The 144,179-nt window shown below is 33.6% G+C and overlaps 1 protein-coding gene across 1 annotated transcript; it reads right to left on the bottom strand.

The window, feature by feature from the left end:
* Positions 1 to 9,569: 9,569 nt before the first annotated feature.
* On the bottom strand, positions 9,570 to 111,402 carry LOC126878474 (venom protease-like). Its single transcript, XM_050641222.1, has 7 exons — positions 111,154 to 111,402; positions 24,575 to 24,733; positions 21,456 to 21,542; positions 21,231 to 21,391; positions 21,066 to 21,172; positions 17,051 to 17,471; positions 9,570 to 9,902 (listed from the first exon to the last, which is right to left on the bottom strand). Exons 1-7 carry the CDS (start codon positions 111,215 to 111,217, stop codon positions 9,732 to 9,734), a joined length of 1,170 nt encoding a protein of 389 aa, XP_050497179.1. The 5' UTR covers positions 111,218 to 111,402; the 3' UTR covers positions 9,570 to 9,731.
* Between the last annotated feature and the right edge of the window lie 32,777 nt (positions 111,403 to 144,179).

Below are 144,179 nucleotides of genomic sequence, written 5' to 3' on the forward strand. Positions count from 1 at the left end.
TCATTACCATCTTTCTATGGACCATTTCGAACTCGAATTGGACCATTTCGAACTCGAAATGGACCAGTTCATACCAATCAATTAACTGTGATATTTCGTTACATAGAATGTTTCACTCCTGTTGAAAGGTTTACCATATTTTTGTAAAATCGCAGTCATAAAGCAGAAGATATATCTATTTAATTTTCAAATGGCATTTTTGTAAGTCAGTAATCAGTGGAAAATGCAATAGTGTTCAGCCTGAAATTATAGAACAAAAAGGTACGTATCCATACGTGGGTGCTCCGTGCTCGTTGTAGCCGCTCAAATGGATACGGCATGCGCTCCCCTACTTATAAACCGCAAACCGGTTGAATCAAAGAGAGTGAGTGCCGTGTTGCGAGCACCAACGTATCCACTATGTGGAGCTGCTACACCGAGCACGGAGCACCCACGTATGGATACGTACCTTAATATCTTGGAGTTGTGGATTCCTTGTGTCGCCCACTCTCTAAATTTAGTTTCAAAAGCTGCAACTGAGTGTTATCATGCATTAGCATAGCACAGCATTCTTTAATTTCTTATAAAAACTAGCCATATTATGTATTTTTCACTTCCTCTATGTACATATAGATACAACTTAACAGAATGTTTAAAAGCTGCGTCTTCAAGCGACAGGAACGCAGACCGCGGCAAAAATATTATTGTTCCTAAAAGAGCAAATACTACTAGATGGTCATGGAGGTAATGCAGCAAAAGAACTAGTTAAAGGTTATAATCAGATTAAAGGAACATTGTCCAACATTTCGGAAGACTATGAGCAACAATTTAAAACTCATAGCATTGCAAATGGTTTGTACCTATAATCGAATGTGTCTACTGGAAACAGAGAGGATATTAGGAAGGACTAACAGAACAAGTCGTATTCTTCAAGATCCCAATATTGACCCTAATTCAGGAGTGGCAGCACTTGGATCACTTAAATAAATTATACAGTCAAGACGTGACAATTTCGAAAGATATGAGAACATCAGAGAAGTTTAGAACTCAAAATTTTATCACTATTATAATCACTTGATTAGGTACCTCTTTAAGTAAGAGGCTTTCTGCATATGAATTCATTCATTCCAATTTTGGATTTTTACATCATTTTGGAAAATTTAACTCTCAATGAAATTGAAGCTCACTCACTAAAGCTTACCAACATTTATAGCAATGGTTTAGATGAAAACTTAAGTGTCCATCTGCTACAGTTTGTAAGATTCTTCAATTCATTTAAACAGGAAATTAGCTCATCAAATATAAGCAAAGAACTTCAAATGTATCAACTGCTAAAAGAGAAGAATATGAATGATGCTTTTCCAAATGTTGAGGTGACACTTTGTTTATATTTAGTGCTGCAGTGGTTAGAGATCATTCTCAAAATTTAAGTTAATTAAAAATCGACTTCGGTCAATGATGGGCCAAGAGTGTTTGAATCATCTCTCTTCAATGAGCATTGGCCACGATGTCTTAATGCAACTAGGTATATCCCACAAAATCAAGAAATTTTCAATTAAAATATCTCGAAAAGTTCCCGGACTTTAAGCATACATCTTACTATTGTTTTTAATATTTTACTGTAACAAGTTACAGCTCTTGTACTTTTTATTATTTAAAATTATATATAAAAGTAGATCAATATTTTTTTAATGGTAGGAGGTTGGGCTCCCGCACCAATTCTGCCCAGGGGCCCCCACTACCTTAAATCCGGCTCTGCCTCTCATAATGCTCACTTCATCAGTCAGTAGATCTCCATTCTGATCTTTTATTGATGTTACTTCTATGAACTTTAATAAAATCAAAAATTAATTATGGATCAATTGCTTACGCCTCTATATCCCCCATATTGTTAAGAGTTAGACTTTATACACAACACTTAGCCTATTTGGAGCATTCCGAACATAACTTGTAGAAAGTTTATATTGTGAAAGTGGGGAGCCTTCATTATATCAACGCCAAATTTCCTTAACACTATCATATGTAACGAAAATAATATCTTAAAATAAACTGCTCGTCAAAAGTTAGGTATATAGAAAATTATGCTTATTTTCATAAATGATTTTTTCGAGAACATATTAACGGATTCCGCTAATATTTTTTTATTATTTTAGATTTTTCTTTAGTATTTACACAGTTGTGCAAAGGTTTACCCAAACTTCTTTTTTTTTTTACTTATACCGGGTAGAAGAAAAGAAATGAATTTCTTATGTTAAGTTGGAGACGCTCTGTAGGGAGGACGAGATACAAATGTGAGTATTCATCAGAATCGTATGGTAGCTTTATGTTTTGTAAACATTTTTTTTAATGTCCCTGGTATAGCTAAAATGCATTATATTTAATTTCGACTCAGAGATCATTACCATCTTTCTATGGACCATTTCGAAATGGTCCATTTCGAGTTCGAAATGGTCCAATTCGAGTTCGAAATGGTCCATAGAAAGATGGTAATGATCTCTGAGTCGAAATTAAATATAATGCATTTTAGCTATACCAGGGACATTAAAAAAAATGTTTACAAAACATAAAGCTACCATACGATTCTGATGAATACTCACATTTGTATCTCGTCCTCCCTACAGAGCGTCTCCAACTTAACATAAGAAATTCATTTCTTTTCTTCTACCCGGTATAAGTAAAAAAAAAAGAAGTTTGGGTAAACCTTTGCACAACTGTGTAAATACTAAAGAAAAATCTAAAATAATAAAAAAATATTAGCGGAATCCGTTAATATGTTCTCGAAAAAATCATTTATGAAAATAAGCATAATTTTCTATATACCTAACTTTTGACGAGCAGTTTATTTTAAGATATTATTTTCGTTACATATGATAGTGTTAAGGAAATTTGGCGTTGATATAATGAAGGCTCCCCACTTTCACAATATAAACTTTCTACAAGTTATGTTCGGAATGCTCCAAATAGGCTAAGTGTTGTGTATAAAGTCTAACTCTTAACAATATGGGGGATATAGAGGCGTAAGCAATTGATCCATAATTAATTTTTGATTTTATTAAAGTTCATAGAAGTAACATCAATAAAAGATCAGAATGGAGATCTACTGACTGATGAAGTGAGCATTATGAGAGGCAGAGCCGGATTTAAGGTAGTGGGGGCCCCTGGGCAGAATTGGTGCGGGAGCCCAACCTCCTACCATTAAAAAAATATTGATCTACTTTTATATATAATTTTAAATAATAAAAAGTACAAGAGCTGTAACTTGTTACAGTAAAATATTAAAAACAATAGTAAGATGTATGCTTAAAGTCCGGGAACTTTTCGAGATATTTTAATTGAAAATTTCTTGATTTTGTGGGATATACCTAGTTGCATTAAGACATCGTGGCCAATGCTCATTGAAGAGAGATGATTCAAACACTCTTGGCCCATCATTGACCGAAGTCGATTTTTAATTAACTTAAATTTTGAGAATGATCTCTAACCACTGCAGCACTAAATATAAACAAAGTGTCACCTCAACATTTGGAAAAGCATCATTCATATTCTTCTCTTTTAGCAGTTGATACATTTGAAGTTCTTTGCTTATATTTGATGAGCTAATTTCCTGTTTAAATGAATTGAAGAATCTTACAAACTGTAGCAGATGGACACTTAAGTTTTCATCTAAACCATTGCTATAAATGTTGGTAAGCTTTAGTGAGTGAGCTTCAATTTCATTGAGAGTTAAATTTTCCAAAATGATGTAAAAATCCAAAATTGGAATGAATGAATTCATATGCAGAAAGCCTCTTACTTAAAGAGGTACCTAATCAAGTGATTATAATAGTGATAAAATTTTGAGTTCTAAACTTCTCTGATGTTCTCATATCTTTCGAAATTGTCACGTCTTGACTGTATAATTTATTTAAGTGATCCAAGTGCTGCCACTCCTGAATTAGGGTCAATATTGGGATCTTGAAGAATACGACTTGTTCTGTTAGTCCTTCCTAATATCCTCTCTGTTTCCAGTAGACACATTCGATTATAGGTACAAACCATTTGCAATGCTATGAGTTTTAAATTGTTGCTCATAGTCTTCCGAAATGTTGGACAATGTTCCTTTAATCTGATTATAACCTTTAACTAGTTCTTTTGCTGCATTACCTCCATGACCATCTAGTAGTATTTGCTCTTTTAGGAACAATAATATTTTTGCCGCGGTCTGCGTTCCTGTCGCTTGAAGACGCAGCTTTTAAACATTCTGTTAAGTTGTATCTATATGTACATAGAGGAAGTGAAAAATACATAATATGGCTAGTTTTTATAAGAAATTAAAGAATGCTGTGCTATGCTAATGCATGATAACACTCAGTTGCAGCTTTTGAAACTAAATTTAGAGAGTGGGCGACACAAGGAATCCACAACTCCAAGATATTAAGGTACGTATCCATACGTGGGTGCTCCGTGCTCGGTGTAGCAGCTCCACATAGTGGATACGTTGGTGCTCGCAACACGGCACTCACTCTCTTTGATTCAACCGGTTTGCGGTTTATAAGTAGGGGAGCGCATGCCGTATCCATTTGAGCGGCTACAACGAGCACGGAGCACCCACGTATGGATACGTACCTTTTTGTTCTATAATTTCAGGCTGAACACTATTGCATTTTCCACTGATTACTGACTTACAAAAATGCCATTTGAAAATTAAATAGATATATCTTCTGCTTTATGACTGCGATTTTACAAAAATATGGTAAACCTTTCAACAGGAGTGAAACATTCTATGTAACGAAATATCACAGTTAATTGATTGGTATGAACTGAATAATATTTTGACTTCTTAATCCTTGAAACTATTTCATTTAATCCCATCGGATGTACAATTTCCTCACATATGGTTGAAGAAAGATAGTTGACATGTCCGCTTCCAGGATTTGAATATTTATTAAAATATGGTGCTGCAAAAATTGATCATATTCAGCTAATAAATGGAGTATTCCCAAATAATTTTCATTTTGTGATGCACTCGATAACTCATTTTCGCTGTGAAATGGTAAATCTCGTTCACAAATAAACTTTATAACACTAAAATTAGTCTTTGAGTTACCATTTTCTGTTTTGCTATTTCAGTATCAATACGCCCAATTCTTTCGTGGGCTTTAGACATTTCGTGATCCATAAGCCTACGATCTGCATGTGTCCAATCACAAAATCCTCTGTGGCTAAAATGTGTACGAACACTAGATAAGAATTTACAAACGAAGCAATACACTCACCCGGTGGAAGGTGAAAAACATAACCATGAACAATGTATTATATTATCACTCCTACGCTCCTTCATTTTATACTTGTTATACATTGTCGAGTTCCTGTATCTCCTGCCAATATCTGTTAAATGAACCTGTGGGGTTCATGTTTGGGGCTTTGTGGGGGCCCCCGAAGTGTGTGGGGGCCCCCGGGCAGCTGCCCAGCCTGCCCCCCTTAAATCCGGCCCTGATGAGAGGATGGAAAGAGTATTTCCAGAAACTGCTACAACACGAACTACACAGCACAAGTGAAGAAGATGAAGAAAGAACGGGCGAGCAAGAAGTTGAATTTATACCAAACATTACAATGGATGAATTAACTGACGCGATTAGGAAGATAAAAAATGGAAAGGCACCAGGTCATGATACAATTACGGCAGAAATGATAAAAAACATGGGTGATATGGGATTACAAAAGTTATTAGAACTATTTCAAATGATTTGGAGAGACGAACAAATACCCACAGACTGGGAAATTGGTCTGATTGTACATATACATAAGAAGGGTGACAACAAGAATTGCAACAACTATAGAGGAATAACTCTGTTAAGTAGAGGGATGAAAGTTTATGAGCTAATAGTAAAGAGGAAACTGCGAAAAATAATAGAATCAACATTAGAAGAATCGCAAAGTGGTTTTAGATCTGGTAGATGTACACAAGATCACATTTTTACGTTAAACGATATAATAAATAAAATATTATCTAGGAAGAAAAAAACGTACCTCAGTTTCCTTGATATGGAAAAAAGCATTCCATAAAGTACTACCTAGATCAAAAGTATGGAAAAGACTGAAGAGCAGAGACATACCAGAGAAACTTATACGTGTAACTAAATCAATATAGTACCTACAGAAACACTAAAAACCGTGTGATAGGTAAAAATATGATATCTGATCAGTTCAGAACAACTGAAGGCGTAAGACAAGGGGAAAACATGAACCCGTTACTGTTTATTACGTTTATGGACGAAATAATAAAAGAAACAAAAACAAAAGTCAGACCACTACACATAGGGTATAGAAATCTGAAAAGCACTGAGATAGCAGATTGTACATTTGCCGACGATGTAGTAATCTTAGCAGCGACTGAAGGCGAATTACAAAGAAGCGTAAAAACATGGAACACAGTTTTAAAAAAATTTGGTATGACTATGAACAAAGAAAAATCGAAGGTAATGTTAATAGAAAAAGAAAGAGAGGATGTACCGGGTGTCCCAATAAGAATGGCTCTCGGCCATATCTCAGGAACCGTTTATAGTAGAGCTTTGAAATAAAAAAATTTATAACAAAAGTTGCCTCAGGAAAAGCCTGGCAATTATTTTCATAATTGTGGGACCACCGCTAGAGGGCGTAATTGAATATCAAAAATTAAAAAATCTAAATTTTACAAAATTTTCCTAATGAAGGGGCACTGGAAATCCGATCGTCGTATTCTTCATAAAATTCTACGCATATTTGATTTGACAAGTTTAGGTCTACCTTTGGAAATAAGAGGTGGGGGTGAGTGGGAACCTTGTTATGAAAAACTGGCTGTGAGTCCGGTTCTGCTTAATCAAATTTTGCAAACTTGGTCTTGTTGAAGACAGATCTCTTTCGTCAATGTAAAAGTTATGATTTCGAACCAACTTACTGAGTAATATGCCAGCTAGAAGGCGTTATTTAATTTTTTTCAGAAATCTAGTGTTCCTTGGAGAATATTAAATACAAACATGCATTTTTAATACCATATTACAAAATTAGACAAAATTAGCAACAGAATAGCGAAAACCGCATGTTAATACCTCTTTTCTATCTCGAGATATCTTACAAAACGTGTAAATTTAAAAACATAACTGTTACTGTCACCGGTAAACGAAATAATTCATTAAAAGTAGTGTGCTATGGAAACAACAAAGAAACATTTTCCAGCTATCAACGTATATTAGGTCTTTTCAACGCTTCTCATTTGTTTCGAGCCTCGTTCATATCTCGTATATTAATATTATACACGGATTATACGGCATATGACAGAGGCTCGAAACAAATGAGAAGCGTTGAAAAGCCCTATTACAAAGAAATAAAAACAACTATTTAGTGATGACATAAACGTTAAAATTTTTGCCCATCATTTTCGTTGCAAACATTTACTCTTTCAAGAGTAGATTGAACAGCAGTCTCAATTTCTGCTCTCGATATGCTTTGAATGGCGTTTAGTATTCTCTGGATAATGTAATCTAGAGTAGTGTATGATGGGCAACAATTTGAATATTTAGGTCGTCACTAAGTAGTTCTTTTTGTTCTGTGTTATATTTAATTTTAATAGTATTGTTTCTGTTTATATTGTTGTTTTAATTAATTATATTTTTATACGTTGACATCTGGAAAATGTTATTTTGTTTTTTTCCACAGCACACTACTTTTCATTAACTTAGTTTACCGGTGATAGTAACAGTTATGTATAAAATTTACACGTTTCTCGAGATATCTTGACATAGACAAAAGGTATCGACATGCGGTTTTTGCTATTCTATTGCTAATTTAATCTAATTTTATAAAGTATGATTAATAATGCATACTTGTATTTAATATTTTCCAAAGAAAACTAGATTTCTGAAAAAAATTAAATAACGCCTCCCAGCTGGCTTATTACTTATTAGGATGGTTCAAAATTATCACGCTTACATTGAAGAAAAATATCTGTCTTCAACAAGACCCAGTTTTCAAAATTTGATTTAGCAGAACCGGACTTACAGCCATTTTTTCATAACATAGTTCCCACTCACCCCCACCTCTTATTTGCAAAGGTAGAGTTAACTTGTTAAATCAAATATGCGCAGAATTTGATGAAGAATACAATAATCGAATTTCCAGTGCCCCTTCATTAGGAAAATTTTGTAAAATTTAGATTTTTTTATTTTTGATATTCAATTACGCCCTCTAGCGGTGGACCCACAATTATGAAAATAATTTCCAGGCTTTTCCTGAGGCAACTTTTGTTATAAAATTTTTTATTTCAAAGCTCTACTATAAACCGTTCCTGAGATATGGCCGAGAGCCATTCTTATTGGGACACCCGGTACATGTTCAGATAGATGATACAGAGATTAGACAGGTACAATCATTTGAGTACTTGGGAGTAACCATTGAAGAAACAGGTAGACAGGGAGCAGAGATCAATAAAAGAATTGATAAAGTGAATAGACTGTACCACGCAATAGGAAAAACAATTATTAACAAGAAGGAAGTATCGAAGCATACGAAAATAAAGGTATTTAAGGCTATATACAGACCAGTACTTACATACGGATGTGAATCCTGGGTACTAAATAGACAACACAAAAATAAGATACCTACAGGCTGCAGAAATGAGGTATCTTCGCAGGGTTCAAGGAGTCACTAGAAGGGATAGGGTAAGTAATAATTACATAAGAGAAGAACTGAAAATCAAGACAATGATGGAGTATGTTGAAAAAAGACAATTAAGTTGGTGGGGGCATTTACAACGACTACAGAAAGAAGTACCAGTTAAGAAGATATGAGAAGCTTTTTATCAAACAACATACCTAAGAATTTCACACATGATTTGAAGGATAGCGATGTATTGAAAAATTTTGGATTGGAATTATTTGTAAAGTTCTTTTTAGAGAGCACCACACCTATGGTTTTTGTATGTTTTTGAATTGAAAACCTTTGTCGGGAGACCAAATCGAGTTTTTGTAAAAAACTTTGGAAAACTGTTGGAAGTTAAATTAATATCTTTGCCATTTACATAAACTTCTAAGTCATCTGCATATACACGTGCTTTTAAAAGTTTTATTAGGTTTTTGATTGCCATTAATAGGGAGTAAGAAGAGTGTAGGTCTAATAATTGTGTTGTGGGGGTCCATTTCCTTCCTCCTGTTTTTCGGAATAGTAGTCGTTAACTCTTACACGAAACTATGTATTTTCTAAGAAAGCTCTTAATAAAATGAAAGCAATTTCCTCGAATATTCCATGATTGTAACTTTTTTAAGATGTTGCATGTCCAACATGTATTGAATGCTTTTCTTAAGTAAAAAAATACGGCGGTACAATGTTGTTTTGAAACCATAGATTCGTAAATATCACTTTCCATGTCTAATATGTTGTCTATTCCAGATCGGTTTTGTCGAAAACCATTTTGTTCGTTTATAAGTAAATTTGAATTTTCTAGATGCCAAATCAGCCTTGAGTTAATACTTTTTTCTAATAGCTTCGCCATTACACAAGTTCGGCTCCTTGGTGATAGAAATCAGGGTCTAGACGAGAGTTTGGCTTTTGAGAAATGGGAGAATAATAATAGAAAGAAAAATAGCATGAAATTTATTTCTCATAAAAATTAATAGAAAAGTCAGAAATTAAATATAAAAGTTACAAATTAAAATTTTTACAATTTAGTCAATATTTAATTTTACTTCATTACTCTACAAAATACTAAATGTGTCTAGTACAAAAAATTATTATAAAAACTATGATTTCCATACTATTCGTTCTATCCACGGTATGTATTCTGAAACTCTAGTATAAATAGCAGGAGTATTTTTTTGACCACAAAGTTTACCAAAAGAAGTCACTCCAACTAGGAAGAATTGGCACATATTTCCCTTTTTTGTTACTACAAGAGGACCTCCAGAATCTCCCTATAAAAACAGTAATATGTTATTATTATTTAAATATTACTTAAATCTAAAACAAGTAAAAACGGAAAAAAGTTAGAAAGTTAAAATAACACTATACTAAATTAACAATCAAGATGCAGTAGACATAAACAAACAAAGACACGTTAAATGCTAATAGGAGCACTCCAAAATCATAATTTACAATGTATATAGGTACAATGTGAATCCCAAATCATGATTTCCAAAGTTTATAAATTATAAATTGTGATTCGGGAGTGCTCCTCCCAGGCAACCAAACGACGTTTTTATAACGTACATAACGTCATAAAAATTACCAATTGATGTGTTTCTATAACGTAGTACTGACGTTGAAAATCACGTGTATTTGTCTCATCGATTTGACGTCATAATTGTGACGATTTTAAAACGTCACCGTATCTACGTTTTTTTCACGTTGAGATTGTGACGATTTTCAAACGTCAAAAAGATGACGGCCTTAGATTTTCACTAGTTATATATACCTACTTACTGTGTCAAAACTGAAACAACATAAATATATATGAAACTAATAAATAATTTATTAACAGATTATCCAGCATACTTAATATCTTAATTTAACACTTAATTAAAAACAAATAAACATAACCTCAAGTAGTTGTCAAGAAGAATTACTGCATTAAACTAACTCACTGAGCAAAAACGAATAAAAATATCTTAATTAACACGTTTCTTCAACTAAATATCTAAATGAAAAGTCTTATTTTATCACACAAGACACAAACCACGTAAACAATAAATGAGAAATTTCTTATGAACATTTAGCGTTATACCTAAACGAAATTGTTTGGAATCAATACAAACAAGCAAGCTCCTCCCAATTTTGTAACGTCAGACTTAGGCTGTCTGAAATGAAAACGTTTTTTAAACGTATCTTAACGTCATTAATCTTACGTATTTAAAATCACCTACAAAAGACGTCTATATGACGTCATGTTCAAACACGTGTTATATTCAACCAAAAACTGACGTTTCCTCGACGTTATATGACGTCAGTTCGTTGCCTGGGTAGTAGCATTTAACGTGTCTTGGTTTGTTTATTTCTACTGCACCTTGATTGTAAATTTAGTATACATATTCGTATTTCTATGCTCTATATTTTGGTCCAACTGATCGAATTCTGTGCGGAGAATCGTACCCATGAACCGAGAAGCTTTTATATCTATAAAACCTACAGATATTCAGGAACATAATAAAAAAGTAGCATCTGTTTTTGCAGCTAATTCAAAACCATCTAGAATGAGATAATCGATTGCATTTCCCAATTCATAAACAAATACGTAAAAAATGAAGTAGAGAAATACAAGTAGATGATTCTACTGATGTCCAGAAATCACAATCATCATCATCAATGGCATTACAACTCTTCGTGAGTCTTTGCTGCGTTTACTATTGCATTCCATGTTTGTGGGTCCTCTGCCACAATTTCCCATTTTCTCCAGATCTTCTCTGACTGAATCTTTCCACCTTTTTCTAGGCCGACCTGCATATCTTCTCTCATCTGGCCTCTCCCAAAACACATTGTTTATAAGGAGATTGTCGTTCGCTTCCAAACGCGACTGCTGGTTGTATTATAGTATTATATATCTGGATTTTTGAACCTCGTGAGAGAAGTTTTGACTTCATTAGTTTTGACATCAGAACTTCTCGATCTGTTTTGTTGTCATTGGTGATTGTTGCTCTTACATATTTAAATTATTTAATCACTTCGAAGTTATGATCGTTTATAGTAATATTTTGTCTTATTCGCCGTCGTTCTTGTTTTGAGTATGTATTTTGTTTTGTTTTCATTTATTTTTAGACCGATATTTAATGCAGTTTCTTCGAAGCTCGAGAAAATGTCCTTAACTTCTAATGTTGATAGTGCCACTGCATCTACGTCGTCGGCAAAGGCGAGTACAATTTTTGCTCCCCGAGCAGTTGTCTGGTTTGATTTTTGTATAAATCGCAATGTATTAAGGTATCATTATTATTAGATATGTTAATTCTGGTAAAACTAGTAGAACGATTTTTGGACAGTGGCGGTTTCTCCATAAGTGCAAATGTGCACGTGAACCCCCTAAATTATTTTCACACCAACATTCATATGTAAAATTTATCATTCTATAAATAAAATTTTAATCTAACTATACAGTAAATTAAATCACAAACCACAAATCCAAGGAGTTTTTAAGTAATCGGTAATATTTAATTATTTTTATTCTGTTTCGACGAGAAAACTTCACGTATGCGAGGCCTTAGGTAGAACCTCTCATTCACCGCTCTCACGGTGGCTCCTATCCCAATGACTTAATTATAGGCCAAAATACAACTCACCACACACCCCGCTTCCCGCTATAGCCCACAAGTTTAGATGTCCACAAGAGTACAAATTGACTGTGATCTTATGGTATTTTTAACGTGCACGGTGGATATGTAAATACATTTAAATTTTGCTTTTGTGAAGTTCGAATTTTGGAACAATATTAAGAATTGAGGGATTTGTGGATGTAAATGTTAGCGTGGAATATTTAACATCATATAAATTTTTGTTCTTTATATTTAGAAGAAAAATTAAAAATATCTAAACCAAATTTCTTAAGTACGAATGTACCAAAGTGCAGGTCGGGATTATGAATGATCATTTAACATGGAGATTTGTGAAAAAACTTACTGATTGTGTAGGTGCTACTATCAATACTTTTTACCGCTTTCCGTGTTTCCTACTTATTTGGAGAAGAAGAATCATAAAGAACAAAATAAAAGATCCGATTTTAACTATCCGGGGCAGTCCACTTAAATAAATTTTTGATTGAAAATAATTTAAAAGATGATTTTAATCAAAACCAAAACTTTCCTTAAAATGGCTATGGGCTAGGATTGACTAACAGCAGTCGCAATGTTTTTAATAAAAAAAAAATGATTCAAGAAATTTCAAATTTTACTGAATTGGTTATTTAAGAATTTATCTAAAAACATAACAGGCGACTTGACTTTCGTTACAAAACTTGCTTGTAACATTTAAACATTAAATTATAATTTTCAAATACCAGTTCAAATATCTAGACGTAGAGTTATCAAGTTATCATGACCCAGCCAGAGACCTAAGAGGACAAGACAAATTCACAAGGCCGCTGTCTTATCCGGATGATGTTTGAGAGATGTGGTCTGGAATAACCCATATATGAGAATGGACAGCAAAGTTAGAATTTATAAAACTTGCATCAGACCTGTTATGACCTATGGCATTGAATCAAGAGAAGACACAAATAAAACCAAAGGCATGCTACGAACAGCCGAAATGAAGACACTAAGAGCAATAGCAGGGAAGATAAGAAGAGATAGAATACGAAACAACATCATCAGGGAACAATATAATGTGCAAGATGTAGTCAGATAGGGCAGGCAAAGACGAAGAGAATGGTTCAGTCATGTAAAAAGAATGGAGAAGCAGACTACCAAGAATTGCGCTAGAAGGAAAACCTGCTGGCAAGCGTCCACCGGGGAGACCACCAAAAAGATGGAGAGATAGCCGGCAGTCTACCTCTCAAGAAATACTTCAACGTCGGAATTAACAGATCGACAGATCTACAACAAGTATAAGAAGAAGAAGATTATAATTTTAAGTCAATACACATTATTTATCATAATGTTTTAAAAAGGTCCTTTGATTTTTACAATTTGACGACACTCAAAAAATTTTATCTAGGGAAATAGGGCCTCAAGGGTTTTTATATCTTAATATTATGTGTGCACCCCCAATACGTTACACCAGGCGCCGCCTCTGTTTTTGGAGTTAGTTGATGTTAGTTTGAGTCGGAGTGTAGAATCTTTTTTAATCTCGTGTCGAATTGCCTTCAGAAATTTGATTATAAATCTGAACTCATTAGTCACTGTTTTGATGGAGCAAGATTAGTAATGTCTTCAACGAAAATAAAAGAAGTTGCGCCACAAGCAATTTTCGCGCACTGCTTAGCACATCGCTTGGTGCTTCAACAAAGCCGCAGCTGTATTTCTAAGTGCCGTATTTTTTTGCAACAGTTAGTGGACTGCCTTTCTTGTATCACAATTCGGCTAAACAAACTCAGGTTTCTCACGTAATTGTGGTAAGAAGAATTCCTACTTTCGCCGTAACACAATGAATATCTAATTCCAAAATCTTAAAAGATACATGGCCAGTGGGACTGACTCTCTGCTGAAACAAGTTTTCCCATAAACTATAGAAGATCCTTCATCCGATCAAGTATCAGTAAGGCAAAGCTATGGCATCTTGAGTAAATTTGAAAAGTTTGATTTTGCCCTCTTGGTGGTCATTTTAAAGATATCTTTGGCCATACGGATATATTATTTGACGTCTTCTTCTTTAGGTGCCGTTTTGTATTAAGACGTTGACTGTCATCATGTTTACAATTTCTTGAAACCTTTCTCTATCGGCTGCTGCGCGAAATAATTCTTCTACTGTGGAGCCACACCATTGTCTAATATTACACAACCATGAAAAGTTTTTTTCGACCAATCCATATCTTTCCCTCCACTTTTCCTAAAACCAGCCACATAAGCCTAATAAAAACCAGCCACACAAAACAAATTTGCGGTAGATACAAAGCGCTTTGTTATGAAATTCTAGACACTGTGAATCAACAAATAACCATACTTTGTCAGAGTCTTAAAAGGATTCATATTATACAGATAATGGATATTAAAAGATTCGGAGAATACACCAAAGAATCCCCTACAGATACATTCCATCCATAAGTGTCTCTGTAGAACGGAGTTTTTCGTGTCTCAAGTGGATAAAAACCTACCTGCGTAACACACTAACCGAAGTTAGACTTTCGAACTTATTTCCATAGAAAAGGATCTACTGAACAAACTGATAAATACACATCCGGTTTATGAGGACTCCCTCTCTCATATGGCGCTCCAGCTCAAGTCGGGCCCTGGCTTCTCCAACATCTACTTCCAAGCATCCCTTTGCTTGGCTGCTCACCTCCAGTTATCCACCCTCACCTATTCACCTCTTCCTTGGTCTTCTTACTGGCCGTCGTCCCACCATAATTCCACTAAGCGTTCTAGTAGGTGTTCTGTCATTATCCATTATTATAAGGTGTAAGGTTTATGAAGATATTCGGCGCAGGAACCACATTTCAAAAACTTCTCAAGTTTGTTAATGGAGCTGGTCTTTAACGTCCATGCTTTCATTCCGTACAAGAGAACAGGCCAAACTTAACACTTTAGCATCTTGTATCTCAGGTTGAAATCCAACTTGCGATAAGTCAAATATTTACGAACTTCAAAAAAGCATTTCTGGCTTGTACCTACTTACTCTCGTCTTTATTTCAGTCTCAGGGTCCAACTCTTGTTTAGCAGACAACCCAAGTACATATTTAAACTGTCTGACTTGTTCGATTTCTTCTCCAGGTACATACCTATATATTTCCGTTTGAGTAATTATTTCTACCTATACTCATTGTTTTTATTGTCTTCCTTGTTTATTTTGTTTATTTATTTTCAAACTCAGACCTTCACTTGCAAGAGTAAGATAATTTATAGGGCATTGAAGATCTTCGATGTCATCTGCCACTATCGCCGTGTCATCGGCATACGAGATGTTAATAAATATGTCGTTTATTTTAATATCCTTATTACAGTCTGTCACTGCTCTTGTAAAGGGTTGCTTTATTCCTTTTTTAATTGAAAAATCTTACGTATCATTGCAATTTGGAAGACGTACTGTTATTGTCTGATTCCAATATGGCGATAATTCTTGTATCCTTCGCATCCAATCCCAACTCTTGTAGATATTTGATCATTAGTTCGTGTTTTACATTATCGAATGCTTTCTCATAATCGATGAAACAAATAAAAACATCCTATCTTTGATCTAAACAATTCTATATTAACGCTTGCATACTAAAGATCGCCTCTCTTGTGCCAAGTCCATTTTTGAAATCAAACCGACTACAGCCGCATTTCTTAAATAAATAATCTTGTGTATAGTATTCTAGGACATACAGTACATAAAGGACGCCAAAAAAGAGATACAAAAGAATAGAGTAGAAATGAAAAGTATGGCCGAAAAAATCACACAAATGAAAGAGGACTAGACAAAACAAAAAGAATAACTTTATAGCAAAGCTAAAGATATGGAAGACAGCATAAAAAGGATGGAAAGGCAAAAAAATCGAAATAACTTAACAATAACTGGAATTACAATGGATGCTGAAAATGAAGATATGCTTAAGGAAGCTTTGGAGAAAATGTTTGAGAAAGAACTCTGCTCGAAAGCTAAGAAACGAACCGCCCAGAAGATAGGACAAGAAAGATGCATAGTTAAGATCGCGGAATGAAAAGACAAAATTAAGATATTACAAGAAAAAGCAAAGTTGTAGGGAAGAGACATTTTCATGGACGCAGAACTTACAAGAAATGAATTAAACATTCAGAAAAACATAAGAGACATAACTTAAAAAGAAAATAAAAAGGGTGCTAATGTAAGAGTGAGCTATCAGAAAATAGAAGTGAATGGAAAGAAAATGAAGAAATGGATCATAGGTACCAGAAACTCACAGAAGCAGACAACCCTGATGTAAACTGAAAAGGCGGAAACATGACCAGGAAATAAGATGACGACTAGGCAAAGAATTTGGAACACGAGAAGAAAAATGAACTACTAGATAAAATGCAAAAATTAAACAGAAATAGAACAGAGAAAGAAAAAAATTATGAAGAAAATGAGGAAGAAGAAACGGACTCTCGGGTGCAGAGAGCTAATGACTCGACTCACTCACCTTAAATTAAAAAATTAACGAAACTGAAGCGAAGCAAACCGAACCTAATGGCACCTTTCATCTGAAAGCAGAGGACGACCGACCAAAACATGGAGAATCACGATAGAAGATGACTAATGAAGCATGAATAAAACTTGGAGAGAGAGAGCAGCCATTGTCAGAAATAAATAGAAATGGAGAAGCTTCGTGGATGCCCTATGATCCTAAGTTTTACAAATTGGCTCATTATTTAAATTGGGAAGCAGAAAGGCCGAATACATATCTACGCCTACGTTACAAACATACAAAAACCTACGGAATAGGCACAGGTACAAGAGAGTGTAAAATATAAAATGAACTTACATAACAAGTATCTTTTCCTCCCTCAAGATGACCAGCGCATAACATGGTACTTTCTATTCCTCTTGGTAGTTCTTTATTATTGGGGGGAAATGTTCTCTGACATCTCTGATTGTCGTATAGATTTAAAGTGACTTTTAATAGTCTATCACTAGCATCACCAGCAAAATCAGTTTTTCCCCATCCTGTAGCGATAGCTTGACTTTGAGCTACGTTATGGTTAAGATTGAGACAAGCAGGTCTTGTAAAATTTGTAAAAACTACTGGCTGTTGTGTTTCTAGAAGAGCGATATCATTATATTTATATGGAGCTGAATATCCTGGATGTACAATTACTCGTGAAATTAAATAGTCCGCATACACCGAACCATCCTGATCTGATGCTAAATCGAGTTCTCCAACACGTACTACACTCGGTTTCCCACTAAAAAATAAATGAATTTTTTGAAAAACTACATAATTTTATCCTATCTATGAAGTTATGTACATTAAAGCATATACCCCAGAAAACGAAGCATTAAAAATCGAATATCTGGGGGACGTTAATAGAAAAGGCGTACCATCTCGAGGACATCGAAATTTTTACTGCGTCATGGTCATATTACCCGTATGCGCGCCAATCCGTATCTCAAAAAACCGTATCTCAAAAAATGCGCAATAACTACCTCTTAAAACCCACCAAATTTTATTTGCATATCTCAACCGGTTTTATAGCAATAAATAAATCGTTAGTCCCTGAGCACGGGGCCCGGATAGCTCAGGCGGTAGATGTCTGACTTCCACGCAGGTAGGCCGGGGTTCGATTCCCAGCGCCGACGGGAATATCTAGACATTTTTAAAAATGTCTATAGACCCCAGATCGACTCCGTCTGAATAAAATGAGTACCTTGGGTAAAACCAGGGGTAATAATAGGCGCTTGAAGAGTAGCACTGACCCTGTTACCTTCCTTGTATACCGTAGGCCCTAGAGATTAGCAGACTACCCTGCTATAATCCCAAAGCCGCGTTATCGGTATAAAACGGGAGACTATGATAATAAATCGTCAGTTTGTAAGAAAAATTCCAACACCCCTTATCTCGGAAACGCAGCATTTGCGGACATGGGGGAAGGTGGGGAATACCGCGCACCATGTTTCTCGCTCTCTGAGAATGGACATCCTAAGTCTTGACGTCACAAAATTGGGAGGAGCTTATATTTGGCTCCAAACAATTTTGTTTATAATGTTAAACACTCATAAAGAATTTTTAATTTATTGTTTACGTGGTTTGTGTGACAAAATAAGACTTTTCATTTAGGTATTTAGTTAAAGAAACGTGCCAATTAAAAGATTTTTATTCGTTTTGGCCCAGGTGAGTTAATTTAATGCAATGATTAGAACGTAAACAGTGTTGAGGTTATGTTTATTTTCAATCACTAAGGAATAAAAACCACCTGAGTAAAAAACGAATAAAAATCTCTTAATTAACACGTTTCTTTAACGAAATACGTAAATGAAGTCTTATTTTGCCACACAAAGCACATAAATGAAAAATTCCTTATGACCATTTAACGTTACAATCAAAATTGTTTGGAGCCAATATAAGCTCCTCCCAATTTTTTGACATTTGTGACGTCAGACTTAGACTGTCCATTATTATAAAATTTCGGCTAGTGCTGATCTCTAGCGGTCAACCAACCAAATAATGTCGATTATTGCAGATTCTGTAAAGTTCACACCCGTGGCGCTAATATGCATTTATCTGTTTGCAACGTGGCCATTATAATATTTTGCTACAACAAAATAAGCAAGGTAAGCCAAAATGTTTAACTTATTTAGTTGTTTTTGAGTTTGTGTAAATATATGGTGTTTTAGGCTTTGTTTAACCATAATTTATCTTACATTAATTGCCCCACTTTTTTATATTTATTATTGTTTGGAAAATATACGTGAGGGGTAATACCGCGCAGTTTTTACCCGTGTTGAGTTATGTGGTAAAATATTTGTTATAATTTATTTTTTTTATTTTTTTACTTTACATAGATTTTGTTGATTAATGGCTTTTATTTGGGCCTTTTTTAACTTATGTTATTAATCTATATTTTCTAAATTACCAATAATAGTTTGTCAACGTAGACAATAAGTTTTTTGCGCAGTTTTAATTAAAGGTTTAAATTTTTTGTTTGTTTGAAAAATTTGTTTAAACAGTTTGCAAATACTTTGTGCTTTTTTAATACGTATTTACATAAATATCATAGAATCTATCATAAATTCTTAACGCGCGATATTACCCCACTCTGTGCGCGAAATTACCAAACGGGTGGGGAATATCGCACAAATGCACTAGTGTAGAAAAAATATTATTATTATTAAACTGTTTGAACAGAACGAAATTGAGCATAGCCAATTTTTGGCCAATACCATACTCAACAGGCCAATGCAAATTTTATTTTCAAAATCAGTTTTAGTTGCTTGTAATCACCTTTTCCGCTTAAGGGCGCGGTATTCCCCTACGTTTATAAAGCAAACTGTCGTTATTTTTTCATACAAAATTATTCATTAAAGTTTGTCATACTTATTTAAAAAAAAACCTATATTGATGAAAACCATGGCTAGTTGTTAAAATACTTAACTTTTTTATTATCCAACATAAGCGAATGAATAAAAAAACAGAATGTTAAGAAAACCTGAGGCTATAGTTGGGTTTTAATTTCAGTAATTTATAAATGCTAGAATATTCCACAGAGTGTGGCGAACTTTGAGAAAAAAAGATAGTTTGATTGGTACACCTGGTATACAATGACAATTTACCTGTCTAGCAACAATATTATTACAGCGATCTTCTAAAGAATAAGGCTATAACATATTAAAAAAATCACGATAATTTTTAGAGTGAATCCTCTACTGAATAACTAATGGCCATTTCGAAAATTTAATACATGTAACAGTATACCTTTAATTTGTCCAAAAATTTTGAATATTATTTCATAACTTAAAAATTTAAATAATATAATATAATGTCTTGTTTACGAGTTTGACAAAACCGGGTAGTCCGAAAATCGACAAAACCGGGTACCCGATTCCGGGTACTTCCAGTTTCTGCAGTAGTTCATTTGCTTTCAGTTAACTACAACATGTGGCACTATAAAAGAAAAACTACTCGCCCGTCATGGGATCAAGAAAGCATGCAAAATATAATAGTTGAAGTGCTATAACATAGGATGGCATACAAAAAAGCCTCTTAAAGTTTTAATGTTCCGCAATCCACTTTATAGAAGATCGTGTGAAAATGTAGGAAATGGTAACTCTGTTGAAGAATCTAGTAAGAAAGCTAGTAGGAAAAATTAAAAAAAATCTCCCGTCGCAAAAAAATTAAAACTTAAGGAACTGGGCAAAAAAAGGAAAAAAACATGGTAAAAAAGGCTGCACTGAAAACAAAATTGGTTCCGAAATTGCCCATTGCAGATTCTGAGAGTTAGGAGGAATCAGATAATAATGACGATGCGTGTCTATACATTGTATATTATTATTACAATGAACTATTACGCTGAACTATTTTCAAAGTCGCAGGAAAGCTGGATAAAATATGTGTCAGACCAAATGGGCTCGATGAAGCCTGTAGTGCCTATGATGAAGTAGATGAAGTTTTTATTTGTGACTTCAGTTCATAGATTTTCGATTTCTGTTCACATACATTGAATAAATATTTTATTTTCTGCCCATTAGTCTTTTTACATGCTAATTAAGTTACTACCCGGTTTTATCATACCGGTTGGCCAAAACCGGGTATTTTGCAATAATTTTCATAAAAATAAAAAATAATAAAAATTTAAAAATTTTTATAAAAATTTATATTGGTATATCAAACTTAAGTCATTTGAGAATATTTCAATCTGCAGCAAACGTTTGCTACTCTAACATAGCACAAGATACAGACGGTTTTTGGACTGGTACCCGTTTTGTCCAACTCTCTCCTATATTATTATGAAAATTATTACGGGAATAGTTTTATTTATTTAAATTTATAGTGTCCAACTTACGCATCTCTTGTATAACAACAATGTGCAGCAGTAACAACGAATCTAGTGCTTATCAATGTTCCTCCACATCTCCATCGATCAGAAGTTGTATTGAATCCGATTGCTACCTACAAGTTACAACAAGTTGAATGAATTTTATATTAATTTATGACTTTAATTATCTACCATAAATGGAAATTCCCCTGCCTCTGCGGGTGTACCACCCACTATTAATGGTACAGTGTTGTAATCACATTTAGGAGTACGGTAAGACATAGGTGTCGCATCTGAGACCAAGGATAAAACTTGTACTTCAGATGTAATTGCTTTACTATATTCTTGACACTCTAAAACGATTTCAATAAAACGTTAATAAAACAGCAAATCAACTCTATTATTTATAAAAATTACTTCTTTCACTCATTTTTCCTGGTGGACTTGTTTCTCCATTTGTATCAAAGTCGGCAGGGAGGAGATTATCATTTGGTTCCACAGTCACTGCAAATAAAACAAATATATACCGACAAAATTTGCGAACGTACACCTATGTACACATAGTTTCAAAGGTTATGCATCAACCAAAATTGTCAACATTTATTTGTAATTGAAATGTATTTAACAATTTTAATATTGTGTATTTCCACAATGGGTATCGATCCAAGCCTGGATTCGAGCTAAAATACTGCTAACAATCGAGCGATCATTTCCGGTTGTAGATACTCCCATTTTTCTCTAAAGGCTCAGTTCATGATGGTTCTAGGACGATTGCTTCGGGCATGAACAGCTCTAAAGAGCATATCCCAAGCAAGTTCAATGGGGTTCATGTCTGGATACATCGCAGGCCACTCCAAACGGCGAATACCTCCTGTCTCAAGATAGTCATTAACCACTTAATTCCTATATGGGCGGGGTTATCATCCATAAATACAAAATTTTCACCCACAGCTCCCATCATAATCTCACATGAGGTTCTAGAATCCATGTGATGTACCTACCTTTGTCCTGTTAGAGTCCCGTCAATAACCACCAATTTCGTGCGTCCACCTGCCATAATACCTGGCCAAAACTAACACTACAACCAGCGAAAGGAAGTATTGTGCAGGCTTGTGCTAATTGTGCAGCTCTTGTTGGCTCTCGCCAAACATTAGCTAAACAGATTCTGGTCTCGTCTGAAAAAAGCACAAAATTCCAAAAGTGTTGAGCTCACTCTAGGCGGCGCAAAACCTGTCTAGGTTGTAGCTGAGAAACTGTTATTGGTTTACGACTCCTCAAACCTAACTCTAAAATTCTTCTTAATTAAGCCAACGATCCTTTGACTCCTGTAGTATGCCTGAAGTATCTTTGGAGGGCTGGTACAGACACAGAAGAATTTTTCCGAATGCAAATTCTGATATATCTATTCTATTGCTTATTCGTAACTCGGGGTCTACCAAAGTACTCTATTCTGTATCGAATTTGTTTCTAGTAACCTATTCCATCTCCGTGAGACATCCACTCTGAGAAGCACACACTATTTCCGCTACGAACCGATGTGAATGGCCTCTTTAACTAAAGCGATAATTCTTGCATGGTCCAACTCACAAATTTAATACTGACTCATTATAAATCACGACTTCACAAATTTTACCAGAATAAATTTTTAAAATGTTTACACCTTGGCAAGACCAGATCAATTAAACGGGTATTTAAATCAAATAAAAAACCAAAAAAGGTGTACCTATTTTATTTGAAAAAGAACTTAGTCCAAGCTGTATCGTCGCCCCCATTAGGAAAATTATTCCGATTCGATTTTTTTGTAGAAACTTACTCAAAAAGAGATTGTTATTACATATCCACAGGGTGCCAGGCAGTACTGTGGTCAAAAAATTGTTTAAAAAATTTTTTTAAACAAATTCACAAAAACAATTTTTTTTACTTCGGACAAATTTTTTTAGATCATTTGGGTCATTCGGAGCAAAAAAGGTCTCTTGTGATTTTTTTTCTAAAATTGATTGTTCTCGAGTTATACGCGATTTAAAATATTTAAAAAATGCGAAAATGGCTTAATAACGCGGTTAAAAATTATTATTATGAGTCCCCTCACCTACAAGACCCTGAAATGATCTAAAAAAAATTTTTCGAAGTGAAAAAATTGTTTTTGTGAATTTGTTTAAAAATAATTGTTTAAACAATTTTTCGACCGCGGTACCGCCTGGCACCATGTGGAAAGGACCTCTTTTTGAGTAAGTTTTTGCAAAAAAATCGAATCGGAGTAATTTACCTAACGGGGGCGACAATACAGCTGAACTAACTATCAAAAAATATGTGATAAGGATACAGATTTATAAAAGCATTAAATATAACAGTAACACATAATAACCAGGGCCGTCATTTGATAGGGATAGGGGGGCATTTGCCCCCCCTGTCCCTGAAAATGACTGAAATTTGCAAAAAATATATCAATTTTATTACTATTTATTACTATAGTGATTTATTTTTATTATGTTTGCATATATACAGTGATGAGCGCGGTAATAACCGGCAAACTAGCTCAAAAGATGGAAAACATAATACATTGCGAAACAAAAAGTGATGAAACTAGTGGAGGTGGAAAGTATCGTTATAAACGCATAAATTAACATTACATTACATATTTTCCCACCTTTAGACGTGTCAGAGAAGTATGACAACTGTCATTGTGACAGTAGAATTTTATAAAAAAAAACTCCTGTCACAGACGTCTAAAGGTGAGAAACTATGTAATGTAATGTTAATTTATACGTTTATAACGATACTTTCCACCTCCACTAGTTTCATCTTTTTTTGTTTCGCAATGTATTATGTTTCCCATCTTTTGAGCTATTTTGCCGGTTATTAGCCCGCTCATCACTGTATATAATGTATTGTATAATGCTTGCCCCCCCCCCCCCAATCAAAATTTCAAATGACGCCCCTGATACTAACTGTACTTAACGTAACGTACTTAACAGTAATAATATAAAGTTAAAGTAAAAAATCGTGAATAGGAGGAGTGATGCATAACTTTTGAAATTATGTGTAATAATGACAACTATAACATTTTATTCTCTAATCACGTCTTGTCACCGTTACTGAAATTAAAGCAAAAATAGATACAGACCGACTGAGTTGGTCTGTATCACTCGTAGCGAGAAGGTCGCTCCAGGTTTCGAGCAGGGACATGTATGTTCCCCTAAAGTTAATCCAGGAACATCGACTTGGTGTCGTTTCAATTTTATAATTTTAATATCATAATCATGTAACACTAAGATTTTAACAACCATAAAGTAAGCTAGTTTCAACTACAAGTAGAATGTTTCACTAATGGTGGTCTGACTAGACCGAAAACGTTCTGGAGATTTTGTAGTACATTTGGATGACTTTAAAGATTTTTAAATAAAAATACCATTTTGCACACGAAGTTTTTACTTGTAACGTTTTTTAAACTGTCGTATACAGCCTACTTCTGGGATTTTTATTTTTTGTTTTAAATATTAAATAGTTAAAATTTATTACGTTAATTATACTAATACCTTCGCAACAAACAATCGCAGTAATCAAATCATTTGCAAAACCACATAAAGTTACATCATCAGTTCCTTGCTTGGCTTGCGCCTCTGCAGCTGGACATTTAGTAATTTCTTTGCAAACCCCTCTTTTTGTGGTTCCTTTGAATGTACATCTATCGCCAACTAAAACATAAATTTAAAATGTGTTTAAATAAAAGAAGTTTGTATTCTTTTAAATTCAGCTATGCCATTTAGCCATGCTAGAAACTAGAAACCAATGTGTCATGGACCAGATCAAAAGTCTATAAGTATTGAATATTCCCTGGATGGGTCACGTAGAACGGATGTGGAAAGATATAGCCCTCAGAAAATCAGACAGGCACCAATAAAAAGAAGACTAAAGCGAATACTCAGGCTTAAGAACCTTAAAAATCACCAATGGGAAGCGTAAAACCCATAATCGATCGGGATATAAAAGATCTTAGAACAGTGCAAGACCCACAAAGGGTTCTAATGCAACTGATGATTAAATATATCAACAACACGTGATTTACTGCAAAGAAATTATAAGGATATGCCGGTATCAGACATAGTATGTCAATATGGTGGTATCGGCATCCACACTCAGGTTTCCAGACTTAGCTCTTGTTTATTCTATAGCTGAATATTACGCACCAATATAATATGGGTCAACAGTAACAGTGCTCACGTTCAAAAGATTGATGTCCAGATAAAAAACACCACGAGAATGTGACTTCATAGCTTCCCTGAGGATACATAGATGCTGAAATAGCTATATGGAGATGGTGGTCCAACTCTGAATCAAATAAAAACAAAAACTGCCTTTATTTTTTCATCTTTACTCAGATTTCAGTACCTGAAACTGTCTTTCGGTCCTTTTCCTAGACGAAAAGAAGGTAAATACGTGGCCAAAGTGTCCTTTATTTGCTTTCTTCTATATTCGTCGTCTCTTGTGCTTATATATTGTAACAGTCAGAGATACAGGATGCAGCCAGAAATCAGTTTCTTAACGAAAAGTCTTGGATTTAAAATATTGGTTATTATTTTTATTTCAATTACACCCATACCTCGCTTTACGGCCTAGATACGTTCCACGAAACATGGCCGCAAAGCGAAATGCCGTATAACGAATCAATTATTCTAATACAAATTCATAAAAATTTAATGGGATCGGTTACAAATTTGTTAAATATGTTACATGGCTTGCCGTTAAAAATGCATTTTATCTGTTTATTTTATTTAAATCAAAAATACGTACAAAAAAGCACATACACTGGTATATAAAATAATAATAGATTCCAAAAACCAAAAATAATCTACAAACTAAAGCTTTCTTGTTGTATCTCCATATAACGGGTAAATGATTTTTATTTAGTCCTGTAATAATAGGCCTTGGATTTTTGGACAAATTAGAAGTGGTTTTAGCTTAAAATCACCAGTTGCATTTGCACCAAGTAGCAAAGTTAATCGTTCTTTAAACCATTTATAACCAGGCGCAGATTTTTCGGTTTTTGAAATGTACGTGCGATCAGGCATTTGCTTCCAACAAAGTCGTCTACGATAAACACTTGTTCAGGTTTATAACCACCTTTTTCTATAATTCCCTTTAAAATGTTAAGATATTCCTTAGATGCGGCCTCATCTCATTTTATTTTCTAATTATGCATAAACAAGTGGAAATAGAAAAGAGTGTGCATCGAGATTGCGTTTGCTCGAGAATGACATGGGGCCGTTATAGCGAAACATTTTAGGCCGTAAATCGAAACCGTGCCGTAATTGAACAGGGCCGTTATAGCGAAATGCCGTATTCTAATTGTATAAAAGTAGTAAACTTTGTATCTAGGGCTTTTCGTCTTGTTCGTATTACGAGAGATGTCGCTGTTTTGCGTCTCAAAAGGTGGAATCATTGCATCGCGATGGTTTCCCTTAAATAGGCAGGGTTGTTAATATTTTGTTTAGAGTTGTGACTGCATAGCTTCACTGAGGATGCATAGATGCTGAAATAGCTATATGGAGATGGTGGTCCAACTCTGAATCAAATAAAAACAAAAACTGCCTTTATCTTTTTCATCTTTACTCAGATTTGAGTACCTGAAACTGTCTTTTGGTCATTCTCCTAGACGAAAAGAAGGTAAATACGTGGCCAAAGTGTCCTTTATTTTCTTTCTTCTATATTCGTCGTCTCTTGTGCTTATATATTGTAAAAGCCGGAGATACAGGATGCAGCCAGAAAGCAGTTTCTCAACGAAAAGTCTTGTGTAACGGTTCGCACGTTACGAAAATATTTTTGAACTCTTTAATTATTTTTATAATTATTTTCTGTTGATCTCTTAATTAAATTTCTCTAATTTTCTCGTAATTCCTCATTTATAACTATTATTTCCTCTTAGATTTTAAAATATTTATTTTTATGACGTCATATCTAAACACACTTAAAACTACCTGTTAGTTTTGTTGGATTGGTGTCCCTGATGTTTGGTTCGTGTTCTGAGAATTTGACGTTTTGCTCTGTGAAGGAGCGATACTTCACTTTTCACTTGGCTCGTGGCTGTAAGTAAGGTCGGCTGCATAAAATGGCGGGTTGATTTCCAACTACATTCTGAAGACTTTTATTCAACGTCTAAGTTTAATATTAAAGTGAAAAGTTACCACCAATTGTTACCTGGAGTAAGGAGACATATGTGTAACACAACTCCTCTTGGAACCTGAATAAAAATCACCCGGTAAAAATTATTTTTTTCTAATAATTTTTTAGTTAGCTATTGTGATGTTTTTTGTTGAGGAATATTTGAAATATTAGTTTCATTGTTAAATTTTCTTAGTCAACCCATTAAGTGAAGTTTATATAGTTTATTTCGATCTTTATTGAATAGTCATTCAAGGAAAATTATAGGTATATTAATGTTTTTGGTTATACATAACCAAACATATATGAAGTCCTCAAGTAATATTAGAAATAATTATCATTTCTCTCTAGGTTTTAAACTGTTCGAATATCCAATATTTTGATAAATTGTCAAGTAACTATCTTTTGTCTGTGTACAGGATTTATATCAGCATTCAAAAATAAGAGCAATAAGAAATTCATATCGATTTAATTTTTAAAAGTCTTAAACAAACAATATTGTTTATAGTAAAATAACTGGGTGACCTTTATTTCACAATGTTGGCCAATCGGTTCGAGAACACCTCAGTCAGCGATTTTGATATTATGAGTATTTCACGGTCCCAATCGTGTCATCAAAATCATAACAAAACAATTGCGAGTTTATTTATAGGTACGGAGAAAGTATTGCAGAGATCATTCGTTATTTATCATTCATTATTTAACCATCAATGTAGTTAGAATATAGACTTTCGTCCACCAAGTAGTTACTAACGTATATAGTGATTAAATAAACGCAGTATGAGTAATTAGTGTATTCTTGATATCCAACCCCTAGCAGAGGACGTTCATCTCCCTTACAAAACCTATTATATTATACCTGGTTCCATACCATTTCATTAAGATATATATGTATGTAGATATAGGCGCAACCTCCAATTACAGTAAAAACTGGAGTATTAAATCAAGGATCGGATTTAATGCCCGATATAACAAAATCAGAAATCAAAGAGGCTCTGAAGAAAATGAAAAATAATCGAACCCCAGGTGAAGATGGAATAGTATCAGAAGCACTAAAAATTGGAGGAAATATACTACTTGAAAAAATTAAACAACTTTTCAATATCTGCCTTCACAACGCCAATATTCCAACAGACTGGAACAACGCTACTATGATTCTATTACACAAAGCAGGAGACAAAGCCAATTTAGAGAATTACAGACCGATTAGCCTCCTCAGCCATTTATATAAGTTATTTACGCGAATAATAGTTAAGAGAATGGAAAGAAAGTTAGAGACTTATCAACCAAGACAACAGGCAGGATTCCGAAAAAATTACGGAACAAATGACCATCTACAAAGTATAAAAACCCTGATAGAGAAAGTAGTGGAATACAATAAACCCCTAGTTCTAGTTTTTATCGATTTTCATAAAGCCTTTGATACAGTTGAACTTAGCAAAATATTACAGGCGCTTAAAGAATGCAGGCTAGATTATAGGTATACAAAATTATTACACAAAATATACTTACAGGCAACAACCACTGTCAAATTACATACTAACAGTAATCGCATAAAAATAGAACGGGGGGTTAGACAAGGAGACCCAATGTCACCTAAACTTTTTAATACGGTCTTAGAACATGCTTTCAAGAGTTTGGATTGGATGACAAAGGGAATAAAAATAGATGGAGAATACCTAAACAACTTACGTTTCGCCGATGATATAGTCATAGTAGCTGAGGATCTAGGTATGGCAAGAGAGATGGTACAACTCGTTGCAGCTACAGAAAATGTTGGTTTAAATATAAACATCTCAAAAACAAAAATAATGACAAATTTGGTACCCAACCAGAACATCAGTATTGGTGGGAAGGAAATAGAACTCGTAGATAGATATAAATACCTGGGACATGAAATTACGATTGGCAGGGATAACCAGACTCATGAGCTGAAGAGAAGAATCGGTCTTGGGTGGGCAGCATTTGGAAAACTGAGAGAAACTTTTAAAAGTGAGTTACCCACATGTCTAAAGAGAAAGGTATTCGATCAGTGCGTCCTCCCAGTCTTGACGTACGGATCAGAAACACTTACCTTAACTAAAGCCTCGGCTACCAAACTAAGAGTCACGCAGAGAAGAATGGAGCGGTCAATGTTAGGAATAACTCTGCGAGACAAAATCAGAAACGAAGAAATCAGGAGAAGAACAAAGGTGACTGACGTCATCGAGAGGATAGCCAGGTTGAAGTGGAGATGAGCAGGACACGTAGCCAGAATGACAGATGGGCGATGGACGAAGAGGTTATTGGAATGGAGGCCAAGAGAAGACAAGAGAAGCGTCGGTCGACCGCCTACAAGATGGACTGACGACTTAAGAAAGGTAAATAAAAACTGGATGAGGGCGGCGCAGGATAGATGGGGTTGGAAACGAGGGGAGGAGGCCTATGTTCAGCAGTGGACTTTTGAGGCTGGATGATGATGAGATATAGGCTATTATTATATTAATATAATATTCTCTCAGATAAATCATATTCTGTATTCAAATTTCAAAGTTAAAAGTCTATTATCTGAATCAATGTCATTATATTTGTTCATATCTTCACACCCAAATTTGTTCAATGTTACATTAGATTAGTTTTTATTCCAGTTAATGGTCGCTTTTCCAGTAGTATTTCTTTTAAAAAAACTTCTAATTTATTTCTTCTTCTCTTTACCGTTTTTGCTCACATGTTTATATGGGAAATAAAACTAGGGATATGTTTTTAGCCATTTGGAAGAAAGATGAAACCATTTTGTGAAGTCGTAGCCCCTTTGACACCTACAGCCACCGTCAAGTCAGCTGGGAGTATGTCATTTGGGAAACACACTATGGGGCGTTCCTGCTCCTGATTTTCTATTTTACACCTGAACCTACAGGAGGTACAGTTTGGCACCACCATGGTGCTTATTTTCCGGTATGCAGCAGCAACCGTTTGAGAAGTCGATTGAGTTTGTTTGGCAACATTCAGTTTGGTGATTTTAGTAACTATTGCGTATCATAGCACAGACATTTGGTTGATGCACTATGTTTATTAATTATTTTTTTTAAGATTTAGCTTACCTTTGTTTTGTTATATAACATATTTATATATTAGTGTATTAAGTTCCCGAACTATTGTATCTACGGTAAGTTACTTGTGCACAAGGTAATAATCCCAGAAAATTAGGTTTTTATACTTTATTATTGATTTAATTGGTTTAGATTATTTGTGTAAATTTATTTGGTCATATTAATTGCTTGTTTCCCAGATATATTTTATTGTTAATTTGCTTCATTTCATTTCTTTGGTCAATTCAAGTAATTTATTTATCTTAACTTCAATTTATTTCACGTTCATTTGCATATTTAACTTTGCTTAATTCATTTTATTGTATTTTATTTAGTCAGGCTTGTGCCTGCTGATTTATATATTCTTCATATTTGTCGGTTTTTAATTTAGTTGTACGTAGCAAGCGTACTATAACGCTATAACCATTTGGTATAGGTAGTCTCATGTGAGTTGTATCCTATGTATAAGAGGTATATAATTTTCTAACATACATATAACATGACTGTTGTTATATGGTAAATTATTGTAAACTGTCATCTTGTGTCATTTTAGAGTTACTTAATATGCATTTGTTTAACTCAGAGATTGTGAAAATCTAGTACATACATGGTTATATATAATAAATATTGACTTATTTTGTATATCATTTATTCTTATTTCCTTTTATTTATATTTACTGATTTAATATAGTTTTGGCAGCAGTGTAAGATACCTGGGAAAGACCTGGGAAATTTGTTCTTCATTAGCAATTATTCATCTTTATTCATTTTCAGTACAGTATTCTTATCTTAATATTTCCATTCTTAGTCATCACTATCTACTTTGAGCTACCGTCTTTGACAGGCATGCAAATTGGCCGTATCCATCCTTGAGTGTCAAGTTGTCGTTCTCTTGCATATTCTGCTAGCCATTCAGTTTGCATCTGTCTAGTCATACTTCTATTATCAGTTCATCCCACTATCTTCATCTTATCATTTACTCATACAGCACCTACTTCTAAAGTAGTGTTTGGTTACATCGGCTTCTCAACGTAGAAGCCACACATTTTTTACTTTTTCTTACATTAGTTAATTTTTTCTTTTTCTACTTCTGTTGGAGTTTATCATTTTCTTTACTTTTACTCCAACAGAAGTTTTCTTTTTTGTTATACTTGGATTTAAAATATTGTTTATTATTTTTATTTCAATTATTTTAATTTTATAAAAGTAGTAAACTTTGTATCTACGTCTTTTCGTCTTCCTCGTATTACGAGATATGTCGCTGTTTTGCGTCTCAAAAGGTGGAATCATTGCATTGCGATGGTTTCCCTTAAATAGGCAGGGTTGTTGATATTTGGTTTAGAGTTGTGACTGCATAGCTTCACTGAGGATGCATAGATGCTGAAATAGCTATATGGGGATGGTGGTCCAACTCTGAATCAAATAAAAACAAAAACTGTCTTTATCTTTTACCACGAGAATGATCGCTGGAGTAATCAAATCCACACCAACCCATCGGCCACCAGTGCTTAGCGATATTTCACCACTACACCTTTGCCGACTAAGACCCGGTCTTTTACCTCCGGATAACTAGTTATCGGGAAGTTTATGAGATTGGAAGTTTACAGATTAGCATGTAATCTCACAAATAAACTTCCTGATAACTAGTTATCCAGAGGTGAAAAGACCGGGCCTAAATCTTCTAACTAAAGAATATGAAAAGATCCTTAAAAACACAGCGCTGCCGATTCATAACTATAGAGAAGATGCAACCAAAAATCGACTGCGCTCCAGAAAATCTCCGATACCAACCACAGAATCGGCCGCAGCCACCGGGTTCAACATGATCACCAAATGGACCATAAATGGTCGGAAACTCAATTTGTATCACAGAGACACCTTCTGAATTTCATCTTCCACGTAAGACCTGTTGCACACGTAACCGCATCAGAACTCCTCAACATGGTGAATGTGCATTTTTATTTCACAGGTGGGGTAAGCTATCATGTCGGAGGAGTGCGACCAGAAGACCCACGGGACAGTCCCCCAAGATTTTCTGTTTGCGACGCCCGAGTCGATTATCTAAATAAACAACCTCGATGTTTGCCTATAAATTAGATATGGTTAATTGTTTTTATAAAGAGTCAATTTGTATTTAACTTATAATCTCATTACCTAATGTGTTGAAATGCCATACGCTAAATAAATAAAATGGATAGTATATTGTGAAAAAGCATATTGTTGTTATGTTAAGCTGTGTAAATGAAGTAAATTGCTTATGATTTAGAGTTGTTACATTTTATATTCTTTATTACTGTGTAGTGTGTAGCCGAGCTCATATGAGAATTGTATACATTACAAAACCAAAACACCAGGGAGCCACAACATATTTTAAAAAGTAGAACAGTACCTGTTACATAAATAAAGCAAATTAGTCTATAGCGTATTCAAGACATGCGATTCAGTGTACGGAGAATATGGCCACTGCAAACTAAATGAAAATTTTGTTGATAAAGTTGCTGCTCTCAACGGCAGCGGCTGTGAAAGGTAGTATTAGGCAGGTACTTGCAGAGGATTATCGCTGTTTACTGCTACGAAATACTAAAGGAGGATTTATTTATTATAATTCACATTTCTTATGTATTTTTGGCTGCTGATTACGAATTTCGAGGGTGGATTTCGATCCGAGTAGTCAAAAAATTGTTATAAACAATTTAATTCTTTATACGGCTCTAGCTCGTAAACTAAAAGAGAAAAAGAAAATTTTTCAAAAAAATCTGTTACTCAATAAAAAAACAAAGAACTTAACTTAAATCCAATAATTAGAACTCAAGATATTGTAAAATTAGTTCCTAATGCAAATTGTAAAATAAGCGTTTTTCGAAGCTTTTTCGATCGTAGCTCGGCTTATACGCATGCAAATAAGCTTCACAAAGTCTCTTATTAAAGCTTAATTCATAGACTTTCAAACAAAGTTTGACATATTACATTATCTTTATTTTTATTAAAGTTATACCCATTTGAATTTATATATTTTTTAAACATATCTACATTTTATAAGGCTTTTAAGCAAATTTGATCATTAAATATTTATATTTTAAAAATGAAAAAAAAACAATGGGAACCTTCTCTGGTTACACCTCCGAGGCTTCTACAATTTGCAAGCCATACGGATGCTGAGACTAAGGAAGATGAGGGAATTCTACAATTTGCAATTCACGTCCCATCTGCTCAGCGCGGTAAAGTTCCAACGAGAATGGGTCCCTTCATACTCCCCACAGAGTAAATGTAAATCAAAAATGAATAACCATTTTCAATTTCGTTGCAAAACGAAAACACAGCCGAACCATATTCTAGTCCAATCAGAGAGTGCCGCAAGCACCCCTACCGGTTTCGAAACTTATTAGTCTCTCATCAGGAGGCACAATGCTGCTCTCCCTGATCCAACCAAAACAAACCCCAGCGTGCAGTCCCGGATTGCAACGAACGAAATGGCATAGATGCCCTAGCGGCAACTGCTAGCAAAAAGACTAAGTTTTCATTCTAATGGCATATAAAACAACATAATGCTATTCTACATCCCACCAGAATGAAAACAATTATTGGAAAGCAATTATTGGCAAAACAAACGATTGGACTAGAATATGGTTCGGCTGTGTTTTCGTTTTGCAACGAAATTGAAAATGGTTATTCATTTTTTATTTACATTTACTCTGTGTGGAGTATGAAGGGAACCATTCTCGTTGGAACTTTACCGCGCTAAGCTGATGGGACGTGAATTGCAAATTGTAGAATTCCCTCATCTTCCTTAGTCTCAGCATCCGTATGGCTTGCAAATTGTAGAAGCCTCGGAGGTGTAACCAGAGAAGGTTCCCATTGTTTTCATTCTGGTGGGATGTAGAATAGCATTATGTTGTTTTATATGCCATTAGAGTGAAAACTTAGTCTTTTTGCTAGCAGTTGCCGCTAGGGCATCTATGCCATTTCGTTCGTTGCAATCCGGGACTGCACGCTGGGGTTTGTTTTGGTTGGATCAGGGAGAACAGCATATGTGCCTCCTGATGAGAGACTAATAAGTTTCGAAACCGGTAGGGGTGCTTGCGGCACTCTCTGATTGGACTAGAATATGGTTCGGCTGTGTTTTCGTTTTGCAACGAAATTGAAAACGGTTATTCATTTTTGATTTACATTTACTCTGTGTGGAGTATGAAGGGAACCATTCTCGTTGGAACTTTACCGCGCTGAGCAGATGGGACGTGAATTGCAAATTGTAGAATTCCCTCATCTTCCTTAGTCTCAGCATCCGTATGGCTTGCAAATTGTAGAAGCCTCGGAGGTGTAACCAGAGGAGGTTCCCATTGTTTTCATTCTGGTGGGATGTAGAATAGCATTATGTTGTTTTATATGCCATTAGAGTGAAAACTTAGTCTTTTTATTTATACTTTAGTTAGCAGTAACCATAAAAGTACTCAAAAGCAACATTTTGTGCTTAGTAAAATGTTCGTAGGTTTATTTTTGGCCAAGATATAGATATATTAATAGCGCGCTCTGAGGCGCATCATCGGCTCACAGCGAAAAGGTTCGCGCGTGAACATCTCGATACAAATTATAATTTATATATGTATACGTTATATTCAATTTTCACTTTTGAATAACCTAATACAATTTTCTAATATAATTCCTATAATTAAGTCGTCATAAAGTACCTCGTATCACCTTTCATTCTTTTTACTTTTTCTTCGATTTTTTGTACTAAACGAGAAAAAAAAATATGAAAACCTAAGATTTCAGAAACATAACTAAGAAAATAAGTTGTTCTTATTTATTAATACTATTTTTAAAAACATTTTATTTCATGCATCTGAATTAAGATATACAGGAAATCTCTGCATCAATATATACAGGAAATCTCAACTTTTTTACAGTTACATGTTGGTCATGGAAGCTGTTCTTGGAGGCATTAAAATTAAAAAACTTTTTGGGGCTATAGAGTCTCATTATCTATATGATATCCATATAAAAGTGGATCTAGTTCTTTTGCAGCAGCATCAAGGCAAGTCAATTGTGTGTACGTTGCCACATAAAATGCTCGTTTTATATGCAATGATGATGCTGCTGCAAAAGAACTCGATCCCCTTTTATATGGATATCGTATAGATAATAAGTTTCTGAAGCCCCAAAAAGTTTTAATTTCAACGCCTCCAAGAACAGACTTAGTACCACCATGTACCTGTAAAAAATCCGAGATTTCCTGTATATCTCGATGCAGATGCATGAAATAAAATGTTTGTATAATCTTCCGGCTCAGCTGTTGATCTATCGCCTTTTAGTGAAACACCAAATGCAACTAGATAATTTATTTATGTAAAGTGACACTAGATTTCCCGGGAGACGTTACTTTACTTATACGCTTCGTATGAAATTTAAACTGAGACTACTTGTCTCTTTAAAGTGATTCGAATGAATGAAGTTAAAGCCTTATCTTGCCTCTTTGAGTTGACTCTAGTGAATGAATCTAATGTATGCTCTTTCTTAGCTGCAGGATAAATTGGGTCAGCCCACACGACTTTCAAACAAAGTTTTTTATTTAGTCAGAAAACTTTACGTCCATTGCCAAAAATATTATTTATGATTTGCAACAATTAAACAAAATTAGTAACCCTCACATGTGTAAATATAATAACAAATTGGTTCATGTAATATACGGGGTGATAAATGTCTGTTTAATATCGGATATGAATGATGAATATTTGAGTATAAACAATGTTTATAAAAATAGTATTAATAAACATTAACAACTTCATTTCTGAAATCTTAGTTTTTCATTTTTTTTTCTCATTTAGTACAAAAAATCTTCTTCTTATTCCGCGTCTCCTTTCGAAGGTTGGCGATCCAAATGGCAACTGTATAGCTTTGGAAACTGCTGCACGAAAAATTTCTGCGGATGAGCGGTCAAAGCATCTTCTTAGGTCCTTCAGCCACGAGTTCTGCCGTCTTCCTACTGATTTTTTGCCCTGTACTCCAATATGGTTTGAAGTAGATCATAATGTTTCCCCTCTTAACACATGGCCCAAGTATCCACAAAAAATCGAAGAAAAAGTAAATAGAATGAAAGGTGATACGAGGTACTTTATGATGATTTAATTATAAGAATTATATGATAAAATTATATTAGGATCTTCAAAAATGAAATATGAAGATAACGTATACATATAAATTCTAAATTGTATCGAGAGGTTCGCGCTTGAACCTTTTCGCTGTGAGCCGATCTTGAGCGTCAGAACGCGCTATTAATATATCTATATCTTGGGAAAAAATCAACCAACGAACATGTTACTAAGCTCACAATGCTCCTTTTGGGTTCTTCTATTATTACTGTTAATTAAAGTAGAAATGTTTGTTGCTCAAATTTACTTAAAACCCTTATAAACAAATTAATGTACAAATGTTTTCAGAAAATTATAAGTTCAAACGGGTATAACTTTAACATAAATAAAGGTAAAGTCATTTAACAAACTTTGTTTGAAATTCTATGAATTAAGCTATAATATGAGACTTTGTAAAGCTCATTTGCATGCGTAGAAGCCAAATTACGATCGAAAAATACTTATTTTGCAATTTGCATTATGACTAATTTTACAATGTCTTGAGTTTTAACTATTTAGTTTACGGTTAGTAAACGCCATTTTCTTATTTTTTTATTAAGGAACAAATTTTATTTGAAAAATTTTCTTTTATTTATTTTAGTTTACAAGGTAGAGCCTTATAAACAATTTATAAACAAACAAATTGTTTATAACAATTTTTTGACCACTCAGATCGAAATCCACCCTCGACATTCGTAATCACCAAAAATACACTGACGGTTATCAGCCAGTTGAACAAGCAGGTTTCAGAAAAGGGTTTAATACCATAGATCATCTCCTCACTATAAAAATATTGATAGAGAAGGCAAACGAATACAACCTAGATTTATGTTTAGCCTTTGTAGACTATGAAAAAGCGTTCGATAGTATCGAGATATGGGCGATAGAAAAAGCTCTAAATAACAGCAGAATAGACTCCAGACATTACATCTATAAAACAGCAACTATGACAGTCGAATGGGAAAATAAAACAAAACTAATCCCATAACAATCCGTAGAGGCATAAGACAAGGAGATGTTTCCCAAACTCTTCACCTTAGCTCTGGAAGACGTCTTTAAAAAACTGGAATGAGAAGACACGGGTATGAACATAAACGGGAAAAAACTAAATCACCTCCGATATTGCGATGATGTTCTTCTTATTGCAGCCAACCAAGAAGAGCTAGCCACAATGCTGACTCAACTAGCACAAGCATCAGAGTAGATAGGATTAAAACAAAAATCATGACAAATACAAATGACAGAATAAATATAAATAATGTACATATTGAGGTTGTTGACGAATATATATATATATATATATATATATATATATATATATATATATATATATATATATATATATATATATATATATATATATATATATATATATATATATATATATATGCTTTCTGTTGTTTTCCGGGTTTGACTCCGCGTTGAATAATTTTGGTTTTGATAAAAACCATTATTTTGACGACGTTTCGGCAAGATCTCACTTGCCATTGTCAAGTCAGGTAGTTCCGCTTCTCGCTGCTGCTTGAAGTAAACTCAAGTTTACTTCAAGCAGCAGCGAGAAGCGGAACTACCTGACTACCATTGTCAAGTCAGGTAGTTCCGCTTCTCGCTGCTGCTTGAAGTAAACTTGAGTTTACTTCAAGCAGCAGCGAGAAGCGGAACTACCTGACTTGACAATGGCAAGTGAGATCTTGCCGAAACGTCGTCAAAATAATGGTTTTTATCAAAACCAAAATTATTCAACGCGGAGTCAAACCCGGAAAACAACAGAAAGCACATATAGCTCCCGCGGAAACTTCAAGTGTAACATATATATATATATATATATATATATATATATATATATATATATATATATATATATATATATATATATATATATATATATTAATGTGATATTCAAAGATCGGTGTGCTCAAAGCACTTGATTAGATAATTAACTAATTAATTAAATTTAATTTTAATGATGCACTTATGATTTAATCACACTATTTAATGCTCTAATCTCAGGGTTTTATATTCTCGTGCTTCAATATCTCCTTTGCTTTACATATGATAAATAAGGTCAAAGATTAACGGAATAAAACACATATATGGTACAAAAGCATCTATTGAAATAAATTCACCCTCAAAATATCCTCTAAAAATAATATCTCCTATTCTGATTATTGAAATAACCCTACCACTATCTAAAGTACTTATTGAAATTTGCGTTATGAATAATTCTACAAAAAAAATAAAACTGTCTCTCGAATGATGAGTTGTCCAAATTCTTGTCTCTGGTCGCCTACAATTTACTCTTAGCAGCCCCCTATGTAGTCAGCAATCTCGCAACAAATTATTGCAAGCCTATTGTCATTAATGACCCCCTACAGATGCACGTATCTTTCAAAAAACAATGCTAGCCTTTTCTCCTCTCGATAAACTGAATCTATTTCTCGTTCCGGCATGCAACGGTGACTCTTGGAATATAAGTAGAACAATATAACTTACAATGCTTTACGTGATGAGCTTCCGTCAGGACACTTATTTCAACAAACTCACAACTATTCACTTATCTGCCTTACTACTTCAGGAGACTCTTAGAGATCACCACTAGTCGACTTAACGATCATTTAACAACTGACTCTTCTTCCACCCTCTAACATTTCGCTAAACTCCCATTCTTCATACCTAGCCCCTCCTTTTTCCTTCTTCACCAATCCGAGTTCCTCAATTTTATCCCCATCTACCTTTCAGATAACAAACACCAATTTTCCCTACCATTAGAAATTTCCTAAAACTAATTACATGCCAATCGGTTTTTTTTTCCTTTCTTAATATCTAAACAAAGATTACATTCATTTAAATTTCTAAATACAATTATTCCCTCGCCGCAAAAGTCCATTTGGGAAACCCGGTCTCATTGTCCAAACACATAACCACTTTCTTATCATACTAACTGTACAAAGAAAATACTTAATCCCTATTTAAATTTTGTTTACCTACGGCCATCCAAAGATAATTGACTTTCATTTCTTCGAAATGAATTTTGGTATATTTTTATTATATGTTTTAACTTTTCTAAAATATGAAGATCGAAACCATATTAATTCAAATTTTACATATCTTAACAACCCCCGCCATTTGATTTGCCGAAAAAATTCTGTTATTTATTTAAATGACACAAGTTTTTTTTAGGATCAAATTATTCCATTATGTTACCAAACTCTACTCATGATACTTATAAATGTCGTGAATGTTAAAAATACCCCGTATCTTGCCTGTCTCTATATGCGCTAATTCATAACTATTTACCCCATTTTCCGTATTGACCCTATATGGACCTTCAAATACCGGCATCAATTTAGCACAAATACCATTTTGTAAATTGGACACCCTCAGTGCCCTCACTAAAACTTTATCCCCTTTCTGGAATGTAACCGGCCTTCTTCTTCGGGTCCTCTCTTGCCTTTGGAGATATTTCTCTCCACTTCGTCTCAATCTTCGTTGAACCACCTCGATCACTTCTTCGTATTGTCTGGGGGCGGTGTCTTCCCACGGTCTCGTAGGCATTGTTCCTTTCATTACATATAAAGGCGTCTCCTTGGTAACCGTATTTGGTGCACAGTTCAAATACGTCTCTATTTCAAACACTTTTCTGTCCCAATGTCGATGATGTTCTTCCGCAGCAATTCTTAGAAATTTTGTGACTTCTTGTATAAAACGCTCTGATGGGTTGCTCTGTGGATGTCGGATGCTTACAAATTTTGTATTTATGCCTCTCTCTCTTAATTCCCCTTTAAAACGGTTATTCCTAAAGTATGTCGCATTGTCCAACAAAATATTGTCTGGTCTTCCCACTGTTTCGATAAAATCGTCTATCTTCCGAAGTATTTCAGCTCCTTTCGTGGTTCTACATGGGTACAGTTTTAAATACTTTGAGAAAACATCCACCATAACTAATATGTGTTTATTCCTCTGTGTTGTTGTTATTAAATCGCTCAACATATCAATGGCGACAATATCCAGTTTCTTCCGAGCTATGACGTTTTTTGTGATGTTTTCGTTTTTGAAATTCTTACTTTTACACTTTTGGCATGTCTCGCAATTTCGAGTCATCTCTTTGGCTATTGTATAGTCCTCTCGACAAATGTAGTTCTCCCTGAACATAAGCCACACCTTCCTGCTTCCAATGTGTCCGTTGTCACAGTGTAATTTTGCTAAAACTTCTTTTGCCATCTGTTCCGTGATTACATATAGTTCTTTACCATCGACCCTCTTAAAATATAAGTTATCTTCTTGTTCGGCCCTTTGCTTTTCTCTTTCATCCAGTTGTTCCTGATTTTCCCTGATCTGAGCCAAAGAAAATAAGCCTGCTTCTTCTCTCATTATGTTCATGCCAACGTGGAGAGTTTTGTGGTCCTCTTTGCGGAATTGTTCATCTCTCGTCAACGCATCAGCCAAGATATTGTCAGTTCCTTTGATATATTTAAATTCAAAATCATACTCTTGAAGTAAAAGAATGCCCCTATGAATTCTATTATTTACCAGCCTATTTTTCATTATATGTACCAAAGCTGCATGGTCTGTTTCAACGGTGAATTTTGCCCCTAGTAGGTAAAACCGTAATTTATTTACACAAAATAACACACTGGCGAACTCTAATTCAGTAACGCTGTACTTTCTCTCATATGTTTTGGTTACACGGGAGACAAAACAGATTGGCACCTCTACATCGTCTTGGATCTGTGATAACACCCCTGCGAATTTTGTTATGGAAGCATCGGTCCGGAGAATGAAAGGTTGATCATATCTTGGGTGGTGTACTCTTACAGCTGTGGAGAAAGCTCCTTTTAAATTTTTGAAAGCCATTTCTTGTTCCGTTCCCCATTTCCACCTAACATTTTTCTTAAGTAATGCTATCAACGGTATTTCTTTTGTGCTGATGTCTGGTATTAGTTTTTTGAAATAGTTTACCATTCCCAAAAATCCCCGCAATGTTTTTAAATTGGTTGGCCTAGCGTAGTTATTTATAATTTCGATTCTATCTTCTGCAAGACTAATCCCTTTTGTGTCTAATTTGAATCCTAAATACAGTATTTCCTTTTGGAAAAACTGACACTTTTGAATATTTAATTTCAATCCCGCTTGATCCAGTTCTTCTAGCACAGTGTGAACATGTCGTAGATGGCTTGTTATATCCGGTGAGAAAATTAATAAATCATCTATGTAATGTACAACAAATTCTTCATGCCTATTTAAGATTGTGTTCAATGCGCGAACCAAAGCAGCGCATGCACTCTGTAGGCCAAATGGTACCACCCTAAATCGGTATACCACTCCGTCGATCGAAAAAGCGGTATAATTTCGACATTTCTCTGCCAAAGGTATTAACCAAAAACTATGTTTCAAATCGATTTTGGAAAAAATGTGTGACCCTGTGATTCGTCCAAATATGGCTTCGATGTTCAAAGGCGCTTCGTATTGCGCGATTGTGTGTGAATTAATGTTTCTTGCATCTAAACATAATCGCAAATCACCACTCGATTTTTTAACGCATACTATCGGGTTGATATATGGAGAGTCACATCTTTCTATCACCTTGTCTTCGATCATTTTTTCAATTTCCTGTCCGACGCTTTGCCTGTATTTATACGGGATTGGATATGTCTTGGATTTAAAATTTTCTAAGTTTTTAACTTTAAAAGAATGTTCATAATTTTTAGCCACTCGGCTTTCTTCATTAATCAAATCTCCATAATTTTCTAGAATCTTCTCTACTTCCTTTTCCATGTTTTCTCCACATTTTAATTTTCTTTCATCCTCATTTTGTTCGCATGTGTTCACTGTCCATAATATTTCTTCATAAAATTCTGGATTCTCGTCCATTATTGCCATTTCTTCTCTGTCCTCATCCTTTATTTCTTCTTCTGTTTTTTTTTTATCTTCAATTTCCATTTGGTATCCCGAGCACCATGTTTCTACTGCTTTCATTTCTCTTATGAGAACTTCCTTTTCTTCCTGCTTCCTTTCTGTTTTATCGTCGATTGCCGACAATTCTTCCGTATCTTCGATTTCCTGTCTTTCTCTTGTATCCACCGTGTTTTCCTTCTTTCTTTTTGAACTCTTCTTCTTTTTCTTCCTTCTTTTTTTTTTCTGGTTGATTTTTTTCTTGTACTTTCGGTTTTTCCTCTACAGTCATATTGATTTCTTTATGTTTTTCCTGTTCATTTATCTTTTCAACAATTATTTTCCTCTCTATTTCCGTTTCTTCTTCTATGTTGTCTGGTTCTGCTCTGATTTCCAGTTTATTCTCCGAAAAATTTATGGTGATGTGTTTTTCACTCAATTCATCAATTCCCGCTATCATATCATGGTTTAAATCTTCGATCACCACACATTGCATAATATAGTATTTGTCTCCCACTCTGATCCGCACTCCCAAACCTTCATTTACTGTCGTCAATTTTTTGTTGTTTGCACCCACTAAAACAACCCTAGGAATTTTGTACACAAATCTGTCCAAATTTAATTCTTTTACTAGTTTCTTATTGATTAACGATATCTCCGATCCAGAATCAATCAAAATTTTAATCGCTTTATGTTTTATAAATGCATCTAAGAATATTAAATTGGAATTAGAACTTTGTCTTTCATTTCCCGCCAACTGTATAAACTCTCTCGGATGACAAAATATACCGGAGAGTTGTTTATGTTTGTTCAGTGGATGCTTTATTGAAAATCCTGTCTGGATTCATTGCATATATCTTCTTCCTCGTTTTCTATTGTTACATGATTCATCTCCCTTCTATTTTGTCGTTGGAAATTCTGATTGTTTCTACCGTCCCTTTGTTCGTTCGTATTCCTAGTCGGAGGATTTTGTGCATCTCTGTTTCTGTTGTGATTTTCATATGTTCTATTTTTTGCGTGATTCCTGTTATCATAATTTTGTTGTCTATTGTAATTTTGGTATTCTCTCGGCCTATCTTCGTTTGTTGATTGGGCATGTCGGTTTCTCTGGTCATAATTTGATTGATACCTTCTTGCCGGTCCATTATATTGTTCATGTTGTCTTCTGTTTCGCATTTCTCTTCGTTTTGCTTCCCTTACTTGAAGGAATTGGCACAAACTATCAATATCTTGATAGTTTCTCAAAATCACGTGGTCCTCCAGCGTTTCTTCGAAATGTCTGCTTATCATTTCTACCAGTTGTTCGGTAGAGTATTTGTAGTCTAGATATTTGGAATTGTTATATATCTGCAAAGCATATCTTTCCTCCGATATTCCCATTTTCTCGTGATATCTTCCATTCTGTAGCTCTTGGTTGATTTCCCTCTGTTTAACTTTCCCCCAGAAATAGTTGAGAAATTTATTTTCTAAATCTGTCCAATTTTCAAACTCATCTTCTTTACTTTCATACCATAACGCTGCTCCTTCTTTCAGATGGTTTCTAATTGTTTCTTTGCAGTCGTCAAAATATCTAATATGTTGCAATTTGGTTCTCAAATTTTTAACAAATGGTACTGGGTGTGTTTTTCTAATATCCCCGCCAAATTGTATTTTCGCGTCGCTTGTACCATGGATAATTATTTCCCTTCTTTCTCCACAATTCTGTTGATTCTTGAGTTCCGCAATTTGTTTTTCGTTTTGCTTAAATTTTTCTTCTATTTCTCGCCTGTCTTCTTGTATTGCATTTTCAAATTTGCTTTCTAACTGTTCTAATTCCATCTTCTGCACATTCTTAATATCCTTCATTTTAGTTTCTATTTCTTCTCGTTGCATCTCCAGTTTCCTTTCTGTTTCTTCTCTAACTTTTTCTAAACAGGCTTTCATTTCATTTTCATATTTTTCCAAACGCTTTTTCAATTTGCCATCATTCTCTTCCAATTTCTGTTCTATTCTCTGTGATATTTCTCTTTGTGTTTCTTCCATGGCTCGTTTTGATTCCTGTTGATTTTCTTGCATTGTCCTTTTTGTTTCCTGTTGATTTCTATCCATTTGTTGTGACTGGAGTTGCATCAGTTGCAATAGTTTCTCTATTCCTGTTAATTCCTGTTCTTTTCTCTCCATAATCGTTGTATCTCCTTCATTATCCAATCCTTCTTCAACAATTTTTTCCTCTTCTCTGTTTTCTTGCATTTTGCTTTGCCTCCTTGTGGTCGACATGTTGTTTCTTTTCGTTACTGTTTTCTTTGTCCCCGCCAAATGTGAAATTTTACAACACTCTATAAGTTGCAGAACACGACAAATATTTCTCCCCAAATTTAATAAATTTTCGCCACAAATATCAAATATGCAATCAGTAAATTTCAAAATAAATATCAAATGTACGATTGGTAAAAAAAATCAAATAATTCAATGGCAGTAAATATCCAATACCTACGATCAATCCATAAATCAAAATTATTTTTACACCTGGAAAAATTGTCAAATTATCTCTGGATCACCTGTAGTTATTCCTTATCTCTTTCCCTACCATCAAATGCAAAGCTGCGATATTTTTAAGCCACCACGTTCTGGGCTCCAGTTAATGTGATATTCAAAGATCGGTGTGCTCAAAGCACTTGATTAGATAATTAACTAATTAATTAAATTTAATTTTAATGATGCACTTATGATTTAATCACACTATTTAATGCTCTAATCTCAGGGTTTTATATTCTCGTGCTTCAATATCTCCTTTGCTTTACATATGATAAATAAGGTCAAAGATTAACGGAATAAAACACATATATGGTACAAAAGCATCTATTGAAATAAATTCACCCTCAAAATATCCTCTAAAAATAATATCTCCTATTCTGATTATTGAAATAACCCTACCACTATCTAAAGTACTTATTGAAATTTGCGTTATGAATAATTCTACAAAAAAAATAAAACTGTCTCTCGGATGATGAGTTGTCCAAATTCTTGTCTCTGGTCGCCTACAATTTACTCTTAGCAGCCCCCTATGTAGTCAGCAATCTCGCAACAAATTATTGCAAGCCTATTGTCATTAATGACCCCCTACAGATGCACGTATCTTTCAAAAAACAATGCTAGCCTTTTCTCCTCTCGATAAACTGAATCTATTTCTCGTTCCGGCATGCAACGGTGACTCTTGGAATATAAGTAGAACAATATAACTTACAATGCTTTACGTGATGAGCTTCCATCAGGACACTTATTTCAACAAACTCACAACTATTCACTTATCTGCCTTACTACTTCAGGAGACTCTTAGAGATCACCACTAGTCGACTTAACGATCATTTAACAACTGACTCTTCTTCCACCCTTTAACATTTCGCTAAACTCCCATTCTTCATACCTAGCCCCTCCTTTTTCCTTCTTCACCAATCCGAGTTCCTCAATTTTATCCCCATCTACCTTTCAGATAACAAACACCAATTTTCCCTACCATTAGAAATTTCCTAAAACTAATTACATGCCAATCGGTTTTTTTTTCCTTTCTTAATATCTAAACAAAGATTACATTCATTTAAATTTCTAAATACAATTATTCCCTCGCCGCAAAAGTCCATTTGGGAAACCCGGTCTCATTGTCCAAACACATAACCACTTTCTTATCATACTAACTGTACAAAGAAAATACTTAATCCCTATTTAAATTTTGTTTACCTACGGCCATCCAAAGATAATTGACTTTCATTTCTTCGAAATGAATTTTGGTATATTTTTATTATATGTTTTAACTTTTCTAAAATATGAAGATCGAAACCATATTAATTCAAATTTTACATATCTTAACAATATATATATTGTTGTGATCTTGATTATTGATATGAGATAATATTCTTATATGTCATTTAATTTAATCAATGCATTAATCATAATCTAATTAATTTACCAGATCACATATCAATATGTTTTCAATCTCAGGGCGAATTATAAAATTAATTACTTACTCTCGTGGCTTCTAAGTATTTCTCAATGGTTCCTAATCGGGATAGGAAAGAAAAGAGTAAAATAATACACACATATGGGTTACAATTATAATCAAAATATTGTTTATTTTATTTAAATGGCAATCACTGCTTAATATTTGCTAGATCTTATTATTCTTAAACATAACATTTACAAATGGGAATCTTATTTCCTTTTGGTTTCCAATTGAAAGTTTTTATTAACATTTAACTATTAGGATTTATTAGCAACAATTCTATTTAAGTTTGATGAAGCTTTTCTGATATTATTTATTATGTTCTTCAATTTATAATGTGGTATTTAATACGAAAAACCCATACATTCATGTCCAAACAAATGAGACTGACCTTTTTCTGGTGAACTGAGAATGTCTTCACACAAAACCCGTTTCCTGCTATCCTTGGCTGCGATCAAAACCTCGTCCTGGCTTTCAGTAATGTTCTCCTTTGAAAACTAGCTCGTATAGCTATCGTTCCTGCTTCTGTCGTGATGCTGTATTCTACCTTTTTCGAAACTGCAATCAGCTACCGGGACACTCTTGGCTCAAGGAGGTTCTTTTACTCTCAACCTGGCCTACCTCTCGTTCCACGATAGATACTCCACACTCACGGAACTACACCGGCTTTCTCACTCTCCGTACACTACCGTCTACTACTAGACTTCACTTCTCGACAGCTCCAAACATTCTGATCTCTATTTTCAGTCATTCACCTACTTTCTAAATATCCCTTCCAGATTCACAAATCAACCTTCCACCACCAACTCTCATTCGCAGTCTTCCTCAAAACCAATTTTTAATCTTTCTAAATATGCTTAATGGATTTCCAAAAAAATAGTTAATTCCCATTCTAAAATTACTTTCTACTATTTACAAAACTTAATGACCTATTATCTACTTCAACTGAGTCTTATTTAGCATAGGCTAATGATCGAACCTTCCGCGAACAACGATAATGGTACGCCATTCACTTTGTTTATTCTAAGCGCATTTTCCCGAGTTTCGTTTAATCACTTCTTAAAATTAAATATAACAATTTGTTGTATACAGGTTGTTCTAAATTTATATGCCCGTGGTTGAGAAAATTGAAAATATTTTATATTAAATTGAATTCTGTTTATAATTATCAAAATTTAATTTTCATATCAAATAGAAATATAACAAATCCCCGCCTTGTATTCGATAAAATTTATCTGCAATTTTAAATAAATTTTCTCGAGGCAAAACCAACTCCCTGTATATTTCCTTACTTTAATCTACGTCTTATACCCCTTCTTCTTGTATTACTCTAATTAGTCCCACCTGTAGAGTAATTGTTTCCTTATTTTCAGTGTCCTCATCCTGTGTTAGAGTGTCGGCTATTATGTTGTCTTTCCCTTTTTCCCATATCAATCTTCTGTCTTTTTCCTCAGATTTTTCACATACTTTTACCGTGTATTCTGCATCCTCGTTTTCATATGCCACCTCTTCAAATGCCACTGTTTCGATCATATCTTTTTCGCTTTCATTTGTTAGCTTTATTTCTTCTTCTCCTGAGCTCATCTCTTCTTTTGAGGAATCCCAGTTTTCTTTTGCTTTTGATACTCTCAATTTTTCTTCTTCTGGGCTCAACTCTTCTTTTGAGGAGCCACAGGTTTCATTTTCTTTTGTCTTTTTCTGACTTTTTCTCCCTTTTCTTCTTTGTCCTTGTTTCGTTGCCAAATTCATTTCCACTGTTTGTTCTTTACTTGATTCGTCCGTATTTTGTTTCTCCTGTTCCTTGTCCTGTTCTTCTTCTTTTTCTTCTGTTAGATTCATCGTATTATTTTTAAAATCTATCACTACATGTTTTTCTGCCAATTCGTCAACTCCTACTATCATGTCATGTGACATGTTTGGCATTATTACACATTGTAGTGCATACATCTTCTTACCCAGTCGTACCATTACTCGTATGCCTTCATTTATAGTTGCCAATGTCCGTTTGTTTGCGCCCACTAAATTTACCCTAGGTATTTTGTAAATTAAATTTGTTAAGTTAACTTCTTCTATTAGTTTTCTGTTGACCAATGTTATTTCAGATCCAGTGTCTATCATAATTTTAATTGGTTTCTCGTTGATAAATCCATCCACAAATTTTAAATTAACTCCATTTTTCTTTTCGTTGTTTCTTGCCAATTTAATAAACTCCTTGGGGTTACAAAAGATTCCTGTTTGATTTTTGGTTTTTAGTGAGCGCCGTCGTGAAAAGACGCCGGTTGCTCATCGTTGTTTATATTTTCGTCATAATGTCTCTCTCCGTCATATTCATCTGTCTGGGTATTATTTACTTCTCTTCTATTTTCTCTTGGTCTGTCGGATCTGTTTCGGTTTTCTCGATATCCCTGTTCATTTTGTCTACCATTATTTCTGTTTTCTTGATTTGCGAGTGTGGTGTTTCTATTCTGGTATTCTCGATTTCTGTCCTCATTCCATTGCCTATTTCTTTGTTCATAATTTCCTCTTCCGTTGTCTCTATTTTCGTTTTCCCTTCTGGGATTAAAATCTCGTCTTGTATAGTCCCTCCTATTTTGATTTCTATCTCTGTAATCCTGTGTTTCTCGGGGCCTGTAATCTTCTCGCGACCTTCTTGATTTTCTTTCTCTTAAACGTGATTCTCTTATTTGTAGGAATTGGCATAAACTATCTATGTCTTTGTAGTTTTGCAATGTGATATGGTCTTCCAGCGTTTCTTCGAAATGTCTTGCAATCAGTTCGACTAATTGTTCCGATGAGTAATTATATTGTAAATGTTTTGCGTTATAATAAATTTGTAATGCATATGTCCTTTCTGATATACCCATCCTATCATTGTATTTCTCATTTTGCAATTCCTTGTTAATTTCCAATTGTTGGACTTTTCCCCAGAAATAATTCAAAAATTTTTGTTCAAATTGTTGCCAACTGTCAAATTCTTCTTCTTTGCAATCGAACCATAGGCTTGCTTCATATTTTAGATGGTTTCTGATAGTTTCTTTTGCTGTTTCGAAATTTCCGATGTGCTGTATTTTCTTTTTCAGGCTATTTATGAACGGCACTGGGTGTAATCTTCTTACGTCCCCGCCAAACCTTATCTTCACGTCATCTGTGCTATGTATAACTATTTCTCTTCTTTCTCCGACATTCTGTTGCGTATTGATTTCCGCAATCTTTCTTTCCACTTCTTCTATGTCTGCTTGAATAGCGTTTTGCAACTTGTTTTCCAAACTTTCCATTTCTTTTTTCTGGCAATTCGTTATCTCCTTTATTTTATTTTGAATTTTCATTTCTTGTTCTTTCATCTCGTTTTTCATTGTTGTTAAACATCCTTTTACTTCCTTTTCTATGCGTTCCTCCATTTTCTTGTTGTTCTCTTCTATTGCTTGTTTCATTTTTTGTTGTGTTTCATCCATTTTTTGATCCAATTTTTGTTGTGTTTCATCCATTTTTTGTTGTGTTTCATCCATTTTCTGTTGTGTTTCATCCATTTTTTGATCCAATTTTTGTTGTGTTTCATCCATTTTTCGTTGTGTTTCCTCCATTTTTTGATCCATTTTTTGTTGTGATTCATCCATTTTCTTTGATGTTTCTTCCTGATTTTTATCCATTGTTAGTTTTGTTTCTCTTTGATTGTCATCCAGTTTTTGTTGTGTTTCATCCATCTTCTGTTCCATTCTTTGTGACTGGAGTTGCATCATTTGTAATAATTTATCTATTCCTGATAATTCTTGCTGTTCTGATGCCATGATTGTCGTGTCTAAAATATCTTCTTGGTCTGAATTATTCTCTTGATTTGAATGTTCTTTTTGTTTTTTGTTGTCTTTGCTTTGGCTTCTTGTCACAGACATTTGTTTTCAAGAAGTACTGTCCCCGCCAAATATGAAATTTTACTAGTATGTTACCAAGACGACTTTTTCTCACCCAAATATTATAAATTGTCAATAAATATATCAAATGTAAATATCGTAAAAATAAAATATTAAATCAGTTATGTAAAATTTGTACCTAAAGAGATCTAAAATTTTATGTTATCAAATATAAGTATCTCACTTTTTACCACAGGCATATAAATTTTCGAATACCGGCTTTACTCTTTCTATCCTTCAAATTTGCCACTAGAAATACTTTTCAATGCCCTCCACGTTGGACGACAGTTGTGATCTTGATTATTGATATGAGATAATATTCTTATATGTCATTTAATTTAATCAATGCATTAATCATAATCTAATTAATTTACCAGATCACATATCAATATGTTTTCAATCTCAGGGCGAATTATAAAATTAATTACTTACTCTCGTGGCTTCTAAGTATTTCTCAATGGTTCCTAATCGGGATAGGAAAGAAAAGAGTAAAATAATACACACATATGGGTTACAATTATAATCAAAATATTGTTTATTTTATTTAAATGGCAATCACTGCTTAATATTTGCTAGATCTTATTATTCTTAAACATAACATTTACAAATGGGAATCTTATTTCCTTTTGGTTTCCAATTGAAAGTTTTTATTAACATTTAACTATTAGGATTTATTAGCAACAATTCTATTTAAGTTTGATGAAGCTTTTCTGATATTATTTATTATGTTCTTCAATTTATAATGTGGTATTTAATACGAAAAACCCATACATTCATGTCCAAACAAATGAGACTGACCTTTTTCTGGTGAACTGAGAATGTCTTCACACAAAACCCGTTTCCTGCTATCCTTGGCTGCGATCAAAACCTCGTCCTGGCTTTCAGTAATGTTCTCCTTTGAAAACTAGCTCGTATAGCTATCGTTCCTGCTTCTGTCGTGATGCTGTATTCTACCTTTTTCGAAACTGCAATCAGCTACCGGGACACTCTTGGCTCAAGGAGGTTCTTTTACTCTCAACCTGGCCTACCTCTCGTTCCACGATAGATACTCCACACTCACGGAACTACACCGGCTTTCTCACTCTCCGTACACTACCGTCTACTACTGGACTTCACTTCTCGACAGCTCCAAACATTCTGATCTCTATTTTCAGTCATTCACCTACTTTCTAAATATCCCTTCCAGATTCACAAATCAACCTTCCACCACCAACTCTCATTCGCAGTCTTCCTCAAAACCAATTTTTAATCTTTCTAAATATGCTTAATGGATTTCCAAAAAAATAGTTAATTCCCATTCTAAAATTACTTTCTACTATTTACAAAACTTAATGACCTATTATCTACTTCAACTGAGTCTTATTTAGCATAGGCTAATGATCGAACCTTCCGCGAACAACGATAATGGTACGCCATTCACTTTGTTTATTCTAAGCGCATTTTCCCGAGTTTCGTTTAATCACTTCTTAAAATTAAATATAACAATTTGTTGTATACAGGTTGTTCTAAATTTATATGCCCGTGGTTGAGAAAATTGAAAATATTTTATATTAAATTGAATTCTGTTTATAATTATCAAAATTTAATTTTCATATCAAATAGAAATATAACAATATATATATATATATATATATATATATATATATATATATATATATATATATATATATATATATATATATACCTGGGTAAATAATCAAAGCTAATAAAGAGAAACAAACAATAATTGAAGTACAAAGAAGAATCAGATTGGCGTGGGCAGCGTTTGGAAAGTTATGATGGATACTAAAAAGCACCAAGATACAACAGTACTCAAAAACCCGTGTATTTGACCAGTGCATCCTTCCTGTTCTGACGTATGGCTCAGAAACATGGACAATAATAAAGACCAACATAAACAAAATAGAAATAACTCGGAGACAAATGGAAAGATCCATGTTGAGAATAAAACTACAAGACAGAAAATCAAACAAATGGATAAGAGAGAAAACAAAAGTAAAAAATGTAACTGAACATATAACAGGGTTAAAACGGAGATTTGCGGGCCGCAATGCGAGACAGGAAGATAAAAGATGGAATATGGAATGCTAAAATACAAAACTGGAGACACCGCAGTGCCGGTTTAACACAGCCTGCGGCCCAGTGCTGATATACGGATGCCACGCCAAGGCTCAAAAGTATTTCTTAACTTTATGTCAAAACAAAACATATTTTGAATACAAGTTTATTAAAATAAGGAAAACAATTACAACTGTTTTGGTTTCAAACTTAAATGAATACAAAAAAATACAAGAAAACAATTAAGTGCGAACTTCAAAAAGTAAAATAAAAATGTACCTATTAATAACATTCAAACAGGTAACATGAGGTAGGTAATCAAATACCTTTACCATTGAAAAGCTTGTTTTCTTTCTTTTATTGAAGCGTAGTTTTCGATGATATCATTTATATTTAATTCATTTAGCAGGTCCTCGTTAATGGATAAAACTGCTAAGGAGTTCAAATTTTCTTGGGAAATAGGTCTGTACCCTTTTTTGTGTCGAAAAAGAGTTCCGCAAAGTTCCGCGAGTTCGAAAACGCAAGTTCGCCACTTGCGTTTGCGACCATTATGGAGAAAAAATACGCAGGCAAATATTAACGTTTGGAAATGAAGATATTAGTTTATTTTCGTATAAAACCTGTACCAATTCTAAAGGAGTGTCTATTTTTAATTGGGGAAGAGACGTTAACAAATGCTTTAAATGAACACATTCTTGGAGAAAATACTCGTCCAAATCCTCCTTGTATTTTTGTTGTAATTCGGTTGCCGATCTGAAAATATCTTCATCTTCTGTAGTTTTTAGTTTAAACAAAAATTCAAATGCTCTTGAACAATATTTATAACTCTCACATCGGTGAATAATCTCAGACTTAGATTGTCTGTTATAAAAACATCACATTGTATTCGCACTTTTTCTTTTTGGCTTAAGCTTGCCTCCGAATTCTTTTCTCCTAATTGCATTTTTTTTATTATCCTCTTCTCAGCATAATTTTCGTTCCCTGTTAACAACATTCCTAAGGCCTCGGAGTGATCAAAACGATCACGTAAGAAATCAAAGTAATCTGCTAAAGATGATACCAGGTGAGCGGTTATGCTTAAATCCATATTTTCCTTTTATACTGCTTTATTCACCTCATTCATTAACCCTTTGTATTGTAATACGTCAATCCAGAATGATAAAATTATTCTGTTTTCCAACAAAACAAGTTTTTCCGAGGGAGAAGCTGCTTCAACTCCTACTACATTTTTCTCATTTATATCGGTTGATAGTTCAATCAAACCGTAATTGCTTTTTAACGCTTTTACGGCATCAAAACGAGAAGATCAACGGGTTGTATTTACTCTTTTAGGTAACAATGTCTGCCCCGACTCAGGCGAATCCTTTATTGCACGGGGCAATAACTCCCACATGTGTGTAGACACGGAGAAAAAATTGTAGATAGCTTGTACCAACATAACAAAGATGTTGCTTCCAAACAACAGTCTACTGCATTTTGGACAACCAAATTTAAAGAGTGAGCAGCACACAGCACAAAGAGAGCTAAATCATTGTAATTTTTAATACGTTCTTGCAAACCAGAATACTTGTCACTCATATTTCTGGCATTGTCGTAAGACTGGTCTCTACAGTTCTTCCAATTTCAAAGACTCTAACATTCCAATAACTATTTCCTCAAGTTATTGTGAGCGATGCCCAGTGTTTTTACAAAATCCCACGAATCTGTCCACAGGATTCCCTTTATTGTTACACTATCTCAAAATTAGGTACTGTAAGTTGGTCATGGTGTGTTATGTCATGGTGTTGAATCCATGTCATGGTGTTGAATCTACACTTATAAAAGAGTATCTGTTTGCCTCAATTTGCCTAACAATTTCATCAATGACTCGATCGGACAAAATATTCAGTAATTCCATATACCTATCTTTTGATAGATATAACGTTTTGCCCTCACCTAAATTTGCTCGTTTATTAATATGATCATTCAAAAATGGATCATATTCTGACAAGAGTTCCAGTAGTGGAACAATCATGTGGATTTGTATGCAAATTTTATTTTACCATAATCATATAATTTCGGAAGAGCACGTGCTTTGCGCGACCGCCCAGGAACCTTCAACCGTCCGGTGCTACAGCCCCGAAAAGACCCCTGGTTAAACCGGCGCTGAGACACCGTGGATAGGAAGAAGAGGAAGACCTCAGATTCAGATGCGATGGAAGGACGATATTGCAAAAGCTGCAGGAACTCACTGGAAAGGCGCAGCCAAGGACAGACAGATATGGAAATTATTTGGGGAAGGCATTTGTCCAAAGTTGGATAGAAATGGGCTAAAAAAGAAGAAGAAGTTAAAAATACATAAGAAATACTTGGATATGCCCATCAGAATTGAAAAGGCCACGGTGACCTAGCTGGCGCCTAGACTAAACAGTATTATATAAACTAAACAAATTTGCGTTCTGTAAATTCTAAATCTGGACAAAATATGTACATATAATATACATACATCCTTATCTTTAAATAAAATCTTGGATTTATTCATATTTGGATTATCACGTATTTTCCAATTACTTTGTAAGTGATTTCGTCATTTGGGTTTTTTTATTTCAATTTATCATATAAATACCACAGATTTTATTACATTGGAATCACTATTATGAACTATTTTTAAAAAAATATAAACAAAGAATTATGAAAGAATAACAACAGATTCCTTACGCGAAATTTACCAACTGGGGACCTCGTTTTAAAGCGCTGGAAAAGCAAAGAAAATTTTGTAAGTCATTTAAGAAGTAAACCTTAATCATCTTTTCACTTATACACCAACGTATTGGCCGAAAGACCCCCAAAAATTCTTTGACTTGTTTGTAACCAACGAATTTTCCAACAAACATTTCACCGTAGAATGCGGCCCTCTAGCGTTTTTTATGCGGCCCGAAGGCTAACTAAGGGCCCTGTGATCAAACTATTTGTTAAATTTCACGTATTTTTTCAAATTATTTGATAGTGTGCCGATGTGTTTGAGACGTGTTTGGGAGTGAGGCAGACAATTTAATGACTTTAATTTTAAATTATATTGAAATTTTTAAGAACTCTGATTAAAAAGCAATGTATTATTAACTTTTAATAATAAATTATTAAAGTTAATGAACAAATACTCATTTTAAAATAATCAATACTTATTTACTACATTGCAACGACACATTTATTAATCACAAGAAAAATTCAGGTTCGGATTAACAAAAAAAATTTAAAATAATTGTGACCTTGAAACAACACCCTGTATATTCAAATTGTCAAAATTCGTCCGCACATTTGAAAAGAGCACAAAAACTAATTTTAATTACTCATTCAATTTTTTGCGCAGACAATTTAATGACATTAATTTTAAAATTATACCGAAATTTTTGTTTTGAAAGTTCGAGTTCTTAAAAATTTCGACATAATTTCAAAATTACAGTCATTGAATTGTCTGCGCAAAAAAGGAAGCTCCATTAAAGCTCTTTTCAAATGTGCAAACGAGTTTTGAAAATTTCAATATACAGGATGTTGTTTTAAGGTCACAATGGATTTATAATTTTGTTTAATCCGGACCTGGATTTTTCTTGTGATTAGTAGTTGGGTAGATTGGGTTCTAAATGTGACATATGTGTACCAAATATCAAAAAAATATACAAGGTGGTTTTAAAGTTATGGGTCCAGAAAGAAATGGCAAAATCGATCAAACACCCTGTAACTCGGTTATAAAGTCGGTGGAGCAATAATTTTATTATGTATAAAACCGCCTCATTTACCTCTATTTACCACTCAAGTATTTCCGTTTCCCAATGAAACACCCTGTATACTACTTCATCTTGATTGCGGCCCGCAAGCTGTGGCAATAGCTACTATGTGACCTAGGAAAGAAGAAGGTTGAGTATCGCTGGTTTAGACCATATATCATGATCATGGCATCTACACTTAGTGCCGGTTTATGCACTGGGCGCTTGGGGCGGGCGCCCAGGGTCCCGGGCCCCCGTTCCTTTTATTAATAAAAAAGTAAAGTCCGCCAAATAATCCACATATTTTCCAAAATAGAAAAAAGACTACGAAATACCTGCGATTTCAAAATGGTCTGATTTTAAGACTGATGACTTTATAAAAACTGTGAACTTTTAAACCAAAGAGTGATTCCTTAGAAAATTGTAAAAAAATGTATCAAGATGGAGACAAACCTTATTATAGAATATAGAAGATTAAATGAAAGTAACTTTTATAGAGGAAAACCCAATGGAGGCAAAGAAAAGAGAGATTAGCTAATATACGATGCAAGTTCTAAAGCTATTACACCCGTGCAAATGATTTTCAATTGAAAAAATAGTTTAACTGATTTTAAATAGACCCACTGGAAACATTTGAATAGTTTGCTCAAATTTCACGAAGAAAGTAAATTTCATCTGAACTCTATGATTACATTGAGAACAAGAGCATCATTAATTGAGTTGTCACTACTAAATTACTTGCTTCTCAAGAAATAGCTTTCCGTTGATCCAATGAGGATTTAACGAGTCGTCATAAAGGAAATTACTTAGGTTGTCTTGTATACTAGGCTAAATTTGACTACTTTTTAGCTGAGCATTTACAACGGAATGCGAATAAATGAAAAGGTTCAGTTAGCTATCTGTCTCACCTTTGCAATGAATTCTTGGAAGTAATGAAATCAAAACTTGTTAAGCAAGAACAGAGACGAAAAATTAGCAATTAAAAATGAAGCCAAGATACTGCAGAATAAAATGGATACCTTTGAGACAGCTCTATTGACACTGATTTGGACAAAAACTTTGGAACGAGTTAATGCAACAAGCAAAACGTGAACGTGAAGAAACTGTGGATTTGAACGTGTCAATTTGAGTAGAATTAATGACATCTATTTTGAGATTTGTTGGAGACATAAGAAATATGTTAAGCGAAATTGAACTAGAAGCCAAAAATATCTTTTTGCGAAGACGAGGATAGCTCAAACATATTCTATACAACTGAATTTCAAAGAACAAAGAAGAGCAAAACATTTTTCGATGAAGCAGGTGAAAATGAAACAATTAAAGGGGCAAGAAAAATTCGGAATTGAAATATTTAATGTGATATACCACAATATTACTCAAGATCTTTTAAAGAGAATTAAATGCTACAAATATGTTACATCAACTTTTAAATGTTTTTCTAGGCTAGACAAAGAAGCAGTCAAGACGTCAAAATTAATGCTTTATGTGTGAAATATAAAAAAGATGTTGATGAAACCAAAGAGAACTTGGATAATGAAATTACTCATTCTATAACATTATGCCAAAAGATGGATAAACATTTATAAAATTTGGCGTCATCCAGGATGTAAGGATTGTAAAGGAAACATTTCCCAATATTTTACCTTTACTGCAAGTTTATTTCACGATACCAACTTCTAATGCGTTAGGCGAGCAGTTTTTTCGGCTTTAAAAAGAATAAAAATATATTTAACGCCAAATTTGGGCCAAGAAAATCTAGACGCATATCACGTATTATAGAAAACGAAGACCTGGGGCAACTGAATTGTGATAGTATTATATGACAGTAATTTTTGTCATATGTATTTTTTAGAATACATTTTTTTGTTTGTCATGTGTTGTTTTGTGTAACTTTCTGTTTTTTTTATATTTTTAAATGTATTTTTTGGAATATTTCTTACGTTTTCTATTCTTATTGTTTGGTTTAAAAAAATATTGTATGGATTTTACAATAAATACATGTGTTTTCTTGTTAAAAAGCTGACAACGAATAGCAATTAAGGGGGCCCCTAAATATTCAGCGCCCAGGGCCCGAAGTTAGGTTAAACCGGCACTTACACTCCTGGCGGAGTGATTGCTGCCCCCTTGGGGCTCTTCCGATTCATTTGTCACGGAGAATCAGTCACATTAACATTTTACTCCAGGGTAACAAGCTAGAAATAGACAATGTTCGGGACACTCAAAGATCCAGGTAGCTGACTACTTTTTTAGTTATTGTAGACATGTAGGAAGAAAATCTACCTGTTTCCGGCATAGAGTTCGCGTCCGTTTTTTAATTATTAACAATTTAGTGCAAAAATCGCGATTTTTTTGATTTTTTGCACCCCATTCAAAAGCTAAATAGTTGAGAATAAATTACAAAATTTAATTTTTTAAAACCGATTTTTGAAAGTTATATAGTTAATTTGTTGCTACGCAAACTGCAAAATAAGTGAACATCGTTATTTGTAAATAACTTTTACTAAAACTAACTTAGAACTTTAGTGTTTCACCCAAAGTTGTGTATTGGGGTATTTAACAAACCCTCAAAATTTGAGACCGATCCATTAATTAGTTTAAGAGTTATTCTAATTGTTTATCCCAGAGACCTTTATTTTGCAATAACATAAGACAGAAAATAATGAAGATATGGCAATTCTGCGTATGCCGAATGAAAGTAGAAAACTGATGCTATCAAAATGTACTAAATAAGATAAAAAAATTATCTAATATAGTCTTTTATCTAATATATATTTATCTAATATAGTCTAATTATCTTTGAGTTTTGTACTTCCTTATCTAATATAGTCAAAAATCCTAATGCCAAATTTGTGAAATTTTGTAGTTTATAAACATTTAGAATAACTTTAAAAATATTGTCCGTAGAAAAAATCATTTTACATATTAGAAAAGCTGGTATTTTACTCGAATTTTTAAAAATGTATATCAATTGGTGACTGGTCGTGGTAAGTGAAGGGGGAGCTGGGAGCCGGCAAATGTACGAGTTCAAAAACTAAAAAAGACAACTTAAAACTACTGTCATTTTCTATATCTCGAAATCTACTGAATATATTTTTATCGTTGTTTTTTTAATTTGTATGTAATTTTTCTCTACATTACCAATATACAATTTGTCTAGACATTTATTAATTAATAAACAGTCTAATTTGTTTAAACAGTTTTTGAAAAAATAATTTTTTCCGAAAAAGTCATGCATACTATCGTTATTAATCATAAAAAAAGTTAAGGTATACTTTAATAAATAAATGATCTTCAAAAATAAATAATTATCTAATAAAAATCATTTATTTATTAGAGTGTACTTTAACTTTTTCTATGATCATTAATGATACTATGATTAAAAAAATAGATTTTTGTAAAAAAATATTTTTTCAAGAATTGTTTAAACAAATTAGACTGTTTATTTATTAATAAATTTATAAACAAGTTGCATATTTGTAATGTACGTAGAAATTAGATACATACAAATTAAAAAAAGAAAGATCAAAATCCATTGAGTTGATCCGGAGACACAGAAAATTATATTCGTTTAAAATTGCTTTTTCGGTATTTTAACTCGGTGGATTTGTAGGTTCCCCCTAGTAATCGTTTGAACTACATTTTTGAAAAATCGTAGAGAGTGCTGTGAAAGTATAATGTTTGTGCAAATTTTTTAAGAAAAAAAAACCAATCCCATTCTTTAAAATGGCATTAATGAGATTCCTTAATTGTTATAAATAAATTAGGTGTGAATTAAAAAAACAGATGGCTAACTTTGTCCCAAATGAACCAAGGCTATTTTTTATTTGAAAAATCGTGTTAAAATACTATCTTTTCGAATATATAAAAATATTGTTTCTACGGACAACATTTTTAAAGTTATTCTAAATGTTTATAAACTACAAAATTTTAAAAATTTGGCATTAGCATTTTTGACTATAATAATTAGTTTTTTATCTTTTTTTAATACATTTTGATACTAGCACTCTTCTACTTTCATTTGGCATACTCAGAATTGCACTGTCTTCATTATTTTCTGTCTTATCTTATTGCAAAATAAAGGTTTCTGGGATAAACAAACATGTAGAATAACTCTTAAACTAATTAATGGATCGGTCTCAAATTTTGAAGGTTTGTTAAGTACTTCCATACCCAACTTTGGGTGAAAAACTAAAGTTCTAACGTAGTTTTAGTAAAAGTTATGAACAAATAACGATTTTCACTTATTTTGCAGTTTGCGTAGCAACAAATTAACTTTTTAACTTTCAAAAATCGGCATTTTGAAAGTTTTTTTAATGTTCTAAAAAATTGAATTTTGTAATTTTATGTCAACCATTTAGCTTTTCAATGGAGTGCAAAAAATCGAAAAAATCGCGATTTTTGCACTAAATTGTTAATAATTAAAAAACGGACGCGAACTCTAGGCAGGAAACAGGTAGGTTTTCTTCCAATAGGTCTACAACGGAATGGGACGTTTCATCGCCGCCGGTTCATCGCCGCCGTTTCGATGCCGCCGGTTCATCGCCAGTCCATTTCATCGCCGGCCGTTTCATCGCCAGTTAGTCAGTTGATTTTGTATTATGGGAGATGACACGACACGACGTTAAATTCAGTTCAAAACTTATGACAAATAAAAGGATAAAAAATATTATTATATTAATTTACTGTTCTATTTCTACTTCCCCTAAATTTGATACTAAATAGTATTAGATTTGTAGTGTTAAATTATATTTTATATTATAAAAGTTTACAAGTCTATTAAAAGCTTAAGTATGACAACGGGATTGGTCATATCTCGCATTTCCTAGAATTCCTAATTAATACTAAAAATAAATAATAAATGTAACTGTCGAAAATTCGGAAATATATCAGTTATCGATTAACTGACTGGCGATGAATCGGCCGGCGATGAATCGGTCGGCGCTGAACTGGCGGCATCGAAACGGCGGCGATGAACTGGCGGCGATGAAACGTCCTAGACCCGTCTACAATAACTAAAAAAGTAGTCACCTACCTGGATCTTTGAGTGTCCTGAGAAAATCCTTATTACTCTGGACTATTTTGATTTTACAGTTGGTTGTGTGACTTGGCGTCTTCTACAATATTTCTCCATTCATTCCTGTTTTGGCTTATGGTTGTCCATTCTCTAACTGTCATCTTCTTAAGGTCCGCAACTATCTGATTCGGTCTTTCTCCTGGTCTGCCCGATGCTGGTCTCCATTTGGTGATTTTCTTCTTCTCTGTTCTACAGGGTGAGTGGGGAGGAACTCACCAAACTTTAAGAATGTATAATATACGTAATAATAAATAAAAATAACTCCTATGTTATTATTAGATTTTCATTTGTTTCCGAGATACGGGGTGTTAAAATTTTTCTTACAAACTGACGATTTATTTATTGCTCTAAAACCGCTTGACATATGCAAATGAAATTTGGTGGGTTTTAAGACGTAGGTATTGCGCATTTTTGTCATACAATTAAGAATTTTATATTCACCATTGGCGCGCATACGGGTAATAGTTAATAGTATGAAATTTTTTAAAGATAAAAATGGTACGCCACTGAAATATTTCAAATTAAAAATCTTTTTGAATTCCTCGTTCAATTTGTGACAAAAAATATCTCGTATGAGGTATTAAAAAATATCTCTAACAACATATGAGTTATTTTTAATTATTATTACGTATATAATACAACGTATTATATAAAGTTTGGTGCATTCCTTCCCACTCACCCTGTATAATGTTCCATCCATCTGCGTCTCTGTGCCTTGATAAATCTGACGATGGCTTCTCCTTTCGAAAGTTCTCTTACTTCGTAGTTCATCAGTTTTCTAAATTCATTATTACCTAAGTTTAGTGGGCCTGCTATTTTCAAACGATTTTTCTCTCTAGGATCCTCAATAGTTCTTCATCTTTTTGTGTCAATGTTGTTCTAAAGCTATTTTCTTGAGAAATTTTTGTAATTAACTAGTTTTGATGGGAAATAAGCCACAATTTTACTAAAAAATGATTTTATTAACGTTTCGACATCCAAATCGGATGCCGTTGTCAAAATACAAAAAATATTAATGAATTAAACAAAAATATTGTTGCTTAGTAAAAAATTCTTCTAATAATTTTTTTAATCTGACTCATTTATATCGGCAATTCAGACATAATATATTATACATTTTAAAGTAGAAGACTTTAAAATGATATTGTTAATATTTATAGGTTGGGGACGACTTTACTGAAAGATAGTTCATTCGATTACAATATGAACTCAACCCCAACTCAAGAATATCCGTCACAAAAAGTTATAACATGTGATCTGTCTTTAAAAAGACAACCACATGCAACGGTGACAGTAAAATTCTCGCGTTAGAGATTCCATAGTAAATCACGAGGGAAAACCAGGAAAAAACCTCGTGATACTATCCCGACATTGTGAGTATTAGGTCTTACTTTTGTTTACTCTCAAAACTAATACCAAATTCTGACCTTAATATGTACCGGGTGTCCCAATAAGAATGGCTCTCGGCCATATCTCAGGAACCCTTTATAGTATAGCTTTGCGAAAAAAAAATTTATAACAAAAGTTACCTCGAGAAAAACCTGGAAATTATTTTCATATTTGTAAGTCCACCGCTAGAGGGCGTAATTGAATGTCAAAATTTAAAAATCAAAATTTTACAAAATTTACATAATGAAAGGGCACTGAAAATCCAATCATCGTATTCTTCGCAAAATTCTGCGAATATTTGATTTCACAAGTGTAACTCTACCTTTGCAAATAAGAGGTGGGGGTGAGTGGGAACCTTGTTATGAAAAATGGCTGTAAGTCTGGTTCTGCTTAATCGATTTTTGCAAACTTGGTCTCGTTGAAAACAGATCTTTTTCGTTAATGTAAGAGTTATGATTACGAAACAGCCTAATAAGTAATATGCCAGCTAGGGGGCGCTATTTTATGTTTTTCAGAAATCTAGTTTTCTTTGGAAAATATTAAATACAAGTATGCCCTTTTAACCCTGTATTACAAAATTAGACCAAATTATCAACAGAATATCGAAAACCGCATGTCGATACCTTTTTTCTATCTCGAGATATCTTAAGAAACGTGTTAATTTTTAAACATAACTGATGATATCTCCTTTAAACGAAGTTACGGAAATCAAAGTGGAAACAAGTAGTGTGCTGTGGAAAAAAATTAAAGCGTAACACTTGCGGAATGCCGACAGAAGTGAATACTTATTATAGATTCGATTATATTCGTTTGATTCAATTAGATTCCATTCGATTAGATTTAATTTTATTTAATATATATTATATCTATAATTTAATATAAATATATAATATATACCTAATTTAATACATAATATTATATACTAGTGATTTTACCCGTTAAAATTAGGATTAATAAGATATAAAGATACATAAAGCTTTAAATTATTATTTTTCTTAATACTGTAACCGATATTTTTTAATTTAAAAATTTAATTACTGATGAAGTATAGTAAATACTTCGTGTACATTTTAATCGTAAATAGTGCATGGAAGAGTTCATTTATTTTTAGATACTGTCATTAAAGGGGAGGCCGTTATACAAAAGTGACTTTTTTAAATTTGTTGATTACATTATTCCTTTCAACCTACTTATCCTCAAATTGCATTTTTAAACATCCTATTCATTTTATATAATAATAATTAAATTCACTATCAAATTTGAAGTAAAACTTCTTTTGAAAGTTTGTTAATTCTAAAATTAATGGGTAACATTACTAGTACAGTTGTTTGTCAAACGTAGCAAAAAGTTTAAAAATTTCGGCGATTGTAAGATTTTCAAACTCTTTCCTACGTTTGACAAACCATATATATTATGTACTAAATTGGGTACATTTTAAATATATTAAATTATAAGCATAATTATAATAAATAAAATTAAATCCAATTAAATGGAATCGAACCAAATATAATTGAATCTATGAGAAGTATTCACTTCTGTCGGCACTCCGCAAGTGTCCCGCTCTAATTTGTTTCCATAGCACACTACCTGTTTTCACTTTGATTTCCTTAACTTCGTTTACCGGTGACATTATCAGTTTGTTTACAATTTATACGTTTCTTAAGATATCTCGAGATATAAAAAAGGTATCGACATGCGGTTTTCAATATTCTGTTTATATTTTGGTCTAATTTTGTAATACAGGGTTAAAAGTGCATACTTGTATTTAATATTTTCCAAAGAAAACTAGATTTCTGAAAAACATAAAATAGCGCCCCCTAGCTGACATATTACTTACTAGGCTGTTTCGTAATTATAACTCTTACATTAAAGAAAAAGATCTGCTTTCAACGAGACCAATTTTGCAAAAATCGATTAAGCAGAACCGGACTTACAGCCATTTTTCATAACAAGGTTCCCACTCACCCCCACCTCTTATTTGCAAAGGTAGAGTTACACTTGTGAAATCAAATATTGGCAGAATTTTGCGAAGAATACGATGATCGGATTTTCAGTGCCCTTTCGTTATGTAAATTTTGTAAAATTTTGATTTTTAAATTTTTGATATTCAATTACGCCCTCTAGCGGTGGACTTTCAAATATGAAAATAATTTCCAGGCTTTTATCGAGGCAACTTTTGTTAAAAAATTTTTTTCCCAAAGCTGTACTATAAACGGTTCCTGAGATATGGCCGAGAGCCATTCTTATTGGGACACCCGGTACATATGTTATTTTAAATTGTAAATAATATTAATAATACATAGATATATAAATAATACCAAAATATAAATTATGTACTAACTCGATATGTTATTGACTTACTAATCGTGGTATTTGAAGAGATGAAACTACAAAATATAGACTACTTGGGAGTAACTGAAATAAAAAAGAAGGGTAGAGGAATAGTAGATCTAAATGAGGAGTACCGCTTATATTGGTCAGGAGTGGACTTAAAAGAATGGGGCGCGGGAGGTGTAGGCCTAATAGTAAGAACAGAAAAGACAAATAACATAATAGGTGAAAGATATATAAACGAAAGATTATTGGTAGTGGAAGTAAAACTAGAAAATACAAATATAACCAGCATAATCGTAGCATATGGGCCAAATGATAATGCCAAAAAAGAGGAAAAAGATGAATTCCTTGAAATATTACAAGCAGAGATGGATAACGAAGGAGAAAACATTATATTAACGGGAGACCTAAATGGTAGAGTGGGAAGAGACAATAAAGGGATTGAACGATACCTAGGTCAACATGGAGAAGAAATGAAAAATGATAACGGAAACAGAATCATCGACCTATGTATAGCAAATGATATGGTTATAACGAATTCAAAATTTACGCACAAAGACATACACAAATATACTAGAGAAATCGCATCGAGGAAAGAAAAATCCGTAATAGACTATTTCCTAATAAAAAGAAAAGGCCTAAAGATGATAAAAGACGTAAAGGTAAAAAGAGAGGCTGAAATAAGCAGTGACCATTACTTGCTTATAATGGAACTAAGGGTGCACACACATAACACAACAGAAAAAAGAAAGAAGATAACTAAAGAAAAAATAAAAAGCTACAAATTAAGAGAAATAGATAGTAAAGAGGAATTCCAGAAAAAGTTAACCAAACAGTTCGAGACTATAAAAGCAATTAACACAGGAATAGAAAATAAATGGAAGCACTTTAAGGAAATCATATTAAAAACAGCAAAAGAAGTATGCGGAACAACTAAAATCACAAACATATATTCGAAGAAAAGTAAATGGTGGACAGCAGAAATACAACGTAAAGTGAAAGAAAAGAAAAAAGTATGGAAAAAGTATCTAAAAACCAAATCGGAGGAAGATTACGAAAAATACAAAATGGCCAGAAACGACATTAAACAAGAAATTAAAACGGCAAAAAAGAACTCTTGGGAAGATTTTGGACACAAAATGAATGAAAACTATTTTAATAACCAGAAATTGTTCTATGGTACATTTAAACAGCTAAGATAAAAGAAAACACATAGATTAAGAAATATGAGAGATAAAGAAGGAAATATATTAACTACAGAAAGAGAAATAATGCAAGATGGAAGCAGTACTTTGAAGAACTAACAGAATGGAAACAATATCAACAAGAAAGAGAGGAAGACATGATCGAAAATACAGAGGAAATGCAACAAATAACAAAAGAGGAAATTGCAGAAGCCATTGACAAATTAAAATTGGGAAAATCTCCAGGCCAAGATGAAATCACAGCTGAAATGTTAAAGTACATGCGTGCCGAGAACTACTAAATGAAATAATCACAGCAAAGGAAATACCATCTGATTGGAAAACAGATATAATAGTACCACTGTTTAAGAAAGGAGACGCAAGAAATTGCGAAAATTATAGGGGTATTACATTGACAAGCGTTCCGGTATTACATTGACAAGAATCCCAGCATGGCTTCAGAAAAGGAAGGAGTACCCAAGATCTGATTTTCATATTGAGACAAATAGGAGAAAAACTATTGATGAAAGGCAAAGAGATACATATATGCTTTATTGATCTGAAAAAAGGTTTTGATAGAATAAGAAGGGAAGATATATGGAAATGTTTAAACAAAAATGGAATAGAAAAGGATATGATAGAAATAATTAAAGCCTTAGATATATAAAAATAACAAAATAAAAATAAGGACTCACAATCAAGAATCTGATGAATTCCAGGTAAAGATAGGACTAAAACAAGGCTGCGTACTAAGTCCATTACTTTTCTCAATGGTACTAGATGACGCAATAAAGCAATGCAAGGAGAAATCTAAAGACATGATATTGGGAAAATGGAAAATGAACAATGTACAAATACAAGAATTACTATTTGCAGATGATATGGTATTGTTAGCTGACACGGAAGAGAAACTGCAACAAATAATAAACACTTATATAAAAGAACTAAGAAAAATGAACATGGAAATAAACACCGATAAAAGTAAAACAATGGTTATGGCAACTACAAAAAAAAGTGATAAAAATTAAGGTAGAAGGACAAGTGTTGGAACGAGTAAACAGCTACAACTACTTAGGTACAATTATTGAAGAAGATGGTAAAATAGACAAAGAAATAAACAATAAAATAGGAAAAGCAGGGACAATTTATAATACATTAAGAAATACGTTCTTTGGAAAGAAAGAGGTACCCAAAGAAGTCAAAACACAAGTGTACCAAAAAGTGGTTCGACCATCAATCGTCTATGGGAGTGAGTCGTGGACGCTAACAAAGAACAACAAAAGAAAAATCAAAGCTACACAGATGAGATTCTTGAGAAAAATAGAAGGGGTCACACGAAGAGACAAAATAAGAAACGACACAATAACTCAAGCTCTAAAGATAAAACCCATAGAGACAATTAAAGGGGAACGACAGTTAGAATATGAAGTCAGAGTACAAGGGAAAAATAAGGTAGGTCGCCCAAGAATGAGTAGGGAAGAACAAGTTAGACAAGAAGAAGAGAAAAGAGGACTGCAATGGAGTATGGCAAAACAATTAGCTCAAAATAGAACAGCATGGAAAAGAAGTATCAAAGAAGCACCACAAGATTAAAACATGGACAGAAAGATGGGTCAAATAAGTAATTTATATTCATTAAAATTGTATTGTTAAAATAAGTATTGTATAATTATTAAAATGTATTGAAATGTAGATATTGAACTAGTTGTAAACAGCCCAACACCGAAAGGTACGAATGGGCTTAACTGATTAAACAAAATACATAACTTCTTGTTCGTCCCATTCTCCCATTTATTTCCATGTCTTGTTAACCATTTGATTCAATTATTATTCCTAGGTATTTATAGGGTTTCAAGATTTTTTTGTAATTCTCTGTTTTCTGCTATCAATACCATGTCGTCTGCAAATAGTAGCTGCGATAGTTAAGTCTGTTTCATTTTCCAGTATCCCAATGTTAGTTTTTTCATTCTTCTCTTGGCTTTCTTTATTGCTTACTCTCTATTCTTATTGATTACCTTCTCACTTACTTGTCTTATTGTGAATATTAGGTCTTGCGTACTTCTGTCCTTCCTGAATCCACACTGTGTATCTTCCATAGTTGGTTCTATTCGGGTTTTTATTCTTGTCTCTATTATTCTTGCGAATACCTTCCCAGGGATACTTAATATGGTGATACCTCGGTAATTATTACAGTTTCTCGTGTCTCCCTTTTTGTGTATTGGTAATATAATGTCTTTCTTCCAGTCCTTTGGATTTCTGCTCTATTTAAGATATTATCATTCATTAGTTCTTTCATGCTTTCCATTCCCTCTATTCCCATGAATTTTATCATTTTCGGGGTAATATGATCCTTTCCTGGTGCTTTGTCTAATTTTACTCTTTCTATTGCTTTCTAATTCCTCTGTTGTTGTGGATTCCACTTGTTCTTCATTCATTTCTTGTATCTCCACTATGTTGTTCATGTCTGCATGTCTTAGCTCTTTGAAATGTTGTCTCCATCTTTCCATTATTTGTTTTTCTTCTGTTAGTACGTTTCCATTATTGTCTTTTATATTCGGCATCGTGTGCTTTTTCTTTTGTCTGAGTTATTTTAATGCGCCATAGAAGACCCAAGTAGCAATTTGTCGACGCGACAACGTTGTCTACCGCGTGGCAACGTTTTGTTACAACGTTGTTATTGCCTAGAAGACGACCCAATTCTGCACTAATTTGGTGGACGATTTTTGAGTTGTCTTGACGTTGCCTAGGCAACCTTAAGCGTTGCATAAGACAACTGAAACGACCATAAAAAGTGCCTGCGTGCAATGGTTGATCAAAGAGTCGGACTGGTTATGTTTTTTTACTTATATAAAAAGTAAACTATTTTGACATCATATCAGGTATTTAAATTTATATAAATACATAAATAAGGACTTAAACAAAATTACCTGATGTGAAATTTATAAACGCATCTCAGATTACCGTCAAATATGGATATTCCACCTTTAAAAAACACACGCGCTCATTTTTTATCACCTTTTCAACAAAAAATATGTAAATTTAAAAAATCTAATTTTAATATAAAAGCCAGAATTTATGTTAAAGATGTTTTGTATAAATTTAATGTATTGATGGTGCTTTTAAAGGTATTAGAAAATGCCTGCATTTTTTATATTTTGTGTTTTTATTTTCTTTACATCCCAAAAAAAACCAAAATGGTGCATTAAACAACATTACCAATATTACTTAAAATATACCTTATTACCAACCATAGACGGATGAGACAACCGAGAAGTCCAATCGCCGACCAAACACGGCCTGGACCGACTATCCCAGCCACTTTAGAACGCACCCTCTTATTGGGTGACAGAGGTCATGTGACCAGTGCAATGAAGTGCATCGAGTGCATCATTCTCCTTAACAGCGTTGCCACATTTAGTAGATATCTACTGTTTTGGTATATTTTTGATATTATTTAAAAAATTCTAGTAGGCAATGTTTTTTATTAGATGTTTGGTATATTTCAATATTTTGTTATCACTAAAATAAAATTTGCTTTTTAACCCGCCATTACAAGCGCTATGAGGGAATCCCTCACCATATTTGTTTATAACCAATGAAATTGTGTAAACTAATACGATAACCTTAAGCACCCATGAATGCCTTTAGCATGGTTCATGAGAGGGTATGAAAAAGTTATAGAATATTTCAGGCGGTCAGTGTGCTGTGTGATAGTTGAAAGAAGAGACATCCCTCTTCAAATGAGGGAATTCCTCACTGCGCGTGCAATCACGGTGAAATCACGTTTCTGTTATCTCAAAGAAACTTTTAGGTTTTTATTTAATATTTAGGTAGGTTTAATTAAAATAATATTGTTTGGATTAGGTTAGGAACAGTGGCCCACCGAGTGGGGGGTTTAGGGGTTAAAAGCCCACCCAGAGCATATAGAAATATATATAAAAGAAAGTAGGAAAATGTAACTTGTCTTTCACAAATAATACAAAAAACTTTCGGTGCCCAAGCTAACCCCCCTCCCCCCCAGAGGAAAATTCTAGGTGCGCCACTGGTTAAGAACCCATTTTTAAATTTACTTATTCTAATTGGGAAATAAGCCACAATTTAACTTGAAAAATTGATTTTATTGACGTTTCGAATTCCACCTCGGACGTCGTTATCAAATACAAAATATTAATAGTTAATTACATAAATACCACAAAGAAATAGCTTCAGAACAGTTGTTAATTTTAATTTGTATTTTTAGTAAAATGAATTCGCGTAAAGAACGTTAATTTCTTCAGTGGCTTGCTGAAATTGAAAATTAAGAGAACTTGCTTTTGATCTATTATATTATTTTGACTTTTGTTTTGTTAAATTAATAAAAAAAAGTTGGTATACGAGACTTTCTATAATATGTGAGTACAACCCATTTTATATTTATACATGTTGACATTCATTCTTCCTCGAAATAAGTCGAACTTATGTAGGTGAGGGCGACGCTCATACGCGTGCAACCACGTCCGAATAGAGGACGCGTGTAACGGCGGGTTAATAGTATTCACCCTATTTCTAAATTAATTTTCAGACATTTTGTTACAATTTCCCAATGTCATTACCGAAAATAAGATTCAGGACGTAGATGATGATAATAGATGGACAGAGAAATGAAACTGGTAAATACCAGATCTAAATAAGGAAATCTTCATATAATTGGTTTGGAGAATTTTCAAAATGATTGTAACGCTCGGTTTCATAATCAGTTTTTTAAATTTTAAGTAAGTTGGTACCTACCTTTATCAGAATTCATATATGGGTAAATGTCAACTTTAAAGTGAAATGTTTACTTTAAGTTGATTATGAAACCGTGCGATTTTGACAGGTAACCGTTAACACAGATTTTACTGTATTTACAGGGCCTAAAAAGAATCTACTGATTTCTATTGATTTTTTGAAAGCAAAACTACTATCCGCTGCAAGATAATTCGGATGGAATTCAGACAAAATATGTACAAAAAGTACATATTTTGTCGGAGTTTCAGCCAAATTATCTTGCAACGGATATAGTACTGAAAGAGTAAGAACTGGCCTGGCAACCCTGTCTAGCAAAGCTGATACAAAGATTTAAGCTTATCAAATCTACTGATAAAACAATGGACAATGGAGAAACCAGCTAATAACAAACAAATAAACAGGTTGTTAAATAAATCGAAAATTTCCAGCAAAATAAAATATAAAATAATAAGAAAAAAGTAAGGTTATAAAGTAAATTCTTTTTTTGCTCCTGAAGTTGCCGTAAACGTGAAACACATCTATAGAACTATACGTAAAGGCCCTGGGGTCGTGAGAGACAACTACCTAGTCGGCCAGAAAACCCATGGGCGTAAATTAGTTTAGCATTATAACGTTTTTAAGTAGTTGCGATTGTTGAAAAAACTTAACTGTGATATGTAGTTGTCACAATAGTAATAACTTAGTTGCCCATATAACTAAAGATATTACTTAACGTTGTAACATCGTAATGTCAGTCGGGTTAGGGGTCGTTGGCCGAAACAACTGAAAGTCCACTGTGGCAACGTTATATACAGTGCATTTGTTTGTACTGACAACCAATGCGTCGAAAAATTGCTACTTGGGGAGTTTTTGGTTTTCCCTATAATTTTTTGTCATTTTTTGTCCAAACCTCTCCCATGACCTTTCCTTTCCTGCTTTCACCGCTATTTTAACCTCTTTCCTTTTTTCTTTATACAAGGTGTTTCATTGGGAAACGGAAATACTTTAATGGTAAATAGAGGTCACCGAGGCTGTTCTAGATATACTACATTTTTTGCCCTACCTACTTTTATAACCGAGTTACAGGATGTTTTATCGATTTTGCTCATTTCTTTTCTAAGCCATAACTTTAGAACCACCTTGTATATTTTTTTGATATTTGGTACACATGTGTCTCATCAAAACCCAAACGATCCACATACTAATTACTGGAAAAAATCCAGGTCCGGATTAACAAATAATTATAAAGTAATTGTGACCTTAAAACAACACCCTGTATAATTGAAATTTTGAAAATCGGTTTGCATGTTTGAGAAGAGCACAAAAAACTAAGTTTATTGGTTTGCTTCAATTTGTCGGCCACACAATTTTTTGTCTTTAATTTTGAAATTATATTGAATTTTTTAAGAACTCTGACATTAAAAAGCAGGTATTACTAACTTTTAATTATAAATTATTAAAGTTAATGAATAAATACTCATTTTAAAAATAATCAAGAATTATTTACCACATTGGAACGACCCAATTACTAATGACAACAAAAATCCAGGTCTGGATTAAAAAAAAATATAAAGTAATTGTGACCTTGAACCAACACCCTGATTGTTCTTAATTATTTTTCTGGCAGCTTCTTGTCACCTTGACAGAATTAATCAATATGATTTGAAAATTGCCGTAATTAAATTATCTGCCCAAAAATTTGACATGCACCTTTTAACGCAGTTTTTTATGCTCTTTTAAAATACGCAAACAAATTTTCAAAATTTAAATATACAGGGTGTTGTTTCAAAGTCACAATTTATATTTTTTTTTTGTTAATCCGGACCTGGATTTTTCTTGTGATTAGTAATCGGTCGTTCCAATGTGGATTATTTTTAAAATGAGTATTTATTCATTAACTTTAATAATTTATAATTAAAGTTAATAATACTTACTTTTTAATGTCACGAGTTCTTAAAAAATTCAATATAATTTCAAAATTAAAGTCATTAAATTATCTGGCCGAAAAATTGAAGCGAACCATTAAACTTAGTTTTTTGTGCTCTTTTCAGATATGCAAACAGATTTTCAAAGTTTGAATATACAGGGTGTTGTTTTAAGGTCACAATTACTTTATAATTTTTTGTTAATCTGGACCTAGATTTTTCTTATGGTTAGTATGTTGGTCGTTTGGGTTTTGAATGAGACATATGTGTACCAAATATCAAGACAATATACAGCAACAATATACATAACAAAACACCCTGTAACTCGGTTATAAAAGTCGGTAGGGCAAAAAATGTAGTATACCTAGAACCGGCTCGGTGACCTCTATTCACCATAAAAGTATTTCCGTTTCCCGATGAAACACCCAGTATGCATCGTAATCTTCCGGGTGCCTTGTACTTAGCTATCTCTTCCATTTGTCTTTTTTGTTCTTTATTTTCTCTCGTATTTCGACCGTCCGCCATTCCGTTCTTTAGCCAATATTTTCACTGAAATTTGTCCTAGAACAATAAATCAAAAACCAAACTTTTTAGAAAAGTATGCTCTAAAAAACGGCCTATAGCATTATTTAATTTCAAACTACTCTTAAAGCCTTAATTGAACCTCAAAGTTTGAAAAGGTAAACTGATAAAATTCCATTTTCAGCATTTTTTTAACAGCATAAGGCATGCCGAAAATGGTTTGTAATTTTTTTCTGTAAAAGACATACGTACATACTTTTAAATAAAAAAAGTTAGAGCTTTGAGACTTGAGTAAATTTTTTCAAAAGCAATCTCAAAAATGTAATTTTTTGAAAAATCTCAGTTTGACCCCTTATATCTCTGATGGGCACAAATGAAAAAATTTGAAATTCGGCTGAATGTTAGCCCCTAGCAAGTAGAATAAGGAGTAAAAATTTGGAGTTGCAGACTTACCTCATATAGGAGTTGCAGGCCTGAAAAAATGGTCAAAAATCAAAATGGTCAAAGTTTGAGCGTTTGCGGGCAGGGTAATTAAAATTCAAATAAACTGTCTAATGAAATAAAAATTAATGTATTTTCACCAGATTTCACAATGAATACAAATTTATACAGGGTGGGCCAAAGAAAAGAGTTCAGCTTAATATTTGGTAGTTATTAGATTTTAAGGGAATGCCGAAACAGGTCGATTTTTATATTTAAATTACAATTTTTTTATATATATTTCATACGTCTCCATGACGTGTCATCGTCAATGACGTCATCCATCTGGGCGTGATGACGTAATCGATGATTTTTTAATGGGAATAGGGGTCGTATGTTGTCTCATTTGAAAGAGTGTTCAATTCTCTGTTCAGTAGTATAAACAATAATATAATTATTTATACAGGGTGACCAAAAAATAATTTTGAATTAAATTAATTGACACAAAAAGAAGAATGTATGTAATTTATTTAACTCCAAATACATTTTATTGGTGTCATAAAATAGAAAAAAAAATATTATTTGGCAAATAAACATTGCTTTTCGCTTAAATTAAATGTACAAACTGTCAAGAGGTAGGTGGGAGGCTGTTTGTGATTTAATTTAAGCGAACAGAAATGTTTATTTGTGAAATAAATATTTTTTTATATTTTCTGACAGCAGTAAAATGTATTTTTAGTTGCCACAAAACCCCTATTCCCATTTAAAAAATCATCGATTGCGTCATCACGCTCTGATGGATGACGTCACGTAGTATGAAATATATCCCAAAAAGTTGCAATGTAATAAAAATAAAAATGGACCTATTTCGTCATTTCCTTAAAATCTAATAGGTAACTATTGCCAAATATCGAGGTGGACTCTTTTCTTTGGCCCACCCTGTATTCATTGTGAAATCTGGTGAAAATACATTAATTTTTATTTCATTAGACAGTTTATTTGAATTTTAATTACCCTGTCCGCAACCGCTCAAATTTTGACCATTTTGATTTTTGACCATTTTTTCAGGACTGTTAACTCCTATATGACGTAAGTCAGCAACTCCAAATTTTTGCGTCTTATTCTACTTGCTAGGGATAACATTCAGCCAAATTTCAAATTTTGTCATCCGTGCCCATCAGGGATATAAGGGGTCAAACTTTGAGATTTTTCACAATTTACAATTACATTTTTGAGATTTTTTTTTAAATTTACTCAAAGTCTCAAAGCTCAAAAACTTTTTTTTTGTTTAAAGTATGTACGTATGTCTTTTCCAGAAAAAAAATACAAACCATTATCGGCTTGCCTTATGCTTTTAAAAAAATGCTGAAAATGGAATTTTTTCAGTTTACCTTTTCAGACTTTGAGGTTCATTTAAGGCCTTAAAGGTAGTTTGAAATTAAATAATGCTACAGGCATTTTTTTTAGAGCATACTTTTCTAAAAAGTTTAGTTTTTGATTTATTGTTCTAAGATAAACCTAAAAATATTGGCTAAAGAGCAAAGCCATGTTTTCCGTGAAAATGATCGACACGCTTTAACAAAAATGGCCGTCATCGGCAAACTAAATTTTTAAAAAATAAAATGAATACAATTTTGTTCTCTCTATAGACTGAAGTTTAAGAGGTATAAAAATAAAAGATATTAAAAATAGTCAAGCAACCATCTTTGGACCACTTGGCTTGGATTGACCCTGAATGTTATAAAATAAAAAATTTCTTCTCACAACCATTTAGAGTAGCAAAGGGTTTAAACAGAAATGTTACTGACCCCCCTGTTTTATTTAAAGTGTGTAGGTATTTAAGACGCATTACAAAAATAGAAACAAAAATGTTCAGGTATTGGAATCAAGATTTGGTCGGCGAGAGCTACCTGACGACATTATTCTTCACTGATGGTCAAAACACATAATGATTAATATATTATTAGTCTTTCTTTAACGGATTCAAAACGTTTTTGAATCAAACGGATTCAAAACGTGTGTCTCGCAAAATAAGTAGTCATTATAGACTAGGGCGGATCTGTGTTTAGGCTGATGTAAGAGGTGGCATTCGGATTTTTGCAGAAAAAGTTAGTTGATAAGTTCAGTAATAATAATTGACTGGTAATTAAAGATTACTAAAAAATCACTTTTTTCTACTTTCCTTGCAGTATCTCTGTATCAGCATCACAACTCTCTATCTTCATCATCTACAACTCCATCATCGTTTGTATCACTGTCGTGAAACAGATACAAATCTCATGATACGTTTATCTCAACTGGTCGCGATACATGTATTGATACCAATCTCAACGTTAATGGGACCCTTAAGGCCCCCATTCACGTTGAGATCGGTCTCGATACATGTCGCAAGTGTCAGTATCGCGATATAAATCTCATAGTGTATTTGGCTGTCTCAGTATCGATGTATCAGTATCACAACTCTCTATACGCCCACATTCACGTTGAGATCGACATCGATACATATGGCAAGTATCAGTATCGCGATATAAGTCTCATAGTACAGGGGTCACAATTATATTTCCTAAGGGTCCGTTTCAAAAACCTATGACACTTCTGGGGTCCGGAGTTAACACTACCTGTCTGGTTGTTCCAATTCGGTAAACAAATCAGAAGGGTGTAGTGCGAAATTTTTATGCAGAAATTGTTTTTAAAATTTTTTTAATAAATCCAAAACCTTTTATCACAGGTTAATCACCTTTTTTGCCCCCGAAAATATGTTTTTAGCATTTTTGGGACATCTTAAACAAAAAAGATTTTCTGTCATTTTTCTCAAAACTTGATAGATTTCAAGTTTTAAGTGATTTATAATCTGAAAAATGCGAAAATAAGCATTTTCGAAAGTTGAAAACTCATGTGTACCTACATTATTATTTTTGCGGTTGTCAAGTGCAAGTTGCAAAAGTGAAGTTTAAACATTCAATTTCAAGATTTTGATGAGTTATCGGGGTTTATTTCAATTTCGACCGTTTGTTTTTATTGGCGTATTTAATTAGCACATTGGCAATAATTAATTGAATAAATAAATAAATCATTAAGAAAAAAATATTTTAATAATAAATTATAAAATTTTAATAAATGTGTAGTATTTGTTGGGCATTTTTCGCATAAGTACGTAATATACAGGGTGTAACGAAAATACAGGTCATAAATTTCATCACATATTCTGGGACCGAAAATAGTTTGATTGAACCTAACTTACCTTAATACAAATGTGCATATAAAAAAAGTTACAACCCTTTGAAGTTACAAAATGAAAATCGATTTTTGCCAATATATCGAAAACTATTAAAGATTTTTTATTGAAAATGGACATATGCCATTCTTATGAAAGTAGCATCTTAAGAAAAAATTATAGTGAAATTTGGACACCCTATAAAAGTTTTATGGGGGTTTAGTTCCTTTAAACCCCCCCCCCAAACTTTTGTGTACGTTCCAATTAAATTATTATTGTAGTACCATTACTTAAACACAGTATTTTTAAAACTTTTTTGGCTCTTAGTACTTTTTCGAAAAGTCAGTTTTTATCGAGATATTTTGAATATTTGTCAAATCCACCACATATTTGTATATGGTTAAGTACGATTATGGAGACTTGGTAATAATATGAAAATTTATGTATGATTTACATTTTTAGGTATATTTTGAACCGTATTAAAAAAGAAGTCATATCTCGATAAAAGGTGCCTTCTCGAAAAAATACAAAGAGGCAAAAAAGTTTTAAAAACATTGTGTTTAACTAATGGTATCGCAGTAATAGTTTAATTGGAGCGTACACAAACATTTGGGGGGTTTAAAGGAACAAAACCCCCATAAAATTTTTATGTAAACATATTAAAAAATAAGCCGCAACTCGATAAAAACTGCCTTATCGAAAAAATACTAAGAGCCAAAAAAGTTTTAAAAATATTGAATTTAACTAATGGTACCACAATAATAATTTAATTGGAACGTACAGAAAAGTTTAGGGGGGTTTAAGGGAACAAAACCCCCATAAAATTTTTGTAGGGTGTCCAAATTTCATTATAATTTTTCTTTAAGATGCTCCTGCCATAAGAATGCCACATATCCATTTTCAATAAAAAATCTCTAATAGTTTTCGATATATTCGAAAAAATCGATTTTCATTTTGTAACTTCTAAGGGCTATAACTTTTTTTATGTACATATTTGTACTAAGGTAAGTTACGTTTATTCGAACTATTTTTGGTCCCAGAATAAGTGATTCACTTTATGACCTGTATTTTTGTTACACCCTGTATTATGTATAATCAGTGCGACAGAGACGCACCATAAACTGCGATGTGCGGCAGCTTAAAAGTCGAGTGGACTTAGTACGTAAAAACAACGGTCTATATTGAAGTAAGTCCAGATTACTCGTTAGAATCTTGAAATTGAATTTTTAAACTTCAATTTAGGCACTTGGCAACCTGAAAACTAAAAATTTACATATGAGTTTTCAAACCTCGAAAATGCGTAGGTATTTTCACATTTTTCAGATTTTAAATCGCTTGTAACTCAAAAACTATCAACTTTTGAAAAAAATGACAAGAGACCTTTTTTTAATACAATTTTTATGCCGAACAAAAGATTGTTTTGTTCGGCATCCCGGGCCCCTTCTGATTTGTTTAAGGGGACATTTTTGAACAGGAATCCACAAAAAAAAACGAATCAGAAAATTTGTCATTCGGAAGCGGCCTCACAACATAGAGAATATGGAAAGGAAACCTAATAATATCTGATTGCTTTTCAGCCACTGCAGAATTGAATACTTTCCTGGTACAATAAATAAAATATAAAATCATTGTGTATTGTTTTGACGTTATTATCAGTAACACAGAAGTATTGTAAATTGTTATTGAGAATATTTTATAAGTTAGGAATTTATGGTTTGGTTGTTAATAACGTCTTTATCAAGTTTTTAGACATCTTCAGTTTTGTACATACATAGTTTTTAACTTTCTTGAAATCCAGTTATTAAAACAGAAATTTAAACTTAATAATCATACTTAGTACGAAATGGTAAATAATTTGTTATCTTTTGTACATTAGTTTCAATGCAAGCTGTTTGTTGCAAACTTATTAAATCTGAAAACTATTTTAATTACATGCACACCTGAAAAGTACTCCCACTTAACATATAGTAGAGAGGAAATTAATATAAAAAAACGCACGTAACAATTTTATATTAGCGAAAGGCCTCACTAGCGACCAACACGCGATAATTTACGGCGCCATAAGAGCAGTAAACCTGACGAGGCATTGGTTGACTAACTCCTATTTCATCTACAATTGGTGGTGGAGTTAGTCAACCAATAGGTTACTGCTCTTACGGCGCCGTAAATCATCGACCGTGTGGCTTTTCGCTAATATAAAATTGTCATGTACGTTTTTTTATATTTTAAATTCAAAATTAATGATTATAATAAGTATAACAATAAGGGGAAAACTCTTTACAAAATTAAATTATCAGTAAGAAAAATGACATTTTTTATTATGTACAAACTGTCTGAAGTTTGGAGTGAGTTTGGTGCAACTGATTCTCATTGGGGAGTTGAGATATTCATCTGTTAGCTGAGATCTGTACCGATTTTTAATAAAGTTCATTCTTGATAAAGCGGCTTCGCACACATAAGTTGAGTCAAACATAGATAATATTTAATTTCATGGCCAAACATTTTCAAAATTGCCAAACGCTATATTCTGAATTTAATGACGGTTCGCACAAAAGTAGCTCACGGTCCGGATGCGGACCGCGGTCCGCTAATTGGTGACCCCTGTCATAGTATATTTGGCTGTCTCAGTATCTCTGTATCAGCATCCAAACTCTCTATCTTCATCATCTACAACTCCATCACCGTTTGTATCACTGTCGTGAAACAGATACAAATCTCATGATACGTATATCTCAACTGGTCGCGATACATGTATCGATACCAATCTCAACGTTAATGGGACCCTTAAGGCCCCCATTCACGTTGAGATCGCTATCGATACATGTCGCAAGTATCAGTATCGCGATACAAGTCTCATAGTGTATTTGGCTGTCTCAGTATCGCTGTATCAGTATCACAACTCTCTATCTTCATCATCTACAACTCCATCACCGTTTGTATTACTGTCGTGAAACAGATACAAATCTCATGATACGTATATCTCAACTGGTCGCGATACATGTATCGATACTAATCTCAACGTTAATGGGACCCTTAAGGACCCCATTCACATTGAGATCGCTATCGATACATGTCGCAAGTATCAGTATCGCGATACAAGTCTCATAGTGTATTTGGCTGTCTCAGTATCGCTGTATCAGTATCACAACTCTCTATCTTCATTATCTACAACTCTATCACCGTTTGTATCACTGTTGTGAAACAGATAAAAATCTCATGATACGTATATCGCCACTTGTCGCCATACATGTATCGATACCAATCTCAACGTGAATGGTATCGCAACTTGTCGCGATACATGTATCGTTACCGATCAAACGTGAATGGAGCCCTTAACTTTAAAACGATTCATTTTTGAGCAAAGTCGCAACGAAACGAAATAAACGTAATTAAATTTTTATGTAGGGCCGTCTCAACCCGGGGGTGCAAGGGGTGCGAGGCACCCGGGCGCCAAGTCCAAAGGGCGCAAGCCGAACATTTGCTAGGCTCAAACTTGCGCTTCTTGTCCTTAAAAAAACTACAACTACCAAACGTATACGAGTACAAGTGCACTTTCGGTATTTTTTACAAAGGCTATTAATGCACCTATGATATGGAAATGAAATATGAAACCCATTTAGATTATTCCGACAATAATTTCCAGAAGGTGACGCTTACACTATTTTGAATGTCGAGTGACAATGAATTTTTTTGTTTTTCTGTAGGACAAAAATTAGTTAAAGCTGTTCAAAATTTGCATACACTCGTGATTAGAGACAGATCGTTTAAACAATATATAAGTAAGTAAAGTAACTTCTGAAGCGGTAATGATTAATTTCATGTAGGATGCTAATTAGGGGGTGATTTTTAGCAGGACAAAATTTACCATTAAAAGGAACCAGTAAAAGTTTGTATGAATCGGATAACGGTAACTTTTTAAAATTAATCGAATGTATTTCCAATTTTGATAGTGCGCTATCAGAACATATTGCACGAATTCAAAGTGTTCAGCATCATATGCCTCATTATCGTGGACATAATCAAAATGAATTATTAAGTGTAATTGGTGAAAAAATTAAATGCACAATTGTTGATCTTTTAAAACAACTTACTGTTATTGTTGTTATTGTTGTTAGGTTTGCTTATTTATTTCAATTCGTCAACAAAGCTTGCCCAAGTTATGGTCTAAGAGCTAGCAACGTTTTCGAGAAATCATTTTAAGACGGCTGATTCTTTCATATATTGTTCCCTATGCTTCCTCGAACACCGTACCGGCCATCTGGCTGCTGATACAGGTTGCGTTCATTACTGCGCAGCACACCTGTACAGGTAAACACAAAATCAGGGTGATTGATTAGTGTGAAAAAGCTTAGTAGATCCGCTATAGTAATAGATAGCAACAAAAGTTAATAACAAAAATTGTAGCTAACTTTGCGCTTCACATTACAAAATTAGTTATAATGTTACAGGGTGTTCGATAACATAGTGGCAGACCAAACTTTTGTTTTTTTAAACGGACTCACCCCATATTTTATTTTATATTTGAAATCTTCTTAATTTCCCCATCATAAAAATATAAAGGTTTGTTATGTTATACAGGGTATTTACAAAGTTATAACCAATGTGCTATGAAAATCGTAATAAGTTCAGCTCCCTGTATATAAATAAAAATAAGCACAACAGCAATAGTTTATTGGTGCCATATTTTTTTGTTGATTGTCAAAATTTATAAAAATCGTTCATATTGCTAATATTTTCTTTATATCGAATACAGGGTGAGTCAAAACGCAAGTACATTATTTTCACAGTAATTTTAAATAGAACACCCTAATTAATAACTTGCTCTGAAAAATGAAAATATCTCGAAACATGACAAATTTAGGCATAGGGAATTATTATACAAAAATTAAAGTACGGTAATGATATTTTTCGATAGTAATATAAAATAAAGGGTGTTCCATTTAAAATTTCTGAGAAAAGAATGTACTTGCGTTTTGACTCACCCTGTATTGTATATAAGGAAAATTAGTAATATCAACATCAACAATTCTTAAAAATGTTCACAATCAAGAAAAAAATATGGCACCAATAAACCATCGCTGTTGTGCTTTTTTTATTTATACAGGGAGCTGAACTTGTTACGATTTTCATAAAAAACTGGTTATAACTTTGTAAAAGCCCTATATAACATAACAAACCTTTATATTTTTATGATGGGGAAGTTAAGAGGATTTCGAATATAAAATAAAATATAGGGTGTCCCATTTAAAAAAATATAAGTTTGGTCTGCCACTATATTATCGAACACCCTGTAACAATCTAACTGATTTCGTAATGTGAAGCTGAAAGTTGGCCACAATTTTTATTATTAACTTTTATTGCTATCTATTACTATAGGGGATCTACTGAGCTTTATCACACTCATCAATCACCCTGTATATTGAATTTAAATTATTTTAGGACTAAAAATTTTTTTGTCATTACTTTTTAAACCACAGAAATGTCTGGCAATTACAGTTTATATTTCTAATAATGTTTAAAAAGTAATGACAAAAAATTTTTTCGTCTTACAATAATTTTAAATTCGATATGTTTACCTGTACAAGTGTGCTGCGCAGTAATGAACGCAACCTGTATCAGTAGCCAGATGGCCGGTACGGTGTTCGAGGAAACATAGGAAACAATATATGAAAGAATCAGCCGTCTTAAAATGATTTTTTTTTCGACGTTGCTAGCTCTTGGTCCATTAGAAAGGATTTTCTAGGTTTTTTACCGGTTACTGATACTACCGGACAAGGGTTAGCGTATTATTATTATTTGTTAGAATTTTTGAAATTAATGAACATTGATTTAGATAATTTACGAGGTCAAGGGTATGATAATGGAGCAAATATGAGAGGAAAAATATTGGCCTTCAAAAAAATATTTAAACATGAATCCTCGTGCATTTTTTGTTCCTTGTGCGGTTTATAGCCTGAATTTAGTGCTAAATGATGCTGCTAAGTGATCATTGGAAATAACAAAAAATTTTTCGATTGTTCAAGAAATTTATATTTTTTTGCGCCTCAATATGACGGTGGAATGTCATAATCATAATGAATGAGATACCCACTATTCTATTACCTTTTTTTTGAGGTGAGAATCTTCAAAAGACCGTCTGGGAAGGTGTCCCAGGTGTGTCGGATTCAGACCGGCACGCTTCACCGCGGGCCGAGGCCGCCTACCGACTAAACTCACCCCCTCTTTCTCCAGCCGACGGGTCTGGAACCGCACTTAGCGTGCATATCTGACCCACCGACCTTACTCTTAACTCCCCTCCGGCACTTTTCGCGTGCATTCCATGAGTTTGGCGGCCTCCTAGCCTCCCCCCGCAAGAGCGTCACGCCAGACCGGTCGGTGAAGCGACCGTCCAGCGCAACCCTCCCGCGGGTGGGCTATTCTATTACCTACATTAAACCGCTTTAAAATACTCGATGGAAGAGTAGAATTTACTGATTAAAAAGACTTCGTTTTAATATGGGGAATATTTATAGTGCATTATATTCAATTTTTGACAACAACATATACGACAATGGCACAAGAAACATTGCAAGCTCATTGATAACAAAATTAAGAACTTTAAATTTATCTGCTTTGTCGTGACATGGTACAATATTTTTCAGCAAAATATTGTCAGCAAAACTTTGCAAACGAGCGATATTATTATTTCGGAAGCTGTTAATGTGCTGGATCAAGTTAGTAAAGATTTATCCAACAACCGTACTGACATTTTATGTACTGTTCCCGAACGTCCCCGAAAAAAACATTTCATTTACGAGGCTGCAAACGAGCCTCTTTTAGACCCAAAAACAAATTTTAAAATTAACTTATCTTATTATTTATTAAACATTGCCATTGGAAAATTAAGTAAAAGATTTGAAATGTTAAGGGAACATTATATTTTTAGGATATTTTTTCTTTCTTGGAAAATATATTGAGTTGGAGGAACTCCTAAGAAAACTTAAAAAACACGCAATGTTTAAATGTACAAAAAAAAATTAGCGCATGGAAATAGATCTTATATAGATGGTGAAGATCTATTCCATGAGTTAGAATTGTTACCAATATTTCTTATAAATAAATACACAACTCTACTCGATATTTTGAGTTATATTTCTAATAAATTACTCTTCGTTTTCCCAAATATTTTTACATGTCTCAGGATATATTAAACACTTCCAGTAACAGTAGCCGAAGTAGCGAAAGTCCTTTTCTAAACTGAAATTGATCAAAAATTATCTGCGCTCAACAATGGGTCAAGACAAATTAACAAATCTGGCTTTAATAAGTAAAGAAAAGCAAGTAAAAATAGATATAACCGTAGTAATAAAAACCTTTGCCAACTTAAAACGCTAGAAAAGTAGACTTTGATATAAGTATAGTGTTATAAGATTGATCTTTTTTGAATACTGAAACCATGTTTTTTTTAAATATTATAAATAAAGATAGCAAACACAATTAGTTTTAATTTTAGCGTACCTATATAATCTTCTGACAAAAGGGGGCGCAAAGATGAATCTTGCACCCCGGCGCCGTGTATGCCTAAGACGGCCCTGTATGAGATGCGACTGGTTAAAACTATGTTAATTTATTATATCCTTCTATTACATCGCTTTTAATGAAATATCGTGTACTGTTTTATTGTGTTACAAAGATTTTTGATGCGAATTATGAAGGTCATATGTGCAATCTAAGTAGTTGAAAACATTAAATAAGAAAAGCAAAAGGCTTGTTCCCCACTTTTTTGTATTTATTGTTATTTTGCAGCAAGGGTAATTTTTAACCAGTCATAGAAAATTTAATTATTTTTATTTTATTTCCATTACGACTTTGCTCCAAACTTAATCGTTTTAAAGTTATAAGTTTTATAAGCATGGAAAGCAAAAGAAATAGCGATATTTTTAGTAATTTTTAAGTATTTTAATTTTTTGTTATTAATGTTCCGGACCTATTTAAGAGGTAGGCTGAGTCAATTATTATTACTGAAGTTATCACCTAACTTTTTCTGCAAAAATCCGAATGCCACCTCTCACATGTAAATGTAGACGTTTTTTCACAGATCTGCCCTGGGCTATTATAACTACACACAGCGGCAAAATTAACGGAACACCTTAAAAATGGGACATGTTAGATGTCTCGAGTTTCCTAAACCTGTTGTCCGATTTCAGTGATTTTTTTAGTATGTTACAGCCTTATTATTTAAGAAACTCGATGTAATGGTATTGTTGCTAGACAGGTAAGTGTCATTTTATACCGGGTGTAACAATCATACTGTGTTTTTTCCGTAAATTTCGGAACACCCTGTGGAATATTCTAGCTAGCATATATAAAATATTGAAATTATAACTGAATTTCCAGAGTGCCTAAAGACAGCCATCATTATTCCTCTTCATAAGGGTGGTGAAAAATCTATTGCCTGCAATTATAGACCTATTGCATTACTACCGGTACTCTCCAAAATTATTGAAAGACTCATAAAAGCCCGACTTATGCTGTCTCGTTGATAACAAGATTTTATCACAAAATCAGTTCGGCTTTTTAAATAATAAATGTACCACCGATGCCATGTTTTCTGTACTACATGAGGTTTATCAAGCATTAAACAATAATCTCCACACTGCCACTGTTTTTGTGATTATGCCAAAGCTTTTTATTGTGTAAATCACGACATTTTGATAAAAAAAACTAGATTTCTATGGAATTCGAGGTACTTCTTTGAACTGGTTTCAATCTTACTTGGATAATAGGAAACAACTGGTTAGAGCAAATGATACAGACTCTAGTCTCAAAAATGTTGTATGTGGGGTACTACAAGGTTCAGTATTGGGTCCTCTACTTTTCCTTATCTTTATTAATGACATGACTAGTTTAAAAATCGATGGAAAAGTTTTTCTTTTTGCTGACGATACCCGTATCACTTGGAGCAACTCAAATATCGCAACTCTTCATGCTACTATAACTTCTGATCTACTCACAATAAAATCCTGGTCTGATTCTAATTCACTCTCTTTTAACGTAGATAAAACAGTAGCATTACCCTATAAAGGAACTCTTCAACCCTTACCTCTTCATAACAGCCAGATCAGTATCGTTGATTCTGTAAAGATTCTTGGTATTTTTTTAGATAGCAACCTTAAATGGTCCCTTCATATCGATGTGTTAAGCAAGAAACTATCCTCAGCTTGCTTTGCAATAAGATCTGTTTCGAAGGAAATTGATTTAGCCTCTTCCAAAATAACATACTTTTCATTGTTCGAGTCCCATCTTCGATATGGTCTGCCTTTTTGGGGTTCTGGTATAGCTGCCCAATCCGATGTTATTTTTAAATTACAAAAAAGAGCAATAAGATATCTGTTTGGCCTCAGAAGAACAACACATTGCAGAAGCTACTTCAAAGATCACAGGATTCTAACTTTACCTTCTTTATATATTTTAGAAACTGATTGCTTAATTCGTAAACATCTACATGTCTTTCCAGCCAGCGCCGGATAAAGGGGCGGGCCAGCCGGGCCACCGCCCGGGGCGCCAAATGTTGAGGGACGCCAAATTTTGAAGGACGCCTATATAAAAATACATTTTTTCATTCATTATTTTTTTTTAATTTTAGATATTAACTTTGAACATTTTTCCTATGACATTGTTTGAATAATTCTAATATTATTCATAAGAAAACTATTTCTATCTATAGTCAGAATTCATAACTCACTAATAACATAGAAATGTTATGGTTTTTATCACTCATACAAAATTAATGCAGACAAATTCTTTTTATGATCTAAAAAGGTTGTTCATTTTTTTGGGTCATTTGTCACGTAGGTATGTGAACAATCTACTTTAAAAATGGACGAAGACCAAATTTTAAATTATCAACAAAATTATGAATAGTCAGTGATACTATATACCTACTACTGGCACTTATATCGTAAAACTCTTTGGTAAATAATTTTGTCTTTCTCTAAATTTGCATTAACACTGGCGCGTGTGCTTTAAAGTGGAATAAAACAAGTTTTGTAAAATATTGGTTGTGGAATTAATAAATTTTTATCCGTTACATAAATTTCGGTAAGTAGCTATCCACGTAATAAAAAAAATAAATTAATAATTAAATTTATGGTAGGAAATCATAATATTAACTTATTGCACATGAGGTCATGAGGTAAACGACCAGAATATTGAACATTTGAAGGAATTTTAAAAAATTATTATTATTCTCATCGGTCTCAATAATTAAATTTACCTATTTTTTCATTGTAAAGTGATTTATTTTTCCATTTAAATTTTTTATATTTTTTTAATAATTAAATTTAACTATTTTTTCATTGTAAAGTGATTTATTTTTCCATTTAAATTTTTTTCTACCAATCTGGGTATGTATAAATTAGGAATGATAAGTTATTCTTCATATGAATGTATAGAAACCTATTTCGAATACTTTGTAAGCGTTAAGATGTTTTATATTTTGCATAAAAAATGGCGCGTCGTATGAAGAAAAGGGTTACAACACCTCGTTTCTCGGAAACAAAACATTTGCGGACATACGTCTATAGAACAAACTGCCATCATTTTTTCATGTAGAATTATCCTCAAAGTTTTTTCGCAATTATTTAGAAACACCCTGTATCCTTCCTAATTTCCACAGTTTTCAGTGTATTACTTCACTGAACCATTCTCACCAGTTCTTTCTATTTTGTCAGTCCCCTTCCTGCAGATTTCTTCTTTCCATCGCTTCATCCACTTCACCTCTGTTGATCCAACGTTTTTTGTCTGCTTTTCTTCTTGTTCGTACCAGGTTAACTCCTTCTGTTCTATGTAATCTATTATATCTGAGTTCATTTCCATTCTTTTCTTAATCTCTTTGTTATTTATTCTATCTCTTTTTGTTGCTCTTAGCTTTAGCTGTTACTCAAAGCTTTTCCTTAGGAATTCCGTCTCTGTTGCTCTTATTTTGTTTTTGGCTTTCTTATTTATTATACAATTTTCACACCCATAAGTCAGAATACTTCTTGTCATGGTGTGCTACATTCTTCTTTTTATGTTTATACTGATGTTCTTGTCCAACAATACCGGATTCTTTTTGATATTATGAAACCTAAATACTTGTACTGTCCTTTGATTTGTTTACCTTCGTCTATTTCCAGCCTATTCTTTTGTTACTGGTATACCCATTCCTTCGCACTTTCTTCTCCATGGTTTCAGGTTTTTTTCCAGGAATATTTAAAATAGGATAGGGGATATGGAACAGCCCTGTAGCAGTCCATTTTTTGTCTTAAATGGACTGCATATTCTATTGCCCGTTTTGATAGCTACTGTGTTCTTCTTGTATAGTGCTTATGCTGCTTTTATTAATATTCGTGGAACTTCGAGGTCTTCCATTGTTTCCCATAGCCTTAGCTCTAAGTATCGAGGCATAGGCCTACTCATTATATAATAAAACAATGAATGATTTTCAATTGAATTTAGATGATTGTAGAGACCAAGTATATGACAACGATTCTAACATGAAAGGAAGAAATAAAGGTGTACAAGCTCGTGCTTGCAAAGAATATCCTCCTTATTTGTTATGCTATGTGGATCCCACTCCCTCAATTCAGTCATTGGGGATGCAGATTGTACGCTTGCAGTGTACACAATCAACATATTTTTTGGTATTGTAAAAGCACAACGTTATACATTTTTTCTGTTTGTTGGCAATATGCATTTATCTTTTGTCTCGCTTCGTTGCTTGAATTTCAAATGCGCTCGTTGTGCTACGCCATATATGTTGAACTAAGCTATAAATAATAACTGACTATTGTACTATTTTTTGATTAAATATATTGTTACATAGCTCTTTATAATGAAATTTTGATTTTTTGCATTTTTTACTATTTTTTATATTTACAGTATATAATATTTCGTAAGAAAGGGCGCCAAATTTTGTTTTGCCCGGGGCGCTCAAAACTCTAGAACCGGCCCTGTTTCCAGCAAGACCTAGACATGACTATTCAACCAGAAATTCTACCTTTGACATCTATTTACCGATCCCGCCCAGTGAGTTAGTAAAGAAATCTATATTATATTCTGCAAAAAAACTATACAACCATCTCCCTCTACAACTTAAATCTGCAACATCTTTCCCCAAGTTCCGTAAAATGACAAAAGCCTATTTATCTGAAAGACCATATTATTCAATAGCAGAGTTACTTTCTTAACCAATAGCTAAGAAATTACAGTATTCTTATGTATAAGTAGAATCTTAATCTATATTTAAGTGCCATGCAGCAGGGGTGGCCCGTCGGGGTAGGCAAGGTAGGCGCCGCCTAACCTCTCCAAATGTACAATAATATAAATTATTAATATAAATTACTTATTTCAAAATTGTTAAATTTTGACACAATACCTACATAAAAAAAAATTAATTTGTCTACGAAATTGTAATTATTGTACGCCCCTTGTAGTAGTAGTATTAAGATTCTATATATTCATTGGTAAGGCACTTTTAAACATCGCCTAGAATAGAACAACGATGCAACAGAATTGATGTGCCATCTCGCTCTTTACGCCAGCTAAAGCCCTTAAGTTCTGGCGGTACTGGGCCATAATTTCCACGAATTTTTTAGGAAGTTAGGCACCAGACTTTGTAGCCTACAGGCCTTCAGCATAACAAAATCGCTCACATATCTCAGTTGATTCTCTTGTGTGTTGTGAAACTATTTTAAATTGTTTTTTGATTTGGGCTACTAGTAGGTTAAGTATTCAATAAAAATAGGTAGGACAATTTAAATTTGTTTATGAAAAGTGAATAATAAACAGGCAAATTTAAGATTGGTCTATTGAAGAGTATTTTAATTTATGTTAGTAATAATTCACCAACAACAAATAAATCTGTGAATATTTAGTTATTGGCGGAATAAAATTTATCAGTCGATTATATTTTATTTTTATTGTGTTTCAATACAATTTTGATAATTTAAAGTTAAAATGACGAATGTTCTTTGTTACATTTGATTATATAGATATTTAAAATTTAAAGCGAGCAGGCCCGGACTGGCCCGCCGGCCCACCGGCCCTCGGGCCGGTGCGCCTTTTGCCTTCGTTAGTACCTATCTATCCATAAAAAAAATTACTGGAAAAATTTTTTTTTGAACCTTTACACAAAAATGATGCAGCTACCATTCCCCTAAAAAATGCTTTTACATGCCTCAGTAATCAGAATCCTACATAATGAAGCCAGTCGGTACAACAAAAGACAACTTGTATCAGGCATCAGATAATCAATAGCTTAGCTACGACCGACGGCGCCCTCGAAGACCATTTTTACGATTCGGGCGCCTTTCATATGTATCAATATCCGCTATTTCTTTTATAATAGCTTGGATGCAACTAGCGGCGCCCTCGAAGACGATTTTTACGATTCGGGCACCTTTCGTAGGTATCAATATCCGCTGTTTTTTTATAATAAATAGCTTGGATGCAACGAGCGGCGCCCTCGAAAACAATTTTTACGATTCGGGCGCCTTTCGTAGATATCAATTTCCGCTGTTTCCATTATAATAAAAAGCATAGACGCGGCGCCCTCGAAGACAATTTTTTCGATTCAGGCGCCTTTAGTAGCTATCAATCTCCGCTGATTCTATTTTAATAAATAGCTTAGATGCAACGAGCGGCGCCCTCGAAGAAAATTTTTATCGACGCCCTCGAAGACATATAGGTATCAATTTTCGCTGTTTCTAATATAATAGAAATAGCGGGTATTTATACCTACGAAAAGCGCCCAAATTGTAAAAATGGTCTTCAAGGGCACTGCGCCTCGCATCTAAGCTATTTGATTATCTGATATCTAATATAAAGAGTGTTACATGTTACATCCCACAATTGGCCTAAATTATTTGCGCTCCATAACTACGGTATACATACTGGATTGTTGTGCCCCAGAATACTAAGTAATGAAGCCAGAAAATGAACAAAATACAACTTGTCAACATGTATCAGGTATCAGATAATCAAATAGCTTAGGTGCGATGCACGCCGCCCTCGCAGACCATTTTTGCGATTCAGGCGCCTTTCATAGGTATCAATCCCCGCTGATTCTATTTTAATAAATAGCTTAGATGCAACGAGCGGCGCCCTCGAAGACAATTTTTACTTCTACATTATACATATAAGATTGTTGCGCCCTAGAGTGCTACATAATAAGGCCAGTGGGTACAACAAAATTCAACTCGTTCAACTTATATCAGTCATTCTTTATCTAATCTGCTACCTTTAAAGCTAATCTGATACCTAATACGAGTTGAATTTTGTTGCATCCTTCTTACTCTAATACAATTTGTCCTCAGATAATTATGCCGCTCATTCCACCATTATGGTTGTTTCCTTTCATACCTCCCATTTGACTTCACATAAGCCAACTGTGATGTCGCGCTTAGACCCTCGATCAACTTACTTACATCCTCGCATCTCGGACCAATCAAGCCAAAAGCATCCATAAAAACCTCCTCATTTAAAAGTCTCTTTAGATCGATATCTCTATCTTCCTGTTTCTTCCTTTTGCTCGTTATTTCAAAACTCACATATTTATGTAACCTGAGCGATTCTTCTTTCAAAACAGTCTAGCTTATGACCCTGTTTAGAAGTGACGTTGAAACCAGTGAGATGTTCAGAAAGGATTCACTATTATCTCTCACAAGCGTAGGTGCCTTACCGTCATTTAGCAAAGTAATCTCTGTGGCGTGGATCCATTCTGATAGGTTTTTCCCTGTCCCATCAGGTCTCCTATGTTTAATAATTCTTTGTCGAGAGACCAACTTGACATTGGACTCCTGAAAGAGGATCACGTCACAACTTTCTCTTCGTACAAGTGTTTCTGCAACATCGTGAGTGGTCCTCGCCCTTCCCACATTTATTTGAAGGAACTTCGTATTAGATGGTTTTTGTCTGATTCCTGGTCCTAGGTGCTTTCATCCAACCTTTCTTCGTCCCTTGTGGCAGGGTCTCTCTTGAGGCCCCGCTTTTCCAGGATCAGTTTTTTATACTCCGAGAACTGTAAGCTGTCGGCTCTGTGACCGGACTTTACACGTAAGGCAGAAAGTCGCCTCACTACTTAAATTTCGTGCCTAGTGCCCCCTTGCCTTATCGGTAGCAGGAGTCCGATTTGTTTTTTCCCTTGCAGTCGGTTTTACTATGCCCGAATTGCAGGCATCTGAGGCACCGCTGAGGCACATGCAGACTCTCTCGTATCTTGCACGACTTCCGGCCAATGGGTATATGTTCTCTTTCCAGCGCCTTCTTGGCTGCGATTCCGACTGTAACGGTTGTATTGCCTTCTTCATTTTCCCATAGAGCGGAGTTTGACGTCGTTAGGCTCCTGCTGCCGGTATACCTTCAAACCATCTTCAGGATTTCTTCCTTTGTGACATCTCCGTTTATATCAAATATTTTCACCTGGTCCTGATAGCTCCGGACATCTTCTACTGTGTTTCCCTCCGTCCGGGCCACGATAGTCTTCTTCAAGTGCTCGACTTGTTCTTTTTCTGCCAACTTCTGCGTCCCCGCGTTCGTACTCCTCAGCTCAGTGAGAGGGGGATGTCCATACCCATGAAGATTACTTTCAGAATTTGCCTGATGTTCCTACTTCTATAGCCCCCAATTATTAAGAGTAATGGAGGGCTATGATAATATAATTACACTGATCTCCAGTGTCTTCATGTCTTCCCTCAATTTCAAAAGAATTCCCAGTAGTCTCTTATCCCTGTCACCCATTTCTCTACCGGAACCATGAAAATAGTCTGACGATTTCCCCTGTTCTCTTCCTCCTGACCCTTTCTTGTAATTGTGGTCATAGTATTAAGTTAAAGGTACTTCACCTCTCCTGGCCTGTATATACCTCCTGAACATGCTACCGGTTTTTCCCTTATCAGGTCGTGGTACCTTTTCCCCTCACCGGAAAGTCCTTGCTCCATGACCACTACTAAGTCGCCTGCAGATTTATTCCCTCTTCCCGGTTTGGCGACCGCGTATAGATATTTTCTTCCCATTCGACTTTATTATAATGTCGTTTATTTTTTCAAAGCCTCTTTCATCTGAGTTCGAGACCATTTCGATCATTTCTATCTCTCTTTCACTAATTTTTTCGGGGAAAATCTTTCGAAGTCCATCGGTGTGGACACACTTGCCGTCTCCTTAGTTCTTCCTTCCTCGCCGGTTTTCTCCACTTTCTATCTCGTTTCTCAATGCTGCCGAGGGTGACTTGTCTGAAAGTGCTCTCCATGTCTTCGGTGACACTCTTAAGGTTTATACATACATCATTCTTGATCTCGACCTTCGTGTTTGTATGGTCAGACATTAGTCTCACTAAATTATTTGTAACTCTCGTTTCTCCATTGCTCTTACCATAGTCTTATGTCGGAGTTCTCCTCCTTCTCTCTAGATCTTTTTTCCCAAGTGAGGAGCTCCTTTGCAAGGTTGCCTCCCCTGGAACATCCGTCTTGGTGAGGTCCCTATCCCTGACCGAATATCTTCTAGCCGAAGACCCTCTTCTTCCGAAGATTATAGTTTCCTCCTTCTTTTCCTCTTTGCTAAGTACTTGCCTTTTGTTCCCTTCACTAGTGATGTTGTTGTAGTTGATGATGTTCCATATCATCTCATTCATTCATAGTTTGTTCCAGCTGCACCACCACTGATGACTCACTCCAATATCTCCGGACTAAAAGGGATACTGGGAAACTGAAGTTATATTTTTGTGGCATCTTAATATAATTTACTATTCCCAATAAAAATCGTAAATTACTTCATGGAGTTAAATTAAAATTAAATTTAAAAAAATTCACGAGTAATATTGATTTACTTTGCATAAAAAGTTTGATGTAAAATCTTAGGAGGGGGGTCTGGAGCCATTGTTTAGATATTAGGTTGGCGCCTTTTTTAGAATTTGGGTTGGCGCCTTTTTCATGAGCCAGTCCGGCCCTGAAAGCGAGGTTAACTTGTCAATTTATTCGAAGAGTAACTCTTTATTTGAGACAAATAAAATAAGTCATATTTGAAGTTGGTGAAACGTAGGTGTGTTAGTTTCATTGGCCGAATATCTTTATTCGTCGAATAAATTACTATTTGTCGTTGGTGAAACCGCCCATATTAAAGTAAAATGAATATTTTACACGATATAATATGCAGTTTGATTGAGACGCCTTTTTCAAGGCGCCATAATCAAGAAAGATTAGAAATTATTTCAATGGGTCGGCCTTTACCAAATTTAAAAATTTTATCAACAGATAAGAAGAAAGACAATCGGCCATTTTCGAGATCGAATATGGTATGAAAACCATAAATGGTTATGCGGAAGTTATTTTAAAAATTCACTTTTTTGTTGGCCTTGTCTGTTGCTCTCAAATTTGAAGCAAAATAATGTTTGGATGAGTCAGGGATATTCAGATTTGAAAAATTTATCAGCTGGTGTCAAAAAACATGAATTTTCGAAAGAACATTTAAACAATTGCTTAGGTTTAAAACGGTTAGAAAAAAATAATCAAACTATTGACAGTGCTTTAGCTAGACATATTTCTTTATCAAATAAGTTATATAATGATGAAGTTAGAAAAAATAGAATTTGTGGATACATGTCGCCTACCCGTGTACTGAGGTCACGAGCCGCCACTGCCATGCAGTATATGCAGCAGCATAACTTATTAAATTACTTATTAAATTTCTTAAGGTAGATTACGCAATTTGAAATTTTTTTTTAATTTTGCAATAGATTGTTACTGATTTTTATTTCACTTTATTATGTTTTATTTATATTGACGATTTGTATAATTCTAGTAAATTGTATTTGTTATTGTTTTTATTTATGATTCTTGTAAGCTTTGTCTATAAAATTGTTAAATTTTTCAAGACAATAAAGCATATTTCTATTCTATTCCATTCTATTGTAGCCTTAGGCTTTCTTAACATTTTGTTTTTTAATTAATTCGCTTATGTTCGATAATAAAAGAGATATATATATATATATATATATATATATATATATATATATATATATTGTTATATTTCTATTTGATATGAAAATTAAATTTTGATAATTATAAACAAAATTCAATTTAATATAAAATATTTTCAATTTTCTCAACCACGGGCATATAAATTTAAAACAACCTGTATACAACAAATTGTTATATGTAATTTTAAGAAGTGATTAGAATAAGCGTACGAAACTCGGAACAATGTGCTTAGAATAAACAAAGTGAATGACGCATACCATTATCGTTTTTTCGCGGAAGGTTTCGATCATTAGCCTATGCTAAATAAGACTCATTTGAAAGAAAGAATAGGTCATTAAAATTTGTAAATAGTTAGAAAGTATTTTAGAATGGGAATTAAATATTTTCTTTTGAAATCCATTAAGCATATTTAGAAAGATTAAAAATTGGTTTTGAGGAATATTACGAATGAGAGTTGGTGGTGGAAGATTGATTTGTGAATTTGGAAGGGATATTTAGAAAGTAGGGGAATGAATGACAAAGTGAGATCAGAATGTTTTGAGCTGTCGAGAAGTGAAGTCGAGTAGTAGACGGTAGTGTTCGAGGAGTGAGATAGCCGGTGTAGTTCCGTGAGTGTGGAGTATCTATCGTGGAACGAGAAGTAGGCCAGGTCGAGAGTAAAAGAACCTCCTTGAGCCCAGAGTGTCCCGGTAGCTGATAGCAGTTTCGAAAAAGGTAGAACACAGCATCACGACAAAAGCAGGAACGAGAGCTATTCGAGCTAGTTTTTCAAAGGAGAACATCACTGGAAGCCAGGACGAGGTTTGATCGCAGCCAAGGATAGCAGGAAAGGGTTTTGTGTGAGGACATTTTCAGTTCACCAGGAAAAGGTCAGTCTCATTTGTTTGGACATGAATGTATGGGTTTTTCGTATTAAATTCCACATAAAAAATTGAATAACATAATCAATAATATCAGAAAAGCTTCATCAAACTTAAATAGAGTTGTTCCTAATAACTCCTAATAGTTAAATGTTAATAAAAACTTTCAATTGAAAACCAAAAGGAAATAAGATTCCCATTTGTAAATGTTATGTTTAAGAATAATAAGAAATAGCAAATATCAAGCATTGATTGCCTTTTAAATAAAATAAAAAATATTTTGATTATAATTGTAACCCATATGTGTATTTTTTTTACTCTTTTCTTTTCTATCCCGATTAGGAACCATTAAGAAATATTTAGAAGCCACGGAAGTAAGTAATTAATTTATAATTCGCCCTGAGATTGAAAACATATTGATATGTGATCTGGTTAATTAATTGGATTAGTATTAATACATTGATTAAATTAAGTAACATATAAGAATATTATCTCATATCAATAATCAAGATCATATCAACTGTCGTCCAACGTGGAAAGCATTGTAAAGTATTTCTAGTGGCAAATTTGAAGGATAGAAAGAGTAAAGCCGGTATTTGAAAATTTATATGCCTGTGGTAAAAAGTGAGATACTTACATTTGATAACATAAAATTTTAGATCTCTTTAGGTACAAATTTTACATGACTGATTTAATATTTTATTTTTACGATATTTGCATTTGATATATTTATTGACAATTTATAATATTTGGGTGAGAAAAAGTCGTCTTGGTAACATACTAGTAAAATTTCATATTTGGCGGGGACAGTACTTCTTGAAAACAAATGTCTGTGACAAGAAGCCAAAGCAAGGACAACAAAAAACAAAAAGAATATTCAGACCAAGAAGATATTTTAGACACGACAATCATGGCATCAGAACAGCAAGAATTATCAGGAATAGATAAACTATTACAACTGATGCAACTCCAGTCACAAAAAATGGATGAAGCAAAAAGGACAATGGATAAAAATCAAGAAGAAACATCAAAGAAAATGGATAAAGTGGATCAAAAAAATGTATGAAACACAACAAAAACTGGATGACAATCAAAGAGAAACAAAACAAGCAATAGATGAAACAAAAAGAATAATGCAAGAAAATCAGAAGGAAACAAAACAAGCAATAGAAGAGAACAACAAGAAAATGGAGGAACGCATAGGAAAGTATGAAAAGGAAGTAAAAGGATGTTTGACAACAATGAAAAACGAGATGAAAGAACAAGAAATGAAAATTCAAAATAAAATAAAGGAGATAACGAATTGCCAGAAAAAAGAAATGGAAAGTTTGGAAAACAAGTTGCAAAACGCTATTCAAGCAGACATAGAAGAAGTGGAAAGAAAGATTGCGGAAATCAATACTCAACAAAATGTCGGAGAAAGAAGAGAAATGGTTATACATAGCACAGATGATGTGAAGATAAGGTTTGGCGGGGACGTAAGAAGATTACACCCAGTGCCGTTCATAAATAGCCTGAAAAAGAAAATACAGCACATCGGAAATTTCGAAACAGCAAAAGAAACTATCAGAAACCATCTCAAATATGAAGCAAGCCTATGGTTCGATAGTAAAGAAGAAGAATTCGGCAATTGGCAACAATTTGAACAAAAATTTTTGAATTATTTCTGGGGAAAAGTCCAACAATTGGAAATTAACAAGGAATTGCAAAATGGGAAATACAATGATAGGATGGGTGTATCAGAAAGGACATATGCTTTGCAAATTTACAATAATGCAAAACATTTACAATATAATTACTCATCGGAACAATTAGTCGAATTGATTGCAAGACATTTCGAGGAAACGCTGGAAGACCATATCACATTGCAAAATTACAAAGACATAGATAGTTTATGCCAATTCCTACAAATAAGAGAATCACGTCTAAGAGAAAGAAAATCAAGAAGGTCGCGAGAAGATTACAGGCCCCGAGAAACACAAGATTACAGAGATAGAAATCAAAATAGGAGGGACTATACAAGACGAGATTTTAATCCCAGAAGGGAAAACGAAAATAGAGACAACGGAAGAGGAAATTATGAACAAAGAAATAGGCAATGGAATGAGGACAGAAATCGAGAATACCAGAATAGAAACACCACACGCTCAAATCAAGAAAACAGAAATAATGGTAGACAAAATGAACAGGGATATCGAGAAAACCGAAACAGATCCGACAGACCAAGAGAAAGTAGAAGAGAAGTAAATAATACCCAGACAGATGAATATGACGGAGAGAGACATTATGACGAAAATATAAACAACGATGAGCAACCGGCGTCTTTTCACGACGGCGCTCACTAAAAACCAAAAATCAAACAGGAATCTTTTGTCACCCCAAGGAGTTTATTAAATTGGCAGGAAACAACGAAAAGAAAAATGGAGTTAATTTAAAATTTGTGGATGGATTTATCAACGAGAAACCAATTAAAATTATGATAGACACTGGATCTGAAATAACATTGGTCAACAGAAAACTAATAGAAGAAGTTAACTTAACAAATTTAATTTATAAAATACCTAGGGTAAATTTAGTGGGCGCAAACAAACGGACATTGGCAACTATAAATGAAGGCATACGAGTAATGGTACGACTGGGCAAGAATATGTATGCACTACAATGTGTAATAATGCCAAACATGTCACATGACATGATAGTAGGAGTGGACGAATTGGCAGAAAAACATGTAGTGATAGATTTTAAAAATAATACGATGAAACTAACAGAAGAAAAAGAAAAAGAACAGGGCAAGGAACATGAGAAACAAAATACGGACGAATCAGGTAAAGAACAAACAGTGGAAATGAATTTGGCAGCGAAGCAAGGACAAAGAAGAAAAAGGAGAAAAGGTCAGAAAAAGATAAAAGAAAATGAAACCTGTGGCTCCTCAAAAGAAGAGTTGAGCCCAGAAGAAGAAAATTTGAGAGTATCAGAAACAAAGGAAACCTGGGATTCCTCAAAAGAAGAGACGGGCTCAGGAGAAGAAGAAATAAAGCTAAAAAATGAAAGTGAAAAGAATATGATTGAAACAGTGGTATTTGAAGAGGAGGTATATGCAAACGAGGATGCAGAATGCACGGTAAACATGTGTGAAGAATCTGAGAAAAAAGACAGAAAATTGATATGTGGAGAAGGGAAAGAAAAAGAATTGCGGTTGATGTTAAGAAACTACGAAAATTTGATCAATGAGGAAAACAGAGTGGCTAAAAAGTACGAACATTCATTTGAGGTGAAAAACTTGGGAAATTTTCGATCAAAGACTTACCCGATTCCATACAAGTATCGACAAGAGGTGAAAGAAGAAATAAATAAAATGTTGGAAGATCAAATCATCGAAAGATGTGATTCACCGTATGTTAACCCGATTGTGATAGTAAAGAAAAGCAGTGGAGAATTGAGATTATGTTTAGATGCCAGGAATATCAACCAGCACACTGTATCACAATATGAATCACCTCTAAACATCGAGGCCATTTTTGGAAGAATCACCGGGTCACACATATTTTCGAAAATTGACTTAAAACACAGTTTTTGGTTGATACCGTTAGCTGAAAAGTGTAGAAACTACACCGCTTTTTCTATTGATGGTATTGTCTACCGGTTTAAGGTAGTGCCGTTTGGATTGCAGAGTGCTTGTGCTGCACTCGTCCGAGCTCTACATACCATTTTGAATCGCCACGAAGATTTCATAGTTCATTATATCGATGATTTATTAATTTTTTCACAAGATACTCAGAGTCATCTGAAACACATAGAAATAATTCTGGAAGAATTGGACACAGCGGGATTGAAATTAAACATTGAAAAATGTCAATTTTTTCAAAAAGAAGTCATTTATTTGGGTTTTCAATTGGACACCAAAACAGTAAGATTATCCGAAGACAGAGTCAAGCTCATAGATGAATACCCAAGACCAACGAATTTGAAAACATTGAGAGGTTTTCTTGGCACGATTAATTATTTTAAAAAACTGATTCCCGATTTGAGCCAAAAGGAAATCCCTTTGATAAAGTTGCTTAAAAAAGGAATAAAATGGAATTGGAAAGAAGAACAGGAGGAAGCTTTCGAAACATTAAAACGAGAATTCGCAAAAGGAACGAAAATATACCACCCCATTTACAATTTACCTTTTATACTCCGAACTGATGCGTCCATACAAAAATTTGCAGGAGTTCTGTCTCAAATACAAAACGACCAAGAAGTGCCGATATGTTTTATATCGCGAGTGACTAAAACACATGAGAGAAAATATAGTGTTACAGAATTGGAGTTTGCCAGTGTACTATATTGCGTAAACAAATTGAGGTTTTACTTATTGGGAGCAAAATTCACAATCGAAACAGACCATGCAGCTTTAGTACATATCATGAAGAATAGATTAGTAAATAATAGAATACATAGAGGTATTCTATTATTACAGGAGTATGATTTTGAGTTCCGATATATAAAAGGAAAAGACAACATAATAGCCGACGCTCTAACACGGGATGAGGACACGGGAAAAAAGGAAACAATTACTCTACAGGTGGGACTAAATAGATTAATACAAGAAGAAGGGATATATTCGTTAAATGAGATAAGGACAAACCAAGAAGACCTAGAGGAAAGAGAGAAAAGAAGAGCGGAAGTAGAAAATGACATATATTTTAAGAGAATAGACGGAAAGGAACTATATTTAGTGACACAGACATTGGCCGAAAAGATAATAAAGAAATTACATGAGGACAATGGGCATATCGGTAGCAGAAAAGTTTGGCTCGTTTTTAGGGAAAATTACATCAGCCGACAGGATTACCGCATTGCAAAGGAAATTACCCAGAAATGCGATGTATGTCAAAAATATAAGAGTCGGAATTTCAAAAACGAAAATGTTGCCAAAAATATTGAAGCCCGAAACAAACTAGACATTGTAGCAATAGATATGTTAAGCGATCTAATTATGACCACTAAAAGGAACAAACATATTCTGGTAATGGTGGATGTGTTTTCAAAATACGTAAAATTATATAGTTGCCGCACCACAAAGGGGGAGGAAATATTAAGAAAAATCGACAATTTTATAGCCATAGTAGGAACACCAAAAAAGATCCTACTGGACAATGCAACGTATTTCCGAAATGATCGTTTCAAGGGACAACTTCGAGAACGAGGAATAGAGACAAATTTTGTCAGCATCAGGCATCCACAGAGTAATCCTTCGGAACGATTCATACAGGAAGTGACGAAATTTCTTCGCATTGCAACAGATGGTCAACATCGCCACTGGGACAGGAAAATGGCGGAAATAGAAAGGTATCTAAATACAATTCCGAGCACAGTAACAAAAGAGACCCCAGAATACATCATGAAGGGTGTATTGCCGATAAGGCCATGGGAAGACCAAGAGCCAAAAGAATATCAACAGGTGATTGAAACCGTACAGAGAAGATTACGGCGAAGCAACGAAAAATATATCCAAAGACAGGAACAAAATAGAAAAAGAAGACCAGTGACTTTCCAAAAGGGTGAAAAAGTACTCGTGAGGGCATTACGAGTATCAAATCTTCCTGGGGGCATTTGCGCAAAGTTGATGCCTGTTTTCGAAGGCCCGTACATCGTGAATAATGAAAATGGGATAAATAGTTATGAGTTGAGGCACAGGAACTCGGAAAAGATCCGAGGAATTTATAATATTCACGATGTATACAAATATCACGAATAAAAGACAGAATTACATGAAGTAGATAGTAAGTTAGGATATAAGACGTAGATTAAAGTAAGGAAATATACAGGGAGTTGGTTTTGCCTCGAGAAAATTTACTTAAAAATGCAGATAAATTTTATCGAATACAAGGCGGGGATTTGTTATATTTCTATTTGATATGAAAATTAAATTTTGAGAATTATAAACAAAATTCAATTTAATATAAAATATTTTCAATTTTCTCAACCACGGGCATATAAATTTAAAACAACCTGTATACAACAAATTGTTATATGTAATTTTAAGAAGTGATTAGAATAAGCGTACGAAACTCGGAACAATGTGCTTAGAATAAACAAAGTGAATGACGCATACTATTATCGTTTTTTCGCGGAAGGTTTCGATCATTAGCCTATGCTAAATAAGACTCATTTGAAAGAGAGAATAGGTCATTAAAATTTGTAAATAGTTAGAAAGTATTTTAGAATGGGAATTAAATATTTTCTTTTGAAATCCATTAAGCATATTTAGAAAGATTAAAAATTGGTTTTGAGGAATATTACGAATGAGAGTTGGTGGTGGAAGATTGATTTGTGAATTTGGAAGGGATATTTAGAAAGTAGGGGAATGAATGACAAAGTGAGATCAGAATGTTTTGAGCTGTCGAGAAGTGAAGTCGAGTAGTAGACGGTAGTGTTCGAGGAGTGAGATAGCCGGTGTAGTTCCGTGAGTGTGGAGTATCTATCGTGGAACGAGAAGTAGGCCAGGTCGAGAGTAAAAGAACCTCCTTGAGCCCAGAGTGTCCCGGTAGCTGATAGCAGTTTCGAAAAAGGTAGAACACAGCATCACGACAAAAGCAGGAACGAGAGCTATTCGAGCTAGTTTTTCAAAGGAGAACATCACTGGAAGCCAGGACGAGGTTTGATCGCAGCCAAGGATAGCAGGAAAGGGTTTTGTGTGAGGACATTTTCAGTTCACCAGGAAAAGGTCAGTCTCATTTGTTTGGACATGAATGTATGGGTTTTTCGTATTAAATTCCACATAAAAAATTGAATAACATAATCAATAATATCAGAAAAGCTTCATCAAACTTAAATAGAGTTGTTCCTAATAACTCCTAATAGTTAAATGTTAATAAAAACTTTCAATTGAAAACCAAAAGGAAATAAGATTCCCATTTGTAAATGTTATGTTTAAGAATAATAAGAAATAGCAAATATCAAGCATTGATTGCCTTTTAAATAAAATAAAAAATATTTTGATTATAATTGTAACCCATATGTGTATTTTTTTTACTCTTTTCTTTTCTATCCCGATTAGGAACCATTAAGAAATATTTAGAAGCCACGGAAGTAAGTAATTAATTTATAATTCGCCCTGAGATTGAAAACATATTGATATGTGATCTGGTTAATTAATTGGATTAGTATTAATACATTGATTAAATTAAGTAACATATAAGAATATTATCTCATATCAATAATCAAGATCATATCAACATATATATATATATATATATATATATATATATATATATATATATATATATATATATATATATATATATATATAGTTTGTCCGCTATAACTTTTCCCGTGCGGCACGATTCATTTTCGAACAAATTAAGTCAAAACATAAAGTGAAACGAACGTCGATGTGTATATACATTTTGTATACTGTATACTATAGACTATAGATTACACACATCGGCGTACGGTTCACTTTATGTTTTGACTTAATTTGAACATGGGAAAAGTTATAGCGGACGAACAATATATACTTTTATATTACAAATGAGGTAGGTACGCTATTTGGTCTTGATCAATATCATTCCAAATCTCGAGAGTCGAGAGCTACTGTTTCTACCTCTTGTAAGGTTTTAGGAGGTGGTAAATACTGTCGTAGTCTTCCGCCAATTATGTACCACAAATGTTCAATCAGGTTAAGATCTGGACTACGCGATGGCCAATTCAAAGTCCGAAGATTTCCTGTTGTAAATATTCGATTACAGTTTGTGAACGTGAGGTCTTGCCAGTGCCGCATTAACCAATAGGCAAAGTAGGCAGTTGCCTAGGGGCCTCGACCCCAAAAGGGGCCTCGCAGTGACGAAAATGAAAAAATAATAATTAGATTTAAATAAAAATAATAAATTATGTTGAAAAATTCAAATATCGCGCAATACCATAAAAGTGATGGTACAATGCATACTTTTGTTCACATAGAAAGCCTATGTTATGAGAATAAGTCGCTAATGAATGGGCACTTGATAGAAGAAACAGTACTGCCTATCAGTCTGCACGGTTTCTTAGAAAAGTAGTAAGAGCAAGAGCAACAAATGAGACAGCCCTCTCGCTACCCATGCCTTTCGCTACATGTCAGGCAAATACAATGGTCTCCAGGCTCATTTATCTAAGATTAACAAACTTGAAATTTACATTTTTTGTTCCGCACAGTCGCACACTCGCTTTAGTTGGAGTAAGTACTGCTAAAAGTTGCGTTGGACCCGTTGGAGCAATATCGTATTTTGGATTTGTTCAGTTCGTGTACAACTTTTTTTCAGCCTCTACCCACCGTTGGGAAGCTATAATTAAATGCTTAAATGAAACTCAACTAAGCCATCCCATTCGCCACGACTAAACCTTGCCCTTAAAAGAACAAGCAGCACTAGATGGACTGCAAGGGCTGATGCAACAAGAGCTTTGTCTTGGTTGTGCGTAGTCGGTTCAGTTCGGCTATTCCTATTCAGTTCCTCGGAACCTTAAGTTTGTTTTACGGCTACTGCTAGCGTAAATTTGTCGCCCGTGGAGCCGTAGCCTTAAGGTTACAACGCCTTCAAATCTCTTCTTCATACTCTTGCTAAAGACCCTAATCAAAAAGCTGAAACAGTTCATGAGGCTAAGTGTTTGTTGAAATAAATGTCAAAACAGAAACATTCATAATGAATGAGTTTTGGACAACAATTTTACAACTCATCAACGCTGTCAGGAAATCATTACAGAGAGAAGAGATTGAACTGGAAACTGCAGTTCATCTTTTAAAATGACTTTTGGAGTTTTTAAAATCACAAAGAGATAATTTTGCTTACTACGAGCAGAAGGTCTGCGATCTACAATACTCTGACTGAATATACCGACGAGAGTAAACAAACGCGAACAAGAAAACTACACTTTGATGATGCTAATTCCAATGAAGTTTTTCTACAGGGTGGAGAAAAGTTTAATGTTGAAACGAATCTACCAATTTTGGATAAGCTAAATTATTGAGCTGAGTCGTCAGTTGATAGCGTACGAGTCAGTAACACAGTATTTGGTGTTTTGTGTGTTTTTCCAAAACCAAGTGATACTTAAATAAAGGAGTGTGCTTCAAAACTACATGAAAACTATACTGATAATATTGAAGCTGAAATTTAAGATGCACTACTGCAGTTCAAATATTTCATAGTCCATCTTTAGGACTTATAGCTAAAACGATTTATTCCTGCTTCATAGTCTTTTTGGGTTATTTATGAGAACAAATTCGAATCGCAGTTTCGAAATTTGTCAGTAGCTTGTAATATTTATCTTACTCTAATGATTACAAGAGCGACAGGCAATCAGGCAAACGGTCATTTTCAAAATTGAAAATTATTAAAAACTGTCACCGTTCCACAGTGGCACAAAATAGACTAGCATTTCCCTCAGTTATGGCTATTGAGAATGATATGCTCGAAAATTTGGAAGTTGAAGATGTTTAGATATTTTAAGTAGTTTTGTTTCTATGAAACTCAGAAAAGTTGCTTTATGACAATTATAAGGCTTTAAAAACTCGAGCTAAATTTATTTAATACATAATTATTTATTATTACATATTGTGTAATAAGTAATAGTATATTCTTAAACGAGCTTGTAATAATGTGTATTACTCACGATGATGAAGTTTGCGACACGAGCCGAAGGCAAGTGTCGTTATTCATCAGAGTGAGTAATAGCCATCACATATCAGTAGAATACTATACTTTTTGTAGGACCTTCTTTTTTTTTCAATTTTTAGAAAAATTATTATACTTTAAAATGAATCGTTAAATTGATAAATATAACGAATTGATAAATATAACAAAAAAAAAACTAAAATAATTTTTTATTGCAAAATTATATAAATAAACAGTTACTTGACTATTTCTTTGTTTTATTTCTTCTAGCAACATGTTTTATAAAATGACACAAAAATTTAAGTTTAAATCTACAAAATGTCCACTAATATATCAAAGGAATACCATCCGGAGATGGAGGGGTTATCCAAGCTTTTGGAGGGAAAAGACAATTAGTCATTGGACCCAATCGATCATAGATGTTCGTATTCTCGCTATTACTAGGTTTTGATTGGGAGGTCTAAAACCTGCCTTGCACGTCAGTGCAACGGAACTGATTTTGATTTATGATTTTTTGTACATATTATTTACATACGATATCGCCCAGCGGAGCGGGTTGTCACTTGAATTTCCAATCTCGTTGGATCAACAAATAAATTCTTCCGTGGCCATTGTTTAAAGAATACTATTTTTGGTTAAAACATTCGTTTATATAGAAGACCAGTTTACGTTGGAAGGAATTATTATTTTGTTTTGGATTTGTGGAGTGAAAAAGAAGAGTTTTGTTTCCAATACTTTTTGAAAAGCAATGGCCACGGAAGAAAGAAGATAAGATAGGAAATTAAGTAGATCAATATTTTAGTTTACCTTTATGGAATGAAACATTATTTTGGGGATTCTTTTGGATGTAATTTGGATGGTTTTTTTTTGGTTCTTTGGAATAGCAGTTGAGTTTTTTTTATACTGGGAAAGTACCTCCTTGCCATACCTTCTTTTGGTGGAGTATCTCCCAAGGGTTGAGGAAAAACGGAGGATACCTTATTTGGCGCTCCCACCATCAGCTTCACAGGATTTGAAGAAGCAACACGCCTACGTTGTAGCGACAGGTTTTTATAATAAAAATTTGCATGTCATTTGTTCTAATGAGATTTTTCAATTACTATTTTTTGTGTCAATAACTTAAAAATAAGCCCTCTAATAATAATATACCTTCATTTTTCCTTAAAAATATAGTTAACATAGTAATATTCAACATTGTTCAACAAATTTAATCTTTTCACAGTTCATATCCTTTATTTAAAATAGTTGGGGATTATGACCTATGACGATGTTGTGCACAATATCTAGGGTAGATTCCTTTATTTAATAAGATTTATTCCATTTGTCACGTATTGTAGTCAGGTTGTCACCTCCGATCAGATTCGGGATTGCCAACCAATATTAATCCTCATTAATAGTCAGTTTTGTATATACATAGGTAGATCAATAATTAACTGTCTTTGTAATAAATTCAATACATTTTTTTTCTTACTGTAAAAGCTGCGTTGTAGACAGGAGCGTACTAGCCTAGTACGTCAGGAATTAGCCAGTGTAAAAATTGTATATAGGGTATATAGGTTTTTAATTGAATTGGGTTGTACATACTTATATGTTTTATTATCCCACCATTTCTAGTATCTATACAAGTATTAGTTAGGTGCAGCAATATAAGTCACTCGGCGAAGAATTCATTCAATCCTTCCCTGGCGCCCTTATACGTTCTCAGTAATATCTTCTCGGTCAGTAGTTCCCTTTCTTTTCATTACTCCTTATATTAATTTATTTTCTTTATCATTCAAGTATTTCATTAGGTACCGTCTTACCAGGGCATGCAAATTGGCCTAATCCTCCCCTGAGCCCTACTGATAAAGTCTCTTGAATTTCCAGTTAGCATATTTCCATAACACTTCAAAAGTTACGTAAACTACCCTTCAAAGCTTATATCTATTCTGCCACATCACACCCATTTTGTTACAATTGGCATCACACCCATTTTGATTCTTAATCCGGGACTGGGTCTTGCATTTGCATTATCGTGCATTATCAAAAAATTGTTACCAATATAAGGAGCCGATAGCATGGTAGCTAAGTCCATGGGTGGAAATAGTTGGGTATGCTTTTTACTTTTGTCATATTAGTCCAGGGAAATTAGCAAGAAATATACCATGTTCGGGACACTGAAATATCCAGGTAGCTGACTACTTTTTTATAGGATGAAAACCTACCTGTTTGCTGCCTAGAGTTCGCGTCCGTTTTTTAATTATTAACAATTTAGTGCAAAAAACGCGTTTTTCGATTTTTGCACTCTATTAAAAAGCTAAATAGTTGACATAAAATGACAGAATTTAAATTTTTAGAACATTGAAAAGCCTTCAAAATAACATTTTTTAAAAGTTAAAAAGTTAATTTTTTGCTTCGCAAACTCCAAAATAAGTGAAAATCGTTATTTGTTAATAACTTTTACTAAAATTAACTTAGAACTTTAGTGTTTCACCCCAAGTTGGGTGTTGGGGTACTTAAAAAACCCTCAAAATTTGAGACCGATCCATTAATTATTAGTTTACAAGTTATTCTATTTGTTTGTCCCAGAGACCTTCGTTTTTCGATAACATAAGACAGAAAATAATGAAGATAGGGCAATTCTGTGTATGCCAAATGAAAGTAAAAGAGTGATACCGTCAAAATGGATTTAAAAAAAATAAAAAAATTTTCTAATATAGTCATAAACATTTAGAATAACTTTAAAAATATTGTCCGTAGCACTGGCGAAGCGTCCATGTAACCACTGTTACCATTGGTAACAGTTAAAAATCTTGCAATAAATATTTTATGACTGTTATGAAATAATTCCATTTATATTTTTTACCAACAGAAATATTTGTTAATAGTACCTAATTCAGTAAATAGCCAACTAGACGCACGAAAATATTTGCGAGATATGTGAATCCATTGCACGTTATTATATGCTGTTCCCAATACTGGCAGTGGTAACGCAGACCTCGCTATCGCTCGGGACTAGCACGTTTCTGAAAATGTTGAAGGAGCGACGGCTCTGTTAGAGACGGCGCGCTGGCACGCTGTGTATATCAGTATTGTAACCATTTTGAGGATTGGTAACATTAGTTTAGTACCTATTACAGATTACAGTGTGCGTGCATTTAAACATGGAAGAGTGTTGCTAAGTATTGCGTAATTGATCAACTACTTGAAAAGTTATTCTCCTTGTATATTTTTTTATATATAATTTTGAAGAAAAAAAATGATATTATTGAAAATGGAAGAATTAAAATATATACAATAGTTTTCAAAATCTATTCTTTTTCCTACTTTTTTTTATGTTAATTTTATGATAGAATAATATGTTTAGTTTGTTTATTATTTATTGTTATACCTGTTACATATACATAATTACATACATATAATTTGGAAATAGTGATTTGTTTAATTTTATCCCACAGGATTGAAAACAAAAACTTATATTTGGGAGGTTCAAAATAATTTTTTTTAAATAAGATTTTTTTACATCTGGTTTGGTAACACTTTATAAAAAGTCACGCGTCGCCACTGGTCCGTAGAAAAAATCTTTTTACCTATTCGAAAAGCTGGTATTTTGCACGAAATTTTAAAAATGTAATTTAAATGGTGACTAGTCGTGGTAACTGAAGGGGAAACTGGGAGCCGACAAATGCACGAGTTCAAAAACTAAAAAAGCAACTTAAAACTACATATTTTTATTTTCTATATCTCGGGATCCACTCAATGGATTTTGATCTTTCTTCTTTTAATTTGTATGTACTTTTTATGTACATTACAAATATGCAATTTGTCTAGACATTTATTAATTAATAACAGTTGTTTAAATAATTAAAAAATAATAATTTTCACAAAAATCCATTTTTTGAATTATAGGTACTATCATTATTAATCATAGAAAAGTTAAGGTATACTTTAATAAATAAATTATCTTTAATAAATAATTATTTAATAAAAATAATTGATTTATTAAAGTATACTTTAACTTTTTTTATGATCATAAATGATACTATGATTAAAAAAATAGATTTTTGGAAAAAAAATACTTTTTCAAGAATTGTTTAAACAAATTAGACTGTTTATTAATTAAAAAATTTATAATCAAATTACATATTTGTAATGTAAGCAGAAATTACATACAAATTAAAAAAAGAAAGATCGAAATCCATTGAGTAGATCCGGGGATACAGAAAATTATATTAGTTTGAAATCTCTTTTTCGGTATTTGAACTCAGTGGATTTTTAGGTTCCACCTAGTAACCATTTGAACTACATTTTTGAAAATGCATAGATGATCCTGTAAAGGTACAATGTTTGTGCAAATTTTTTAACAAAAAATAAAAATTCCATTCTTTAAAATGGCATCAATGAGATTCCTTAATTATTATAAACAAATTAGCTCTGAATTAAAAAAATACATGGCTAACTTTGGCCCAAATGAACCTAGGTTAATTTTTTTATTTGAAAATTCGTGTTAAAATACTAGCTTTTAGAATCTATGAAAAGATTTTTTCTACGGAGATTATTATTAAAGTTATTCTACATTTTTATAAAGTACAAAATTTCCAAAATTCGGCATTAAAATTTTTGCCTATATTAAATAAATTTTTTTATCTTTTTTAAAAGATGTTGACGGTATCACTCTTCTACTTTCATTTTTTGGCATACGTAGAATTGTCCTATCTTCATTATTTTCTGTCTCATGTTATCACAAAACAAAGGTCTCTGGGATAAACAAATAGAATCACTTTTAAACTAATTAATGGATCGGTCTCAAATTTTAAGGTTTTGTTAAGTACCCCAAAACCCAACTTTGAGTGAAACCCTAAAGTTCTAAGTTAAATTGAGTAAAAGTTATTAACAAATATTGATTTTCATTTACTTTGCAATTTGCGGAACAACAAATTGACTTTTTAACATTCAAAAATCAGCATTTTGAAGCTTTGTCAATGTTCTAAACAATAAAATTTTGTAATTTTAGTCGACTATTTAGCTTTTTAATGGGGTGCAAAAATCTAAAAAATCGCGTTTTTGCACTAAACTGTTAATAATTAAAAAACGGACGTGAACTCTAGGAAGGAAACAGGTAGGTTGTCTTCCTTTAGGTCTACAATAAGTAAAAAAAAGTAGTCAGCTATCTGGATATTTCAGTGTCATGAGAAAATCCATATTTCTCTAACCTAGATCTATTCTGATTGAAGCACGGTGCACTGTGTTCTTAGATCTGCTACCAGAAAAAGGTTCAGTAGCTTGAACAATTTGGAAATTACTGTTATTGGGCAATAAAAACAAGTAAAAGCCTACAATTCCAGCATACCTGCCTCTGACTTATACTAATTGACATATGAAGGCATATATTTTGTGTAACTACGTTTCTTAATTACTTTTAAATTAGGTTTTTTTAATATTAAATCTATTTCAAATGGTTGTAGATAATCATTAATAAATTATACTTATTTAATTTATTATATCAATTTAATAGCTATATAGCGTAAACAACATTTTTCTACTAAACGGATTTAATTTATCAGAGAGTACGCAAAATTTATTATTTTAATACAACACAAAGAACAATAAAATGTGCTCTTTATTTTGGTGTTCCGCTTTTGTTTTTGTTAAAAGTAAGATCTGGAAAAACCAAGAATTCAGACATGTGAATTAATTGCATACTTCCAACAACTTGCGTAAACATATATATTATATTACCTATACAAAACTAGATTTATTCAATTCAATGGATATTTTCATAAACCAGTTTTAAATACAAAAACACTTAAAAAAATTTAAGCCTACTTAATTACGTTCTGTTCTTATAAGAAAAAAAAATAAGACCGGTTTAAAATTCGTACAGTAGGTAGCTGTCATAGTATATTAAGTTTTTACTCACCTTGAGCATATACGTCGTTGTAGAATACAAAATATACGAAGAGGAATATAAGTTTATGTTTCATGTTTCGTATATAATAAGTTACACATAAAACTAACACAACATTACCGCCTTCGCCTTACCAACAACAGAAGCAACCTTTGGCAGTGTGTGTTCACTCGTTTTAGCGGTATATAAGAAGTATGGAGTTAACATTGGATACATGTTATCATTTGACCGCTAGACATAGGCGTCACTTCTCTTTTTTACAAAACAACTGTACCTTATTACCCGACTAGTTTGAATTTGTTTGTAAATGTTATATAACTATAGATATAACAAATTTGAAATATATATAAAGAGAATATCTATATACAAGCAGGGCCGAAACTACGATTTTAGGGGCCCCGGGGCAAAAGTGATCTTTGGGCCCCTGCCGGGGGGTCTGGGGGTTTACCCCCAGCGGAAAGCGGGGTCCGAAAAAATGTCTGATATTTAACCCCTTGAAAACGCATTTTAATGGATTCTATGACTGAAGTTTCTTGAACCTACATATTGCTATTTTAGTTGACCAACACAAAAAATTTTGAAATCACCTTATTTTTTATTCGCTGTAAAAAATTTAAAAGAAAAACAACAAAATGAACAGATAGTAAAACAAAATGAGATAATATAATGAAACAATAAAAAGAAAATTTCTTGAAACTTCAAAACCGAATGGAAAAATATGAATATATAAAGGTTTGTTTAGAGAAAATGCAGGAAGAGGTAAATCAGATTGCTGAGGAGATACAGAAAATTGAAAAGGTGGAAGAAAAATTCAAGAATGCGGTAAAATTCAATATGGAAAAAGTGGAATAAAAATTGACGGAGATAGGAAAATGTCAAAAAGGAGGAGACCGTCGGGAAGTAATTGTATACAGCTTTATGAGAGCAGAATCCTATTTGATGAGGATATTAGAAAACGATATCTTATCTTCAGCAGTGACACTCTCAAATGCGAATACCGTCACTGCTGTTAGATTTATTTTGCTGTGGTACTGGTAGGGCTGATTCCAATGTGATCATTCCATCTTACCCTTATCTTTCTTTTCAATATGTGGTGCCATGTGGTTCCGTTCACGTACCAAGATGTGTTCTGGGTAAATTGGTTAAGACAAAGTAGCTGGGACCGGGGGCCGCTATTCCGGTTGCATTTTAGTTTTTATTTCACCAACATAACTAATTTCCTCAGTAACAGTTTATATCTTTACGAAAGGTCTCGGGGCCCCCAGCTTAGCCCGGGCCCCTCTTCCAACGTCATTTTAGGTTTTATTACGCCGAAATAAGTAATTCCCTGAGTATTAATTTAAATTTTTGTGTTAAGGTCTTGGGAGCCACATCTCAGCTCAGGCCTCAGGGGACCCTTCTAAGGGTTCTGTTCCAATTGCATTTTAGTCGAAAATACTAATTTCTCCAGTGAAAAATTAAAACTTTATGTTCAGTTCTATGGTGCCCCTGTAATGTCTTTTTAAAATTGTGTCATTTGAAAATATTTTGTTGGGATCGGCTTTTAAAATACATATTTTTATTTTACTTGTTAAACTCTATGCCCGGTCAAAAAAGGGGCACCTGCTGGGCACCCCTTGGCCGGGGGCCCCGGGGCGCTGCCGGGTTGCCCCAATGGTAGTTACGGCCCTGTATACAAGTAGTATCTAATTGACTTGTTTGGAAATACGAATTTCACTAATTTTTTGGGTATAGAAGTCAAACTGGGGCCTTAAAGTACACTATTATCTAATATTCGAGCTTTCGGAAATGTCTATTTCCCTTTTTAAGAATTTCTACAATGCAATAAGATAAAAAATTAGAATATATTGAAAGAACAAAAAGTAATGAGAATCTACTTTTTAAAGACAGAAATTTTTAAAATCTGCTTTTTAAAGACTGACATTTCCTTATTTTTGTTATCATAGATTTTTATTCAATTCCTTGTAGACACCTATCTATTTACCATAGTTACATTTAGTCTTTGTCAGCCATGTATTCTAAAAATATATTAAGTAGGTATATAGATATCTAAACTAAAATTTTTAAAAGTCAATAAAATTTAGATCATTAAGTACTTCAAAATTAACCAATTGTGTTTTGTTAAGAATTTTTATTATTTTTTATGGTATTCAAAATGTACAACAGCCGTTTATCATTTATATTTTTAATTTTATGTATAGTAACCAACATTTTTTTATAATCTAAATCTAAATTCTGGTAAGTTACTCATTACTCATTACTATTTTTGTTCTTTCATACATATTCTAATTTTTTTTATCTTATTGCATTGTAGAAATTCTTGAAAAGAGAAATAAACATTTCCGAAAGCTCGAATATTAGATACTAGTGTACTTTAAGGCCCCAGTTTGACTTCTATACCCAAAGAATTAGTGAACTTTGTATATTATATGTATATATACAGGGTGGGGCATTAGTGTGACAAAGTTCAATTACTCGTTTGTCGTAAGAGATACGAAAAAAAGTTATTTAAGCAAAAGTTGGAGCACACATAGTACCATAATTTAAAAATATTTTCAAATATACAGAGGCGTGCGTATTCACAGGGTGACACAAACTTATGTTTTTTTAAATGGAACACCCTGTATATTTATACACATTTGAATTCTCCTCAATGTTTCCTTTCTTAAAATATAGGGTTTTGTAATATTATACGAGGTGGTTTAAAAGATAATTACGTTTTTTGTTAATTTCGTAGCAATATTTACACCCTGTAGAATTGTAGTGACTCGACATCAAATTTCTATTTTATGTTCAAACGATTTTTAATATAGTCTACTATTATTAAACATTAACAGTATAGCGAAATGTTTAATTTTAGTATACAGGGTGGGTCGAAACTCGGAATGAGTATTTTCTGAGTTTTCTTAAATAGAACACCCTGTATTTAAGTATTGTAATGAAATGATATTTTTTGGTACTTTTTTATATCTTAAGCATCCCCTGTTTCTAAATGCTTTAATTTGTAAGTTATTCGTGATTCATTAAGCCAAACGTTCAAAGTTACGTGAAATTTTATTAGGTGGCCGTGAAAATATCCAATCAAAAATAATTTTTCGAAAAAAAAATACATAATAATATAGCCAGATCCTTAATTGATTAATATTGGATGAGACATCCAAATACATTCGTAGTTAAGGTTGTTGTTGCTTAAAATATTAATCAAACATACAAAATTCTCAATAGTTGGCTATGGCACAAAATTTGCTTACACATTTGACATTATACTATTTATATAGTTTCAGCTGATTTGCTACCATTACTAATATTAATTTTTCTAATGAGGAACTGATTAGAATGGCTTTGTGTTAGGAGAGTATACCAAAAATGAGCTACTTGCAATAAAAAATTATCATCAGCAATTCCCTGATAGACGACAACCAAGAAGAGAAACTTTGAAAGTACACTAAAACGGTCTCAACAGACTAGATACTTATATTGTAAGAACGGTTATACTAATATGCTGATCCTCAGTGACACTGAGGATTACATTTAATTCCTGTTTTCTTCATTTACAATAGTTTTTATTTTATCAGATTTATCATAATCTAAGTGTCCAGTTCATTGAAACCGTTTTAGTATAGTTTCAAACGTTTCTCTTCTTGGTTGTCGTCTATCAGGGAATTTCTGATGAAAAATTCTTATTGATAGTAGCACATTTTTGTTATACTCCACTAGCACAAAAATCTTATTAATCAGTTCCTCATTAGAAAAATTCATAACAGTAATGGTGACAAAGCAACTGGAACTATAAAAATAGTATAACGTCAAATTGTTAAGCAAATTTATAGTGTCATAGCCGACTAGGTAGAATATATATGTTTTTATTAATATTTTGCGCACCAACAATCCTAACTACGAATTTATTTGGATATCTCATTCAATATTGATAAATTAAGGATCAGGCTAGATTATGATTAATTTTTTTTGAAAAATTATTTTTGATTGAATATTTTCACGGCCACCTAATAAAATTTAACGTAATTTTTGTTGCAATTAAAGTTTGGCTTAAATAATCACGAATAACTTACAAATTAAAGCACTTAGGTATAGGGAATGCTTAAGAAATAAAAAAGTACCATAAAATATCATTTTATTACAATACTAAAATACAGGGTCTTCCATTAAAAAAAAACTCAGAAAACACTCATTCCGAGTTTCGACCAACCCTGTATACTAAAATTAAATATTTCGCTATACTGTTAATGTTTAACAATAGAAGACTATATTAAAAACCGTTTAAACATAAAATAAAAATTTGATGTCAAATCACTACAATTCTACAGGGTGTAAATTTTGCTACGAAATTAACAAAAAAACGTAATTATCTTTTAAACTACCTCGTATAATATTACAAAACCCTATATTTTAAGAAAGGAAACATTGAGGAGAATTCAAAAATGTAAAAATATATAGGGTGTTCCATTTAAAAAAACATCAGTTTGTGTCACCCTGTCAATACGCACGCCCCTGTATATTTAAAAATATTTTAAGATTATGGTACTATCTGTGCCCCAACTTTTACCTAAATAACTTTTTTTCGTATCTCTTACGACAAACGAGTAATTGGACTTTGTCACACTAATGCCCCACCCTGTATTCATATGTTACGGTCAATGATGTAAATTGGACATTGACGTTAATGGCCGGGCATTGTGGTGAATGTCCATTTTCCTTGGTTATTAACGACAATGCCCGGCCATTAACGACAATAACCTTAAATATTGGCCAATGTTGTAAAAACTTAACATAAAATCAGATTTTTCATCAATAACCGGTCAATAACGACAGTGGCCAGAAGCAAATGGCCAATGTTGATAAATCGATCCCTCAGAAGCCAATCGGTGTAAGCCAATAAGTGTTTAAAATGAGATACTAAGATATTTCTGAAAGTAGTTGCAGAAATATAAGTAGTTATTAAAAACAAATAAAACGTCTTTATTTGTCATACTATGGGTAACACATTCATAAATACAAACAAGGAAATAATAATATTTTTATATACAGTATGGTGCAAATGAAAGGAATAAATTCGTTATTTCGTAAACCGGCCACTTTAAGAAAAAATCCCGAAACAGGTCTTTTTTATTTTTAAATTATGATATTTTGGCATATATGGCATACTAGTGACGTCATCCATCTGGGTGTGATGACGTAATCGATAATTTTTTTAAATGACAATAGTGGTCGTGTGCTACCTCATTTAAAAGGTTATTATTTCTCTATTCAGTAACATAAATACTTACATAATTAATTATAAAGGGTGTCCAAAAAATTTTTTTTTAATTAAATTATTTAACAAAAAAAAGAAGAATGTATGTAATTTATTTAATTCAAATACATTTTACTGCTGTCATGAATCAGAAAAAATGTTTATTTAAAAAATAAACAATGGTTTTTCTCTTAAATTAATGTTTAAACTTCCAAGAGGCAGGTGGCTGGCGGGAGCTGGCTTGATCATTGAATTTCTTTCTATAGTGCCTTGTTCTTTTTTTAGCACCCGGTGTTCTCAAAATATTTTTCGCTTCATCTTTCACTTATTCTGCTATTGTATTCGTCACAGTTTAAAAATGATTTATTGTCATTACGTTTTGACTTGACTATTAAGTTTATATAATAATTATTAAAACGAGTGCGCACATCGTTGATATCCATGACAACACTTATTAAATAAATTTACGAGTAATTTCAGCACTAAAACAATACACAATATACACACAAGAAGTAAACAACAGTAAACCTAACCTACACATAACCTATCTTTTAGTCAAAATTTGAACATTGACCGATTAACAACGGGCATTGTCGACATTGGCCGGGCAATGATAGAAATGCTATCAAGAATTTAAAATTATCATCAATGTCCAGTTTCTATGGACATCTAATTTCTATGGGGTGTAATGCTAGTTCGCGTCCGCAGGTAATACTGCACGTGCACCCTGGGTAAACTAAAGAGCTAGCACAAGAGGCGCCAGACAATCTTTCCTAAAGATCTCCTGGCAGATATCACAGTTATTTTAGAATAATTATTAAAGATGACACAGTTATTGAATGGAGTTTCCAAAGAAGAATTTACAAAAGAAATTGGACCCAATGTAAGAGTTTGCCAATTAAATATAGAAGGTATAAGTAGAGCAAAATGTCAAATTCTACACAAACTATTAAAAGATAACGATATTGATCTGGTCGCATTACAAGAAACGCATACAGAAAACGAATTTCAATTGAGTTCAAGAGGAAAAATCCCCGGCTATGATCTACTGGGTGCTACCTACGACAGAGCCTACGGTGTAGGAACTTACGTACGTACAGACATAGAAAATGCAGCCTTGATTTCTACTTCTACCAAGAACAACATCCACGAGGTAACTGTGAAAATCGGCAATATCTATTTATCAACTGAATTTTCGTTTATAAAAATTAATTATTATTATTTTTTAATGTATTGTGATCTTTATTTTTATACAAAAACTGTGATAGAGCCATACGCTAAATAAAAATTCTATGGACAATAATTAATATCCGGCCATTGTCGACAATGACCAATTCAACCGGCCATTGTCGATATTGGCCGGCCAATAACGTTATTGGCCGGATTAACGTCATTGTCCGTAACATATACATATATAAATAGAAGTTTGTTTATTGTTTTTCTCCTTTCGATGGCATTTCGGTGTTCTTCTGGTCTAACATGGATTCCTCGGTTGGTCTGCCAGATGTACCTATGACTTTTCACAATCCCCACATGGAATCTCATATACTTCGTGATTTTCTAACGATATTTTGGTTTTTGCTGTTGGTAAATATGTAGTTGAGATTTTTCTGTCCGTGTTACATATCGTTTCTATTTCGTTTCTATTTTGTTTTTCTCAGCACTCCCCCTATTTTCTCTGTTGTACCCTTCACATATGGCAGAATGGTTTTGCCGACCGGTTTGTCATCTTCTGTTGGGTCCTTAATTCTTCTTCGGGCATTTTGAGCTTTCTCGATGGTCTATGTTGAGAAGTCGTTTTTTCTTAACGCTGTTTTCGCATTATGGATTTCTTCATTTTGATGTTCTTGGTCTGTCAGTCTTTCGGATCGTGTAATCAAGTTTTTGATGACTGAATGTAATTGTGCAGGATGGTGATGTGAAGCACCTGAAGCAGCATTTAGATATCTGTCAGTATGTGTCGGTTTCCGATACACTATATGGCCTATGTGTCCGTCTTGTTTATTTATTATTAACACATCTAAGAATGGTATTTGATCGTTTTTTTCCAGTTCCATAGTAAACTGAATTTTATGGTGAATATTGTTGACGTGTTCTAAAAATCCGTTTAGTTTTTCTTCTCCGTGGGTCCAGATGATAAAAGTGTCATTCACGTATCTAAGCCAAAATTTGCGTTTGTATTCAGCTGTTTCTATATCTCGCTGTTTTATTTCTTGCATAAACAAGTTCGCTATTAATGGTGATAGTGTGGAACCCATCGGTGCTCCCTCAACTTGTTTGCACCGATGGGTTGGCTGTGCACCATGTAGTTAAGTAACTTTTAACATCGAACTAAAAATTCCTGTTGTAATTGGTAAAAGTTTAATTAGGAATTAAAATTCAAAAATCCAAAAGGATTACATAAGTGTTCAGAACGAACGTTTTCGGACCTATCAGTCCATCTTCAGTGAACTTTTTTCTTGCTAAATGTCCCCAGAACCAAACAGTGTTTGGATTTCATTTAAAGTTACATGATAAAATTGTAAAAATAAAACGACATAGCCGATGAAATTGGATAACTATCTGAGAACGTAATAGCCCCTATTCGAAAAGGAAGTCACACGTATGTGTTGGTCTACCTTCGTCTGTCAGTTGGTATTTAATATATCTTGATAGTAAATAAGTCTTCTACTTTCATTTGACACCCGCAGAATTGCCATATCTTCATTATTTTCTGTCTTCTTCTTCTTGTAGTGCCTATCCGTTTCGGATGTTGGCGACCATCATGGCAATCTGTACTTTGCACACTGCTGCTCTGAAAAGATATGTAGTGGTTGTGTTGAACCACGTACGTAGATTTTTCAGCCACGAAATCCTTCGCCTTCCTGGTCCTCGCTTTCCCTCTACTTTTCCCTGTAAGACCAGTTGCAGCAGTCCATATCTTTCACTGTTCCTCATGATGTGACCGAGGTATTCAATTTTGGCTGTTTTTATTCTGATTAACAGCTCTTTTTCTTTTTGCATTCTCAGCAAAACACCCTCATTAGTAATGTGGTCGGTATAAGATATCTTCAGGATTCGACGAATTTTCACATCTCAAAACCCTCAATTTTCTTGCAGGTGGCGTCTGTGAGAGTCCACGACTCAACTCCGTACAACAGTATAGGAAAGATATAACATCGTAGTAATCTGACTTTTATGGGTATCGACAAATCATGACATTTGAACAACTTTGACATTTTTTGAAATGCAGATCTTGCTTTCTCTATCCTACATTTGATTTCTATATAATGGTCCCAATTTTCATTGACGTTCGTACCAAGGTAGGTATATGTTTTTACTCTTTCTATTTGTTGACCATTCACACTGATTCGTCCAAATTGCTGTTTGTTCTTAGAGATAATCATACATTTTGTTTTCTTAGTGTTTAGTGAAAGTCCTTATCTCTGACTGACCTCCGCGATTCTGTTCATTAACTCCTGCAGGGCTTCAGAACTGTCAGCGAATACCACAGTGTCATCTGCGTATCTTATGTTATTGATACATTCTCCGTTAATTCGAATTCCGGCCTCAACATCATCCACTGCTTCTTGAAAGATTTCCTCAGAGTAGATGTTAAACAGCAGTGGGGATAGTATACATCCCTGACGGACCCCACGTTTGATTGTGATATCGTCGGATTATTCTTCCTCTGTCCGGATAGAGGATGTTTGATTCCAGTACAGATTGCTGATAATCCTTAAATCACAGGTGTTAATTCCAATATTGGTTAATATCTCCATCAGCTTATCGTGCTTTACTGTATCGAACGCTTTATGGTAATCAATTAAACATGCATAAATATCGCAATTTACGTCTCTACATCGTTGAAATAGCACTTGTATACTAAACAGAGCCTCTCTTGTACCGGGTGTCCCAATAAGAATGGCTCTCGGCCAATAAGAATGGCAGGAACGGTTTATAGTAGAGCTTTGAAATAAAAAATTTTATAACAAAAGTTGCCTCAGGAAAAGCCTGGAAATTATTTTCATAATTGTGGGTCCACCGCTAGAGGATGTAATTGAATATCAAAAATAAAAAAATCTAAATTTTACAAAATTTTCCTAATGAAGGGGCACTGGAAATCCGATTATTGCATTCTTCATCAAATTCTGCGCATATTTGATTTAACAAGTTTAACTCTACCTTTGCAAATAAGAGGTGGGGGTGAGTGGGAACCTTGTTATGAAAAAATGGCTGTAAGTCCGGTTCTGCTAAATCAAATTTTGAAAACTGGGTCTTGTTGAAGACAGATCTTTTTCTTCAATGTAAGCGTGATAATTTTGAACCATCCTAATAAGTAATAAGCCAGCTGGGAGGCGTTATTTAATTTTTTTCAGAAATCTAGTTTTCTTTGGAAAATATTAAATACAAGTATGCATTTTTAATCATACTTTATAAAATTAGATTAAATTAGCAATAGAATAGCGAAAACCGCATGTCGATACCTTTTGTCTATCTCAAGATATCTCGAGAAAGGTGTAAATTTTATGCATAACTGTTACTATCACCGGTAAACTAAGTTAATGAAAAGTAGTGTGCTGTGGAAAAAAACAAAATAACATTTTCCAGATGTCAACGTATAAAAATATAATTAATTAAAACAACAATATAAAGAGAAACAATACTATTAAAATTAAATATAACACAGAACAAAAAGAACTACTTAGTGACGACCTAAATATTCAAATTGTTGCCCATCATACACTACTCTAGAATACATTATCCAGAGAATACTAAACACGCCATTCAAAGCATATCGAGAGCAGAAATTGAGACTGCTGTTCAATCTACTCTTAAAAGAGTAAATGTTTGCAACGAAAATGATGGGCAAAAATTTGAACGTTTATGTCATCACTAAGTAGTTGTTATACTTTGTATCTCTGTATCACTTTGTAATAGGGCTTTTCAACGCTTCTCATTTGTTTCGAGCCTCTGTCATATGCCGTATAATCCGTGTATAATATTAATATACGAGATATGAACGAGGCTCGAAACAAATGAGAAGCGTTGAAAAGACCTAATATACGTTGACAGCTAGAAAATGTTTCTTTGTTGTTTCCATAGCACACTACTTTTAATGAATTATTTCGTTTACCGGTGACAGTAACAGTTATGTTTTTAAATTTACACGTTTTTTAAGATATCTCGAGATAGAAAAAAGGTATTAACATGCGGTTTTCGCTATTCTGTTGCTAATTTTGTCCAATTTTGTAATATGGTATTAAAAATGCATGTTTGTATTTAATATTTTCCAAGGAACACTAGATTTTTGAAAAATTTTAAATAACGCCTTCTAGCTGGCATATTACTCAGTAAGTTGGTTCGAAATCATAACTTTTACATTGACGAAAAAGATCTGTCTTCAACAAGACCAAGTTTGCAAAATTTGATTAAGCAGAACCGGACTCACAGCCAGTTTTTAATAACAAGGTTCCCACTCACCCCACCTCTTATTTCCAAAGGTAGACCTAAACTTGTCAAATAAAATATGCGTAGAATTTTATGAAGAATACGACGATCGGATTTCCAGTACCCCTTCATTAGGAAAATTTTGTAAAATTTAGATTTTTTAATTTTTGATATTCAATTACGCCCTCTAGCGGTGGTCCCACAATTATTAAAATAATTTCCAGGCTTTTCCTGAGGCAACTTTTGTTATAAATTTTTTTATTTCAAAGCTCTACTATAAACGGTTAATGAGATATGGCCGAGAGCCATTCTTATTGGGACACCCGGTACTCTTCTGTCTTATGTTATTGCAAAAAAGGTATCTCAGATAAACAAATAAAATAACTTTTAAACTAATTGATGGATCGGTTTCAAATTTTGAGCGTTTGTTAAGTATGGCACGACCAAATTCACTTTGTGTTTGAGATAAGGATGCGCACTGTTAGTTGTTGACTTTCGGTTTTTCCATATTTTTTGAATTTTATTTTGGTACCGTGCAGGTATTTTACTTCTTCTTCTTGCAGTACCGTCTCCTATAGGAGGTTGGCTACCATCACAGCAATCTTAACTTTGTTGGCTGCAGCTCTGAACAACTGTATTGAACTGCACCCATACCACTCCCTTAAATTTCGCAACCAGGAAATCCTCCTACGTCCCACATTTCCTTTTTCTCTTTCCCGAGATTTTTCCTTGGATTCCCGAGTTTACTTGGCGAGACGATACCAAAATACAATTCAAAAAATTTGGAAAAACCGAACGTCAAGACCAGTGCACATCCAAATCTTAAATACAACGTGAATTTGGTCGTGCTGTACCTTTCCAACTTTGGGTGAAATACCAAAGTTATAGGTTAATTTTAATAACATGTAGCGTAGCTAGTTATTAACAAATATCGATTTTGCCTTATTTTGCAGTTTGTGAAGCAACAAATTGACTTTTTAACTTAAAAAAATCGTCATTTTGAAGCTTTTTCAATGTTCAAAAAAATCAAATTTTGTAATTTTATGTCAACTATTTAGCTTTTTTGCACTAAATTGGTAATAATTAAAAAACGGCTCCGAACTCTTGGCTGAAAAAAGTGGTCAAATCCCTCTTTTAGAAAAAAAAAATAAGTACCTACTCATAGTTGTTCAATGAGACTTTTTAGGGTTTGGTTTTGGTTGTGAAATATAGCTCAACTCTTGAACTGGGCGAGATGTGTTATCCATTTAAAAAATTTATTTATATATGAGTGCGACCCTGTATGAATACCATAAAAAAGCAGTTAAACTAATAATATCAAGATAACTGTATCAAAATCTGGTTTGGATTTTAAATATTCGGCGATTCTTTTTATACCGTTTACCTTTTTTGTTATACTTCTGTTAAGGTACTTTTAGACGGTCAGATCAGTTCTGCGTTCAGTCTCAGCTTCAGTCGAACTGTCAGTTATCTGTATGTGTATTAGCACAGTTGTCATTTAGGGCTTGTTTATATGCAGGCGGTTTGCCAACGTCGACTGCGTGGTTTACCTGTTTTACTTGATCTCACCCTAATGCCACCTTTGAAGTTTCACCCTAATACAGTAGACTCGCGATTATCCGAGTCTCGGTTATCCGAGCCCCTCGGTTAACCGAGGCAAAAGTCATAACTGGTGAGTTGCAACTTTCAGCCTTGGTGCAACATTGCCGCCTCAAAAAGAGGATTGAAGCTTACACAAAAATCAATCAAAGACTTTTTTAAACAGTAATATTGATAAGATAAATGTCTTTATCTCTTATAGACAGTACTGTATTAGTTTTTTCATTAAAATATCCACAGTTATGGTTATTTACGTGTTTTTCTATCAATATAACCGATTTCAGTGTTAACCGAGTTTTTCGGTATCCGAGGTAGTCACGGTCCCAATTAACTCGGATAATCGCGAGTCTACTGTACCAAGTAAAACAGGGGGAAAACAGGTAAACCGCGACGTCGACTTTGGCAAACCATCTGCATATAAACAAGCCCTTAAACTGATCTATAAACAAACTTGTCCGATCAGGTCTCAGTCGTATAACATTAGGTTTGTTCTAGCATCAGTTTCAAACGGTTTGAAACCATCAGCGAATAGTGGACCAGCGCGAGTAGAGGGGATAACACTGGTGACTGTATTATGTTTTCTCACTGAATAACTGTTTGCTGACGGTTTCTGACTAGTTTGACTGTTTTCTAGAACAAACCTATTATCTTAGCCTCTCATGTGGTGATATAGCTTTTCTAATGTTGGTGTATTGTTTTTTATAATTGGTTTTCCTAACTGCAGTAATTCTAGAAATGCATCATCACTCATTCTTAAATAGTTTCACCAAGCAGAAGGTTCAAAATGAAATTCCTTTAATAAATGTAAATGCTAAAGTGTATTTCTTTTCAGGAGCCAATTTTTCCTCCATCTACTTCTCCTTTTTCGTGGTTTTTTAGTGCTAAGCACAACGTGACCTCAATTAGGGTTTCTTCGTCCATCACTGAACTGTGCAAGACAAATGACAACTGACAACTTAACTGATCATGTAACAACCTAAACTGAACTGACAACTGTACTGAAACTGACACTGAACGGAGAACTGATCTGACCGTCTAAAAGTACCTTAAATAAAGAATCTAATATAGATAAAGAGCTTTTGATGTAATTTTCACTTTTTAACTTCTAACTTTGATGGAATTTAACTTCACTGACTAACTTTAGTTATATTTTAATTTTTTTTCTCAGAATGAATAAACTGAAAATGAATAAACCAATTATTTTCTATTTGACTGCCTGTCTGTTTTTCAATGTGTCTCCGATAAGTTGTCGATCTATCATTTTCGTGGTCTTCCCACTGATCGTCTTCCTATCGAGGAATCGGGGAACCATCTCTCGCCGTCTTTACTGTTAATCCACAAGGAAGAATTTCCTGTAGCTGGCTGTATACCATTAATTACAAGTAAAATTTAATAAAAAAATTTTGTCTTGGTAAAAGGTATACCTTCTAAAGGTATTAGTTTAAAAAGCTATAGCTGTTATAGTTTGTAACCCCTATAGAGCTACAAACATAGAAACAAAACGTTTTCGCTCTGTAACAAGAGCATCATCAGTGTTACAAGAACATGGTGAGCCAATCAAAAAAATACAAAGGTAAAAACCTTTCAAAAACAGACTAAAAGTCTCATATAAATGCAAACATGGCAAAATCCAAAGGATGGATATAATTCCTATGGATACGGCCCTAGGGCAACATATGACTCCCACACGTGTTAAGTGGGTCAATAGGTAACATAATGACCTAATTGTTACCTATTGGACTAACTTTTAACTAACAGGAGTTAGTTGCCTGTCACCTCTTGTAACATAATGACCTAATTGTTACCTATTGACCCACTTACCACGTGTGGGAGTCATATGTTGCCCTAGGGCCGTATCCATAGGAATTATATTCATCCTTTGGATTTTGCTATGTTTGTATTTATATGAGACTTTTAGTCTGTTTTTGAAAGGTTTTTACCTTTGTATTTTTTTGGTTGGCTCACCATGTTTCTTGCAACACTGATGATGCTCTTGTTACAGAGCGAAAACGTTTTGTTTCTGTTTGTAGCCCTATAGGGGCTTTTTAAACTAATATACCTTTTACCAATACAAAAATTTTTTATTAAATTTTAATTCTATATGTTGTCATTCGCTTTGAGGTTCTCCACTTTGCATCTCTGGTCTGTCCTTCTAGCTCTGTTCCATAATAACTTACCATCGATTTTTCTAAGGGTTGTCATTTCTGCTGCTTCTAGCATTCTTTTTGTTATCTCTGTTTCAGGTTATTTCTGCCGTTTCTGGTGAATGTCTTGTAAATTCTGCCTTTCATTTCTTTCCCAATATTCTTATTTCTCCATATTGTTTCATTTAGGCATCCTGCGGTTTCATTTGTTCGCTCTATTCACTTGATCTTCCACTTCTGTTTCGAACTTTCCGTAACTTAATAGTGTGATGCCGAGATATTTAAACTCCATCACTTGTTCTATTTTCTGACCCTCCAGGTCCAATTTACATCTTAGTGGATTTGATGTTATAACCATGCATTTTGCCTTTTTTGGAAGTGATCGTGTTAAATTTTCTGGCGGTTATATTAAATTGGTGCAGCATACGTTGTCAATCATCCTCACTTTGAGAGATCATTATTGCGTTGTCTGCGTAGAAGATTATTTTAAGTTGTTTTTCTCCCATTTTGTACATATAATTTTTTCGTTCTTACTTGTTTTATTATTTCATCCATGGTCAGATTGAATAATAGAGGGCACAGGAAATCCCGTTGTCTTATCCCATTTCCTGCTTCAATTGGGTCAGTAGGTTCCTCTTCTCCGTTTACTTTTACTGTGTGGTTCTGTTAGATATTTTCATTCAAATTCATCGTTCTGGTAGATATCAAATACCTTCCTAAGATCCACGAAACATAAATAGGTATCCCAGTTTTTTGTATTTTAATTTTAATGATTTCTCTTGTTCTTTAATTTAACCCACAAATGATCCATAAAAGTTTATTTGGTCAAATGCTTTCTTAAGATCCACTAAACACAACGGTTATTTTTATTTTAATGATTTCTCTTGAACTTGACCCATTACAAATATAGAGTCAGTCTACATATAATCTTCCCGAATTAAATTTTTTTGTTCTTCTGTTAGGGTTATAATGTCTTTCAGTTTGTTTGTTATCGTTATCACTTTGGTTGTTACTTTTAGTGTTGTGTTTAGTAAATTAATTCCTCTGTAGTTTTCCGAGTGTGACTTGTCTCCCTGTTTGAAGAGTGAATAGATGTGTCTAAGGGTAAGAACATAACAAGTGTCACTCCACTCATTCATCTAAGCATTCTCATTTCCGCCACATGCATTCGTTGTTCCTCTTTCTTTTTCACTACCCAACATTCAGTTCCGTGCATCATAGCCGGTCTTATGGCTGTTTTATAGAATTTTCCCTTCAGCTTCATTGGAATTTTTCTGTCACACAACACACCACTCGCTTCGTTCCACTTCATCCATCCAGCCCTAATTCTACTGTATGCATCTCCATCTATTTCTCCATTACTCTGTAATACCGATCCTAGGTACTTAAATTATTGCTTTTCACAATCATTTCACCATCCAAAGATACCATTTTATTTGTAGTAACTCCATCTTTAAATGAACATTCCAAATACTCTGGTTTTGTCCTACTAAGTTTTAAACCTTTTTCCTCCAGAGCTTGTCTCCACTGTTCCAGTTTTTGTTCTAAGTCTCTTTCACTATTTCCTATTAACACTACATCATCAGCATACATTAGGCACCATGGAATACTACCCTGTAGTTTCGCTGTTATCTGATCCAAAACTAATGGGAATAAATAAGGACTAAGCACCGAGCCTTGGTGCAATCCTACTTTCACCTGAAATTTATCAGTCTCTCCCACACATGTTCTAACACTAGTCGTTACTCCCTCATACATATCTCTCACAATCTTTACATATTCGCCAGGGATTCCTTTCTTATTGAGTGCCCACCACAGAATCTCTCGAGGAACTCTATCATATGCTTTCTCAAGATCAATGAATACCATATGAGCGTTGGTCTCTTTATTCCTGTATTTTTCCATCAGTTGCCTTACGATGAAAATTGCATCTGTTGTTGATCTGCCCTGCATAAAGCCAAATTGATTATCGGATATATCGGTTTCTTCACGTATCCGTCTATCAATTACTCTCTCCCATATTTTCATGGTGTGGCTAAGTAGTTTTATAGCCCTGTAGTTTGTGCATTGTTGTATGTCTCCCTTGTTTTTGTAGACAGGTACTAATATACTGCTTCTCCATTCGTCTGGCATTTGTCCAACTTCCATAATTCTATTAAATAGACCTGCTAGCCAACTTATTCCTGTCTCTCCCAATGCTCTCCATACTTCCCCAGGAATATCATCTGGTCCGACTGCTTTTCCTTTATTTTTTGAAGCGCTTGAGCCACTTCCTCGTTTGTTATTCTGGTAACCATTGCTGTTACTGTCTCCGTTAACTCCACAGGCTCTCTGTCAAATTCTTCATTTAATAAACTGTCAAAATACTTTCTCCATCTCTTTTTGACATCCTTTTCGTGAATTAGTATTTTATTATTTTCATCTCGGATACATCTAATCTGATTAAAATCTCTTGCTTTCTTTGCTCTCTGTTTGGCTATTTTATATATCTTTGCTTCGCCTTCCCTGGTATCAATTTGATCGTATAGGTTTGAATACGCTTCTGCTTTAGCTTTTGCTACTGCTACTTTCGCTTCCTTTTTGGCGACCATATAGTTTTGAAGATCTATGTCCGATCTGGTTTCTTGCCACTTTTTATATAATTTTCTCTTCTCTTTTATTTTTCCTTGTACTTCACTTGACCACCACCAAGTCTCTTTATCCTCAAACTTCTTTCCTGACGTTTTCCCAAGTATTTTAATAGCCGTCTCTCTAATAATATTGGCCATTTTTCTCCAAACTATGTTAGGGCTTCTTTTCATGTTAGGAGGTTTACATCGATGCTTTTGAAAATAAAATGAGTTTGTTTTACATGGATATCTACTGCGCGGCCTACAAGGATGTATTTGTCATTACTTGCGCTATCGGAGTTGATACTTTTTATATAATCCCTTTTTTGTATTCAGTTTATTTTTGAATTTCTAAAGTAATTAAATTCAGTAAATTTTGAAAATATGAAGGAGGATCTGATCATTTACAGCTGACATTTCATCACTATCATCACTTGACTGACACAATATCGCAAAAGCACAATCTTTTTGTCATTCAAATTTCATTAAACTACTTCACTTGATAGTGGTTCTAGCTCGACTGACAGCGCAGGTGACCTCCTTGCTATGTGCTGTCGACATCGACCGCGACTTAACTAGTGGCATCTACCGCGACCTACACCTCCACCTCGACCCACTTGTTCTGTTCTTACCCTAAGGGTCGTTTTCACTCTACGTCTTACTGTACGTTTTGTGTGTCATACAAAACGTACGTTTTGTCAATAAGAGGATTTAATTTTTTCGATTCGACCAGACGTACGTTTTGCTGTTTTCACGCTACGTCTTATTGTACGTTTTGTGTGATAGGACAAATCCTATACATTTTTCGACAAGACGTAGGTACGTTTTGCTGTTTACACGCCACATTATACACTGGACAAAAGGTACGTTTTATCGTACGTTTTGTATGACACACAAAACGTACAATAAGACGTAGCGTGAAAACGACCCTTTAGGATGCTTGATCTCCGGTGTTTTGTTCTATTATTTTTTGGGTTAGTTTTGATAGTTGTTGGATCAGATCTGGTTCTCCGTACTTTAGGAGTTCGTTCGATATGCTGATCGTTCCTGGTGATTTTCTATGTTTTAATTTCCTTAATGCGTTCTTTACCTGTCCTCCCCAATACTTATTTCTTCGTTTGTCATCAATTCTAAAGTTGGTGGTTCATTATCGAATTATCGTCACATTTAGCAAATAGAGATCGTCAGTCTCTGCCCATGTTTCCTTCTGAATGTGTCTCGTTTATATTAGTTCTTTCATTTCTTTTCTTTGTCCTCTGATTATTCTCTATATCAGGGGTTCCCAACAGGCGGCCCGCGGGCCACATGCGACCCGCGAGAGTATTTACGAAACCAAGAAATATACTTTTTCTAAGTTTTGAGAAAACAGGATACCTACATGAACTTATTATGGTTACATTATTTCACTGTAGCATAATAAACACGAAGATAATAAATAGGTAAGTGAAGTAATAATGAAAGTTTGTTGGCGTTTAAGATAAATTAGTTTTGTCCTTTTTGCCATTGTTAATACTAAAATATTTTACCCCACTTATTGCAAATAAATTGGAGTTTTGTATTGATTGATCATAGTATTATTGGTATTATTATGTCGGTTTGTTTTTAAATTAATTGTTCATCTGTGTTTGCCATGATTTAGCCCTTTCGTTCACCATGTCCTCAATCCACGACAACCGATTCTATAATTTTTTATATGTACCTCCATGCTCCATGTGTTTTTACCCTCGTAACACATTGTCCCATGGACATCCTATTCTGTCCAATGAGTAGGTACTTGTGCTGCCATCTAACAGCTTTTGAACAAAATATTTAATTTTTTGAAATGGTCACCCACGTTTTCTCAACTGTCATCAATACGACTAACTTTACGCCTAACTTTGATACGAAAATTATAAAAAAAAATATGCATTTAAATCCAGATCTCGTAATTTTTTGAGCGTTATAAAGTGAGTACAAAGACATACATATTTCTTTTTTTGTAATTACAGCTTCAATTTACCGTATCTACACTTCTCGTAGACTCTGCCGATAAGGTAGAGTCGTGTTGAGAAAACCTGGCGTGCCCTTTTGGGGTAAATATAGCTTTGTATATTTTATGCGGGTCTCGGATGTTTCCCCAACTGTCATCAATACGACTAATAGACTAAGAGCCGCTATAGGTGAAATTTCTTAATCATTTTAGGCACGATGGGACCCTATAGTAGAACCTAAAAGAAAACGTTTGAACACTGTGCCGTCACTTTTCAGTGGCACATGCGTCGACAGTGGCGCATCAAACTTTCCACTTATGGACGGGATAAATAAATTAAAAGTTAACAGAACTTACTAACAGCATTAAATTTTTTTTATTTTTTTAAGTTCTATGTGATTAACACATAGGATTCATCGTGAGTTTAACCCACCACCCCCTTCACCCTGCCCCCGCCATCAAAAACTTCATTTTTCGTTTTTATTTTTTTTGGTGGGATGCAATCAATTTTAAAATTTCAAAAAATTCACACGCATAGTTGAGGCTTTTATAAAACATGCCTATTTTTTATAGACCCATAGGTAGAGTGTACATAACCTCAAAAAATTAAAAGAAATTTTTTTTTCAAAAAAGCGTAAAACTTTTTTTGAGGAATAGCTGCAGGTCTAATTTTTTCTTAATCTTGTGTGTTTTATGAAACACTATATTTTTAATTTTTTTCAGATTTTTCCTTAAGTCTCCCCACCTACAAAAATCCGAAAAACTGTTTTTTGGGGGGTTTTGGGGGATTTTCCCTATTTTATAGACTTCATAATATATCAAATCAATTTTGTTTTTATAGGTTATATGTAACTTGAAGTAACTGAGTTCTTTAGAATATTTAAAAATCAGAAAAACACGTTCAAACCCCCCAAAACCCCCTTAAAAAACAGTTTTTTTGGATTTTTGAAGGTGACCAACATTACAGAAAAATCTGAAAAAAATTAAGAATATAGTGTTTGATAAAATACACAAGACTAAGAAAAAGTTAGATCTGCAGCTATCCCCAAAAAAAAGTTATATACTTTTTTTCAAAAAAAAAAATTTTAAATTTTTTTTGAGGTTATGTACACTCAACCTACATGTCTATAAAAAATAGACGTGTTTTATAAAAGCCTTAACTATGCGTGTAAATTTTTTGAAATTTTAAAATTGATTTCATCCCATCAAAAAAAAATAAAATCGAAAAATAAAATTTTTGATGGTGGGGGCAGGGAGAAGGGGGTGGTGGGTTAAAATTACGATGAATCTTATGTCTTTATCACGTAAAACTTAAAAAATGAAAAAAATTAAATTCTGGTAATTAGGGAGGGTATTTTTTAATTTATGTATCCCGTCCATAAGTGGAAAGTTTGATGCGCCACTGTAGACGCATGTGCCACTGAAAAGTGACGGCACAGTGCTCAAACGTTTTCTTTTAGATTCTACTATTTAAGTTATAGGGTCCCGTCGTGCCTAAAATGATTAAGAATTTTCACCTATAGCGGCTCTTAGTCTATAACTTCACGCGTAACTTTGATACGAGAATTAAAAAAAAATGCATTGAAATCCAGATCCCGTAATTCTTTAAGCGTTATAAAGTGAGTACAAAGACTAATATTTCTTTCTTTGTAATTACAGCTTCAATTTACCGTAAGGGAAAGTGGGGGAATGGTGCGCACTTAAGCAGAAATCAATTCTGTTGTAAATTCTTTAAATCCATCATAACGGCTAGTATGTTACAGTAAGCTCTAATTATTCTACTTTGAATTGAATATTTAAAATAGGTTTTAGAGAAATACAAAGTACTAAAGCAAAATATTAAAAAACGAAAAGAAGTGCCTTTGCGCACGATTCCCCATCCATGAGGGTAATCATGCGCAAGGATTGATAAATGGTGCGCACTGAATAATGTTTTTATAAAATTCTTTAAACATTGTTCTTTTCTGTTTTCCATAAAATACTACATGCCCCTAGTAGGTGCAGCTGGTTTTCTGGTGGTGGAATGAAACTTAATTTTATATCATACAATTTGTCTTCATCGATAATATCTGTCAAATCAGTGTCTGTTACATCAGACTACTCAGGTTTTAGCTCCTTTTGCACTCTCTTCTTGTTTTGTTTACCTTCAAGTTTTTTTCTGTCTGGCGAGATATCTAACAATTTTTTAACAAATCATTTTTGAACAGTTGCCTTTCTTTCTGCTTTCGTTTCTGCTTTCTCTTGAGATTCACGTCCCTTAATCATCTTTTTTCCTTGGCGTTCTCCAATTTAATCTTCATTGGTGAGCTTGTAAGATTTTTCGATTGTTCGCGATTTTCCTTGTTTAACCCGTGATAGATCAACATGACTGGAATATAATTTTCTCCAGCACTTATGAAATAAACGGCCATGATAATTCTTCCACCTTCAACAGACAGAGCCTACATATATGTAGCTCCTTTAGGAACATAAACCCGTTCGTCTTTTTGTTGAAGTTGATCTTGAATGTCGAAAGCTTTTATCATTTACCTTACTTTTTTGCCGTCATTTCTGATTGCATACAGATGATTTTGTAAATCTTCGTTAGTATAATATGTAAGAGTCATAGATTTTCTAGTGTAGTTTTGTGGCCTCTGGAAGGGAAAATGGTAACTTTATTATTTACCACTTCATTGTTTGTGGGGGAATCATGCGCACTTCTGCGCACTATTACCCCCTTTACGAGTTACATAGAAAACTTCGTCACAAACAAGAAACTACTAAACCATATAAACCAACAGATGCACCAAAATGTACGGAAAACAACATGATTTAAATCAATAGTAAGTTCAAAGCAACTTAATAAAACCTACGAATTTAACGTCTTAATTTTTGGAGCAGAAAAACTAAAAGAATTCTTGCGATTTTCAATAATCGTATCTCGCTTAGTCCACGTGCAACATTCGACTAAAGATAATGGCGTCAATTGTTCACGAGATCATCCAAAAGGTGTAGGACTTGTTGAGTTCTTAAAATCATCCACGGAATTTGAAATACAATGCAGCGTTCGATTACCCGCTGCGCACCATTCCCCCACTTTCCCTTACACTTCTCGTAGACTCTGAGGATAAGGTAGAGTCGAGTCGTGTTGGGGAAACCTCGCGCGCCCATTTTATGCGACATTTCTACACTCCTGGTCAAAAAAATCCGGACACCTTAAAAACGGGTCATTTTTGATGTCTGGAATTTCCTAAACCTGTTGTCCGATTTAAGTGATTTTTTTAATATACCTACATATTATAGCCTTATTGTTTAACAATATTGCTGTAATAATATTGTTACTAGACAGGTCGTAAATTGTCATTGTATACCGGATGTACCAATCAAACTGTGTTTTTTTCTCAAAGTTCGCCACACCCTGTGGAATATTTTAATATTTACAAAATACTGAAATTAAAAAACCAAACAATAGCCTCAGGTTTTCTTAACATTATGGTTTTTGATTCATTCGCTTATGTTGGATAATAAAAAAGTTATGTAAGTTACGCCACTAGATTCTGCAGATTCTAGGATACGAGAAACTACGCAATAGTACCTTGTAAATAGAGGGACTTTCAGATCATTCTGACTTTTTTGCTAATCTTAATTCATCTTGTAAGTTTGTCGTAACACTTCTGTTGTTTCGTATTTTGAAAATAGTTATATGTAATTTATATGTTGAAAATAAAATACTTCTTAAGAACTCCTTCTCGAACATCAAAATTATAATTAGCGCAGTCAGTAGGATACGTGCGGGATCGGAAAAGACATTTTACACATCCAGTGATAGAACTTTTTCGGTTTTTGGTGTTTCTACATCGTAGCGCGTATCGAAATCGAATCTCTAACCTACAGTGGTATCCAGCGAGAAGCAGAGTTCCAGAAGAAGCAAAAGTTCGGAGAAGAGAACCAGGTACTCCAGATAACTGTAAGTGCCTTTCCTTTTCGCCTTTCCTTTTATATCTTTGTGAGGAAAGATAGATTAATTTTTTGAATTTTGAAAAAGAATATTGAACATAGATTTTTTGATACAGTTTTATACTGTTGCAAATATTGAATTTTATTAATAATTTTTTGAAATATTTGAAAAATATTTATATTGCATATATATTTTTATTTATTTACATATTTGCTGACAATATGGCTACTGCAGCTCAAGCTCAAACTCAAACTCCCCTTAATTGGGATTTTCTCAAATCAAAATTAAAAAATATTAAACCCTATGATGGAGATTCCAATAATCTGAACAAATTTATCTCAAGATGCGATTAAGTAATGCGAACATATACTGTATATAAGGATGCAGATTTAAATAAACATATTTTGGAACGCATAAAAGATAAACTAGTTGGAAAAGCAGAAGCACTAATAGGAAATCGCATGGAATTAACGACATGGGATAGTATAAAGATAGCATTACAACAATGTTTCGCAGATAGACGTGATTTATACTGCGTAATGCAAGAACTAACATGAACAAAACCATATAAAAATGAAAGCCTCCATAATTTTGGAACAAGGATACAACTCTTAAGAAGTAATGTAGCCCAAAGAATAAGTAACGATACTAGTATAGAAGTTGATGATAAAGTATGCCAAATTAACCATTGTGACAAGATCGCACTAAACACTTTTATTGCGGGATGTACAGGTGTTCTTAAAAATAATATGCACCTTAAGAAACCCAATTCTCTTGAAGATGCCATTGCATATGTCGACGAGTTTCATAATTTTGAAAATTTATATGGACATTCCAGTAATAATTTTCCAAAAAATAATCATAATTTCAAGCCACACAATTCTTTTAATCAATCTAACAGGCAAACTCAGCCTAACAACTATTATCGACCCATAAGTTCGAACCCCACACATCAATACCAAACAAATCCAAACTTTACTTATCAAAATCAAAACCCTTTCAATTCTAATTATTTTAATCGTAATCAAGGTTATCAAAACCAAAATCCTTCAGGACCCCGACATTTTGAGAATCATTCCACATTTCAGAATCTTTCTACAAACTTTCGACCAGCAGGTAATGTCTTCAGGCCCAACCGAATTCCTAATGGTAGGTTGCCTAAGCAACAACCGATGACTATAGCATCCAGAAATACATTCAATTCAAATTCTAGATCAAATTCCAATAGATACAATAATTATCGAAAAAAAATGTTTCCCAAGAAGAATTTCTAATACTATAGTTGAAGAGCTATACACAAATAATTATCGAACCGAAAATCTTAATTCAAGAGAACCTCAACATGCTAGTCAATTCGACTATTTTAGAAATCCTGAGTATGATTTACAACAAAACGGTCAAGACGACCAAAATTTTCGGATAGTTGCCTCGGAAATTAAATAGTCAACAACAGAAATATATTTAAATAATCCCCTACCACATATTGAAGTAGGAAATTCAAAAATAAAATTACTAATTGATACCGGTAGTTCCAGGTCCTTTCTAGGACCAAGTATTGCCAAAAAATATTTTCCTAATTGCATCTACCAGTCAAATGTAGATATAAAAACTGTTCTTGATAGTAAGACTATGAAATATCAAGCCAAAATACCAGCGTTTCCAGAATTCGGAAGTGACTTTTATATCAATTATATCCTATATGATTTTCACGGATATTTTGATGGAATCTTAGGATTAGAAGATATGATGAGAATGAATTTAGTTATAGATTTAACTAATAAACTAATTTATAACAACAATGTAATGATACCGATTAATTTATATCATCACAAAAAAATAACGAGTAATAATATAAGAGAAGAAATGTATAATAATAAGAACAGAAGATACAATAAAAATGAACATAGAAGAAATAATGAAAATAAAAGCAGAACATAGAGGATATAATAATTATAATGAAGGATTATATAATCAAAATTATGGTAAATATAACGATAATAGAAGAAGATATTATAATAATAATAATGATAGAAGGTATAATGGAAATAAAAGAAGAATATATAGACGACATAACAAAAATACGAGAAGAATATATAGAAGATGTAATGAAAATAAAAGAAACATATATAATCATGAAAATTTTTTAGACCAAACTTCAATAAATATCATTGCAACGAAAAGTACGAAGCCATAAGTAAATTATGTAATAAGGACAGATATTTATACAAACTCGGAACGCCTTATGTTTTACGATTAAAATAAAGCATAAAATAGATTTAACTAATGATACCCCATTTTATACATGAAACTATAAATATCCAGAAGTATATAAGAAAGAAGTTAGCCGACAAATAAACGACATGTTAAAAATGGAACAATACAAGATTCAAATTCTCCTTTTAATTCACCGATATGGGTGATAGAGAAGAAGATGGATGCGAGTAACCAAAAGAAGTATAGAATAGTTATAGATTACCGCAAACTGATGGACATTACGATAGAAAATAAATTTCCCTTGCCACTTATAGATAATATTCTAGATGGTCTAGGAAGAGCACAATATTTCAGCACATTAGATTTGGCCAGCGGATTTCACCAAATCGAAATGGATCCAAAATCTATAGAGAAAACAGCATTCAACGTAGACAACGGTCACTATGAATTTCTAAGAATGCCTTTTGGTCTCAAAAATTCGCCGTCAACATTCCAACGCATAATGGACGAAGTCCATCTGAACTTAAGAGTAAAGTCATTGCCAAAGTGATTGCGCATAAAAAATATAAAACTACAAATAAGTATCACCACTATATTGAATTTAAAAATTTGAGAGATGAATGCTCATCACTCACTGAGCAGTCTTACAATGCTTACGTTTCAAAGATGGAAGTGAGAATAAATGAGAACGCTGGTGAATTTTGGAAGTTCATCAGAAATAAAACCAACGGACATGGTGCTCTCCCTGGCTCTATGTTTCTAGGTGAGGAAAGTGAGAATGACAAACAAAAAATAACAAAGTTGTTTGCGAAACATTTTGGTACTGTATACAGCACTTTTAATGGTAAATCTCTGGATAACCTGGAGAGTAATGAAATTTTCTCACAACAGCTGGAGGTGGAAATTAGTAACCTCGAAGTCATTTTCGACAATTTACTGAATGTGTTGTTGTCATTAAATGTCAATAAAGGGGCTGGCCCTGATTTGATACCGAATTTGTTCCTAAGAGAAAGTGCAGTGTCCTTGTGTGAACCATTAGTATATGTTCTTAATAAATCTCTCCAGACGGGAATTTTCCCGAACAGATGGAAACATTCCTTTGTGTGTCCTATTTTCAAGGCAGGAGATCATAGTGATATCAAAAATTATCGGCCAGTTTGTATTCAGTCAGCCTTATCTAAAGTATTTGAAAAAATGGTTTTGCCAGGTGTGGATAATTGTTTTAGGAACATTATTACGGACAACCAACATGGATTTGTAGGCGGACGTTCTACTATCACTAACCTCTTTTTGTATATCGATAGTATAGGTACAGCAATGGATGAGGGTTACGAGGTGCACTCTATATACACTGATTTCAGTAAGGCTTTGACCTACTAGATTATAATGTCTTAATTACAAAGCTGAGAAACTTTGTTATCACTGGTTCTTTATTAGCTTGGTTTACTTCGTATTTGCAAGGAAGAACATTGCAAGTAAGATCAGCAGGATGTGTTTCTAATGGATTTGAAGCCGTGTCAGGGGTTCTGCAGGGTTCACATTTGGGTCCTAAGCTTTTTCTGTTGTTGGTAAATGATATTGGTAGGAACTTTAAATCTGAATATCTGATATTTGCAGACGACTTAAAGATATTTAAATGCATTCGGTCAGAATCTGATTGTGAGGGTTTGCAGAGAGACTTGGATTCTTTAGTACATTGGTGCCAGGAAAATAATCTTAGATTGAATGCTTCGAAATGCTCATATATTATTTTTTCACGTAATAAGACCACCAGTGATTTTAAATGCAAGATAGGAGATGTGGATTTATCAGGTAATTAAGAATTTAGGTGTGTTACTGGATAGTAAGCTAAGTTTCGTGGACCATTATGATGCCATTATTGAGCGTGCTAATAGGACATTAGGGTTAGTCATCAGAATGTCATATGATTTTAATAATTTGTTTGTAATTGTGAGATTGTTTTTGAGTTATGTTCGTTCATTACTAGAGTATTGTTCAGTAATTTGGAGTCCAAGTTATGAGAATCACAAATATCGAATTGAATCGATTCAAAATAAATTCGTTAGATATCTGCGGTATAGATTAGGTACTAGAGTAGAGGAATGCAATTGAATTCCAGTCAGGTTATGCAGATGTTTCATTTGCACCGTCTAGAGCAGTGGTTCTCAACCGGTGTTCCGCGGAACACTAGTGTTCCGCGAATTCCTTCCAAGTGTTCCGCGGAATACTCGCAATCCTACATACCATTTTGCTCAATTACTCTTTTCAAATAAATATTTTCAAATTTTAAAATAGCCACTTACGTACATTTTAATTTAATAAAATTCTGCAGCGTAAATGTTCATTTGCCCAACGTGACAACACCGCGTCGGCACAGTGCACACGTTGGATTTTATAAGCGCCGAGCGCCGAGTGAGCTCCGCACTGGCCACAGCCAATATGAATCACCCACGACGGTATGCCTCGTATGCCTATTGAACATTGAACGATGCGCGATGGTTTTGGCTCTAAAGACGCGCGCAACCCAATAAGCATACCGTGTATGCTTGTGTATCGTGGAATCACCTAACAGTCTGCAACTGAATGTTGAATTTGTTACATCGCACAAACGTAATACGTGAAAATCGCTGTGTGAGTTTTTTATGGTAACGTGTACGTACGGCTTATCTATCAAAGGTAAGTAATTGCATATTTTATACAAAATGTGAAGCATTCATCCGCATTATTTTGTTTAGAGACGAATAAATTAAAATGGATAAGTTCCTCAAACTTAAAAGAAAAACTACTGTGGAACAACTCATAATTAATGATGATGAAGCGAGCACCAGCGGAGATACTGGAACTTTACGAAGTGGGGTTGATGACAAATCGAAGCGCAGCAAAAAAATGTTGAACCGGCAATATTTGGATGAATATTTGGATTATGGCTTCATTTGGACTGGGGAAGAAGACTGTCCAATTCCCAAGTGTATTGTTTGTGGGCAGACACTCGCTAATAGCGCAATGGCTCCGGCTAAATTAAAACGCCATTTTACTCCAAACACGCTAGTGTAGCTTCAAAAAATAAAGATTATTTCAAGCGACTTTTGGAGACACAAGCGAAACAATTTGAAAGGTCGCTAACAATTTCCGACAAAGCACAAATAGCTTCATATAAGGTCGCCGAATTAATTGCTTTGAAACAGAAACCACACACTGTTGCAGAATCTCTTATATTACCAGCATGTTGTGAGATGATCAAAATTCTGTTTGGCAACGATGCACAAAACGAAATACGGAAAATTCCTATGTCGGATGATACAATATTGAGGAAAAAGTTACAAATAAACTTTACAAAAAAAACTTCGCGTTGCAGGTGGACGAATCCACTGATATTAGTGGCAAAGCTCATTTATTAGGATTTATTCGATTTGTCGACGAAGGTGAAATAGTCAATCAGTTTTTATGCTGCAGAGAACTTACAGCACGTACAACAGGTCAGGATGTATTTGATTCCATAACGTCATATTTAGAGAAAAAATATATATCATGGGACTTTTGCGTAGGAATTTGTACGGATGGTGCCCCTTCCATGGTAGGCTCCATAAAAGGTTTTTGTACCCTTGCAAAAAAGCGAAATGAAAATATCATATCTACGCACTGTTTCTTGCATAGAGAATCTCTAATTTCAAAAACGCTACCAGCTCCTTTAAAATCTGTATTAGACCAAGTGGTTAATGTCGTGAATTACATCAAATCAAGACCACTAAAAACCCGTCTTTTTAAACAACTCTGCATCTCAATGGAATCAAAGTATGAATGTTTGTTGCTGCACACCGAAGTTAGATGGTTGTCAAGGGGCAAAGTATTATGTCGAATTTATGAACTTATGTCCACTTTACATCAACAATAATTGAACAAGAAATTGACAACAAGTTATTCAAGGTCAAATTTGACTTATACAAAACACAATTCTACATCCAATTTTGCCGTGAATAAAAAGAAAATAAAGAAATTTGACAAAATAAAACATATCCAATTGTTCTATTCCATCAAATTCCTTCATTTTCTTTTACAAACCATACATTTTGTACACGACAAATTTGGCCTTGAATAACTTTGTCAATTTCTTGTTCAATTTATTGTTGATGTAAAGTGGACATTAGAACGGAGCTGTTAACTTTTTTCCAAGAAGAAGGTAATGACACATTTACCACATATTTTGAAAATGATTCATGGTGCACTAGAGTGGCATATTTGGCCGATATTTTTAATTATTTAAATGGCGTTTAATGACACATTTACCACATATTTTGAAAATGATGCATGGTGCACTAGAGTGGCATATTTGGCCGATATTTTTAATTATTTAAATGGCGTTAACTCAAGTATGCAAGGCAAAAATGAAAATATTTTAACATCCACGGACAAGCTGTCAGCTTTCCAGAAAAAATTGTCATTTTGGAAGAAGCGTATTTTAGAGACAAATACAATGGATATGTTTCCATTGCTTCAGAATGAAGGTGATGAAGATAAAGAACAAGAAATCACGCATATAGTTACAGAACACTTATCACTATTAGAGGAGACAATTGCCAGGTATTTTCCATCTCTGAACGTAGAAAAATATGACTGGATAAGAAGTCCTTTTAGCACAGGTAATACAGCCAATTTCCAGTTTTTTCTGAACCAAAAGAATTTATTTCGTTGTCATCTGAGCGTACTCTGAAAATTAAGTTTTCAGAAGTGAATGTTCAGGATCTTGGTCCAAGAGGAATATCCACTTCTTGTCAAAAAAGCGATTAGTATTTTAATACAGTTTTCAACGTCTTATTTATGTGAATTTGGGTTCTCATCTTTAACAAACATTAAAAATAAGAAACGGGAAAGGCTGCTAAACTTAGAACAAGAAATGAGAGTAGCTCTTTCCCACATCAGGCCTGATATTGAGCAAATTTGCAAACGACACCAGGCACAAGTGTCTCACTAATTTGAAGTATTTACTCATATGATGTATTTTGAGAATTACGCTTTTGTTAATTTTAAAAATGTTTTTTGTTTTCATATTTTAAGTAAAATTTTACAAATTTGAGTACGTATAACGAAGTTTATTACAGAATTTATGTGCTAATCCTAATCTGTTTATCAATATATGCATGTTATTGCTTTGGTGTTCCGCAATTTTTTTCGGTAATTAAAAGTGTTCCGTCGCCACAAAAAGGTTGAGAACCACTGGTCTAGAGGATCGCAGACGATACTTTGACCCTAATTTCGTATTTAAGGTGTTAAATGGTATTATTGTTGCACCTATCATTCTGGGTCGAATAGATTTTTATGTTTCAGCTAGGAATTTGAGAAGATGTCCCTTGCTATCCGCTAGATCGTGCAATACACGTCATGCAGAAAATATGCCTTTAAATAGAATTGTTTCTATTAGTGTAAATGAGTTTCCAAATATAGACTTTATGGGAGTCACACTAAATGCTTTTAAAAGGACTATTTCACGTGAATTATTTTAATTTGATTTTAAAATTTTTTTTTGATGTCGTTAGTTTAATTGTAAGTAATGTAAGTTAACTTAAATGTTTAAACTTAATGTTTAATTTTGACTTTTAATTGTAATTGTAAAATGGAGTTTTCCGTCAATAAATATTAATTAATTAATTAAAAGATTTGCAAAAAGGAATAATAAATTTTGTAAAAGATTATACAGACCCAAGAAAATTATACGCCTTGTATTTTAGAGCACCGCTATCACCTGAAACATTTGTAATTTCATTACAAAATTATTTTAAAAATTCTGCATTGAAATTTGTACACTGTACAAAAATATTTGATGATATTGAGACTACCGACGAACAAAAAGAAAAACTTAATTATTATCATGTTTATAAAAAAGGACATCGTGGCATGAATGAGCTAAAATTGTCATTAAGTTCACGATACTACTGGCCCAATATGTCAGAAGATATAGAACAGTATGTCAATAATTGTGAAGTTTGTTTAAAAAATAAATATGATAGAAACCCACCAGTCATTAAATTTAATCTCACACCAACGGCTTCTAAGCCATTTGATCATATTCATATGGATGTATTTAGAATATCCAATACACCATTTCTTACAATAATCGACACATTTTCTCGATATGGACAAGCATATCAAATTCACAGTATTAGTGGAATTTCAATAGTCGATGGTTTATTAAATTACATCACACATCATGGATTACCCTATAAAATAACAACTGACTCCGGCACTGAATTCAAAAACTATGACTTGGAAGATTTTTGTAAATTACATAAAATAGAATTACATTTTACCACTCCTAAGAATAGTATTCGAATTCTCCGGTAGAACGCTTTCATTCTTCCTTAATAGAACATTTTAGATGCCTTAAAGAAACAAATAAAGACATGTCAGTTGAACAATTAATGAAACATTGTATATTATCATATAATAATTCCATTCATTCTGTTAGTAAATTTACGCCGTTCGAAATTATAAAAGGGCATATAAATAACCCAGATCCATTCGATAACAATGATCATCTTATTTTATCACAATACGTGCAAAATCATAAATAACAATGCAAGATATTATACGGGAAAATACATGAAAGGAATGCCAACGTGAGAAATCAGCAGATAGATAAACGCAATTTATCGAGGTCAGAACCTGATGAATACACAAATGAAGACAAAGCCTATATTAAGACAGGAAACCGCAGTAAGGCACTTCCTAAGTTTAAACAAACAACTATTCTTAAAACCAATAAGCGGACATTACAGACTGATAAAGGAGTTTATCACAAAAGCACAGCTCGCAAACCAAAATCTAATAGAAAAAACTTTTTGTAGGTTCAACAAAATGAAGACGATAATCGTGTTGACTCTGATACAAGTGATATACCGGACGTCTCACCAGGTTAAAGGAGATGACATCGATATCAATATAACGCCCCTTGAAAACCTTTTACTCCCAATTAAATTAGGCACATGTAGATTAATTTATAGTAAACATACTAAACATATATTAACTTAAACGAAATAGTTAGGCAAGTAGAATCTCTTAAAGATAATTATCAAATAATAAAAACTAGTGTAGTAAAAGTTAATGCCTCAAATCCTATTTCATACCATGGATCAGTGGCGTGCTGGAACTTTTCAAGCGGCCCGGTGATTTTATAGAAAAGCGGCCTCCCATCCTCATTTTACCTTTTATTATCAGGATGTTTTATTCATTATTTATAAAATCGAAAAACAAAAATATAAATTATTTTTAAATCAAACATAAAACTTTGAATTCAATGATTTTTTTTAATTTGGTATATTTTTTTATTTAAGAATAAGCAATCTTACAAATTAATAATAAATTACATGTATGACAATAGTTTATGCAGTAAGGCAGAAACCATGATTTGCTGAATAAATAATATAATATGAATTTGATGTAAAATAAGGTAAAAGTAAAATAAAATTTTGAGAATTTTTCAAGTATATACAAATACAATGCAAATACTTTAATTTAACAATATTTAAAATGTTAATGACGAACCGGTCCTGGTAAAGAGACAGTGAGGTCGATTTAAATCAGCTCCGCAAAAAACTTCAAATACTGAAACTTTGCGAGCAGAAAAATCACCAAATTATTTGCAAAGTGTAAATAAGTGAGTTAAGAAATTACAGTGTAAATTTAAAAAGAATATTGAAAGTAAGATCCATACATTATTAATCTAACCTAGTTTTAATAAAATTATATTTTAACTACTAACAGTAAAATAATTACAGTCATAGTCAAGTTTTTTGGCACTGATAAGAAGTCAAGGTCCTATGGGTGGACTAGCCGAAGCTGCTTTCAGCAGTGGTAATTACTAATAAATTAATTTAATTATAATTAAGGTACT

The sequence above is a fragment of the Diabrotica virgifera genome, chromosome 10, assembly GCF_917563875.1.
Source record: "Diabrotica virgifera virgifera chromosome 10, PGI_DIABVI_V3a".
Taxonomy (NCBI): Eukaryota; Metazoa; Arthropoda; class Insecta; order Coleoptera; family Chrysomelidae; genus Diabrotica; species Diabrotica virgifera.

Coding starts and splice junctions, on each gene's coding strand:
- LOC126878474 (XM_050641222.1), bottom strand. CDS start 111,217: ATGAAACATAAACTTATATTCCTCTTCGTATATTTTGTATTCTACAAC. Junction 21,543..24,574: donor TGCGATTGTTTGTTGCGAAG/GTATTAGTATAA, acceptor TTTTATTTGCAG/TGACTGTGGAACCAAATGAT. Junction 21,392..21,455: donor AGGAAAAATGAGTGAAAGAA/GTAATTTTTATA, acceptor AAATCGTTTTAG/AGTGTCAAGAATATAGTAAA.